At 41.3% G+C, this 144,179-nt stretch overlaps 5 protein-coding genes across 8 annotated transcripts; 3 read left to right on the plus strand and 2 right to left on the minus strand.

The window, feature by feature from the left end:
- Positions 1-1,284: 1,284 nt before the first annotated feature.
- On the minus strand, positions 1,285-21,463 carry tes (testis derived transcript (3 LIM domains)). The gene is made up of 7 exons (XM_078256504.1): positions 21,246-21,463; positions 14,047-14,132; positions 11,176-11,644; positions 9,100-9,747; positions 5,986-6,201; positions 5,698-5,856; positions 1,285-2,877 (listed from the first exon to the last, which is right to left on the minus strand). Exons 1-7 carry the CDS (start codon positions 21,270-21,272, stop codon positions 2,686-2,688), a joined length of 1,797 nt encoding a protein of 598 aa, XP_078112630.1. The 5' UTR covers positions 21,273-21,463; the 3' UTR covers positions 1,285-2,685.
- A 5,794-nt stretch (positions 21,464-27,257) lies between these two features.
- Positions 27,258-34,773, plus strand: cpa5 (carboxypeptidase A5). 2 transcript variants are annotated; one of them, XM_078256505.1, is made up of 12 exons: positions 27,258-27,362; positions 29,357-29,560; positions 30,022-30,103; positions 30,264-30,398; positions 30,581-30,685; positions 31,468-31,569; positions 31,871-31,972; positions 32,085-32,195; positions 32,701-32,791; positions 33,518-33,717; positions 33,894-33,978; positions 34,199-34,773. In XM_078256505.1, the coding sequence occupies exons 2-12, from the start codon at positions 29,493-29,495 to the stop codon at positions 34,384-34,386; spliced, it is 1,269 nt and encodes a 422-aa protein (XP_078112631.1). In that variant the 5' UTR covers positions 27,258-27,362; positions 29,357-29,492; the 3' UTR covers positions 34,387-34,773. The 2 variants fall into 2 exon arrangements, with proteins under 2 accessions (XP_078112631.1, XP_078112632.1); XM_078256506.1 differs by having other exon boundaries at positions 27,298-27,389.
- Positions 34,774-35,246: 473 nt separating this feature from the next.
- Positions 35,247-45,977, minus strand: cep41 (centrosomal protein 41). The gene is made up of 11 exons (XM_078256510.1): positions 45,887-45,977; positions 45,490-45,553; positions 45,317-45,364; positions 44,956-45,017; positions 44,585-44,654; positions 44,215-44,353; positions 40,056-40,222; positions 39,898-39,965; positions 39,124-39,238; positions 37,441-37,662; positions 35,247-36,811 (listed from the first exon to the last, which is right to left on the minus strand). Exons 1-11 carry the CDS (start codon positions 45,917-45,919, stop codon positions 36,684-36,686), a joined length of 1,116 nt encoding a protein of 371 aa, XP_078112636.1. The 5' UTR covers positions 45,920-45,977; the 3' UTR covers positions 35,247-36,683.
- A 512-nt stretch (positions 45,978-46,489) lies between these two features.
- Positions 46,490-97,739, plus strand: poc1b (POC1 centriolar protein B). 3 transcript variants are annotated; one of them, XM_078256507.1, is made up of 12 exons: positions 46,490-46,780; positions 47,438-47,522; positions 48,285-48,456; positions 49,048-49,227; positions 49,531-49,638; positions 50,037-50,152; positions 50,386-50,519; positions 51,089-51,157; positions 51,308-51,460; positions 51,926-52,003; positions 92,668-92,976; positions 96,974-97,739. In XM_078256507.1, exons 1-12 carry the CDS (start codon positions 46,757-46,759, stop codon positions 97,130-97,132), a joined length of 1,587 nt encoding a protein of 528 aa, XP_078112633.1. In that variant the 5' UTR covers positions 46,490-46,756; the 3' UTR covers positions 97,133-97,739. The 3 variants fall into 3 exon arrangements, with proteins under 3 accessions (XP_078112633.1, XP_078112634.1, XP_078112635.1); XM_078256508.1 differs by lacking the exon at positions 47,438-47,522; XM_078256509.1 differs by lacking the exon at positions 96,974-97,739 and having other exon boundaries at positions 51,926-52,016; positions 92,668-92,751.
- Positions 97,740-138,870: 41,131 nt separating this feature from the next.
- On the plus strand, positions 138,871-143,893 carry dusp6 (dual specificity phosphatase 6). The gene is made up of 3 exons (XM_078256511.1): positions 138,871-139,923; positions 140,341-140,769; positions 142,166-143,893. The coding sequence occupies exons 1-3, from the start codon at positions 139,521-139,523 to the stop codon at positions 142,477-142,479; spliced, it is 1,146 nt and encodes a 381-aa protein (XP_078112637.1). The 5' UTR covers positions 138,871-139,520; the 3' UTR covers positions 142,480-143,893.
- Positions 143,894-144,179: the final 286 nt, after the last annotated feature.

The raw sequence follows: 144,179 nt of genomic DNA on the forward strand, positions 1-144,179 counted from the left end.
ACAGCCCTAATTAAAAGGTAAAGCAATGTTTGGATGAGAAAGTGCTTCACCTACAGGAAGTAAAATGCAAGGAGGTGTCTTCTTGATGTTTAATGTGCTTTATGTTAAACGCTAGGGGCCCTATTTTAACGATGTAAGCGCACGGCGTGAAGCGCCTGGCGCAGGTGCGTTTAGGGCGTGTCCAAATTCACTTTTGCTAGTTTGACGGCGGAAAAAAGGGTCCGTGTGCCGGGCGCAAATGGTTGTACTTAGGGTCTTCATTACTTCATAGGTGTGTTTTGGACGTAACATGCAATAAACCAATCAGAGATCATCTCCCGTTCCCTTTAAAAGCCAGGCGCGTTTGGACCTTGGCGCATTGCTGTTATGATAATGGATTTGCACCGTAATATTTTTATTTGTAATCTTTTGCATGTTTGTGTTCTGCTGCACTTCCCTGTGTGTGTGTGTAACAAGCATAGTGTGCGCGTGCTGTGCATAAGCCTAGGCGTATTTTACTAATTTGCTGTTAAATCACAGGTGTAATTACTAACATTGACGATGGCTGTATTCAATTTCAGTAAGCTTGTTCCAATGTCGTTACATTGCATACTGGCTCATTGTAATGGTTCACTAGGACATTTAACAACAACAAACTTTGAGCCAACAAGCCTCACCAATGTTCCACCAAAACAAGTTCCTTCTGGAGACTATTTAGCAGAGCTGCGTCCAGAGCTTAGCACCGAGATTGTGATTGGTTTCAAGAAATGCAAACGACCCAGAGAGTTTTTTTTTTTTTTTTCTCCTATCCTGGAATGTATGTGTGGTGTAGGAGTGGAGATAGGTCTGGCAATGCAAAACTACCTTTTCCATGATTTTCTGCATGACTGGTTGTTGAAGAGCATGTAATCCCCCATGCTGCCACATCACTTCAGCTGCTAACCTTCACTGGCTGCTACATCAAGCCTGAGGGCCCTAGCAGTGTCCACTAGACCAGCAGCTATGTTCTGCTGCTGCGACAAACTTAACAGGAGAGTGAGAGAGATGTCAATCAAGCGGTCTGGTCTGTACACACACACACACACACACACACACACACACACACACACACACACACACACATATACACACGCCTGAGAAGAGGTCTAATCAAGCGTAAGTGAAAACACTTGTCTGGGTGGACCACAGCTGTGTAAGGGCTTTAATTAGCTGTTAAGTTAAAAACTCAACTGCATTATACAACAGGGAATTAGCTGTAGCTCCAAGAGTCTAAGTAGAAATAAATTGAAATCATTTGAAAAAAAGTCATTTAAAGTGCACTTTTATTGCATTAAAAGGAAAATACATGGCACAACAAAAGACCAAAAATAGAGGACACAAGTAAGTCCTAGGGTACCATGCCATTTCTATACAACAACTTGACAGTGTTCATATCCACCAGGAGCCCAGTGGATGGTATAGGTAGAATTGGATGAAAAAGAACCTTTATTTTCTGCACTTCATGATTGGTTTGCATTTTTCCTTTTATTTATAGAGGAAGAAGAGTTTTATTTTGCTTGTAATCACTGCTTATTTATTTAAATTGCATTATTATGTGGACCCAGGGCTAGAGATCACTTTATGGAAGTTAATGGAGATCCAAACACCTGTGAAATTGAATAATACAGAAGCTGGATATTTCTGACGGTCATCTCAATTCTACAGCATTTTCTGAGTATATAGTTTGCAGTATTATTGGACTGGATTGAACTGCATTACACAGGCTTACCAGTTCATTAGTAGAAGGCAATGCAATCCAATATACTTGCAAAAATCTATATATTTTTGCACTTTGTTCATCCCCATTAACATACACAAGGTGGACGGTAGACCGGTCATACACCTGTCTATATGGCACCACTTAATTACAGACCTGTTGTTGGGAAAGCAATAGTTTGTACTGGGTACCTCATAAACTGGTAACTGGTGGTGTATACTGGAAGATGTTCACATTGTTTTGTTCCCCTAAACTACTATAAAAACACTACTTTTCACCTCATTGGATTATGTGCAATAAAACAACAACAGTAGCCAAATATTCTGTTATCAGATATGGGGCAATGTACTTCCAGATCTGGAAGCAAAGCAACCCCAAACCGGGCCAATATTGCTTGTCATATTGCTGCATAGAGGAGAGTGAGTATCAGTAGTTTTTGTATTAAGGAAGCAGTAAAAGTTGGCATATTAAATCAAACAGTAGGTTCTATAGGAGTAGCATAGCACTGATACCAGTAAAGACACAGGTTTAACATTAAAATCAAAAAACTAGATCGCAAAAACTCTGACCAATACAAAATGAATCTCTTCAGTTAGAAAACAGTGCAAGAAAAGCAGTAAAAAAAAAAAAAAAAAAACCCGACTTGTTGAAATAAGACGACTGATTTTAAAGGCAGATAAACTGGAAGGTAGGAGTTTAGGTGTCTAATTGAGACAGATTTATCAACACTGTGGACAAAAAGAAAAGAGCACCCAAAGGCAAATGGACTCACTATTATGGTACTTCTCTATATCAGAGGTATCAGGCACTCTATTCTATGTTAACACAACCACAATCCATCCCTTCCCATGCGCAGGGTTTGTTTTCCCTGCTCGGGTTCTAGTCTTAGCCGAACCTATCCTGGTTTCACAAGTGGTTGTGGAGAAGATGGATGGAGTTGTTTTGGCCCTCTAAGCCATGGTTTTCTTCTTGCACTCCACAGAGCAGAAGAGGAAGCGCTGCACTGCCATGAATCGCTGGCCGACCAGGCACTTGGAGCAGCCGGAGCACTTGAAGCACTGCGGCTCGGCGTGCCAGTGGTACTCGCCGTAGGAAACCCTCTGGGCCTCGGGCTCCACCGCGTTCTGGCAGGAGGAGCATTTCTGGGGATGACAGAGGATATATTTATTGTCAAGCTTTTCACCTAGATATTTTATACTTTTTTTCTCCAATGAAGCCAATTCTTCCAAGACATCTTTCTGAGACAGTAATGCACGCCTCTGTCACCACTAGGCTGGATTACTGTAATGCACTGTATGTGGGGGTCAGTGGGTCCTCTGTCGCCCGTCTCCAGATGGTGCAAAACGCTGCTGCGTGTCTTTTAACTGAAACACGAAAACCCGAGCACATTTCCCCCATTTTAGCCTCACGCCACTGGCTGCCTGTACATTTTAGGATCCACGTTAAAGTTCTTTTATTTGCTTTTAAATCCCTCAATGGCCTTGCCCCACTCTACATCTCTGAACTGCTACACCCGTATACACCGACGCGTTCTCTCAGGTCAGCTGATCAACTGCTCCCGAGTGTCCCCAAAACTAAGCGTGAGCTTAAAGGGGATGGTGCCTTTGCTGTGGCAGCTACTCAACTGTGGAACGATCTTCCTCTGCCCATTAGACAGGCGTCTTCACGGTCTGTTTCTAAATCTCGTCTTAAAACCCACCTCTTCTCCTTGGCCTTTGACACCAGACTGTCTTCTCTTGTTTTATGTCTCTTAACTTGTTTTATTTGTATTCCGTTTGTATTTTTAGTTATGTACTTTATGTCTTATTTATTCTTCTGTACAGCACCTTGGTCAACTTTGGTTGTATTAAAGTGCTCTATGAATAAAGTCTGATTGATTGATTCATTCTCATGTTGATATTCAAACTTTCCGTTTAGTTTGAGTCATTTTGTCTTTTCTACACTGCTGAAACTCCACTGTAGCTGCACTGTAAGTATGGAAATGACACACACATAACAAACGTACACAAAAAAAATGCCACAATGTGCTCAGAAGCAAAATGTTGGTCAGAACTGTTCACAGGGAAGTGTTGCTTTAAGTGTTTTGAGTGCTATCTTACATTAAAGCCAATTGTGTTCTCGTGGTGAATGACTTTTAGTAAAGTTCTAGTAAGTTTAGTTAAGGTTTAAAATGTAAACGTCACTGACATTTTAAGCACTTTTAAAAAGACATAGTGTAGCTATTTGCTAAGTTCTGCCCACCAATAGTCAATACATTTAAAAAAAAAGAAATGAAATGCTAAATCTGAAGTATTTATTTGCCAAAAATTGCTTTGTAACCCAGTAGAATACCCACCTTTAAATCCTTAACGACACAGAAGTGAAGGAAAGTATAAAGGTTAGGGGTGTGCAAAACACATCGATGCACATTCAAATGGTAATTCAAGCTCTACCATCAAGTTCAAGCTCTAAAATATTTTATAGAATTCCAAAAATCGATTCATATTTTTTAATTAAAAAAAAAATGTGTCTACTGCAATCACATGGGAAAAGTAACTACATTTGCATACTGTGAATCGTCTTTTTTAAAATCGAGAATCGTTTTTTGAATCTAATCTTGAGCCTAAAAATTGAATCGTGACATTTTCTGAATCGTGCACCCCTTAATAAAGTTACATCAAAACGATAGCTTTGCAGGAGATTATACCGCCAGTATCACTTTTACTCCAACGTGATCAGGACCCTCTTACATCAGACCCAATGACCAACGACACCCTTCTTTATACAGAAAATATTTTATGTTCTGCATTGTTTCAAATAATGATGATTCTTCACCAGACAACAGTATAATGTTCTGCATTACTGTAGCCTCAGTTTAAACTTAGATATCACTACTAGGATATTATATATGATACATATATCCTGCTTCTATTTCCAAGACAAACCTACACACATTTCTTGTAGGTCAGAACAAGAACTTGTAGGGTTTTGGGGTTTGACTCTCATTAGGTTTGATATAACTGACTGATGAAACATGGACGTGCTGGAAAAGAAAAAGATAATGTGTATATGTACCTGTTAATAGGTATACATGCATGTATGTGTAGATATACATGTATAAATAGAGAAGAATTAAATTGTTTGTATGTAACTAAAGTAGAAAAGTAGAAAAAGGAGGTGAGCCAAAAAGTTTTTTTTTTAACTTCTTTCTACTCCTTTTTGAACATGGAAATCCTTATTTGAATCATTAATAATATTCATTGAAAGATGTTTGCTGAGTATTTTGTTTTTGTTGGTTTTCTTACTTGTACATTCTTACTTATCTTTTACTTTTATTTGTAACAATTTTTTTTAAGGACCACTCAAGCTAAGAATGTATGCACTTATGGCGTTTTTCCACTGATAGTACCAGCTCTGCTCGGCTCCACCGCGTTGCACCGTCCTCCATTTATCATTGCAGATTTAGTACCTCCTCATGCGTGAGGCAAGCGTGGCTGGTCGCCATAGTGCCGCCGCAGGAAACTGCTGTGACCTAACGCGACACACCAACAGAATGTCGAAGGTGTCTTGTTTTTGATTCTCGGCATGTGGCCGTTTGCCAGAAGACACATTTAGTTTCAAAAGAAGCTGGAGGCAGCAAAAACGACAGCTGGCTAAACTATTTCAAAATGGCGGATTTGTTCAGGACACCCCCGTCTGTCGCTTTCACGTCACCTTTTGGTATCGGCTCAGCTCGCTTGGAACCTGGACGGAGGTGATACTAAAAAAAAGTACCTGTTAGCAGGTACCAGGGACTTTTTTTCATAATGGAAAACCAAAAAAGGCGAGTAGAGTCGAGGCGAGTCGAGCAGGTACCACGTAATGGAAAAACCGCCATAAGAGACCTGAATTGAGATTTGGATAACAGCTTCCAACAAACTAATACACTACTACTGTCAACTATTTAAACAAACAGAAACCCTGAGAAAGAAAGTGTGTCTTACCACAGCGTAGCTCTTCATGTAGCACGGCTGGCAGACAGGCTTGTCATTCTCCATGACATAGGTCTCTCCGGCGAGGATGCAGTCACAGTCAAAACAGCAGAAGTGCTTCAGATGCCAGTTCTGGCCCTCAGCCTGAGTGTACTCATTACTGAAGATCAGCTGTGGACAGACACACACATCAAGATGTAGATTGGATAGTGCTACCAAAACTGATGCAACCAGAATCACACAAGTGTGAACAAAAAAAAAAAAAAATAAATAAATTGTAATAATCATATCCTCTCTCACCTCATCGCAGCCTCCGCAGCGCGGCTTCTCGCTGTCTCCATAATGGCGTCCACAGTACAGCTTCCCTTTCTTCCAGAAGTAGATCATGTCCACCAGTAGCTCGTTGCAGGTACAACACACAAAGCATGCTGGGTGCCACATTTTGTCGTAGCCGGCCCGCTCAGCATAGACAGCTGGCTCGCCCACACGCATCGGCTGCTGGCAGTGATTGCATGACTTGGAAGGAGAGAAGAAAAGAAGAGATGGTTAGTATATCATAAGTTCCTAAAAGTACAAGTTAATGCAGGGTTTCCCCCAGAAAAGTTGTTAGGCCCGGTGGCAAGTGTCACAGACTGATGGCAGCATTAATGTGGAGCCAAATAGTTTCTGTGACAACAGAATCATGGACGGAATCGCCAAATTGAGAATTTCAATTCAAAACAAATTCCCCAGTGGCTTAGGTGGGGTCAAATTGGGCCTGGTGGGCCACTTGTAATACACTGAAGGAAACCCTGATATGTCTTCAGGTGCTTGTTTTGTTTTGGAACCAGTGAAGGTTTGGAATTTTTCTTTGTTTCAGCACGAGTGTGTTCTGTTATTTGGCTAAATTCTAATTGTTGCATGTATTAGATGGAGTCCGAACTATTATATGGATATTTGTATATGTAAAACAATACTGTGTTAGAACAGTCAGTTGCATCCTGTCCCCAAAAGATTTCTTTCATCCCCTTGAATACTAACAAAGAATTAGTATGTACTTCCAGTAGGTTTACACAAAGGCCAATATCCTTCTCTTTCAAAGTCAAAAAGGCCTCCTTTGATCTGAAAAAAAAAAAAAAAAGACTATTTTATAACGGCGCACTGTACTCCCTGAATAGTAGAATGACACATTGTACTGCTGAAATTGTGTGGAATTCTCCTTTACAACACAGAAGTACACAGTGACCTGACACTGGTAGAATCAATCAAGATGAGATGACTGCTGGTGGCGTTAAGGTGGAAGTAGAGATAAGTAAATACAACGTTGTTAAGACACTGCCAGCCAGGAGAGAAGAGTGTGTTCTTGACACTGCAGTCAAGTATAATGTGTGAGGAATGAAGAGGGAGGATAAAGCTCAGAGAGTGAGAACGAGGATATAAGAACAACATGGGAACATGAAAAAGAATTTGTAACAGAAGAGAAAGAAGACAGCAACGGAGAAACATTTGAAATCATAAGACGCAACGTTAACATTAATCACAGATTTTTAACTGGCTTCACATTAGGACTGCCAGGACTTAGTCCAATATCGGTCATTTTGGTCTTAGTCGACTAAGATTTCTTTAGCCGATTAGTCGTTTTTTGATGCTTTTTCATGCTGAATTACTCATTTCCAAAAGAGTTATGAGCACATCGCTGGTAAACACAAGATTTAAAGTGGCGCTTTTGCACGATTCTCTGTGGAGAAACTCAGTTTTACACATCTGTCGATTAAATCAACTAATTGATTAGTCGACAAAATCATACGGGTGTTAGTCGACTAAGAATTTCTGAGGTCGAGGACAGCCCAACTGCACACAGTGATGAATTAATATCCATCATCCTGAATGAAGAAGGCTGAGTCAGAGTTGGTCTCATGGCTCCATCTAGTGTTCTGTCCTGGAATTATTACTGACAGTAATGCACTGTGGAAACATCGGGGCAAATCTACTTAACTACTGCAATTTAGTCATCAGGTTGTATATATGAATTTGACCGAGTGCTTACATGATTAACTGGTGTAATAAAAGTTGAGAATTGATCACAACTTAAAAAAAAGAAATAAAAAAAAACACCTGTGATGGACCTACCCAATTGGTCACTAGAAAGCTGAAAAGTATTGTTCTGCTACATACTTCCCTTTTTAGTTTTTTTTACTTTTAAAGTCAGAAAATGTGAAACAATCTGGGAAGGGGAGGGAACAATCCCTCTTTTGTTGGCTCAGTTGTAACAGAAAAGCATTGTTTGCACTCCAGTTAGTGTAAAATGTTGCCAACAGCATAACATTTGCGGCACTATTGCATTCTTTTATTATCATTCATTTTATTTTTTGAGTCCACGACAGTACAGTGCCTCTGGGGGTAGGAGGGATTCACTTTCGGTGTACAAGGACACTTCTGCTGTCAAGTCTTCTCATTGAGGGAGGGTCTGCCTTAACTATTCTGGCCCGCTTCTTACTATATTGTAGCTACAACATACAATTCTGTTCTTGCAATGTATTTGTACTGGTAAATATACTGTATAATATACTGGAATGAGGTGTTGGTACAGGAGGAATACATTATTTTTCCCCCTTTCTTTGGTCATAACATTTCTAAAACCATTTGCAAAAGACCCTTTGGTTTATTAACTGCACTTAACTAGCTATTGGTTCATTGAAACTGCAGTGGAATAGGCACACAGACAATATACCATAAAGTCAATAACTTAGTATCACTGCTTATCGATTTTCAGTGGAATATAAAATAATAAAATAACTATCAGTTAACAAATGAATGTTGTCCAATTAATGATTCTGAACAAGCTGTAATGTGTGTGTGTGTTTCAAGTCAGTGAAACACAGTTCATTGTTTTTTTGTCATATATATATATATATATATATATATATATATATATATATATATATATATATATATATATCTCCATCTAGTATCAGGAATTATCCTCGTTAATACCGTGATTAGGTCTGGGCAATATATTGATATTATATCGATATCGTGATATGAGAATAGATATCGTCTTAGATTTTGGATATCGTAATATCGTGATATGACATAAGTGTTGTCTTTTCCTGGTTTTAAAGGCTGCATTACAGTAAAGTGATGTCATTTTCTGAACCTACCAGACTTTTCTAGCTGCTATTATTTGCCTTTTCGCCACTTAGACGTTATGTCCACATTAATGAGGATTATTTATCTAAAATCTAAGTGTGAAGATATTTTGTTAAAGCACCAGTTGTCAACCCTAGAATATCGCCGCAATATCGATATCGAGGTATTTGGTCAAGAATATCGTGATATCTTTATCGCCAAGCCCTAACTGTGATAATAGTTTCAACCAATTAATCTGGCCTGTATGCCAACACAGTGTAGATGTACAGGAAGGTGAGTGCTTACAAAGGCCTGTTGTGGTAGTCCAGCTTGCTGAGCTCCAGGGAGGCCCATGGCTCCAGCGGTGGCAGCAGTACCCATGGCTCCTCCAGCTGGCCCAAAGCTAGCCAGTCCAGTCCCAGGCCCTGAAAGTGGTCCAGCACCACCAGCTCCAGCTCCAGCGCCTCCACCCCCTGCTCCAGGTCCAAAGCCAGCACCAGCACCAGCCATAGGCCCAGCACCAGCACCAGCACCAGCCATAGGCCCAGCACCAGCACCAGCACCAGCACCAGCCATAGGCCCAACACCTGGGCCTGCAGCCCCTGGCCCAGAACCAGCTCCAACCCCAGCTGCTCCAACTCCCGGTCCAAACCCTGCCCCCCTAGCACCATGTCCACCTCCAGCCCCAACACCAGTTCCTCCCTGCCCTCCTGCCTGAACCAGAGCCATTTCTTCAGGCAGCACAACATCTCCGACCCCCAGGGCCTCATCTTTGTACTTGCGGACGAACTGCTGCATTAGCTTGACCTCGGCGGGGCTCAGCTCGTGGCACTTGGACGGGTCCTGGTCGTGCTCGGGCAGCTGGCGGGCCATCTGCTGCCTACGGTAAGCGGCTCCCTCTGACCCGGCCACCGGACGTTTCTCTGGCGGGAGCAGCTCGATGTAACGCGCCGCCTGGAAGTCACAGGGAAAATGAGAAGAAACCGTTTAGCTCAGGGATAAAGCCAGATTGTATGAAGGACAGAGACGAGAAGAGTGGACAGCCAGCAGTTAAGGACCAATCAGAAACAGAGTAAGGAGAAATTCTTGAAAACAACTTTTGAAACAGAGGCTTGTGGTGAGAAAGACAAGCAAAACATGGAACCTGCAGAAGGCAGTACTAGACTAAACAGATACAGGACTTACTATCAGAGTTTTAAAGTTCTGGTAGTAGGGACATGAGGGAAATGCTGTGGACTTAAAAGAAATCCTCTTGTTAATCATCATTCATTGTTATTTAAAAAATGCCTGCTGAACAATCTTAACTAAACTGGATGTTATTGGGACCTCTTGTCAACAAAGATTCAGTTAATAGTTGCTCTATTATACATTACTTTATGAAACTTTAATAAAAGTATCAAGACAAGTGACTCTTTCCGTTTCAGGATAACTTAAAACACCGACAGGCTGGTTTTCATTAGGCTTTGGCAAAATGCCAGAGCTTTCCTGCGACCACAGTGCGCCTGGTCTACAAAACTAAACAAGTGGCAATGAATAATTGATAACAAAGCCTTTAAATGGAACATACACCCACATGGTATTGCCTGAAAGGTTACAGCAGAGGACAGTCTTATGCTGTCTAGGACAAAGGCAGACACAGCCTACCAGTGAATAATGGCAAAAGCAAAAAGTTATTTTATTGGATGATTAAAACTGCATCCCCCATAAAGCTTGGCTGTAGCTTCAACCAATAGCTGGTGTATGTGTCTAAACACCAAAAGTAGTTGTCACTAAATATACATTACTGTAAATAAAGTGATACCTACTTACTCTCCTTTTGCAGTGGTGAAATGTAACGAAGTACATTTACTCAAGTACTGTACTTCAGCACAAATTTGAGCTACTTGGACTTTACTTGAGTCTTTTCTTTTTATGCCACTTTCAATTGTACTCCACAACATGAAACGATTAGCGATTAAACACTTTGATTTTCCTGATGATACTTACATACTTTTTACAGTGTGGTATTTGTACTCTTACTAAAGTAAAAGGATCTGAATACTTCTTCCACCACTGTCCTTTTGATTAAACTATGCAGGATTAAATGGTTAATCGATTATCAAAATATCAACTTTAACGCTAACTTTGTTGGAGCCATTTATTTTTGTTTTTTTTTTAAAGATAATTGTGTTGTCCTCTAAGGCCTTTATTTGTGACAGGACAGCTTAGACATGAAATGAGGAGAGAGAAAGGGGGAATGACATGCAGCAAAGGGCCGAAGGTAGAAACCAAACCCGTGGCCGCTGCGTCGAGGACTGAGCCACTGTATATGGGCGCTTGCTCTCCCACGTGAGATACCCAGGCGCCAGTTAGAGCCATTTTAGCACCAGTTTGAACTCTTACCAGATACTTATTGGCTACTGGTGGTGCCCACTCATAGGTGACAGACGTCATTGGCACATCTTTGGGGACTGGTACCAAAATGGCTGATGAGGCGCTGACAGTAACAGGCACTTTGTTAGCCTTGACAGGTGTGACGCTGGCTGGTACAGGCTGAGGGTGAGGCTGAGGCTGAGCGTTACTGGTTGCTGAACCTGCAGTGGCTCCGGCAGGCTTCACAGAACCAGCTGTGGCAGAGGGGGGCACCACAGTGGACGAGGCACTCGGCGGTACGATGTAAGCAGTGCCAGAGCTGGGCAGAGTGATGGTCACCATGTTGCCCTGGTAGCTGGGGATGCCGTCCGTCTTCAGCTTGGCGATGAGCCCGGTGTACTTGGTGTCCTCGAACAGCTTGCCTACCTTCTTGTTCTCCTCCGAGTTCATCTGCACGTTGTGCTCTGTGAGGCCACATTTGCAGTTTCTGCAGATTTTTCTGCAGAGGAGAAAAAGAGGAAAACGTTTTTTAAAAGATTCACAAATATGTTCAAAGTGTTTTAGTGTGAGATGGAACAGCAATGTGCAGCAGATGCACATTGTCTCATGCTTTTCTGTGTGAATTTCTAAAAAGTGATTTATATAATGTATTGATGCTTGATTCTGTGTGGAACAATGTCTCCATTTTTCTAATTGCATACATATTATGTTGCTTTGGAAATGTCCTGAATAAGCCTCCAATCTCATATGCTCGCTTCATTGTGTTTTGTTTTTTAAACAAACTTCTTTTGGAACTTTTCTTACTACAAAAATTACAATCTGCTTCAACTTTGCTACGATTATACACCAATATAACAAGCCCAGTGTTAAATTCATATTGAAATAGCTGCACTTCTCACATGCCTCAACACAGCTTGCTTCATATTTGCAGAGTAACTATGACATCATTTGTGACTACTAGACACGCTTCAGCATGTGCATGAGCAGTGTTAATCTTTTTAAACCATGTTTGATTTGTATGGATGAGATCAACAGCAATACTGACAATACTGATAGTCAGAAACCCTTTTTTAAACAAAAGGATGACCTAATAAGAAGAAACGTTATGTATACACATACATTTTGTTACATACGTAACTTGTAATTCACTATTATGATAAATATTTATAATTATATATCAGTATTAGTCACAAACTTGAGTGCATCCTTGAGGTCCAACAAAAGTGTTAAATGTATTTCTTTCTTCATAAAACATATGCAAAGCTGAGTATTTTAAATCCAGAATTATTTGCATCCATGTTTACAATCTTGCATTCTTCTTCTTCTTCCCTTCCTTTTCTGGCGCACGGCAGCATATCTTGGCATGTTACCGCCACATGATGATCTGTGAAGTAGTGTGACACCACTGGTAGGACTGTGTAATACGTCACGCGTGTGCATGCATGTGCGTCCTCTAGAGCCGGGTATCGTTCAAAACTTTTGATACCGCGACTTTGATGACGGTTCCTCGACGAGAGCCTGAACAAAGCCAAAACTGCACTGGGGACCTTTAATGGTAATTAAATATATCAAAAATATGTAGCATTGTTTTCATTTTTTTGTTTTGTTTTGGAGTTGAGCAAAGCCTTAAACTAGGCATGTTGTAGGCCACTGTCTGACTGTAACAGCACAACATTCCTGGCTGAATTAAAACCGCACAACAACACACAGACCCATGGAGGGCCTTTGTGCTGGTGCTGCGGTGGGCATCAGTGTGGCTGATTGTCCAGACGTGAACCGTATTTCATGAACCACTGGCCTAAATAAATGCACATGTTGTGACAAAGAACCCTGGGTAGTCAGGCATAAAGTCATGTTGTGTGGACTCACACTGGCCTGATATTTCCACTCTCTCCGTCGTTTGGTTAACAATAAGCTGATGGGATGTGGGACTCTGTTCAAAGACAAACGTGAAAAGCGGCTGTACTCAGGAACAGCATGTTCCTATAGTGCCATAACTCCTGCTGCTATCGGAGTATTGTTAATTAAGCAACGAGGAGAGTGGTATTATTGACCAGTCTGGCCAATGAATGGACATTTTATTTGCTCTTGCATTACTCGAGGAAGAATAGGCTGAAGCACACTTTTCTTTAATGTCCCGTTTCATAATTATATACTAACATAAATGCCAGCTGCCCAATAAAACATGTTTTTACTGTGGTCCACTATGCAGCGCCACCTGAGGGCTCAGTGTTTTGCTCAACAGGTGCCTTTAAACCATAGATGCTGCTCATTTACTTTCTGCTCATTAACCTAAATGTCTCTGGTCTAGACCAGGGGGTGATGTATAGACTGTATAAGTAAAGCCTAAACATCTTGATCGCCCCCTGGTGGCTGGATGCAGTGTAGGTCATAAATCCTGCCCCCTCCATGTTAGCAGATGACCTAAAAAAAACAATCACAAGTACACGTCAAATACATTTGTAGCAAATATGGTTTCTGTTATTTTAGGTAGTTCTATTCCCACTGATGTTTGTTCAAGTGTTCATTTTTCTGATACGTTTTTGTTTTTATTAGTTATTTGACGCTATAAAAACGAAGTGAAACGTCATGACTGACAGCTGTGACTGACTTGCGATTGGGCAGGCGGGTGTATGGGCGGGACTTCGACACGGCAGCGCCACTGCTCGACCACTAATGCGCAGACTCTGGCTCCAAAATTACAAGAAGGCAGCGCGCGTATCCGGGATATTTTGGCATCACTTCTGTACAGTGAGAGGAAGTGGAGATGCGCCGTCCATCTTTATATACAGCCTATGGTCTAGACACAGGGAGCCAAGCGATCGAGAATGGATTTTGCCACTGTCAAACTGGTTTCTATGACGGTTCTACGCCGCTTGACAGAAGCTGTACAGTACAAACCTCCAGAAATGTAGTTCAAAGCCTTCACACTTGTCCTTGCATTTCAAACAGGCCGCTCCAGCCCCAAACTCGTGCCCGAGGGTCATCTGTAAACAAAGCACATGAGGGAGATTACAAGTGCTATCACGGTTTTGTTTTGACCGTTTCACCACTCAAAAAAGGAAATGCTGAGCTTCCTTTAGGGCAGGGCAAGTAGTTGGGACATAAAATCCCACATTTTAAGAGGCTGCTATTTGCTCTTAGATGAATTACAAACTAAAATAATAAGCTGTTGTGGTGCTGTACACTATAGACCAACATCAGACTGGATATTCCCAATATTCCCAGACATTTTTGATGCTCAACATTGAAAATAATTACTCTGTACGGAAATTGGTTTAGAGGTAAAATGACATCTGGAAAGGACAACGAAACCTCAGCAACACACATTTGGTTGGTTTAGCACACATTAATTTGGTGGAAAAACTGTATTCAAAGTCATTGTAAGCCTTCTTATTGGAGCAAAATTGTTTTCTTTTTGCCTTTGGAAATATTTCAGCGACATTGATTCAGCGGAATCAGGAGTTCTATCTTTCCCAGTTTTCTGGCTGGTTGCTCTGCTGCTCTGCTGCTCTTCTCTCCTCAACATGTGCATCCTTTTCCCTGGCTTTAGTGTCAAGCCACGCTCATGCCAAACTTGAGCCATTACCGCTGTTTACGACCATATATGGTCAACTATTCAATGCTGTTGAAAGCTTCTGGAATCCCAGCAGGCACCCCTTTTGTCAAGGAGACGTTTTTTTCACACAAAAGACACTCACTCCTAAGGAATGCAGACAGTGACTTCTGTTTTTAACAGCAGAGCCATGTTGCCAATATGTAAGCTTCCATTACACCTTCAGGAATAGTGAGACTTTCTTCCCCTGGGAGCCGTTGAGGAGTTTACCAGCATGATTTGTTATGGTAATTTACTTTTGCAAGAAGCATAAATATAATTTTAGGGGGTAAATGTTTAGCTCAGTTTATTTTAGTCATACAGACATTAAGTTCTCTGACTTTGACTGAACCCATCACCTACTTTAATCCTGAGCAATCTATTTATCTCTTAGTTCTTACCAAATCATTTCTTTAAAATTGTATTATATCTCTTTAATATAGGTTTTAAATGCTGTGTATTTTGTATAATGTTTCAATGCATTATGTAAAGCACTACTATATGGAATGTGCTATACATAAATTAGCTTGCCTTGCCTTACAGTACGCTGCTAAAAATGTGTCTGGTTTATATGGTAACAGAAGTAAAGCAGCTGATCAATGGTAATATCAAGAGCAGGCTATCCTTCCTTCCTTTCCTCTTTCCCTTACACTTGTTCAGTAATTCTCTCTATCATGCACTGAAGAACAAGATCACAAACTTGAGCAGACATTCAATGCAATCTTTCAGTGCTAAATAGTTTTTGATTCTCGGTGCAACAATCACATCCCAGTTGTCCGTTCCAAAAAGAACTGATACCTTGATTTCTCTCAGAGTGCTGTGAACTACATACTTGCTTGTTAAGTTTGTCATCTGGCCTTTTCAGAGAATCTACTGTGTTCACTTAAACGATAAATACCTCAAATACAAAGGCGTTTTTCCATTACATGGTACCTGCTTGACTCGCCTCGACTCTACTCGCCTTTTTTGTACCTGGTACTAGCTAACAGGTACTTTTTTTAGTGTCACCTCCGTCGAGGTTCCAAGCGAGCTGAGGCGATACCAAAAGGTGACGTGAAAACCTGCAGACTACTGATTGGTCGGAGGGAATCGTCACTAATCACTGCGTCATCATTGCTAGCGACAGACGGGGGTGTCCTGAACAAACCCCCCATTTTTAAATAGTTTAGCCAGCGGTGTTTTTTTGTTGCTGCCTCCAGCTTCTTTTGAAACTAAATGTGTCTTCTGGCAAACAGCCACATGCTGAGAATCAAAAACGACACACCTTCGACGTTCTGTGTGTGTGTGTGGTGTTAGGTCACGGCAGTTTCCTGCGATGTCGCTATGACGACCAGCCACGCTCGACTCACGCATGAGGAGGTACTAAATCTGCAATGGAAAATGGAGGATGGGGCACCGCGGCCGAGTCGAGCCAAGCAGAGCTGGTACTAGCAGTAAGCGCCATAAATATTTGTCTCGGGCATAGTGAGGACTACTGGCTATTTTTGGCTGAGGTCACTTAGAGTGTGTGTGTGTGTGTGTGTGTGTGTGTGTGTGTGTGTGTGTGTGTGTCCAGAGCCCGTCTACGGAAAGCCCTATTAAGCCCCATTGTAACGAATTTGGTTGCAGTTCCAACAGAGTTCCACTGGGGGTGATCGCGGGCGAGCGCTAAATGAATGTGAGTCTATGGAGCTAGACGACTAAATGCGTCTCTTTCGCCTGATTGTCTTTGAGGAATCTCAGATTTGATTGCAGTTTTTGCAAGTTCAACGTGGATTATAGGTCTGAAAGTTGAATGAACGAGTACTTATGTTCTTTCGATCTCTTACATGTTGAGTCATTGTTGCCCATAACACGCTAGCATTCTGCTAATGAATGCCGATTGGTCAGTGAAGGACTGATTACGACCAGAGATCCCACTTGATGGCATCCAAAAAAAGAGACTTTAAAAAAATCTAACACCCAGCAGTGTGTATTTTTGCTTTGCCTCCCCTTTCGAGTGCAACATTCAAATTACTAGACAAAAAATTATATCCTGAGAAAAGTAGATTTTGAAGGGTATAGCTCCATCGACCTCCATTCATTCTGCACTTGCCTGTAAGCGCCCTCATATGGAACCAGAGTGGAACTGCAACCAGTTCAGAAGCCGGAAGTTTCCCGAGAGTGGAAGTTCTCTCCTTATTGGACATTCCCTGATGTGTCTTTCCTTGGAACAGTTTTACATACTGCATGTTGGTCAGTGACTTTGTATTATGACTAAGCCTGCAGAGTGATAACACTTGGCAAAAAAGGTTGTTCAGAAACAGATTGTACAGTTCAGGTCCGGTGAGTCATGTTCATGAGTCATTTTGTTGCAGGAGGCCAGAGCTGCAGACCAGTGGCAGCTGTAATGACAGTAGTCACTGGCTGGGGAGCCATTTTCATTTCAGCAGCCACCTGCTCTCAGACCACTACATCTTGTTTCTGCAACATCAATAAAAACCCAAAACACTACCTAGGGTCTTTTTGTGAATGTACCCGAGTCAAACTTTCGTTTAAAAGCATATTTAGGACGGAAGCGTCACTTTTATGATTTACCGTATTTTTGTTTTTTGGTCAAATGGCCTTTTGAATGGGAGTGCTAGGGGCACATTTATGCTAGCTTCAAAATAGCTATTTTTAAAACACTAAGAAGGCTCAACACAACATGAAACTTTGCTCCAAGTATGACCAGGGTCTCTACACCTTAACGAAAGCATTGACAACATTGTTTGTGTACCCAGAGTTTACTAAAAAGAAAGGTTTTGAGCAACTCACGTTAGCAGTTGTTGTTTACGCTATCCGCCATTTTCCCAGTCCAAAATAGGTGATCTCCGAATACGAATGAACGGACTCCATAGGAGGAAATATCATTCCTATACGAGGCTCCTTTTTCAACTACAAGGTCAATATTGTTTTTCACTAACGACAAAACAACGAATTATCCGTGCATTTATATGGAACTAAGCTTTTGGAGCTTTCCATCTTTACTCTCCTCCCTCGACTATTTTTGACTGGCTCGATAGACGGCGACCGGAAGAACAACAGCTACAGTGAGTTGCTCAAAACCTTTCTTTTTAGTAAACTGTATACACAAACAATGTTGTCAATGCTTTCGTTAAGGTGTAGAGACCCTGGTCATACTTCGAGCAAAGTCTCATGTTGTGTCGAGCTATATGAGATAGCTATTTCAGGCTAGCATAAAAGTGCCCCTAGCACTCCCATTCAAAAGGCTATTTGACCGAAAAACGAGAATACGCTAAATCTTAAAAGTGACGCTTCCGTCCTAAATATGCTTTTAAACGAAAGTTTGACTCGGGTACATTCACAAAAAGACCCTAGGTTGCATTTTGGCGAGAGTTACGCTTTAAACCTAATCGTCACCTATTGCCTTGTCTACAGTACGTCTACAGTATTTCCTTTCTAATGCAGTGCAGCAAAATCCCTGCAGTCTCATTGCTTAATCCTTAGCCGAACCAAACTTTGCACATTCAAAATGTCAGCCAGGTTCGAGGAAGCGGAGTTTAATTCAATCAAGCCAGTCTCACAATTCACAAACTGCTTTTTCTATATTCAGGCTAAGCAGCACTTTCCATCTGTAGCAGATGTTTGAGTTTGGTTTCATTTTACAATACTTTATATCATTCATACTACATAACACACCTCCTCCTTTGACCAATACTTCTTTAATTTGGTTCATCTGGGGATGATGAATATACTCAGTTATTTAATAATATCAAAAATGTATTTTAGTTCTAGCTTCTTGCTGTCGTTTTGGAGACAGTTCTCTTTTTTGATAGATATATTTATATATATATTTTTTTTTTCGTGGCATTTTTGTGATTGCTTGCCAGAGAAAGTCCTGCAGTCTGTTGGAAAGTCCAACAGAGAAATCTAAAATGTATTTAAGCAAACATAAGATTAGGTCATTTTTTCCCTGCTGTGAAGTTTTCCTGTAAAATCCTTGCCCATGGCAACTTCAACAACCGTTTAGGTGTTTAGACAAGAACATGACTCAGAAAAAGATCACCAGAAACAACTTCAATTTAACAGAATTGCGGTGATGATAATTCCCCAGCCTGTACACAGTGTGCTCATTACCACAACCTATTACCTCAGCCTTCTGTTGTGGAAGACGGCAGGAGCTTAATCTAGTATAACATTACCTAAATGCACCGGTTGCGTTTCTTGAAAAGGGCAGTTATACTCTGACAGTAATTACAGCAGACTCCCGCTGACTGAGGCGCTCCCAGTGACCTGCAGCTCCAGAAGCCAGAAACCCCTGCAGCCGCTGAAGACTTACCCCCTCCAGGGATTATAAGCAGATCTGTCAGACTGGGTCTGTCTGGGTCATCCAGCTGCTCAGACCCACTTTCCAGTTACAGCTTACTGCATATACTGTATCAGAGTTTCCCTCCTTGTATCGTAAGCCTGGTGGCCCACCCTAAGCCACTGGGAATTATTTTGTAATGCATTTTTAAGACTTTTTTATTTTTTTTTTTTTAAACTACAGTTACAGTGGGACGGCTCGGTTGGAAACGTAGACGTAGTCACATTTTCAAATATACAGTTAGCGTTCAGCACTGACTTAAAGGTGCAGTAGGTGTCTAACTGCGTGTCAAGAACTGCTCATGCACACGCATTCATTCTCCCTTGTGGGGTGAGGGGTTTAGGAGACCGTTTTGGGCTTTAGCAGAAAGGGGGGAGGGACTGAGAAGTTGTCGATGTTCAAATGTTTTGGCTAAGTCCTGGATCTTCCCAATCCTACCTACAGCACCTTTAATGTAGGACCCTATGAAATCTGTCTCATAGCTTTTTTAAATTCTCCATTTCACGATTCCGTCCATAATTCTGTTATCACAGAAACTATTGGGCTCTACATTAATGCTGCCATCAGTCTGTGACCGGCCCCAGCTGGGCCCCCACCGGGCTAAACAACTTTGCTGGGGGAAACCCTGCTGTCTACATGAGTTTCCTGTGCTTAAATGGACTTGACTCGTTTACGTTACTAACGGCCCTCACTGACCAGCAACTAGCAAATAGATCTGCAAACAGAAATACATGTTGGCTCTATTACAGGCTGGTGAATTCCTTCACGTTGGCAAACGAAAATCTGTTGGGTGATCCTGCTCCAGTCAAAAAGTCAAACTCCAACAAAAGTCCTAAAAAAAAAAAAAAAATCAAACGAGACCTTGTAGAAAGACACAATGGCTGGGGAGTCCTGGAATAGTACACATTGTGGGTAGAAAACTATAAATTATAGTTCCATGCCACACGTGTAGTATGGGCAACATTATGTGCTTCACCCAATTTTAATTGACAGTTTGTCTCTGGACTTAAACAAGAATCACTGCTTTATGTGAATTATGCTGGAAACATGCTGCAGCTTCTCTGCTACACACATCACATCACACTAACAGTTTTAACCCTGCAGCAATCTGTGCTGCCCTTTGCACTGCGGCCAGCTATCTGCAGGTCTATGCAAGGATCCCAAGCAAGACATGAATCGTGTGTGTTAACAGCATGCATTACCAAAAACATCTGCAGATGACTACCAAAAGAAAAGCTTTACTTAACTTTTTTAAGCAGAAGGAATCAAATGGATGCAAGACATCCAAAGCATGCAACATATGCCCTGCACTGATGGACATCTAAAAATCCTCTAATATAATCCCTTTGTGAAAACTGAAACCCACTTTCAGAGAACCACAGTAACATTTGAAGTCACACTGCAGACTAGACACCCTTTCCTACTCAATTGCATGACCAAATTCCATTAAAAAATCCCTTAATTTTAGATAATCTTACTTTAAAGTTTATGTAGGCTATATTAAGAGGAATACGTGACTTCATATATTGTAAGAACTACTGAGGGGAGTTAATTCGGCAACTGTATAATTCAAACGGCAATTCTTACTCTTTGATAAATCACCTGGTTTGCATTTTACTGTCAGGATGATTTTGTTGTCGGTCGAGCAATGCGCACTAATACCAAAACATAAATATTGTATAAACTAGAATGTTTTCGAGCACAATATCCATGCCGAACTTTGCAATTGGTTATTTTGTGTTTGGTAAATAATTGCTAACATTTTAAAAAGCGTGTGAGTTTTGTTGTTACGCAGGGTAACACTATGTAGTCAAAATTTCAAACGCAGTTTGTCGTTGAGTTTGTCAGATGGGAACATATTCTCAAAGGGAAGTAACCTTACTAAAGAAAAGAAGGGTACAAGATTAGTTTTGTAAACCAGTCAACATTGCTTGTTGCTAGCTATTGCTGATAGGTTAGCTCGTATTATTTAGATAATTTAACTTCAATTTTATCAATGAAAACGCAAAAAAAAAAAAACATGGACACTGAAAACGTATAAAATGAAAGCCGAAAAACAAACATGAAAGTCTGTCTGTGATACTGTAACTTTACTCGCCACCTGCCCCATGTTCGGCACACCTTTTCAGGGCGTTCCTCGGTCAGTCGAGATACAGAGTACACTGGGGGGAAGCTTACCTTCTTTACTTCCTTCTCTATATCCATTTTTGTCTGTCGGCGCGGAGTTTACGTGGTCCAGACGAAGCGAACAGATGCGCGGCTACTAAAACAACTGTCAAACCCCAAAACTGATAGAAAACGGACCAGAGAAATAATACAAGAGCTCGGTTCACTCTCCGTTTAATTTCTTCGGAGGTCCTGCTCCGCACTGCGGTAAAGTTAAACAGAATCCACAAAATAGTTTCCGGTCACAGCTTTCAAAGTAAAACCCATGTTGAAAAAGCGCATATGCCATGAGCACCGAGCAGCGACTCCCTGGTTCGATTCCCTAGTCTCTTTCCCCACATCTACTGTCTCTCTCCACTAACACTATGACGGCATAATGCCCCAAAATTATCTTAAAAATAAATTAAACTAGAACATGTGAGTTTATTTGAAACAAAAGTAAAATGTACAAGGCAGAGAAAGATTAAGAAATGTGTAGACTCATTAAATAATAAGTAAAATGTACATTTTTGGAATAAGTCAATGCCAAAATGACAAATACCTTTACATAAACACACGTCTTTTTTTTACAAGAAAGGAGAGCACTAAATGAACAGCATGTAGTCTAGATAGGCTAGGTATCCATATAATTTGACTCAAAATTGCCTTTTTAACCCTTTCCAAATGTAAATTTAATTTGACTACCACCACACTACTGCAGAACGTTGTTACATGCCATAAATATTGGATGTATGTTGAAGCAGAAATACAGTTGAGCTCGTAATTCCTCCGTCTTATTTTGAAGATTCAGATTCCTTACTTCCGGGAAAAACGTTACGTCCGTTCATTAGCTTGACACGGCATTCACTGTGGAGGTCCCGTTCACTTTTCATTGATTTTCAAAGGGGGACTTCCGCTATGATGGATCTTCATATTGACCAATAGGAAGAGAGAAAGTGGGCACTAGAGCGCAGGACGACCAATCAGAGAGCAGCAGAGGCTTGTTCTTGTCATAACAAAGGAAATTATACTATTTTGACAGCCGTTCTCTTAATACCATGGATTCAACCTGTTTTAGTACTGATTCAAGATTTTCTGTTTTTCTCTACCAAAGAGTTTACTTTGTATCGTCAGTATCATGATGTTGTGAGTTTTTAAAGGGAAGTTGTATAAAAAAAAGAAGAAGACAAATATGTCAATACATATGGTGAAATGTGTCACAAACAACAACACAAAAACATACATTTTTGAATGCAGTGGTACACATTGGAATAAGCCTGGGGCACGCACACAGTGACACAAACCACACACCACAGCTAGTTTGTTTTGTGATCCAATGTTTCGTGGTTTGTAATGAAACGCCTGTAAAACAGCTGCCGTGTTGCCTCAGTGACAGGAAGCAATGTGGTTAGCAACTTCCTCTGTGAACTGCTAATGGCCTTTTTAAAGGAAACAACACTGTCACACCCTGACAGGTCAGATGGTGTTATCTGTCAAGAGGCCGGGTTTGATGAGTGTGGATGCTGTTTATTCAGCAACACTGTGCTTCACTGCGATGTCTGATCTATGCTGTTTGGTATGAACATCTGCAATACAGAATTCCCTTAAATGTTTCAGCATCTATAAACTCTCAGACAGCTGTTTTCCCCCCGTCGCCAGAGATGTCGTCATTTCTTCTGCAGTATCCAAAAACTTAATAGAACCTCATCTGTACGATGCTATGTCCTGCAGCCCGATATCTGACTCAATGACATTATGTCACCTCATGTGACAAGAATACATAGGTTTAGACAATGGACAGAGGAATCAACACTTAACAACAATAGATATGATGCCTAAAAGTAAACCCACCTTATCAGCTTGAACCACAATAGTGCGGCTGCAACAGTACGTGTGTACTGACTGCAGACACTGTGGATTTCCATCATTTCACCTTCAGTCTGTGCAGTTAGGAAGTCTTTTCCACAAATTAAAAACTAAATAAAGGAAATACATTATTGTTTTTAGCTATCTGTTTGATGGAGGATGATAACATGGTAACGGTTGGTAACACCAAAAAAAAAAAAGAAGATATATATTCTGAAAGCTGCACTTTCATGTGGCTCGTTGTAGTTTTGTTTGTATTTAAAGCTAATGTACTTGCACTGACTACTTGCTGTCTGGAGTTTGCACCTTCAAGATTGAAAGCACTTAATTGGAAGTTGCTTTGGATAAAAACATCAGCTAAATGACATGTAATGTAATGTAATTTAAGGCGAAACAACAACTGCCATCTCCATGTGCTGATTTGTTCTCACATCTTAGCTCTAGACTGTGGGCTGCACCCTAGGCCAGATCTTGAAATTCTGGGTGTACAAAGCATTAGTCTCGCCTTGCCAGGCCATCCACACGCTGCGGAGCGGAGGAGGGTCTGGCTAGTCCACACAGCATTCCGGGATGGGAGAAAAATGTGCTCTGTTTTATTGGCATTTCTTTAAACCAATCACAATCGGCATGGGCGGTGCTAAGCTCCGCACAGAGCCGCTGTAAAAAAAAGTAATGCGAGAGAAAACTAAGATTGGACAGATAGTCTAGCTAGCTGTCTGGATTTACCCTGCAGAGATCTGAGGAGCAGTTAACCATAGTCCTCAGAAATCCACCGGAGTTTAAAATTCCAACACAAAGAAACCAGAAGGAAACGGAAAATACATGCATCCGGGTGGAATTTCCTGCGGCACCGAAGCAATCCCGGAAGTGGAATGTCGAGGATATAGACTAACAAAGCATTAACTACAGGGGTTTACATCGTGTCTCCTATCATTTCGTTAGAACAGATCAATTAAACATTCCTATGGGTGATTTTGGAGAACACTGGCCATGTGTTTTGAGATATGTCGTGAGGACTTTTTCAATCACTCACAAAGTGAAAAACTGTAACATTGTGAGGATGCTAAAGACAAGGTGACAACATGAATTTTAAATACTTTGCTCTTCACCCCCTCCTGCCCATTTTAGTATAAATCAGTGTCTCTATATGCCCCGGCTCCATTGAGGCAGGAGGGTTTGTGCTCTCTTTATCTATAAGAGATCTTTTTTACCTATGAACCTAGTGAATAAACTGCACTAATCTGCACCTTTCTAGTACATAGAAATAACATTTTACACTTTGTGTATGTTGTGTGTATGTTTGGATTGATGTAATGTTTCTGCCTGTAATCCGATCTAATGTAACAGGACGTTTTTTTATCTGTTGGGTGAGACTGAATATTATTATAATACTAATAATTATCATTATAATAACTAGTTGGCCATACAACACCCTGGCACCCATAGTGCTCATCTATATTGGCAGTGCTTACTGTGCATTCCTCTAGTAAATAATATGTCCATGTTCAAATTTGAACTGCATACCGACAACAACAACAAAAACAGAATCAAAACACTGCCAAATTACCATTAGATTCTCTATCATTTTTATCATAGTTTCAATGTGCAAAATGTATGGATTGCAGCTTTAAAGCATAACTGTGATCACTTTAAGCTGGGGCATATTTATCACCGTTGTTCATCCGACTGAATTACTTCAACATCAGCATGTATGTTATCCTCCTTATGTGTAAATGTATATTTTATTTTTTGGGATATTGTTGTATGTTGTCTGCATCTTTTTCATATATTTGCATATTCTTTCTGTTTTGTTTGTTTGCTTTTGTCTTCTAAACTCCAACTGGACTGTACCATATTTCTTGTTTGTTTTAAATATAAATAAAAATTGGATCACAAAAAACCATCTGCAGAGACATCATTCAGCCAAAACCAGCAGCAAGTAGAAGACTTTCTATTGGAAACAAAAATATGTCACGGCTTTTATGTACATTTATCAACTACTAAATAGTCCTTGCCCTCCTACACAACACATATTTCTTTACTGCATGTTTTTGCAGAAATGATTACATAAAAATAAAGAAGTTGTATATTCTCAAAACGCTTTTTTTGAGAATATTTCTTTTTTCGAGAATATTTCTTTTTTCACTGTGACGAAAACAGACTGAAAGTCTAGGTTTAATGCGTTGTAATGCTGATTCCTTCAGCGATGCCTAAACCAAACAGGGAGGAGCTCAGTGTCTTGCTCAAGAACACTTCAGCAGGACACATGGATGTAGACGGAACACACTCTTTGCTTTACTGTAAGTCTCTGAGAAACCCTCCAGCAGGTGTTTTTCCCACACCTGACTCTGTCTCCATTTCTGTCTCTTTACTTTTCCTCCTCTTATCAGCTGGGTTGGCAACAGAAATATGCAGATTCTGAGACAGTAGAGAGAAGTCAAATTAGTGAGTAATGTCAGGGATCTTTTACTTTACTATCATGTGAACTGGCTTTAAATTAGTACATGCTCAGGTGTGTGATCAATATTTTGTAATAAGGACATAAAAGGTATTCATATGAGGAAAGAATTGGATTTTAGTGTCTTTTAAAAATGTTGAAAATGTTATCTGATGTCCATTGCTCAATGTTTAACATTCTTGATGACTATTCCCACTAAAATGTGATTATTATAGAAGTAGAAGGGCAACAGCTGGCTACTAATGTTAGTGGCGAGTGTTACTTTGATGCAGGTTTTCTGTTTGTTCGTGCTGGTGTCACATTCTTTGGTGGATGTCTCATTTTGAAATGAAACCGTGAAACCTCCTCTTATCAGCTGGGTTGCACAACACAAACCTGCAGATTCTGGGACAGCGGAGAGAAGTCAAATCTGTGATTAATATCAGAATTAGTGAGTAAAACGTGTTGGACGTCATACTCCTTGCCTTTTATGTGTTTTTTACCCAAAACATTTTCTGTTTTCAAACTGGTAAAACTGGTTGTAGATATTTTCTTGGGTTCATCAGTTTGTTGTTGTTTTGCCTGAAATGCTAGAAATGTAAGAACTTGCCAAAATAATATGAGAAATTATGAATAGATGTTGTACGTGATCATGGTAATCTCTTCCCACAGCACATTCTGGCTAAGAAGGCTATCACTGACCTGGCCTCCCTGTACGGTACTAGCTACAGATACGGCAGCATCATCAACACCATCTGTAAGTCAGAATTATTTAAATTCTACATACTGGTGTTAACTGTGACATAAATCAGAACCATTGGAAACCAATGGTAGTTTAGTTGAGAAAAAGAAATCAGATGTTCACAATCGCTACCATAGCAGACAAACTACTTTATGCCTGACACCTGAAAGCCTGTGTTTAACATAAAAATTAAAAAATACCGTAAGCAATACCTGTTTCAATTTTAGACCAAGCTAGTGGTAACAGTGTTGACTGGGGACCTACGACCAGGGCATGTCGTATGCACGTCTGCATTTCACAGATCTGTCTGCATTATTTCCACATCCTTTAAAATTCTCATTACGAAGACTCTCATCAATCAGTCTTTATCTGCTTTTTAGAGATATTTTGAACCATAAATGAATAAATACATTGCAGGTTTTCCCCTGCCATTATAAGTTTTAGGCCCAGCACCCAAGCTGTTTTGGGCAGCACCCGAGCTCGATGAATGTGCCTAAAAGACTTTTCTCAGATCTAATGATAGTTGATCACTAGTTGGACTTCTTTAGCAAGTTTAGTCTTTAAGCTTTTTGAGTGTGTTTTATTTATTATCTGCACTACTTTTTTCCAATGTTTTAGACACAGATATGGTTATAATAATGTTCCAAAATGATATGAAGTTGCAGTTATTTTATTGAAAAACGTAACATTTTTCTTGAGGGAGGATCCCCTTAAACACCCAGACAAATGTGTGCAGCTAATTCTTTCTTCGATTTTGGGGTTGTTCCAAGGAAATTTAAATTTCTTTTTTACCCAGATGTGGTCAGCATAGAGTAAGAGGTGGTTACAGTTTTCATCCGGAACCCTACTAAATTAGACCAGACCCTCTCTAAATGATTTTTTAAAAGTTAACGAAGACGCATTTCACCACATTTATAAGGAAGTTATATGTTCTCAAAATGCTGTTTCATTGTGACGAAAACAGACTTCAGACATGCCTGTGTTAAACGCATTTAGCTGATTCCTTCAGTGATGCCTAAACCAAACAGGGAGGAGCTCAGTGTCTTGCTCAAGAACACTTCAGCAGGACACATGGATGTAGACGGAACACACTCTTTGCTTTACTGTAAGTCTCTGAGAAACCCTCCAGCAGGTGTTTTTCCCACACCTGACTCTGTCTCCATTTCTGTCTCTTTACTTTTCCTCCTCTTATCAGCTGGGTTGCGCAACACAAATATGCAGATTCTGAGACAGTAGAGAGAAGTCAAATTAGTGAGTAATGTCAGGGATCTTTTACTTTACTATCATGTGAACTGGCTTTAAATTAGTACATGCTCAGGTGTGTGATCAATATTTTGTGATAAGGACATAAAAGGTATTCATATGAGGAAAGAATTGGATTTTAGTGTCTTTTAAAAATGTTGAAAATGTTATCTGATGTCCATTGCTCAATGTTTAACATTCTTGATGACTATTCCCACTAAAATGTGATTATTATAGAAGTAGAAGGGCAACAGCTGGCTATTAATGTTAGTGGCGAGTGTTACTTTGATGCAGGTTTTCTGTTTGTTCGTGCTGGTGTCACATTTTTTGGTGGATGTCTCATTTTGAAATGAAACCGTGCAAAAGCACCAGATGAGACATTTTTTGCACTCTGACATTTTAAGTTTGTCTGAAAGTGTTTTACTGCTAACATGTGGAGTTCAAAGTATATGTATCCAAACAGCTGGTTTCAAATACTTCATTTTGGTGACTTTTTATGCACTCATTAGTGCTGGATTAGCTTGCCTGCTGGTATCTTAATGAACACGCTTTTTGATGTGTGATATGTGGTGATGGCGCAGTGGATATAACACATGCCTTTGGTGTGGGAGCCCTGGGTTCAATTCCTGCTGTGATGCATCAACCAATGTGTCCCATAAGCAAGACACTTAACCTCTAGTTGCTCCAGAGGTGTGACATACATAGCCATTGTGACATGTAACGATAAAACTTTTTACTACAATGTTGTCAAATTTCTCACCAAGATCATGTACCACCTTTTCCAGTCCTATCACACGGACTGTCACGTGCCAGGTAACACATTCACAGAATGGTGCTTTTAACACAATTAGGGCTTTGACTTGGTTTAGATCATTTTTATTTGAGGGTGATTCGAATTGTTGTCCGTCATTATTTAAAAAGACACTTGTTTATTACAACAACAAAAACAGCCTTAAATTGTGGACCTTTGGCAGTAAAGGGGAGGGTCTTTTCAACCACTTGAACCCCCCCCCCTCCAACGACCTTGCCCCCAACAAAGAGGAAGCTGGTGGAGCAGTGGATGGCCGCAACTGTATTGTTTCTACATATTAGGCATCGTTAGGCCTACTTGTTCCCATTTTCTTATAAACTGGTTATTCACACAATAGCAACATGAAAAAGTGACAAGGACACAGTGACCAAATATAGTGGTGTGTGATAACGACATACTGTGAAGGTCGGATGGCATGAAACAAACCAAGTATCAATAGAACCATACCATATACCACATACCTACAAAAGGAGACACATTTATTGAAATAGAGATTCCTATAAAACAATGATTAAAAGCAAAAATTACAGCCAGATGAACATGTTTTTTTTATTGTCTCATACAATGCGCACCCTTTTTGGTGCTATAAAGAAAGCTTTTATGAAATAAATCTTGTGAAAACTTGTGAGGCAAAAGTTACTTGATAAAGGGATCATTTATTAAATAAAAAATAATATAATAGCCAACTACTATGTATATAAAATATACAAAACATTTTTAAATGTGAGGTTTTTCCGTTTTTCTCTGTTTTACGTCATCATAAACTGAATACATTTTGAGTTGTGGTTTGCAACGTCTTCTGTGAACTGTCACATCTTGACAGGTGTTATTTGTCAAGAAAGCGACTAACATTTTAAAGGATTAAACAGCTCATCCTAAAATAATTAAAGTTAATAAGGAACCATACTAGATCCTACAGACAGAACTAAAAACCAAACCCAACAGACCTTAAACAACCTTCCCCCTTTTTTCTTTTTTTTAAACTCAACACAACTTCAGATAAGTCAAAAACATGCATGGTGCAACTTTTGGTCTGCTCTCTCCAGGCTGGTGTGGGAAAGGGACCATCCACTGACGCCACACCTCCATCACCTTAAGCAAGGTTATGGTTTTGAACACGTGACCTGGCACACTCAGTCATAAAAGCCTGTGTTCAGCCCTGCCAGGTTCACACTGTTAGTCATGATGAGGGGGCTGATCGCACTCACCATGCTGTTTGTGGCCGTTCTCGGCAAGGAGACGTTTGAGGGGTAAGTGGGCCTGCTAGAGCCTCTCACTGCTGTGTAGGGTGTCAGTGATCCGTATGCATATATATATATATATATATATATATATATATATATATATATATATATATATGTGTGTGTGTGTGTGTGTGTGTGTGTGTGTGTGTGTGCATAAATGTGAAATAATTATGAATCCATATGTAGGGCCAATTATAACACTTTTTAAACTAAAGACATCCAGTTGATGCCTGCCAACATACATCTGGTCCAATACATAAGTAATCACTCCATTTTCACAATAAATGCAATGGCTTTTATTTTTTCTGAGGTACGTTTGTGAGGCCAGAACAGGACACAATGGGCCTTCCTGTTGCACATTTTGAGTGCCAACCTTGGGAAATCATACTTCACCTCATGTGTGCCAACTTCTCTCTTTTCGTTTGGGATCTTGAGTTGAGTCAAACGGTGTGGTTCTCTTTTTGCAGGCATCAGGTGCTTCGCATTGTTGCAAAGGATGAAACCCAGCTGTCTCTTATCAAGAACCTGGAGGACATGGTCGAGTTTGAGGTCATTTATCATCCACTCACAATACATCTAAATAAATTCTAATATAAAAATGAAAGTGTGACTTTTCTTTATTATCTTTACTGTATCTCTTTTTTTGCAACAGAAATCTCTTTGTTCCAAGGACTTGGTTCCTAAATAAAAATGTATGATTTTCTTTCAGCTGGACTTCTGGAGGGGAGTAACTGATGTTGCCACTCCTGTGGATGTCAGAGTTCCCTTCCACAGCCTGCAGTCCGTCAAAATTCACCTGGAGAGTCAGGACATCGAGTACTTCATCATGATCGAAGACCTTCAGGTACGAGACCTGCCAACAGCTTGGACTCTCAAGTCTAAGGCTTAGGAAGAGGAACAAAACTGAATCTACTGCACTTGGCATTGGGCTTTTCAGAAGTTTGAAGCAGATTCTGGGCCAAAGCTAAATGTGAAAAAAATGTGTTGGCCTCTGACTAAAACATGAACAATGTTATTGTCCCGCAGGTGATGCTCGATGAGGAGCAGCAGGAGATGGAGTCTGCTGCTCGTATCGCTGAGCCCAGAAACACCGACAGCTTCGACTTCTCCAGGTACCACACCATCAGCGAGGTTAGTACACACACTCACTCTGTTTTCCTGTAAAAGCATTGATACCACAGACAACTTTTATGAAATAGTTTTTACTAAATCCTTGGTTCTCATGCAAAAAACAAGAAGTAATCAGAATAGTATTTGTTGCATTGGATAATAATATAATAACATTTTTGGGAACAAATACAATTCAAAGTTCATCCATCAATTTAGCAGCATGCAAGTTAAGCTAAATTTCCTCCCGAAGTGTTCCCAAGCCAGATGAGGTATATAATCTCTCCAGCGTGTTCTGGCTCTATACCCAGGGGTAAAAAAAAAGTCCAAAGGATGCTTCCATTTTCCCCTCACCCGTGAACAACAACCCCGAGATACTTTAACTAACTGGGGAGCAATCCACTGTTTTCCAGCAGAGAACCACTTCACATTCGACTGCAAACCATCACAGTGCGTACTGAAGGTCCCTGCCCGATGAAGCCAACAGAAACACATCATCTGCAAAGAATAGAGAAGCAATGTCCCCAAACTGGACAGGAAAAACACTGGCGGAGCTGGATATCCACTGAAAACGTGTTGGACGTCATGCCAACAATACAGACACAGCTCTCACATCAGTTTTATAAGGGCCAGATAGACAGCCCAGACAGTAAAGCACTTAACTTCCAACTAGATTATTATGTTGCAACCCAAAATATAGCACTTCAACAACATATTTAAACTCACTTAAGAACAGACAATGCTGTACAGAATTGAATTATGTCATAACCCTAACCCTAAAGACCATAATTTTGTCTGTGGATTAGATCTACAGTTTCCAGGACATGCTGGTGGCTGAGAATCCCAACCTGGTCAGCAAGATTGTGATCGGTCAGAGCTACGAGGGTCGCCCCCTGAATGTGCTCAAGGTAAATAAAACAGGCTGGAGTTCAGCAAATGAAGAGTCTTACAAAATGAATTGAAAAATGACAGTTACTCTTACAAAATAAATGAAAGACCACAAATAACTCAAACCATTGTTCTTCTAGAAGGATTGTAGATAAGTCAAGCAATTTCTTGACGAAAAGAAGAGATATCTTAACGCTGGTCATCATAGGATGTAAAAAACAAACCCTTCTATCATCATAAAAAGTATTAGGAAACACAAGATTTTACATATGTTTACTCATTGTTCTATTAGTCTTTAATTGACTGCGTCTATACTTTCAGTTCAGCACCGGTGGAACCAACCGTCCCGCCATCTGGCTCGACACTGGAATCCATTCCAGAGAGTGGGTCACTCAGGCCAGTGGCACCTGGTTCGCCAAAAAGGTGCTTTGTTAATTATTACATTGTTTTTTAAATTTTTTATTCACTGACTCTGCAGCTTCTAACTACTAACCTTCTGCACTAAATATTGTGTTCTTGACATTTCTGTGAATAGATTGTGACTGATTATGGACGTGACCCCGCTATCACCGCCATCCTCAACAGGATGGACATCTTCCTGGAGATAGTGACCAACCCCGATGGCTACTACTACACTCACAACAGAGTGAGTCTCTCTAGAATTCTTTTTACTTACTCATTTTATAATCATTCCCCGCCACATTCAGGTTTTTGATTGACAATGTTAATTAATTCATGGGACTTTTTATAAGCTTCTTTAGGGGTTTTCAACCCTGTTTAAGTTCCAAAAGTTGTCATGACTCTGGCAATTAGTGAGTTGTCTTATTAATATGTGAGTTTGAGCATGGCATATGTTTCCTATTCCATTTTCAAGGACATGAATACAAAGCCTTCTGCTACAAAACTAATGTATGCAGTGAGATTTTGATAAGACATTGATACGTTTTACGAGTTCAAATCTAACATCTCAGTACAGATAGCTGAACCCAGGAATGGGTGGTACAAATTAGCACAAGATAACGGGATATTTGTGCCCGTCTCGATCATAGAAATCAAAGATAAATAAATCCAAAGCTACATAAACAGAAATGAAGGTATGAACCCCAAATATAAAAGTGACAAAGTATGATGAGGTACTCTGATGTTTCCAGAACCGTATGTGGCGTAAGACCAGAAAGCCCAACTCCGGCTCTAGCTGTGTGGGAGTCGATCCCAACAGGAACTGGGATGCTGGTTTTGGAGGTAACGTCTTAAACTGTACCGAGGCATTACATGGAATTCTTAAAGCTTTTAAACTCTAAACCTACCGTCTTAAGTAATTATCAGTGAGTTTTTTGTTTAGTTTTAAAATGGTCATTGATTGCGTTACAGATTATTTTTCATCATTTCAATTTTTTTAACCTGTATTTAAAGCTTTAGTACGCAACTTTTTGATATTAATGAGCGTCCATTACATTCAAGAAATTGCCAAATGAGTTGCTACAAAGCTAATTAATGCGCAAACAGTTTTGTTGTTGTTACTTAGAATTCCTCATGGGGCGACTACGCACTATAGCTTTAAAAATATTTGGTTAATACTGACTTGCATTGCTGTCTGCCAGTGTAATGCTTGATACTGCCACCAAATGGTGCCAAATTACCTACACACAGTGGCTTTGAACAGGATGGGCTACAGGATGGACTTTATCCAAGAGAGCTCTGGCCAAAATGGCAGCGCAATCACACAGATTTGCCACAAATTGCTCTTTAATACGCAGAGGACACAATACAATGAATCAATTGAACATATTTTGGTGGTTTAGTCATGCTATTGTTAATTTTGTGACATGTTTTGTGCTTTTGCACATTATGGATACACTCCATACCATTAGTATTAGTGTCTAAGGAACCAAGTGTTCAAAAGGTGTCTATAGACAGATGGTGGCATTTTCTAGCAGTTTCTCTGACTCTGTATACATCCCCATGTAGGAGCTGGTGCCAGCAACAACCCCTGCTCAGAGACCTACCATGGACCCAGAGCTCACTCTGAGTCTGAGGTCAAGTCCATCGTGGACTTTGTGAAGTCCCACGGTAACTTCAAGGCCTTTGTCTCCATCCATTCCTACTCCCAGATGCTCTTGTACCCCTACGGTTACACCGCGACTCCATGCAAGGACCAGACGGAGCTGGTAAGAATCACACTCCCTTTTGATCAATCTAGGTAAACTGATTGTAGATCTCTTCTCTGGGCTCATCAGTTTGTTGTAGTTTTGCCTGTACTGCTTAAAATTGAAGAATATGCCTAAGCAATATGAAAGACTATGAATAGACGTTTGTGCGTGATCATGGTAATCTCTTCCCACAGCACATTCTGGCTAAGAAGGCTATCACTGACCTGGCCTCCCTGTACGGTACTAGCTACAGATACGGCAGCATCATCAACACCATCTGTAAGTCAGAATTATTTAAATTCTACATACTGGTGTTAACTGTGACATAAATCAGAACCATTGGAAACCAATGGTAGTTTAGTTGAGAAAGACAAGTTGAACTTAAAGAAATCAGATGTTCACCATTGCCCCCAGAGCTGACAAGCTCCATTGTGGTTGCCAACTGAAAGCCTGTGTTTCATATAAAAAATACCCTGAGCAATACCTGTTTCAATTTTAGACCAAGCTAGTGGTGGCACCATTGACTGGACCTACAACCAGGGCATCAAGTACTCCTACACCTTCGAGCTGAGGGACACCGGCCGTTACGGCTTCATTCTGCCAGCCAATCAGATCATCCCCACCGCCAGGGAGACATGGCTGGCTCTGATGGCCATCATGGATCACACCGCCAAGAACACCTACTAATGTGTGTGTGTGTGTGTGTGTGTGTGTACACAAGTGAAATTCCCTGTGGAGGGGATATCATTGGCAAATGTCACCTTTAAAATGTCATCTTTATCATATGTCATTTAGACATAGTGAAAACAACAAACTAAAATAAACGAGTACACTGGAAATCTGCAGTTTCTTTTTCTTTATGATTTTAAAGCTTTGTAATTGGGTTCATGTTGGGCATGTCCAACATGTATTATGCACATTATTAACATGTTTATGCACGTCTGCGTTTGATACCTCTGTATGCATTATTTCCACATCCTTTAAACCTCTCATTACAAAGATTCTCATCAATCAATCTTTATCTGCTTTTTAGAGAGTTTAAACCATAAATTAATAAACACGTACAAAAACGTTGGTGTGGCACAGAGTGAGACTTTATTCCTGTCTTGTTTGATCCCAATGTATTCATCCTGGTCATTTTTTTTTTTTTTACGCCAATCTAACTATGCTTGTGGGATACAACCATAAATACTCTAACCCTAAAAGCATTATTATGAAAACGTCAGTTTCTATTCTGGGCTTATTCCAAGGAAATTAAAACATTTTTTGTTTAATTTTTTTCAGGTTTTTACCTAGATGTAACCAGCACAGAGTAAGAGGTGGTTACAGTTTTCATCCAGAACACAATTTGTTGTGAATATAATGTTCAAACTACAAAACAATCCTGATCATATTGTTTCACAACACTAGCGAATTAGATCAGTCCCTCTCCAAACAGTAGATTTAATTTAAAGTTATTGAAATGAATAAATAATGTAGTCGCTTCTGCTATTTGTTCTGTCAACATGCCTATCACCTGCCTTATTAAGACAAAGAAGCAATTCTGATAAAGCAGACATTTTTACACTTTATTTGACTTTCATTTACAAACAAAGTAATGTGTTCAGATCGTTAATGTGAGTTAAGAATGAAATCGCAAAAAAGGGCTCCAAAGAAGAAAAACAATTACCAAGAACCATGCAATAAGTCACCACCATGGCAAAAAACCCAAAAACTGATCAATACTGTTTTTCAAATGCATCTGTGGGTACTGAAGTGCTTTTTGTTACAGCCATGACAAAAGGCCCGTTTCCTTCCTTTAGTGACACTGCAATTTTGTAATGATGACAGTCTTATCTGGGTGAAAGCCATTCAGTTAGTGTGATCACAATTTACAGTACTTTTTACACACACACACACACACACACACACACACACACACACACACACACAAAGAAAACCAAAGTCACGTATAAGCATTATCTGTACCGTCAGTTAAGGAATCACAATAAGACATCATGTCCACAATGTGGAGAAAATTACAAAAATACAGCACAGCTTTAACAAAATGGATCAAGCTCGTTTACATTATTTCTATGAATTACATCTCATGTAAAACATAGATTCCCAGCATATCCTTCATTTCATATCAACATTCAATTATTCTGTCTCCAGCGAGAAAGTCTCTTAGGAATGCCATTTATGTGGTGGCTGTCATAGTGATGGAGCTAAATGTGACCTTTTTTGGACAGAATGGAAAAACAAAAGTACAGATTATCAACAGAATGAAGTCATTATCTGTACAGGTTCAAAAAGTGGTGGGAAAAAAAAATGGATGAGAATAGTGTTACATTAAAAATAAATGAGTGCAAAAAGATCCATCAGTTTTCAGGGTCACAGATGAGGCACTGTGCAGACATTCAAATATACACCATTTACTAAATATTATGAGGAAAATAAAAAATAAAAAACATTGAGGGGAAAATACTTCAGTCTGACATAAATCTCTAGAGGTAAAGATGAAGAATGCGGTATTACACTGGTTACTGAGGAGTCTGAAATGAAATGTCTTTGTTCTGTTCCTTTTGTCCATTTGTTTTTAATTTCATACTGTTAATTAAGTCTTAATTACAGTTTAAAACATGCGTGTCGTTGACATTGTGCAGTGTTATTAACTTTCCCAAGGTGTGTGGAATTTCCAAAATTCCATATTCAGCATCTGTTTGGTAGGGGCGCCACAAACTCGTAATGTATACATTTAAACATACGTGTATGTATCCAATTTGATGTAATATAGAAGGTGTGGGGTTTCCTGTCCACCTCTGACTGTACAGCAGCTCTCTGTCTCTGTCTCTTAGAGGATTATTTTGCACACTGGGACAAACAAATTGCGTTTCTTACAGTTGTGGAGCGTGGTAACGTAACCTGAAATAAATAACTGTGTGTTGGAGGTATGTTTGTTTGGGTATATCTGTGCTGTTGAAGAGGGGGGGGTGGTGGTGGTGTTATTTCCAGGGTCTACTGCTCTGAGCCCTGGCGCTGTCCCTCCCAGCTGTAGAGGAACTCTGTCGACTCCGAGCGCTGGATGCTTGAGACTGGGAGCTGCTGGATGACATGCGGCTGGACATGCGGCCTACGGCGAACACACATGCAAACAATACTGAAGGGTAGCAAAGTGATGAGACAATGCCAAAAAAAACAACAATCGTGAGTCTAACTTCCTCTAGTTCTGCTCTTAAATTTGGATTCATGACTTCAATCTGCCCGAGAACAGAATTTCATGGAGCGAATGGAGCAGAAATATTAGGAGGGATGGATTCTTTCTTTCCCAGCCTCTTTTTGTGATCTAGAGATTCCAGAATGATACGACTGGTCTGTAATGCTTTATGTTACGGGTTCCATATTTTCCTATAATTTCCTAGAAAAGACAATGAACTTCAAATTCATGGGAAAAGTTCCTGGAAGCGTGACTATGTAATTTGGTATTAACTGTAGGAAAAAATGGAGATAGTGTTCAACTGGCATGCTTTTAATCAATTACAGTAAACCCAATGAATTGCTAGCGTAACCTAGAAAGTATTTGTGCACAGCATACAATCCATCACACGTAGAGAAACAAAAATATGGTGTTTTCTGAAAATTAAAACCACATAAACCTATTCTGGTACAACCTCTAAATACAATTATGAACCTGAAAATGAGCAGAATATGAGCACTAACAATGCTCTGCAAATGCAAACGTTTCTGACGGTGTGGTCTTACTGTTGGAGTTACTGGGGATGAGTATCTCCTCCAGCTGTTCCTGGATCTTGGCCAGCTCGTCTGATGCAAACCGCCACCTCTTCTCTGCTGCTTGCGACGGCTGCTGCTGCGGCGGCGGCACGGACCTCTTCTTCCCCTTGGGTGTGGGAGAGGACAGGCACGAGGTCGGGATGCAGCCCGTCGTCAGCCCTTCTGGAAATCTCTGAGCAATTACCTTGAGACCTGGGAGAGGACAGCAGAGTGGGATGATCGCGCCTTTTCATACATTGAACCTGCAACAGTGCTGGCTTTGCCTTGGGTCAATTTATTGAACATGTAAAAAAAATAAAAAATACAAACACAACATAAAACTTATAAGCAATAAAAAAAGACAGACAGGATCCTTAGCAACGTATAAACAAAAAATAAGCAACTTAAGTTATATAGTTCATGTTCAAAAGGGGTAGAAAGAAATTGAAAACCGTTCTGGTTCTACCCCCCTCTCAATATGTATATATTATTCTTAATAGAAATCCAATTTCCATCTCGTTTCCATGTTCAACTCGGTCGGCTTGAACAAATCAAACTGTTTGGACAATAACAACAACAAAATAATCTCAACAGATGAACCAAAAACCTTTAAACCGTCAAGACAAACAAGAAAGAACCAAACAAGAAATCACTGGTCCAGCTCATAGCCATTCAATATTTAGTTTCTGAAGAGTTTTTTTAAAGTTTTTTTCAGGTCATTATTACAGTTATTCCACAGACTAACACCCTTTGTCTTAATGCAGTGAAGTTTCATATTTGTTCTTATTGGTGGTTTTTGGAATATACAGATTCCTCTCAATGTGTGTGTGTGTGTTTTCTCTGAGTTGAACCAACCCCGGGATACTACTAGGCAACTGGTGATTATTTGCTCTGAACATGATTTGAATAGTTTTGTAATCAATTTTTTTTTTTTTTTTTTAGTTTAATAAATGCTTTAATCAGTCAGATACTATAACCACATAGCGTGGATTATAGGGATGTGCTGAATCCAGGATTCGGCTGAATATTGGGCTTTTTGACGGGGTTCGGTTTCTGCTGAACCTTAGAATTTTTTCCCACCTAACCGAACCCTACGCTCGCGCTACGCTGGTCGACGTAATGACGCCGCCGTTGATTACGGGAAGGCGTTTACGTAGGTGGAGCGTTCAATGCAGTAGGCTGGGAGAAAGTGAAAATGGAACTCGTGAGCAGAAAAAGTGTCGTTTGGCAGTGCTTTCAGTCAAAAGAAGGCCGTTCAAGTCCGGCTACATGTTCAATTAGCGATGCCGATTTGTCTCGTGGTGGCGAGGACCCTAAACAATACACAACATCGCCGCTGTTAAAACATTTGCGTATGAGACATCCGAAAGAATACGAGTTGTGCATGAAGGAATCTACAGACAGCAGCCAGAATGCAGCAACTTCAGGTACGGCAAAGGAAGGCCAGTCACAGCTAAAAACTTGTGTTAACCATTTGTTTACTTCATTAATGTGTTTACTGTGGTAATGGACTGAGGATGGGAGCAGGATTAGGGTATTAAATCTTAACCAGAGTGGATTCGGTATTCGGCCGAACCCCAAAAATCTGGATTCGGTGCATCCCTAGTAGATTATACACGATACATGAGGTGACAGCTTCACGCTGAAAGTGGACTAGACAACTTGATACCTTACCTCCAGACAGCAGAAACAGATTCTCAAATCCTCGTTCACACATGACGGTGGCCGCCTGGCTGGCTATTCTCTCGTCCTCATCATACACGATGATGATCTTCCCTGCTGTATTTTTCTGCACAGGTTGGGAGTTAAGTTCAGACAAGTCAATTGTAGGGTCAGTTGTAGGGCTGGACGATTAATCGTTTTGCGATTTGGAAGAATGCCATTAGCTAATCGTGAAGGAATTTTTTGATTCCTCCTATTATTATAGTTACTGTTTTTATATAGGATACGTGCTTGAATAATGTTAAATATCACAGATTGTTTAAAGAAATGTCCTATTTTCAGTGGATTGTATTGTTTATGACTTCATTTAACATGATGGTAGAAGGTGCAATATGTAGATGCTGCTATTGAACTGTTTTATTGGAATCATTTTTTTATTATTTTATTTTTAGTTCTGTGTTTGACTGTTCAATGTTCCATGCTTATTAAAAGAAAAACACTTATTGCTCGAAATTCATATCCATGTTCTCATCCTTGCGTAAGAATGTAGAGCAGTCTTGATGGTGTCTCGTGCTATAATGCTCCGTGACATGTTTTATCGGTTACACGCAGTGAATATTGAACTTTTTTTTAAAATCGCAATTTGAATCGTAATCGCAACATCTGGCAGAAAAATTGCAATTCCATTTTTTCCCCCCCAAATCGTCAGTTGTAACTTCAAAAAGCCACAACACTGATTTTGTGACGTGAAACAAAAACGTCCGTTTAGTTTGAGTTGAAGGATACATATTCCAGCACGTCTTTGGTGTAGGGGTTCATCGTTCGAGATAGCGTGGCGATGGGAAAACTGTGTGCTGCGCGAGAGAGGGAGATGATTAAAAACAGCAAAAGACATGTTTTGCATGAGAAGCTGGATGATCCGGCTTGATGTTCCTGCCACCTACCGCTGATGATGTGGCAGCGGTCGTATTGGTCACGGTCCCGTACGTCCAGCAGCAGGTAGGGGCAGTCGGGGTACGGCCTGTCGGCTACCTCGGGGCCGGACACCGACTCATTCTCCATCTTCTGATGTTTCCTGTTGACGTTCAGCTCTCCCACACCATTAATAACACTGTGAGGGGTAAAAAGATAGGAGGCTGTAATTAGGGCTGCGTACCCGATTTCAATACTTTTTAGGCACCGAACCGAAGTCCCTCTATCGTGTTGAGTACTGAAAAAATGCCTTGTCATTCAATTCCCAATTTCAATACCTAAGGAGTACATTTCATCAGCGGCATGCTTCTACTAAGAACTCATAATGCTTGTGATTGGCTGTTTAGCGTTACTCGTCGTAGAGGCAGGCAGTAAAAACTACGTTACGCACAGAGGCAGGGCTCACATAGTAGGAGCTGAAAAATAAAAACAAAAATAAATAACATTACGGCACAAATCATTTTATTTATTTTTCAGCTCCTCCTACCTAAAATTGGTATCGAAAAAGTATCGTAGGAACCGGTATCAAAGTCACGGTATTGGTATACGTTAGAGCTGGGCGATATAGCGAAAATCAAATATCACGATATTTTTGACCAAATACCTTCTCACATGTTGCTCAAGCACCCTCTGATACACTGTAGAATTCATGATGGATTCTATGATGGTGAGCTGGCCAGGTCCTGCTGCAGCAAAGCATCCCCAAACCATGACACTTCCACCTCCATGCTTCACAGTTGGTATGAGGTTCTTTTCCTGGAACGCTGTATTCGGTGTGCGCCAAACATGTCCTCTGTTCTGGTGTCCAAATAATTCAATTTTAGACTCATCTGTCCAAAGAGCATTATTCCAGAAGTCCTGTTCTTTGTCTACGTTCTCTCTGGCAAACTTCAGTCTGGCCTTAGTTGTTTCTCTTGGAGAGAAAGGTTTCCTCCTTGCACACCTCCCGTGAAGATTAAACTTGTGCAGTCTCTTTCTGATTGTAGAGGCATGCACTTTCACATCAACAGTCGCCAGAGCCTTCTGTAGGTCCCGTGATGACATTTTAGGGGTTTTGGAGACTTCTTTTTGCATCCTGCGGTCTGCTCTCGGGGTGAACTTGCTTGGAAGGCCAGACCAGGGCATGTTGGCAGTTGTTTTGAATGTCCTCCACTTGTACACTATTTTCCGGACAGTGAAATGGCTGATTTCAAACTCTTTTGAGATCTTTTTAAATCCCTTACCAGACTCATAAGCTGCAACAATCTTCTTTCTGAAGGCCTCAGACAGGTCTTTCGATCTCACCATGGCGTTCACTCTCACGTCAACAGCCAGGAGCACACCAAACTGAATGTCTGAGGTTTAAATAAGGGCAAGCCTCCTTCAAAATGCTGAGCAGCAATGTTCTAATCATGTGCACTGGATGTGATACACCTGTGTGTGATTTCAGCCATTTTAAGTGGGACAAAATGTGGGGGTGTCCTAATTTATTCCTCACCAGAAATTGCATGTTTATTTTATTACATTTTACAGAAAGCTTTAAAAAGTATTTTCTTTAGTTTTACTATTTTATTTTTTCACGACTGTATATCGATGTCGATATAATATTGATATATTGCCCAGCCCTAGCACCAGTACTGGTATCGACATTTTTTTTAACGATACCCAGCCCTAGCTGTAATACGTGTGTCAGAAAGACTTATGTGTAAATGTGTTGTTTGAATTCATTTAAAGCTATAGTGCGTAGTTTCTGTCGCCCCATGAGGAGTTATTAATGTTAGTAATGACAACAACACTGGAGGATCCACATGACTTCAGTGATCGTGCACCAACCCTCCTCCACGCAGTCGCTAACACGGAGGATTAAAAAAAAACAAAAAAAAAACATGGACTCTTCAGAAGAGAATTATCTTGTAAATGTTATGTCCTCTTTGTCTCCGAACCGGAATGCTGCTGTTGTTCTTTCTCAGCGGTGACGTAAAAAAAAGAAAAGCCACCATTTTGTAAACATAGCCATTCTGAGAAATACAAAGACAATGTTGTGGAGCTGATAGGCTTAGTAAGTCTCATTTGGCAATGGCTTGAATGTAACAGCCGTTCATTAATATAAAAAAAAGTTGCACACTATAGCTTTAGGATAAGTAATTAATAATAGTAAAAATAATATCTTTATTTATTTAGTTATTTAGTTCCGTTCCTTGTCTGTATGTTTTGCTATGATAATTCAGTACAGGACAGTAATGTTTTTTCTTTTTCTTCTAAAGGCAGGGAGGGGTTGATCTTCCAAGTGTCGAACCAGTTAAAGTGAAACCAGAGCCCAGAGGGAAAAGACTCACTGCAGCAAATGAGAGTGAGTATGGAGCTGAGCCAAACACTAGAAGCACACCACTGTCCCTTTGTGTAGGTCTACCCCAGTGCTGTCCTACTTTCTCTCTCTCTCCATCTGTCCTTCGCACACGGTGAAGGTGAAGTAAAAGCTCTGCCATTACAGAGCACCCCCCCCCCCGTGGCCCCCTGGAGAGCCCACAGATAGAGTTACACTCCTGGGGTTCCTGTTCAAGCTGGATGGGGGTGGGGGGGGAAGAGGACACAGGTGACAGGAGGGGACGCTAAGAACATTTTTAACGAGGTAATTGTGCGGTATACAGGAGGGTGGAGGTGTGGGACAGGCAGGGTGCAGTGTCACAGGTGTGCTAGGAGTTGTGATTGTTGGATGCTGGGCGTGACTGAGTAAGACAGTGTGAGCCTCTGGGCCCTATCTTAACGATCTAAGCGCACGGCGTGAAGCGCCTGGCGCAGGTGCGTTTGGGGCGTGTCCAAATCCACTTTTGCTAGTTTGACGGCGGAAAAAAGGGTCCGTACGCCGGGCGCATGGTTCAAAAGGGTTGTACTTAGTGTCTTCATTAATTCATAGGTGTGTTTTGGGCGTAACATGCAATAAACCAATCAGAGTGTCATCTCCCTTTAAAAGCCAGGCGCGTTTGTACCTTGGCGCATTGCTATTATGATGGCGGATTTGCACTGTAATATTTTTATTTGTAATCTTTTGCGTGTTTGTGTGCTGCTGCACTTCCCTGTGTGTGTGTAACAAGCATAGTGCGCGCACTGTGCATAAGCCTAGGATCATTTTACTAATTTGCTGTTAAAATAATGAAATGCTGCATTATTGACTTTAGACCAGGTTGTTGTTGGTCAATGGCGCTTCCCGCTGCCTCAAGATAGCAATACGCCAAGAATGCACCCGAACACACCTCCCTGTAAGACCAGCACGCCCATGGACGCAAAGATGGGCGCAGGTGCATTTGCTATTTAAACGACGTGGGCACTGGACGGGAAATTGACAACTGCGTTGGTCTTAAACTAGCAAAGACACTTGTGTCGGGCTTTGCGCCGCACAGGGTGCAAGATAGGGCCCTTTGTGTGCGTATGTACTGAATGTAAGCCTGCATTCACATTTTCTGCGTCGGTCATCAGGCAGTGCGGCAAAAATGCAGATCTGCCCATTCATTGTGTAGTGAGTTTAGGCTGCAGCAGCGGGTACCACAGGGGGTAGACAATACAATGGCCAATCATGTAACCGTCGATCAGACTTTTCAGTCCATTTTAAGGCGGTGCGAGAGTCTCGTAAAGGAAGTAAGGAAACATCACTGCCTCTATTGCTGCCACAAGAAAGTTTTAAAACACTATGAGGGTAAAAAAAAAAAAAAAAAAGCACTGAACTGCTTAGGAGTTTGTGTAACAGCTGACTGTTTCCTGCAACAACAAAGCACAGTCCCAGACTCTTTTCTTTCTCCGTGAAATAAAGCTGCCTTCAAGTGAGATCTATAAACGATCTGAAGGAAATAATGTATGAAGTCTACATGTGCTAACCCAACAGGCCGTCACACAAATGGGCCATTTCAGTGACACTCCCACCGCCCCAAAACCCGCTGTGTCCTGGTCTGAAGGTGCCCTAACACAGTAAACGAGAGCCTGGCAGAAGCGATGTTTGTGTTTTGAATCGGCAGCAGTATGCTAGATACAACTACAGCTAATGTAATTTCAGTGGGCTGACCCGTTAACACTGAAGGTTGAATCTCCGAGTGATATGGTGTGTTGTGTACAGTATAAGGTATTCAGGAAGGCTTTACAGAGTGCAGAGTTGTACGGTACCTCAGCAGTGTTGACCTGGCAGAGTAGCAGATTTCCCTGGCGTCTCCTGTATCCTGACGATCTGAAAGAAGCCTCGGGGAGCCGTTGGTGTGTTCAGACAGACACTCTAGGTCTGCATCAGACACCATTGACAGACTGTCTGCAAACCAGCAGGGAGTGGGGGATCAACAGATTGTCACCTACAGTCCTATTAGAGCTTGCATTCTTTCATCATACTGTATTGCATTGCAGTATATCCAGTACAAATAATGGCAGTGGCCCAAGTTTTGTTTTGTTTTTTTGTTTCAAAATGTTAATCCCCCAATTAGTACGAAGTTGGAGATAAATAAAATGTCACAATGTTAAGTGAATGAGTAACTCTGCTAGTTACCTTCCGGGCCGTGTGATTCGCCGTCAATTTCACTTTCATTCAGGTCTGATACGGAGGCTACCTGAAGTATCTGGTGTGAAAAACAAGTTTAGAAAACTAAGATGCTTTTACTGTGAAAAAGTGCAAAAATTGTATCTTGGAGTCTGTAAATGAAGGAACAAACCAAGCTAAATGAATTCAGAGCTGTCTGTCCAAAACTATTCACACAAATAGTCTATTAATTATTAAGCACTGTGAATGGATCAGGGTTTCTCACTGCATTCTTTCTCTCGTCTCCAAAAAATAACTGTTGGCTGGATTTTACATTAAGTATGACATGTTAATCTTGCAGGACGTTACAGTATTGCAAGGAAATAAACATAAATGCTTACCAATTGTGCAAACGTTGTCACTTTTAACCGCTTGAAGATTTCATCTTTTCGATACCTGTAATCTGAAATAAAAAGGAAAAAAAAAATACTTTAATCTAAGAAAGGCTAGCGGAGAAATATTTATTGAAATATCTCGAATATCTCATCTATAGAAAAAGAACAGTTCAAATTAAATATTTTTTCTTCAGAAGCCGGATTTAACAACTGACAAACCCTCAGACAAAACCCAAAATATCTGAGATGTATGAGTGCATCAAACAAAGTGTATATAGTAGAGTAGAAAGATAAAACATGATACTTATAAACATATGCACAATTAACGTGACTTGCCAGTTCTGAGTCCTTCAAATGAGTTACTCACTTTTTTTAATCTCCTCCAGTCTTTCCATATACTTTGTGAGGCTGCACCCTATTGCATAAAATGAAAGTAACATCCATAATTAAGAGGCAAAAAAGGCATTTATATGACATTTTAGTCATAACAAATGGCACTAGTTTATAACATTGTAGTACATCTGTACATGGACAAGATACCTGTGTCCAGCCTTGTTTTGACATGTTGATACTTTTCGTTTTTCGGTATCCTTTTTTTCAGGTACTAGAAGGAAAAGATAACCATGGGTCTATGTTAGCTGTATGACCAGAAACTAAGACTGGGAGCAAATGCTGACAGTAGTTGCGTTAGCCTGCAAACTTGGGAGCTATCAGAAAGAGCTAACTTAGCTAACTAGCTACATGATTCTTACAGGTGCACTGTCGTTGATATGGTAACTTAACACTGAACATGGCTAACTAGCTAGCTTGCTAAGGATAGCTACCTTTGTTTCTATTGCCCCACGCTGTATTGACACTATATGATATTATCGATAGTGCAATATTACCAGTTAGCAGGTAAATAAAATAGGCAATGCTGTCTTTTAACTAACGTTACCTGCACACTGCCGATGCCCCGATTGAGCGACATCTTTTCAAACCGAAATACCAAACGTCAACTTCCAAGTTTAACAATCTCGGTGCTGATTTGTCAGTGCTGTTTCACGGACCAATCAGATAAGCTGACACTGCGCCTCTGAGCAGTTTCATATGATATGGTTGGCTAGTTGCTTAGCAGCGAAAGACGCTCCACCTTAATGACTTAATGCTGCATTCATGACACTTAAAAATAACCGGAACGTTGGACGGTTAATGATAACAAAAGTTCACAAAACAAAATGACTGCCTCATTGGTAGCGCCTTGGAGGTATTCATACATTCCCCACTTGCTCGCTATCAGTCATCAAAAGCTAACTTAATATATATGTTTCGTTTTTATTTGATATTCACTAACTCATATTTGGCTGCAGACCTTTCCTTTTGAGAAGAGAGTAGAGCCTTCATTTCTGAAGTTTGTTACCATTCTCATTTGCATCTTAATGAATGTCTTCAATTCATCAATAATAGTATTTTCAAGTTGTTAACGGAATTTTCACATCAAATGGTCGCATCTTCCCGTTTTCATATGTATCATGAATGCAGCACCACTCTCTTCGTTGCTACAGGTGGCCAGTAATTAAGCTGAACGTCAGCTGTAGAAATAACGGGCTCTATTCGGAAGCGTATGCAAACACAAAACTCAGTTTTCATTTAGAGTTCATAAAATTCAAATTCAGCTAAGGTTGCTAAAAGACTGTCGAGCAGAACCCCGTGTTATCTGAGTTCGACATGTTTGGTCTGAGAGGAAGGCGCAATGTTTGACAGTCATGGAAGTAACGTAGCCCGGGCGGTTCAACTTTCCCTCTGACAACATAAGCGCTTTTAATACATGCCCACAATGTCCTCTGTTATGGTAAGTGTATGTGTTAATACGTTCGTAAAGGGCTAATGAGCAGAAGTGTGTTTACTTTGATAACTTACACTGCTGCTAAGGGTAGCTGAGTCGGAGAGTTTGCTAGTCTCTGCTAAGAGGATTTGCTAAGTGTTGCTGACGAACACACCTTGGGTCCTCTTTGTTAAATCGTTACAGCATAGTATATTTTGTTGTTGGTATATAACAGCTCGTGAAGCTTTTGCTTAGTGTAATGTCTCTTTAATGCGTCCCCTAAACGCAACCATGTTTTGTCTGTTTAGATAGGCAGTGTCCCATAGTGACTTCCTCCACTACTTGTACTTGCAACCTTTCTTTCACTGTCTATGCTTGCAACACCACATTTTTCCTCAGCCTAGACTTAAATCTTTAGAGCTCCTTCACAGACACGATGCAACTGATTCTTACAAAAAAAAAAGTGAAGTAAGTTGAACATACTGTAGTGGATGAGTATCCATCAAACACACACACAGGTATAGTGTTAACAGTTAGACGTGCTGTTTTTTTCATCACTGTGCTATCGTTCACCACTCCTTTTCCAAATATCTGATGAAATACAACTTTGAGCAAACTGTTCCTTAACTAATACAGCAAAGGAAATGCAGAGTTATCCTGACTGACTCTGCATTGCCATTGCAGGAAGATCCAACGCTAGAGAGACACTTCAGGGGGCATAAAGATGCTGTCACCTGTGCAGACTTCAATCCAAACCGCAAACAACTGGGTAATTTTTGCTGCCACCACAAACTTTACAAATTCTCAGATGCTATTCGGATGTTCTTTGACAGTATGTAGACCGTTGCCTATAATCAGATATGTTGCTTTTCAACATTTTAACATTAACATCACCGTCCAAACATTTAGAAAAGCATTTGTTGTTGTTGCCTGAAACAGTTGTGACTACAGATCTGTAGTATTTGGCAAAATGATCAGATCTTTAATAATAACCTCTGAATTGTATATGTAAACTACATGTACGTGACTTACTGTACATGTTGTGTCATAGTCATGCTCAACATACTGTACATAGCAGGCATCAACTAACACAACACATTGGCTTTATGAACTATGTGCTTTTCTGACGTTTTACCTCCAACTGATGTATTAGTCAGAAAACTTACCTTTTTCCAAGGAAAGTCATTTTGGTGTCTGTCACAATGATGTATTGTCATGGCACTTTGATGGTGCATATTGTTCTTGAGGATTCAAGCACGTTGACCATTGCAGACATTTTTCCTGTGACTCTTTTTAGGAGAGCCTCTCTAACAACAACGCTGACCTACCAGAATGTTTGTGGTCAGATTAGGCTCTGCTTTCATATGAGGCACAAAGGTTTAGAGTATAAACTGAGCTCACTTTATTCACTGTAATAGCCTCTTTACATACCAGTCGTTACAACTGCAATTCCACAGCATGAAAAATGTACTGTTATTTTTGCGTAAGTCTTGACTGAGTCTTCATTGATCTTTCTTCCGTCTCCCTCCAGCCTCGGGGTCAGTGGATAAGAGCCTGATGATCTGGAATTTGGCCCCAAAGGCGAGGGCTTTCCGCTATGTTGGCCACCAAGACGTCATCACTGGGGTGCAGTTCTCCCCCTCTGGTAACCTGGTGGCCACTTCCTCCAAGGACAGAACGGTCCGACTGTGGACACCTTCCATGTAGGCTCAAGTCACCTTTTCCACTTTAATCAGGACCTCTTTGTTGACTAAGTAAGATAAAAGTAATATGAAATGACACATACCATGCAGGCTGAGGCTGCCCGGTATGAATACTGGGTGAAGTTGGGTTTTAAATAGGGCTGGGTACAGAATTCAGTACTTTTTAGGCACCGACCGAATAGCCTCTAAAGTATCGAATATCGAAAAATGCCTCGTCATTCAATACCAAATTTCAATACCTAAAGAGTAAATCTCATCAGAGTCAGTGAGCCAATAAGCATGTAGCATGCTTCTACTAAGATCTAATAATGCTGCTGATTGGCAGTCGAACGTTACACGTCGTAGAGACATGGAGGAAAAGCTCTACGTTACCCCCAGAGACAGAGCTCACGTAGTAGGAGATGGAAAAAAAGAGTTGTGCCGTAATGTTGTAATTTATTTTTGTTTTATAAAATTGGTATTGAAAAAAAGTATCGTTTAGTAACTGGTATCGGAGTCACAGTATTGGTACCGGTATCAAATCTTTTTGAACGATACCCAGCCCTAGTTTTAAATTGGTTGCATTTGTTATTATTTCTCGGTTTGTCATAGGAAAGGAGAGTCAACCGTGTTCAAAGCCCACACGGCCACTGTACGCAGTGTTGCTTTCTCCCACGATGGGCAGAGACTGGTGACAGCTTCTGACGACAAGTCTGTCAAAGTGTGGAGCGTCCACCGGCAGTGCTTCGTCTACTCTCTCAACCAGCACACCAACTGGGTGCGCTGTGCCAGGTACCCAGCAGCACCACATCCTCAGTAATGCCATGCGCTGTAGCACATTTGTGTGTGTGTGTGTGGATTTTATAGGCAAACTAAAGATAGCTTTACCACTTAGCTACTTTCTGAAATTCAGTTTTTGTCCGGCTCACCAACTTTGCAAGTACAAACAAAGTTGCACATCACAAACCAGGATAATTAGTTATGCACTTCTTGTAAATATTTGGCACAATTAAACATGTTTTGAATCGGGCACTATGGGGCATCCGATGGAGACGAGTAGATAAAATTCAGTGGTCATTTTTGGTCTTACTTCAGGTTTTCCCCAGATGGGCGGCTGATAGCGTCCTGTGGAGACGACCGCACTGTCCGGCTGTGGGACACGTCCACCAAACACTGCATCAACTGTTTCACTGACTATCGAGAGTAAGTCCTAAAAGTGTCCTGTTATTCTTCTTAGCTTTGAATCTGCCATCACTTTGGGTTTGGTTTTAATTGTATTACAGATATGTGGCCAAAGTCGGTTGGTTTTAGTCAATTAAATACAATTTTTTTTTTGTGTATTTGTACTTGGCACAGTAGTCTCGGGACATTATATTTGTCCCTTTTGTAATACAACAACCAATACATTTCCAAGCAGGAGATCCGAGTAGGGGGAGAATGTTGTTTTTTTTTAAATTTCAGACGAAAGGCCGAAACATCATGGAATATAAATAGAAGTGTGAAAAAAGGCCCATAGATGGCATTGTTGTGTATTCATTACACACCAGACTGTTAAACTGCTGCAGGTCACTGACTCCACTGAGCGTTTTCTGTTATTCCAGATCAACAACGTTTGTGGGTTTCAACTCAAGTGGCACCTGTATTGCGTCCTCGGGAGCTGACAGTACACTGAAAATCTGGGATCTACGGACCAACAAGCTGATTCAGCATTATCAAGGTATGTCGACATGTCAGAGCTATAATAATGCTATATATTCAGTTTGGAAAATAAAGAAATTACCTGAAATGTCCTTGCCAATATCTGTGTACCACGACTGTAATTGCTGTTACTGTCTGTCTGTCTGTCTGTCTGTCTGTCTGTCTGTCTGTCTGTCTGTCTGTCTGTCTGTCTGTCTGTGTGTGTGTGTGTGTGTGTGTCTGTGTGGCCTGTTTTTGTACATCTTGGATCAGTCCACAGTGCAGGAATCAACAGCTTTTCCTTCCACCCGTCCAATAACTACCTGATCAGTGGCTCCAGTGACAGCACTGTTAAGATCCTGGACCTGTTGGAGGGACGCCTCATCTACACCCTCCATGGACACAAGGTGATGTGAAGTCATCCACATACTAGGGCTGCACAATTAATCGCAATTGTGTCGACAATCGCAAGGGGGCGCAATATTTGTTTATGGCAAAATATGTGTCGAACCATTCCGAATGAAGTGTTGTGGTGCTGCAGCGACGTCCCGGCCTACAAATCGTATGCTACGGACTAAAGAAAAAAAATCTTTGTTTGGTACAGATCCTCGCAAAAATCGATTTTCAATGAAAATGAGAATAATGATACAAAAGCGATAATTCCCTCCAGTATCGTGAATCATATCGCAATATCAGTCAAAATAATCGTCAATCCTCATATCGTGCAGCCCTACCACAGACATCAGCATCAGACACCATTAGACAATATCAGACACTATTCAGGGGTGGGGCTAGAAGGGGGGGGGCACAGGGTATCACCGGCCCCCCTGAAATATGTTTGGTCCCCTGGAATCGCACCTGACACTATAATGCAGTCTGAGCAGCGGTGTTCCAGTATTTCCCTAGAGTAGTCCTTGATGGTGTTTGTCATGGAAAGTTTTTTTTATTCAGTAACTTTGTTTACTTTGTTTTTCAGGGCGCTGTAATCACAGTAGCCTTTTCCAGGGCAGGAGACCTCTTTGCCTCGGGGGGAGCTGATGGTCAGGTTGGTGTTTCATGACTACATAACCACCCTGTACTGTATTGCCCATACTCTCAATAGCTAGTAACTTCAAGGTTACATTTTTACTTTCTGTAGTAGAAGAGCTGAGAACCTTTTGATCATGGAAGTTGTGCTGCTCCCTCGATCCCCTAGGTGCTGATGTGGAGGACGAACTTTGACACCAAATCTTACCAGGACATCCTGCGACAGCACAGCCGGAGGTCCAGCCCGGATCCCCCACCTCACGTGACTGACATCCACCCCAGAGGACCCCACCTTCACCGCCTACAGCCCACAGCCATTCAGGTCTGTTCAGTTTCACCAAACGTCATATACAAATACGTTTTATTGAGTTATTCAAGGCTGTGCTGAGTTCTACTTAGAATGATTAGGTGCTAGATCAACTTTTCTGAAATCATAGTAATATACAAGTTTAACATCACCTACCATATGAACTAACATGAAGAAGGTACGACTCAACAAGATCAGAAATAAAATCAATAAAATGATCATAGCAAAAAGCATGTGTCAACAACATTAGGCTACCAAACAGTATGTGGTCAGAAGGCCAGATAGCAGTTACCTGGCCTATAAACCATCAGACTGTCTTGTTTTATTATAATTGACCAGTGTTCAAGCTTTAACTATAAACAGTCCACAGACATGTCAGACATAATCTGTGTATTTAGTAAATTACACAGGTGAAAAAAATCAAGAGATATTTTATAAAACGCCAAAGCAGCTATATATGACTTGACTTTCTTTCCATAGATCAGTCCAACAGTGGCAGACACTCAGTCCACTGATCCGCATGTCATAGAGTTGGGCCAGTCTCTTCACAGCACCACGGTAAGCTGACATTGTAAGTCGCACAGCCACAAGAAAGCAAGCCACACCATATTTCCCTGCCTACCATAGCTCTACAGGTATATGCTGACAGTGAAACTGGAACGCACATAGAAACTGAGGGCCTTGATCTCTTATTATAGATATGGTTAAAGCGTAACTCTCGCCAAAATGCAACCTAGGGTCTTTTTGTGAACGTACCCGAGTCAAACTTTCGTTCAAAAGCGTAATTAGGACGGAATCACCACTTTTAAGATTGACCGTATTTTCGTTTTTCGGTCAAATGGCCTTTTGAATGGGAGTGCTAGGGGCACTACTATGATCCCATCAAAATCACTATTTTTAAATATCACTTTAGCAGTTGTTGTTTACGCTATCCGCCATCTTGTCAGTCAAAAAGTGTCGATCTCCGAATGCGAATGAACGGACTCCATAGGAGGAAATGTCATTCCTATATGAGGCTCCTTTTTCAACCACAAGGTCAATATTGTTTTTCACTAACGACAAAACAACGAATTATCCGTGCATTTATATGGAACTAAGCTTTTGGAGCTTTCCATCTTTACTCTCCTCCCTCGACTATTTTTGACTGGCTCGATGGACGGCGACCGGAAGAACAACAGCTACAGTGAGTTGTTCAAAACGTTTCTTTTTAGTAAACTGTATACACAAACAATGTTCTCAATGCTTTCGTTAAGGTGTAGAGCCCCTGGTCATACTTGGAGCAAAGTTTTGTGTAACCATGTCCACCAGGTGGCAGTGTAGACCAGTCTATAGTTTTGCCATCCTGCTGCAGCACTGACAGGACATCAGTCCATTCACTTGTCAGAGATGTGGTGATGACATCAGAAAGCAACACACTGTCTGTCTTCAAGAGTGCTCTTTAATGTGTGTTTAAAAATGCATCACATTGTTCGGAAACACACTACTACTCGAATCATACAATTCTGCACATTCCCAAATCCGAGCTGCAGAGCACAACGGAAATTCAGTGATTACATTGATAATATGTTGGATGATAATAAGTTTTTACCTATCATGAAAGCCTGTTCAACATTTGTCCTGGAAAAAGCCTTAGCTATCTTTTTTTTCAGTTTGTTTTCAGATTCAGTCGTGTAAAAGTATAATGGGTTAGACTTTGAAATGAAACGGTAGACTTTTTATTGACCTATATAGGTTTTTATTTAGTCCGTACAACCACAGCTGGCCACTGAGCGGCTCTGTTAGAGCAGCAGGGGAATATACTTCTTGCTTCAGGACACTTTTCTGTCACAAACCTATTTCTCAAACTTTTTAAGCTGACTTTGTGTATTTGTTTTGGCCCGACAACCTTGTAAATGCCATGTTGTGTTTTCCAGATTATTCTTTTATTTAGTTTGTATTGTTGCTTAGGGCCCATCTGAGATGCCAGTGACCTGTCCTTGAACTAGAGAAGCAAGTGCATGTTATGCTGTAAGGTTAAATCCTGGATGTGAATTAGTGCTATCGGCTTTCTCCCCAAATGCTGATCCTGGATAAACGGATAGAAATATGAGATTGATTTAGGTGGGTCTTAATGCACATCTTTAATAAGTATTAGAAAAAACAACATGCGTTCACAGAATTGAGGATTGATGGTTAAGATGTTAATTTTTAAATATAAATAAATATCTTATTCACTCCCATCTTAAAGTCCATAGAATGTTAGACCATTGCTTTCCTAATGGTTGCTCTAAACTACACCAAGGTTGGTTGTGGATTTCTACTAGAATAGTTCACTGGGATTCTTTTTCTAGCCTGGCATCAAAGATTTTTTGTCATTACATCACAGACTGTTAAGAAAATGCCACAGGTCCCCAGTGTGATCCCTGAGTAATGGCAGTAGTGTCAGCAGCCTGTCCCCCCCCTCTTTAAAAAGCACCCAGGAGAATGTACAGGGAATTACTGCCCCCTACTTTTTTAGAAAAGAATCACAGAGCATTAAGAAAAGTCTGGGGGATCACAAAATATAGTTCTATGAGCACAGAAACATACTCTGTTTGTATTTTATGCCTTGACCCTCAGCATGCTCCTGGAAATGTGCTCATATTCATCAGTGTATATTCATAGGCAGATGATTGTGAGTTTGGGCATGTTTTCTATTTGGATGTGAATATAGTTTTGAGTGAAATGGGCCACATAATTTTCCTTTTGAGCTGTGACGTCTTTAACAAAAAGTTTTCTATTTATTTCATTCTATGGGCATTGTTATGCTCTTAGAATGAACAACCAAAAGTTTGGGCTTCTAATGATGTCCTTATCTCTTTTTCAGTTCCTAAAAAAAGAAACATGTTGTAAAACTGAGAATACATCAATTATAACTCCTATTCAGCAGTAGTGATTTTACTTTAGCATGCGTGCATGGAAAACGTATTTATTTAGCACTTGTTGCCACTGTTTGACCTGATGTTGATGTTGAGTACTGCTGTGTAGTGAGCATCAGGGTGTCTCTCAGATTTGGCTCCTTCTCTCTTGTTCTTTCGTCATCGTCGTCCTCCTCTTTCACTGCATTGCTTGAAGGAGCTTTGCTCCCGGTGTGAATCACTCAAGTGTGCCTGAATGGAAAGACCTGTGAGAGATGAGAGCGAGAGAAGGGGAGTAATAGAGATCAGAGAGATGGGAAGAGAGCAGGAATCCACGTGCCGATGCCCTGGCCTTCGGGGGCCGCCGCAGCAGCCGTTGCAGCAGCCACAGCTCTAATAATAGACTAGCTGGAGTTCTGCCTGCCTGTTTAACTCACTGACTAACTCACTGCACTCTGGTGTCACACACATTTAATACATACATCAGCCTTATCTTTGCCACAAATGGCAAGATGAATGCTGGACCCTTACATGCTTACTCACTGTTAGTGCATCAGCGAATTGTGTTTCAATTTAAAAGACACACACACACACACACACAGCTCCTGACTCATTCATGCCCATCAATCCTTTCTCGCAGCTTGTCATTGTGTGTGTGTGTGTGTGTGTGTGTGTGTGTGTGTGTGTGTGGGGTCCAAAAACCGGGGAATACAGTATACTTGTGGGGTCTGCACAGCCTTGTGGGGCCCAAAATGCTGGACCCCACAAAGTTAAAGGGCTGTTTGAGGGTTAAAACTTGGTTTTAGGATTAGGGTTAGAATTAGGTTATGGTTAGGCATTTAGTTGTGATGGTTAAGGTTAGGGTAAGGGGCTAGGGAATGCATTATCTCAGTGACGGGTCCCCACAAAGATAGTGAAACAAACGTGTGTGTGTGTGGTCTGTTTGTGTGCGTACATGAGTCACTGGGTATAGTGACTGCGAGTTTGTGTGTGTGTGTGTGAAAGTCATCCCTGGTTTAAACGGGTCGAACAGGGAGCCCCCAGTGCTACTCCTCCTGTCAGCTCTGATTTCCATCACTGAGGAACTCCTCCCCTCCTCTCCTATTCACTTCCCCACTGGTCATTTCCTAGTCCTTTCCTCCTTCCACCGTTGTTGATGTCCTCAGAGTGCTTTTCCTTTCGCCCTGCGCCTGTGTTTTCCCCCCCATTGCCCTAATGGGTCCAAGCGTAGGCGGAAGAGAGAAAATGGGTGAGGATGCCTGACAGATAAATGGGCAGAGAGAGAGAGGAAGGGAGGGGACGGGAGATGCAGTTGGCCTGAGGTGGGTGTCTGGGTGGGGAGGTTCCTGCTGCCATTGGTGACCTTCATATCCTTAAGGCAGGGCCATCTCCTCTTATCACTTCTGCAATTTTTTATTTTATTTTTTATTTTGACTTCTATGGCACTAAACTTTTTCACAATGTTGTGCATGTGTCCTCATATGGCTGATACGCGTTGGGATTATCTTTGAGGTGTGGATTGAAATGACAACCCTGTCTACATACGTTTGTGTACTTTTAGTCTGGGACTGTTTATGCTGGTGTGGACTAAGACTCTTTGTCCCGATGAAGGGGAATCTTAATGCTACAGCACACAATGATAAATGCATCTGCAGCCACATTTAAAGTCTGCTGGACAGCATAATACTAATGCCTGTGGTTTTAACAATGTTTAACAATAACATTTGTGTAATGTTCGAGTGTCCATATATTTTTGGCCAGGAGCAATAGCCTGAAACAAACCCGCTAATACCAATAATAACCAAACAAAGATACTAATAATCTTTAGTTTTTGAATCATGTGTTCAAACATGGGATGACTGGATGACCCTCAATGAGCTTACTGTAGAATCAGTTCCTATACATGAGGCCTGTAGGGTGTCCTCATGTTGTTTGCATTCAGGAAGTTCGTATGGGCAGGGAGGTGATGTCAGTAATGTCATGATGACACCAATTTGGCATCAGCTGTGGCTTCGTCTCCTTTCTCCCTCTCTCTCTCTCTCTCTCTCTGCATTAGCCATTAAGCCCTGCAGTAAGCTAGCGGCACTAGCAGGGCTCAGTGCTTCTGAATGGAGTGTCATCAGCAAACACTACGTCATCGCAGAGCCCAGGGTGGTGCCCTCACTCTATATTGACATTACAGAGCTTTGATATACACAAACCAGTAGCCATTAAGTGACGTATCTCATCCACGCCAACAGCCATAGTGTCCATCAGCTGCTGAAACCCCCCCCAGAGGTCATTGAGGGGCCTACAGATTGCAGAATGAGGTTTGTTTTAATCAAAGGGCTTCCACAACACCAGCTGCTCGCAAAGTAGTGTTTTTTCTTGCCTGTGGCTAGCTACTACTTTTTCATCTAAATGCCACTAAATGTATAGGGTAAAGGGGGGCAGAAAGCCTAATGAGACTGACTAACATGACATGCAATTTAACTGGTGTTTTTTTTGTGGTCATTCTTGTCTTTGATTTAGTAGGTAGTAGTATAACTGAAAAACTTACATTTTTACATTGTTTTTCAATATGCACAACCTACACGTTTCCGTTCGCTTTAGGTGTGCATTCAGCACTGTGCCTTTTTTTTTGTTTAAGATTATTTTTTTTTTGGGCTTTCATGGTTTTTATTGACACGACAGCTTGAAGACAGGAAAGGGGAGAGAGAGATGGGGGATGACATGCAAAGGGCTGTGGGTCAGATTCGAACCCGGGACGCTGCCAAGGACTACATGGGGCATACATACATACATACATATATACATACATGGGTGAGCTAGAGGTTGCCCCAGCACTGTGGCTTTTATAAACTCAGATTTGTCTAAATTTACCATATTGCACTAGGTTAAAATTCATCCTCAGCAAAAGTAGTTTGTTGTGCACTTGAGGTGCCCTTGAGCAAGGCCCTTAACCCCAACCGCTCCAGTGGAGCAGCTCAGTGGCCAGCAGATCAGACTGGGGTTGTACTGGGCAGCTTCCAGGTATGAATGTGGTACTGTGTGAATGCGACAGGTCGTCGTTGCAAATGAGAAATTGTTCTCAATCGACTTACCTGGATAAGTAAAGGTTAAAAAAAAAGAAAAGAAAGAACATTGAAATATATTTCTTGGTTTGGTGTAAGTACCATTGTTGAATTGTGGGACTGGGTGTCTCTCAAAATGTGAGTCTCCTCTTTAGTTGAGTGGCAGCAGAGAGTAGCCGACGACACGGAGAGTGTCAAACCCATTGCACTGAACAGATATCAAGTCAGCTGTGAAACACATTAAGAGTGGCAAGCGTGAAATGAGGCCAAGGAAGACAGCAACGTGTTATAATGTATTTGTGTGTGTGTGCATGGTGTACCTGTCTTTATAAGGACTGAAATGTCCACATAGGTAAGTTCATACAATTTCTCCATAGAGAGCAGGATGCTAGTTGTAGCTTCCACAAAGGGCAGGTTTGAAGTTGGTTTGTAGTGCAACAGTTTGGCTTAGTTCAGTTTTGAACACTTTTAGAGTCAAAGGAAGCATTTAGAGTCAACGTTAGGCTCAAGTTGAGATTAAGAATTAGGTTAAATAGTGTTAGTGTTAAAGGTTTTTAGTAATACTGCTGATAAACGGTCCTCAAAGCTTTAGCAGTGCAAATGTGTGTTTGTGTGTGTTTTAAGAGGTGATTAGATAACAGAAGGTTAGATTTGGTTACGTTCGCCATCTCTCGTGTCCCTGCAGACGTTAGCTGTGACGCCAGTTTGATCAGACAAGGTGTCTTCTACTGACAGGCCTCCTGTCACAGACCTGTGTGCATTTGTGTGTTTTTATTTTGTTGTTGGATGTCCTTCCATTCCATCATGAGTGTATAATCCTTATCATGTGTTAGTGTGTGTGCAGTACATTTACTTGTAGTGACTCTATTCAGGTGCATCCATCAACTGTGAATATGTAAGGCCATGCATGTTTGTGTAATTGCAGTGTGTATGTGTCTACATTTACAGAGATGACCCACCCCCACCCTTGTCTAGCTTCCTGTGCAGGGGAAGTACAGGATATTGGATGGCCCGGAGCTTTAGATACCAGATTTAAGTGCTGTAGAGGAGAACACGAGTGACAAGACATGACGGAAATGAGCTAAAGATAGTAACCGCTCCGGGGGGAAGGGGGGTTTCACTTTTCACCAGGACAAGGCCTCCCAGAGGCTGCATAACACCCTCACACATGCCCACACCAACACACATACGGTGTTATAATCAGGCAAACAAGCTCATGTGCACTCCCAGAGGCTGCATAACAACCTCACACACATGCCCACACCAACAAACATACAACGTTATAATCAGGCAAACAAGCTCATGTGCACTCAGTCAAAGCACAATCAAACTGCCAATCTGTTAGAATCACACTGACTCACTCTCATGCAGACGAATCTGAAAAACATACAGAACACAGTGTACACTTGATTGATATTGTAATGTGTTCAAAGTTTATTTAAGTGATTAAATGAATTAATCAAATGACTTCATGTAATGTGAGAGGATCAGTCATAGTGCTGGACACACTGAGAATCCTCCGTTTTGGCTTTCCACCTTGCTCGTAGGAAATGTTCAAACGTGAAACGCCACGGCATTAAAAGAAAATGTAAGGGGCTGTGTTGGTGTATGTGTGTTGCTATAGTTATCGGTAAGAAGGTGAAAACAATCCAGCTTGTCCATTTTGAGTTATACATCTAGAGCTTTTCAGATACCGGAACAGTGCACAGTGGTTTATAAACTATAAGATAGGATTTTACAACTCTAGAAAGTTATTTTGGCGTCAATCATTCGATTGGACAGCGCTGTGTGTAGCTAGCCGCATGATATTGCATTTCATTGCATTGTTGCAAAAGTTGATGTTGCTTATGCGAGTTCCTTCTTCTAGTGGGCAGAAAACAAAGTACAGTATTGGATGAGACCTTGTGAAACTGGAATATTACGTAACACCTCCTGACCAACAGCCGGGTCAAAGTGGAAACCTGTCTCAGGACACCGTGCACATCCCGTTATGCTGTGTTTTGCTGGCGTCTCCAGTCTTCTCCGAAAAAATGTGATCTCCCTCATCAAAAATACAAGAGGGCAAGCCTTATCACTAATGCAAGAGGATTCTCTCTCCGGATTCCCGTCCATCCTTTCCCCCCTCACCTTTCTCACTCTTTTTGTCTCTCCCCTTTTTCTCCTCTTGTAACTCTTGTCTTCTATCTCAACCTTACGCAACGCTCACTTATGGGAAGTGGCTGGTTACTTTAGGGCCATGCTGTTGCACTTTGTGTCTGCTCGTCAGTGGAGGAGTTTTTTTTCCCACTCTTTGATTGTTGGGTATTAAAACAAAGTTTCTTCTCGGTTTTGCAGGTTAAATATGCTACTGTACAAAACCACCACTATGGACAGTATTTACATCACTCCTCTCTAGAAAAGAACGGCTCTGTTCTTTTCTAATTGTAATTTCTAGTACTGAAATGACAAATTAATTACCGGTTCCAGCTTTTCAAAAATGAGTATTTGCTTCTTTTCTGTTTATTCTTTTGTATAATTGTAAATTGGGTTTTTGTAATGTTGGATGGACAGAATCAATGATTAGAAAATATCACCTTGGACTCTGGGGAATTGTGAGAGGGGAAAAATGTTAGGTTAATGGAATAATTGGTTAATGGAAAAAGTAATTAACAACTCATTTAACAATGACAATAATCATTTCTTGCAGACCTACTCCAAACAAACTTTAATACTGTACTAATGTACTGTACAATACTGTATTTTACATTGTTCAAGGACAGAAGACCTTTTTATTTTGCACACTGCTCTGTTCTGAATGTGTAGAACATGGAGTGGACATGTGAGACACGTGGAAGCATGTGACTGGATGACGATGGGGTACTGGTACAATCTGGATCAGGATCTGTTTTAGCTCTTTATGCAGAGAAAATCCAGCAAGGACAAATGTCAGTATCAGTAAATTATTGGTTTGTATCCAGTCCTATTAAAATACTTTAGATTTTGTGTAAAATTCAAGCCTTCTATCGTATAGTTTCATGTTTACGGCAATGTATCTCACTGAGACACATTTGGACTATTTCTGAGCTGTTTACCTCCGTTCTTGCTACTCTTAAGGCTTCTCTTCTTCCATGACACCTCCACCATCTTTCCACATTCGACCAATCTGCCGCCCTCTGAATGTGCTCTCTCTCTCTCTCAAGGGTACAGCTCGTATCCTCACGGGCCTCTACTGGGAACGTGCTGACAGGCGTTCGTACAGGGGGCTAAAAATAGCTAGGCAGGTCTATTACAGGTACCAGGGACACCTGAAAGGCAAATGATGATGTGTTGTGTTTTTTTCCCCCTGCTAGCTGTTATCCCTACCTGGAGAACTGGCAGGAGGCTGGGATGAGAGATGGGAATTGAACTGGGATGGAAAAGAGAGCAGACACAAGATTTGATTATGTGGTCATCTTGCCTATAAGACCCTGGCAAGAAGAGAGAGCAAGAGGAAAAAGTCAAAAAAACATTTGTGGTACTATCTTTGATCCGTTCATATTTAATGATTCCCAGCTTAAATTAAAAGATGGTTGGCATTTTTATTGCTCTGTCCTTTTGCAAAACCCATGATTTGCAAGGCAATCAGAGCCTTTCCTAATATGTGCATCACAATCCAAATTGATAATTGTTTTGAAGATGGGCCTACGAACATATTAAGGCCAAATAATTGTATTCACTGTATTTAAGTTTGTCTAAACGTGGTGGACAACTGCAGCTCCGCCAATATAACACTAGTGTGTATGTGTGTGGAAATAACAGGCCACCTTAATATCTGGCAGCGTTGCTCGCTGATGCTATTTTCTCCCTGAGTGGAGGCAGAGAGGATGTGGCCCGGTGAACCGCGTAGGCAGATCAGACACCTCATGGCTATGTTGCCGGCCAGGCTTATTTTTGTACAGCTCATCCAGGCTTGCAGAAAAACAAGTTGTTGATTTTCCTTAACTTTTTTTTTTTTTTTTAAATGTGATTTCTTTTTTCCTTTTGATTCACCCGTGATTAGGGTGGTTAGGTTAGCTAAGACAGAAGTATACTTTTAGTTGACTTTCAGTGCATTTAGGAATGGATTTATTTCATGCTACTTCTTCTGGGCTGAGAATATTTGTGTCTGTCTCATCTGTTTGTTAGAGGTGGTAGCTCTGGCTCATTGTGTTTGAGCTGCTTGTGGAACAGTTATTCCACTGTTTAGATTTTACTGACAGGGCTAATATGGAACCCCCAAATCCATATTTAATGCTCAAGATGTGCTTGAACATTTTAGTCTTTGTGTGCCTCTAAATGTATCTGTACATTTGTTATCTTTTCACGTGTGTGTATGTGTGAATCCTCATACACTCTCGCATGTGTGTCTGTGAAGGGAGGATAACTGTGGAAACGGCTAGGAAAACAAATCCATTTCCTGTGAGTTGAGAAAGCTACGGGGTCATGGTTTCTCTCCGGAGGTGCAGCTGTAACTTAACACTGGCCCAGTCCCAGGTTAAACCCCACCTCCTCTCGCTGCTACCCCCCTCCTGTTAAGCTCATAGTCCACCTGTTAGGAAGTCATTCATCTCTCTGTTCCCCGGAGAGGGATAACTGGATCCCCCACCTCTGACCACAGCCACACTGATGGATGGCGTTAATGGACTTTTATTGTTTGATGTATCCACTCTCTTCCTCTTTCTTTTCCAAATCTAATCTTCTGTCTTTATATCTCTTTACTCTATCCGCCCATTACTTACCTTTTTACTTGCTTTTCTCTTTTGTGTTTATCTTCCATTTCCTTTTCACATGTGCAGCATTACAATGGGACATGGTTCTGTTGCACTAATAAATAGGTTCAAGGATGGTCTCTGACCTGTAGCAGACCTGCCAACATGTACACATTTTTCGTACTCGGCACGCATTTTGACCCTTAAGTACGCTTGTACGATTCGCTGCTCTCTAGGTACGCATTTTGTTGCATCTTTCATTTCGCCGGTTTCAGTTTCTATGCAATCTATATGGCGTTGATTCTGCCGCTGAGCCACAGCGTGTTAAGTGGGGTGAAAAGCTTTCGGCCAATCAGAGCGCAGCATTTGAACCCTCCGCCCACCTGCCCCTCCTAGCCAAATGCTTTGCACGTTTAATTCAATTCAGTGCCTCAAGCAAGCCAGGCTGGCCGGATAACTGTAGGCTTGTATGCCATGGCTGAACCGCCTCAAAAAAAGATTCGGAAACCACAGCGATTTCTTGACCGCTATCGGGAGAGATGGCCTTGCCTCCACATGTCCAGGCTACCTCATCACGCGTTCTGCACCGTGTGCAAGACAGACATCGATATCAGTCACAAAGGGACAACAGGTAACGAACACAGTCCCACACGCAAATACTGAGTCGGGTATGGCTGCAGCCTGCAGACCTCTCGTCTCATGCCTCCCATGCCCGCTAACTTAACCGTGACTTCATTTAGGAAATAATTCAGGATTTCGTAGGCTATTCTGAACATCTGAATTTACCGTCGTATTCTGAGCATCTGAGTTTAGCGTTTGACATGCCCAGGCATGAGACGGGAGGAGCATGAGACAGGAGGTCTCCAGGCTGCAGCCATACACTCTTGCAAATACTCCCCGCCCACCCCCCGAAACATAGTGATATTAAAAATAAAAGGATGATAAGAAAAAAACGTTCATAGTGTCAATAGGCTAGCCTGTCACACCCGCCATCCTTCCCACTAGTTGGGGGCAGTTAGAAAAGTGGTGGAATGGCTAGAAAACTAGAAGGTTTTAGACAGGCCAGGTGCTGATTAACGTAAGATAAAGGTAACAGTTAGGCTATTATTTAGCCTACTTGAATTTATGAACATAAATAATGACCTTGACATCATAACTGGGAGTCCAGCTGTTACGAGCTCAGTTAATGATTTGCTAGGCCAATGTGATGGCAACTGACATAATGCAATGTCACCCATGTCAACCTTTTGAAAAGCCTATCTGAAAATATCTGACCCATGTTATTTATTAGCCTATAATCATGTCTCTGCCAGGCTTCAATCTTGTGTTTTTTTTAGTAGTTGCTTTAGGCCTATTGAAAGTTGTTTTATGAGGAAATCATTAGAAGGCTATGTGTTAAACTGGTCTTACTCTCATCTTTAACGCAGAAGTACTTAGGCCTATTTATTAGCTCTCTCTGCTTCCTATTGGCTAGACTAACAAATATATGGGCACAAAATTGGACAGGATATAAGAAAACATTTGTGTAGTTTCAGTACACCTACAGCCATTCATCCACTCCATTCTTCTGCACAGTAATAATAATTTATTGTAATCTAGGAGGTAGTGATGAGCCAAACAATGTATTGACTATAAATTGTGTGTGTGTGTGTGTGTGTGTGTGTGTGTGTGTGTGACGTAATTCATAATATTTGTAACAATATGCAGGAATATGACCTACTCATAGTAGCCTATCATAATCTATCCCCTCTCCACCTACATTTTCAGATTGCAGACGCCATGTGTCTATTATGTATTATGGTGTTAGGTATCTCATAGGTTTCTCACTGGTGGGTGGGCAACCGTGGAGCGTACATTGGCAGCTGTTGGGTGCGCGCGCGCGCGCGAGGGGGGTTGTACTCATAAAATTTCTTCAAGGTAGGCAGGTCTGCTGTAGGCCAATCAGCAATCTCCGAAAGTCTTAAGTCTCTTTCATGCATATATTTCCATTTTTCTGAGTCCAATCAATAAAAGTCGAGGAGCAGAAATTCTTTGACCACCCACAATACAAGGTACTCTATGAATAAGTACTGGAATCAGGGGTGCCATGAAAATAATCCAGAGACTACAGAATGAACCGGTGTTGGGAAGAAAATGACAATGAATTAACTAGAGAGTAATTCTCTGAGGAGAATTAGAGTTTGGAGAGGACAGGGGGTGTGATTTAGTGACATCATTTGATATGAAGGTACTATTTACAGTAAAACATCCAGAACTCCTGACCTACAGTAAATGTCTTTCAGAATTGGGGACCTTCATTATAGTGTCCCATATTTTAAAATACAAACATGTCATATTCTCATTCATTACAGTGAGACCACTCCAGCAAAAAACGCAGTCTTGTCCGACAATGAAGATGATCCTAACCAGACCTTTGCTGTAGTGCCGTCCAACAACATCTGGCTACACACGGAGTTGGCCAGTCAGATACATTCAAGCACACATTCCCGGGTAGTCTCAGTCGTTATAACATGTAGGTCAGCTTGTGTATCTTTTTGTTTTTTAATGAGTTTGCTGAGAATTTTAATACAGTAGCCACCGTGCGCACAGCTTAAGATTGTCTGCCTCTTTGTTTCTGGACTACGCGGATACGTTTTTGACATTTTAAGAAGGTCCTGTCTTAATCATATTTCGACCAAAGAAATGCATTTTTTTATGCAAGACAGATGTGATAATAGTCCCCATACAAAATTTAGTTTAATATTGTTTATGGTTCAGAGTAATAATAGCTTTTTGTTGCATTATTATTATTTTTTGTTGGATTGTTTGTCAAGGTTCCGATGTAATATTCTTGTTTAAAGCCGCTTAAGTGTGTTGGGCTGGCCCCTTGCCCGGTATGTGTGGGAACATGGGAAACGTTAGGTCGCTAGCATAGTCTCAGAAGGGGGATTAGGTTGAGCCTTAAGCTTGCATTGTTTTACATTGGGACAATTAGCAATGTGGTTATACTGAAAGGCAAATGAGGTTCCCACAGGTGATTTGCAGTCCTTTTGGTATTAGCCTAAGTGCTAAAACAGATTAGCAATGCAATGTGGCAATGCAGCCCAATCCAATCTCCCTTATGGATACCCGCCGGTTTTGGCAGTTTTCTTGTGAGAGCCACTGTCTTTGAGATGGTAGATTTAATATTTGTGTGAAGATGTTGCTGGCTTTATTGCATTAAGAGCTCATTTGGTGGCAGTGCATATTCAGAGCCATTCAAATGTTGTGTGCTCTCTTTTTGTACTTTTATGCTCTGCCTTTCTTCATACTTATAACCTTTATTCAGGGAGGGCCAATTGAGAGCAAGCTCTCATTTTCAATGACGCCCTGATTACCTGCCATATAAAATTACAATACATATAACAATTACTGAACATAGTAAGTAATATACAGTATACAGGTGCAATACACAGTACACACATAAAACAATTACAGAATGTCAAACAACTCAAAGTGCACATGTACATTCAGTATACATGGCTTCATAAAGAAGACATTTTAAAGTGATTAAATGGAATTAGGCTGTTCAATTTCATTAGAAACTGCAGGTTAGCAGCATATAAGTATTAGCAGCAGATGAACTTCAAAGTACAGTTTTTTTTTTCCGTGACACTTTCAATAACTATGTCTGCTGTCCATCATCTTCATCACTTTCTCTCTCCCACTGAGTTGTTTACCTGTCCAGTAATCTCCAGGTTGGCTTTCTCAGGGATATAAGGATGTGAGTCATGCTTATGGTTGGATATGTTTCAAGATTACATGGAAAGATTAACCTCCTGCTGTCCTACATACACCTAAGCCCTCCATATGGCTACACATTCCTTCCTCGAATACAAGTCCTTTATTGTCTTTTAGTTCAGTTTCAGTGTAAATGATAAAATGAATTAGTTGCAAAGGGGAGGGGAAAGAAATGTGTTTAAGAACGCCCCAAAATTGTGGTTAAAAAAAAATCCCATCTCAAAATACACAAAGAAAAGAAAGAAATCTAATATATTTTTTTTAGCTTTTTATGCTACATTACTTTAGTTTTAAGGTATTGCTCCGTATACTGGCACCCATTCAGTCCCTGCAGGATTTCTCGGCCTTTTTTTGAGATTGTTGCGGTCCAAAATGCCTGATGTCACGGGAGCTTTTGTCAAAAAATTGCGATAAAACTTGTGATGTCTTCTGTATGTTTGTTGCAATGAAGTTGCGGGAGACAGACGGTGAACAGTTTTTTTATATTTTTTTTTATTATATAGTTCTTTAAAAATACATTGATGTTAAAATGTATACAGGTTGGCAGGACGGTCTGAAATGTTTTGCACGGTCTTTTTCGCTGTACGTTTTGTTGGTAAATGTGAGATGTTTGAGTCACACACACCTGTTGTCTTCATATCAGAAACAAGGAAATGATCAACCTGTTCTCTCTCCCGATGGGTCATTGCCTCACAGAGTCACATACTGATACAAAGTCTGGCACGTGGGACTGCTGGGATTGGTTGAAGTTGCGGGAAACTTCAGGTTATTGGTCATATTTGCGGAAAAGTTCCGGTGATTGGTCATTGGTTGAGTTTGCGTGAATTGGCATGATCGCGTCATCGCGAAATTCTGGAGGGACTGGTTCTTGGTCATGACACAGTTTAAGTATTAACTGTTTATCTAGCTGCACATACATATGTAACTGCCATTCAGAAGAACAGTACAACTTGTAAATAGTCTGTGTTAAAGTTGGCTTGATACTATTGCTTGATAGTTCACACGTGAATATGATGTTGCTGGGAAAGAATTGTATGCATTAATGAAAGCTGCTAACTTTCAGTTAGCAGACTTTGTAGAATGATTGCACTTTTGTTTTGTCCTATTTGAGTGATATTTAATTTACTAGAACTAGACGGACCTCAATGTAGGGTTGAGAACTGGATCTGAATTGATATTGGTAAAAGTTATATAACAACTAAGACTCATTAAGAAATGTGCTTTTTGGTTTCTATGTTTTGATTAATGAAGGTTAAAGTATACCTACTGTAGGAGGAAATCCATTTGACATGACAAAGCATTTCCTGCAGTGTGGTAGGATACAGCATTTTCAATTTCGTTGTCATAATTTTTCCAGAGTCAGGTAATGCTAGTAGAACATCCAGCTTATGTAAAAACAAGTGACACCTACAATTCTTGTGCACGGCAAGATGGAGAATATTCATGTTCATATAACAAAAAAGCTAAACTGACATTTATTTATTTTTTAAATCACTTTGTGTCCAAGAATCTGTTCCTAAATTCCATAAAAAACAGACAAAGTTGAGAGAGAGTTGAAATCAGATTGTATAAAAGAGTAGTAGAGTAGGTTTCTGACATTTAATAGGCAACATACAGTGAACATCTGCTTTATCTTTATAGCGATAGGATTCCAGTGGCAACCTGTGAAGCTCTGGTGAACTCCATGCCCAAGAGGGTTAAGGCAGTAGAGGGGGTGTACTCACTTTTGTGAGATACTGTATGTAATGGCCTATTGTGTAGTAATAAACTGTATAAATGGAACAAACTCAGCACAAATGCCCTCACTTTGACCCACCGCTGTTCTCTTCGTGAATATGTCCACATGCCACCTTTGTGCTGCAAGTCCCCTTGTGACCGGCTATATTTGAACACTTAAGTGAGCCTAATGAAAGGAAGACATCCATTTATTTCCCTCTCTACAGTTAGTTATTCTTAGAAAGTCCCTATGCTGCTGATCAGTTGCAGCACTTCAAAGGCCGCAGTCTGAACCATGGCTCTTGTCAAGAAACATCCAGTAATCAATGGTTACAATGAATCACATATGTTACACAACAGGACCTATGTTTGGGATGGCTCATGTGAGGGCAAGTGACAAGAGGTCTGGTCAACAAGTGACACATTGATGTCCCTGACATGGTTCAATTGGATTAGGTTTCAGGAATCCAGTTCTAAAAAATTCTCTTGGATTGATATGGTGTCATACTGTATGTTCTTATCAAAAATGTGTGTTGACTACCTCAGCAGATTGTCTGTGAAGAGCAGCATATGGAAGGCATTTATGCCGCATATACACAGCATGTAATGGAACGGCTCTACTCAACTCGCTGTTTTTAGGTTTTCCATTAGCAAAAGTTGTGGATAGTACCTGGTACACTAGAAGCTGGAGTTCAAACACTGCAGACCACTGATTGGTCAGAGAGAATCAGCACTACAATCTTTCTCTCATACCTTGACTTTTTAAAAGCCAAGCTACTGTTTTTTTTTTTTTATTCACTCGACCCAGTTTTTGAAAAAATGGCAGCCCACAAAACTACGCCGTACAATTGATGAAGGGCAGATGTTTGGTTGCCGATGAAAGGATTTAGCAAGTGTCGCGTTGAACATGTCACAGCAGATTTACACAGCGTGGCTATGGCAATCAGCGGAGAGTTCCACCTACACTGAGGGGGTACTATCCACAGTGGAAAACAAAATAGAGAAAAGTACCTGGTAGGTCCAAAAGTTAGTCGAGTCAAGCCGAACCATGCACTGGAAATGAGGAATTATTCAGTAAAGAGTTTAATTTTTTCATTCTTCCTGTATTAAATTATTTGCATAAAGGCATCGATTTTTGCATTTTTTTTTTTTTTTCTGGCAGTAGCATTATTTGTAGCAGTCACGGTTATTTGTGACTGTGTGACTTTGCATCATGAACGTAAAAACGTCTCTCCTCCCTCCATCTTTGTTCATCTTTTTACACACACAAAGACAGCCGTCCGGCAGTCAAGTTTGCATGACTGAAGCAAGACAAAAAAATCACTTTGCATTTAGTTTAATTGCATGTTTCAAGAGCTTGGGTTGGGTCAGGAACGATTGCTGATTTGGGCTATAGACATGACATACCTGCATGTTTTCCCACAAACATTTCCTAAGGCCTTTTATGTAAATTTGCACCCAGAATGAAATAAGCAGGTAGGGATTTTGATGTCTAATTTAAGGATACTTTGACACAACTGCCTGAATGCTCTATCAACTGACCTTCTGGTTACAATATGGTTTCCCAAACCAGTAATCTTACATCATCCTCTGCTACAGTTCCACATCCATTTGTTCTTTGTTCCCATTTGTTCTTTGTTCTTTTGTTCACACCTGTCTACTCCCAAACCCTCTCTCATACTGTTTATGTTCTAAAGCAGTAGGACTTTGCTGCCTTGATGATTGACCACATTTTCTCTGTTCCTACCACTTAGTGTAGAGCACAATAGCCTTGGTGTTTGGACCTGCCCAGGAGGAAACACTTGACAGTCTGTTGATCCACCTGTTTCAGGACAGAGTGGGCTGAAGGTTTGGCTTGTTTGACGTCAACCCCTGGTCTTGTGGAGGTGGGACTGTTAAAAAAAAAGGCAAGAAGGGCTTCACTGTTTGAAATGTTTTCCTCTGGTTCCCAAAGATTTCCCCAGTAGGACCTCTCTTACCTCTGGAGTATTTTCCCTCCTCTGCAAAGTCTTCTTTGAAGCTGTAGTACAGTACTGTATGCATTTCTCCCTCCTTAAAATGACAATTTAATACAATGTATCATAGATTACCGGTCTGTAACCACCAACACAAACACTTCAGTGCGCCTGAACACAGCTGAAATTGTTTTTTTTAGGGTGTAAAGCAACTCAGCGTTAAAAAAAGAAATGGACAGAGAAGATAACCAGTGTTGGCAGTGTCAGCCGTGCACATAATTTAACATTTTGGTAAAAGTTAAGGAAGGGCATAGTGTAAATCTAACTATACACAGTGTTATATAAAATGTTAGTGTTTAAAGTTAACATGTTTTAAGCAGAGCCTTAATATCAATTTATAAGATTATTGAACCAACTATTTCTACATTACTCCTACTCTTCAAGTATTTTTGTACTGGCTGAGTTCTATTAGCATTCTGTAGACTGCTAAATGATGCAATTTAGCCTACAAATGATGTAATTTTGAAAGTACCAAGGGCTGAGATTTGCACAAAACCAGGCAAACCCCAGGAACCTAGACACCCTCTTGTTCAGGCCTTGAAGGCAGAAGTGAAACCGATATTTAAGCAATACACACAGAATCTGACATAACCATCCCTTGTGGTGTTTAAACTGAACGCCTACATAAAAACCTGGCTTTGATGTAAGAGGAGGTGGGTGAGCGCAAGAATATCACAGGGGTTACCATAAAAACCTCTCCTCTGCCAGCTAATCTCATCACATCTCCAGACATTCAAAAAGTAGATTCTTCTGCCTCAGAAGCACTCACCTACACCACCCACCTCCAGCTCTGCTCGGCTCTGAGCTCACCTATACACTCGTCAACACAACCCTGACACTGCCTCTACTTTTGACTGATCATTAAATAACTCACTTCATGGTAAGTTTTGAGTGATATTTAAAGTGTATTGACAATACGTGAGTCCCAGTCTGAATAGTGACTATGTTCTGCTAAGAGAAATGGGCCGGATATGGCTTTTGCCATTTGCATTAATTAGCTTTTGACACAATGCTACTCTCTTTGTTTGTGGCAAAAGTGAATAGTATGCAGACTTACCAATGTGCAGATAATACTTCATTTAGAACTACATACAAATTAATCAGGAACAAATCCTTATATGTTGTTAAACATCTCAGGGGAGGAGCTTTATTTAAACTAAGATCTGCAGCTTAAAGGTTTCTAGGAATTTATTCCGGGTCACGTTAGCCCCTTTCAGACGGCGTGGTGGCTTAACGGCGCAACAGTCCCATCTTGAAAAAGCTGTGTGAAAGGGGCTATTATGTCTGATTTGTCACTAGTGCCCCATGCAGTACACATTAACATTTCTTAATTCCTTCAAAAACAATGTACAGACCTCACAATGTTTACGTTGGTCCTGTACTTGTGTTTGTCTCACACACACACACACACACACACACACACACACACACACACACACACACACACACACACTGTACATGGAACCTCTTGTTCTCATGAAATCTATCATGGCCCTCATGCATCCCATTGTTTGATGTGTAAGGTCTTACCAGCGGATAAGCTGCCACCAGAGTAGGATATTCTAGAGGATGAGACTCAAAATAAGGAGAACAAACATGGATGGATGGATGGATGGATGGATGGACTTTAATGATTCTAAACTGGGACATTTTTGAAACTATGAAAAGCTTCTTGCGGACAGTGTAATCATACTGTCATCATACTACGATAAACTTTTTGCTAAATATTTTTTACAAAAAGTAAACAACCAATGCAAACCAGTCATTAAAGATGAGGAAGTGACACTTTATGTGCTGCATTTTGATCACTTGGAACATTTTTGAGCTTAGGTTTGACTCTGAAGAAACATTTGTGAGATTCACAAGCTACTTTTCTAGAAATAGCTAGTCTGATGCTGAAATTAGAGAACCACGAGATTGAGATGACGAGACAGGGAACTAGCATATTGCAGTAAACAATCTCCCAAGAAGTTCGTGGCCAAAGCTCAGGCGTCAAATTTCAAAATTCATGTGAGCATTGCGGCTCCATGCATCGTGTGAGACAACGTGGAACTTTGAATCTATGTGACAGCCAAAAGCAATTACTTAAAACAGATCGATGACCCCAAAGTTACAGATTCCACATCTGAAAAGGCATAAAGCTATATAAAAAGTGGAAGTTCTCACAGATATTTACCATATGTACACATATTCTATTCATATCATTCATATTCTAAAGGTTTGCAAATGCAGATTTGCTGTTTTTTTTGTAATAACAGGAGCAAAGCTGTGATGCACACATGCACATATATGTTTGGAAATATGTGGACACACATGAACAGAGCCTGCTTGTTGTTTGCCTCTCTGATAGAGGACAGAGAGGCAGCTTGGTGCTACAGGACCCATGATGACAGACCACAAAGCCCACCTGTGGCTGCTTCCTCTTTGACGGCCTCTCTTGCCTAATCAACTGGCCTTCCTTGTCATGCCCGTTTCCCAAAGGTTGGCAGTTTGGAGGGAGAATGGAGTGTGTTAGAGCTGTCTGTGGATCGTTGTTGACATTTCTGTTCATAAGCCCTATATGTAATTTTCAGCCACGAGAAATGAAGATAGCTTTCAGTTAGTTGCCACCGCAACAATATTTATTACACTCTCATCTAGTGATGCTTCTGCTTTAGGCAAGTGGAACTGACTGCTAATTAAATCACGATACTTTCCCAACATGGCGTTTACACAAAAGCTTGTGTGGGCAGGGTTGCTAACTTAATTTATAAAAAAGATTATTGCAGAGCCTAGTTCACTGCTGCCTTAGTGCCCTAGTGCTTTGTGACTTGTAATTGGTCAATAATGTAATGTGATTGGTTGCATACTGGATATTTCTTGTTTACTAGGTTTAAATTTTTTCTGAAACTAAGGCTTAATTGGTAAAATAACTTATGAGGCAAGAAAAAAAAAAATAAAGACTGGGTGAACAGATGAATACATTAAAGGAATGGCGTTCCATTTGGTAGAGTTGATTGGTGGAGTTAGGTTAGATTATGCCCAATCGCATCAGCTCCTCTCAACAACTTTGAAAGCAGCACACTGTTAATGGATTTAATACAGCCCATTAATGTTGCATATAATCATTGTTTTCAACATTTTTACATTACTATATTTTAACATGTGGTTAGGACCTGCTTCACATAGTCATGCTATATTTCCTTAACACATCAAGTTTACTTATACTAGAGAGAACGGCCCCTGCCATAATGGGAAATATGTATGTGGGGAGGCTGTTATTGTTGAAAGCCATCAGTATGACCATGCAGAGCAGTGCTAGTGCACCTGGCCCACTCTCACCTCCATTTTTTGGCTGGTTCATTCTGTGTACCTGCTTCCCCTGAGTGATTATGCTTTGCATTTAAGAGTTACATCTGCATACGCAAATTATAATTAGTGTATGTTCATTCTCACTCATCCAAAGAACTCCAACGCCTATATGTGTTTTCCCCATTTCAATAATGTCAATACTCTAGTTGTATCCGCACAATACTCACACTTGAGTGAGGTCAGTGAACCTTGAAATTTCTTCCCTTGCATTAAGCCTCCTGCTGCCTTATTTCAATTCCACGGATTTTCATTTTAGCCAGCATGTGCATGTGTGGGTGGGAATGTCCATTAAATGTGAATAATGTGGGTAAATCTTACTAAGGGGCTTTAAAATGGGCTAATCCCATGCAAAGCCACAATGACGCTCATTCACTTCCTCACTGTGAAAGGATTCACCTCCACTTGGGACTGGTGGGAAAGAAACCAAAGAAAAACCTCTGGTTGGGTTATGAGTTGCTTAACTTCTCAGCGAATGCCTCATTTCCTTTCTAACAAGAGACTTTTCTTAGGCACCTCTGCTGTATGATGCCAATCCATTCAAAGCTCATTTAAAAGAATGCGAATGCTATAGACGTAAACATCAGCACTAACACCGTTCAGATTTGTTAAATACAATGTGGTATTCCAATGTGGTTTGTCCCTTACTTGTTGCTAATACCTCACGTAGCATTCGAGTAATCCTGGTTTTTCATGAACCTGAAAGATAGTGGTGTCTTTGAAACACTCACCACAAAACTCTGCTTGCTATCCCAACATTAGACATATAAATACTTTGCAGTGCCATTAAGATGGCAAAAGGCTTACTGTGAAACTTCAAACTTTACTTAGATTGTAAGGTTTAAATCATAGAACACAGGGATTTAGCAACTTTCTAAATGTGGTTTAACTTTGTTGCGATCATAATGACCAAACGCATTATTCGCAAACACTGTCTTCTCATTTTTTGTGTCTGGGCTTTAGTCGTCAGAGGTGACCTACGGACTTTAACAAACGGTTCTTGTAGGGCATACCAGTAGATACAGGGAATCAGATAACCTAAAGGGCCATCACCCATTGGCATGTAAAAGTGAGAAAAGTGGAAATATAAAGAGGAAATATAGTATAACAGGGAGGGATACAAATTATTGGGTGAGGAAACAAGAGGAACCAGAGTTGCTGACTGACTAATGGGATGTACAAAAAAGAAAAAAGTGCCAAAGAAAGAAAGGAACCGAAAATGACAGCAAAGGGAAAAAATAACCCTGTTCTCCGGTGTCTGGTTTGATGACCTAAATTGTTAGTCTTTACTTTTTGGTCAACGTGTGTGCCTGAAGTCATGCTTTGCTCTCTGTAAGGTTGTTCACGTTTTGGCAAGAAGGATCACTCTTAAATCTAATCCACATGTGCAACACTGATTAAATCTATCCACCAACAAGTGAACTTGGAGAGCCGTGTTTCATGTTTGAGTCCCCATGACAGTAAACATCCTGCAGAAGTGCCCTTGAGAAAAACACTGATTATTTCAGGGGAACTGTTCCGCTGCTGACCCTGACCTCTGACCTCCCTGGGGAGCAGTTACAAGAAAAAAAGAGGACTTTTGTAAGAGACTAAAAGAGGACATAAAGGCCCTGACACACCAAGGCCATTGACGGATGCTGGGCTGTCATTGAACATCTGTGGCCAACCATCAGCTGTAGTTTTTGCCTTTTGTGCAGCACTTTTGGCACTAGGCTTGGGCTGGTGTAAAACGTTTTCAAACTGGTTGGCTATGAAGCCACCAGAACGGACTGGACACTTATATCGACTTTTTTACCATCAGGTGTTGCACTTTTGTCAGTAGCTAGAGAGAATGAGAGAGTCCGTGAATGAGAGTGGAGCAACTTGTGTCCACTTGCTGGCGGTAATGCCTCTCTAAACCATGACTTTTTTTTTTCCTCCAGCGTTTACACTTCATTGCCTCGTCTTTTTTGGCTCACCTATTTCGTCGGCTTCAAATCCAAAATGTCTCATCACCCCCAGAACCATAAACACATGAACTTTCTAGTAAACAAACACAAGGTGCGCCTTTCCTTCGTCCCGCAGCTACTGATATGGCAGTTTCAGACCACAGCAGAAAGCTCTGCTGCGCTTGAGCTTCACAAATGCTTGAGGAAATGTAGCTTGTGGGGACGCTACTACACTACTTGATCAATAAAGAAGCTAACGTTAAGTAACTGAAAAGCTATTTGATTCAGAAAACAGTGATGCTACAGAGAAATGTACACCAACAGCTGCACCTCCAGTCACCAGTCTGTCAAGCTTCTGAAGTTCGCGGACGACAGCTCCCTCATCGGACTTATCTCTGATGGTGACGAGTCCGCTTACAGGTGGGAGGCTGACCACCTGGTGAAGTGGTGCAAGCAAAACAAGCTAGAGCTCAACGCTCTAAAGACAGTGGAGATGGTTGTGGACTTCAGGAAGAATTCAGCCCCACCTGCCCCCATCACCCTCTGTGACTCCACAATTAACACTGTGGAGTTTTTCCGCTTCCTGGGAACTATCATCTCCCAGGACCTCAAGTGGGAGCTTAACATCAGCTCCCTCGTCAAGAAAGCACAACAGAGGATGTACTTCCTGCGGCAGCTGAAGAATTTCAACCTGCCAAAGACAATGATGGTGCACTTCTACACAGCCATCATTCAGGAGTCCATCCTCACATCCTCCATCACCATCTGGTACGCTGCTAGCACTGCCAAGGGCAGACTGCAGCGTGGCATTCGGTCAGCTGAGAAGGTGATTGGCTGCAATCTGCCGCCGCTCCAGGACCTTTACGCCACCAGGACTCTGAAGCGTGCTGGAAAGATTGTGGCCGACCCCTCCCACCCCGGCAACAAACTCTTTGAGCCACTCCCCTCTGGCAGGAGGCTGAGGTCCATCAGGACCAAAATCTCACGTCACAAGGACAGTTTTTTTCCCATCCGCCACTAGCCTTATCAACAAGGCCCGGAAACCACCCTGACTCTCTCCACACCCCTCCTCTGGCTCTACATGCCACTGTACTTAATCTACTGTTCTGCTCTTTTTAGCTTAATTCTCACTCTCTTATTTTTAATACATTCTGTGTATATATATATATGTGCGTATGTATGTATGTATGTATGTATATATATATATATATATATATATATATAGTGTTTGTTCTGTTTAACCTGTTTGTTTAACTTATTTTAGAGAATGTGTGACATGCACCTCCAACACCAAAACAAATTCCTTGTATGTGTAAAAAACATACTTGGCAATAAAGCTTTTCTGATTCTGAAATGTAGTTAAAACGGAATAAGAATAAGAATGTTATATCACAAATGCAGTGCATTAAAATTGAAAGTTACAAGAGGATATGGTTTATATTTCAGGGTGCCTGGTACTAAAGTTGGTTACAGCCATCAAACTAACGTTAAATTGGCTGGTTTAGCAGAGCATCTAGACAACCTAACAAAGAACTAAACAGGACTCCAGACTCTGAAATAAAGACATATTAAAGGCAGAGGCAATTCCTCTTAACCATGGCAACAGCCCAAATGTAACAGATGAGGGGAAGTGTGCAAATAAAAAAAACCTGCTTAACTTAAACACATTAAACAGTGGCCGTGTACCTCCTGGTAAACATAATTACCAGCATCAGCACAAAGGCTAGAATTGTGTGTGGGTGTATTTGCATGGGTGTGATCAAGTGTGCACAATGTTGTCCCAAGTGTGAATGTTATAGCGTACGTAACTTCACTACAGTGACCCATTGGGGTTAAGGCCTCCAAAGCACATGTTCACTTTAGGATGAGCATGTTCGCTCTGCGGGTGTTAGAGTGAAATCCTGCCATGTCAGGAAAACATGTTCCTGCCACCTCAACCATACTCTTGTTAAACAGCAGGCTGTCTATCCCCCTTCCCTTTGCTTTTTGTCTCAACCTCTTCATCCATCTATCTCTGATGATAGAGAGGCCCTTACTAACTTGTAGTGGAGTTACAGTTATCTGAATGTCAGATCAAAGTAAAAACTGGAGATTGGCCTTGCACAGCCAGAACTGACCTACTGTATTTGTATAGTTATGACCTTGACTCCGTACATTCAATCTTACGTCAACTCAACACCTTGTTTAGTGTTGAAATGCCAATGCCCTTTTGTTGTCATTGTCATAATCCTGCTAAATGTAGGTTATGTTTGCTTAAACTCTTATCTTGGTGTAAAGAGAGTCATGACAGAATCCGAGTGGTGTTTGGCCACTAGATGTGTTTCCGGTAATGTTTACTGTCAACTAGGGAAAACTACTGTATGTCTGACCTTTGGTGGAGCTATATAATTGTGGCTAAACACATTTTCAGAGGTAGAGTGATCACAATTATGTATTTTAGTCTTTATGATTTCAAGTTATTTTACTGCTCCTCAGATGTGGAGATGAGATTTCATCTTCAACAGTAACTTTTTCACAAAAACAGAGATACAAACGTTTAAAATATTGCTGATATGCCTGTATTTTATAGTTAATTTTAAGTAATGCAATTGTGATTTACAATTATACATCATTAATTATACAGCATATTCATCTCAGCCTAAGAAAACTCCGTTTTAGTGCAGCCTTTTTTTGTCACCACTCAGAGGAGAAGCACAGTGGAAACCACACATGGACAACACTCTAGCTTAGTTTAATTTGACACCAATGGTGTCAGTCACCTGTTATGTCATGTTGTTGCATTGGGAGGGCATGTGGGTAGTGCCTTTTCCATATGGGTTAAGTCGGACTGCCCGTAGGCTTGGTAGCTGCACTTAGTCTTTTCTTCGGCAGTCCAGAGTAAACAATATAACGTTTGTCATTCGTCCCACTGTATGACCCTTTTGCCAAATGATTGTCCTGGTCAGTCAAGCGTGCTAAAACTTAAAAATAATTTTATATCCACAAAGAGACAAAAACAAACAGCCCTCAAAGCTGAGTGACGAGGCGGTGCTGTCTAAAAAATGTAGAAAACATGCCATCTTTGAGTGGAAAATGTATAGAGCACAGGAGTTGTGGAAAACCATTTTAATCAATTACCCACCACGAGGGAGGGCTGGGACATAACCTTCTCAGAAGCAGCTAAATTTAATTTCCTGCCCCTTGTTGGTCTAGTAATGCCATGTTAATAGCTTCCTGCTCACATGTATTACAGCCACACATATGCTTGTTTATTTCCGCCACAGCCTGCCTGCCCGACCTCACTGAATGACCTGTTCTCAGCACTGAAATTACACAAACACACACGCGCAACACACCATTCATATGATTCAGTCATAGACAAGATTACACTTAACTGTTCAATTGCTTGTGAAGATCAAACTTCCCCCCCCCAATTGGGAGATTTGAGTAAAATAAAGATGAACATGATATCAGCCAGACTGCATTTTGCAAATCTACTTTTTAGTTCAGGTTTGACCTTCTATACTTTCTGAAGTTGCAGTGAAGTGTGGTTGCAGTTGCCTTCATCTTTGTTGCTGCTTCCACAAAAGTAATGTAGATAATATAGTTGAACAGTGAGTTTTTACACAATACTGAAATTGTTGAAGGTATCCCATGGAGGTTTTCAGTGTTTCTTACCATAAAGTGCTCTGTTGAGGCCTAACAAATGTGTTGAATGCATTTTCTTCCTCATAAAAAATGTGTTGCGTTTTTAACTCAGACATTGTTTAAATTCACCTACCCTGTTAGCTGCTAGCTGCCGTCTGGGATGAGTGAGTGTGTTCAGCCAGGCTTCGGTAATAATCATCAAGCAGCAGTTTTTGTAGTGTGTATTTGTAGCATATATATCCATTTTGTGTGCGATCCATTTGGCATTGGTAAATATAGGAGTCTCAGCAGTGGCGAACTGTGTATTAGTTGCCTTAGCCGGGCTAGCAGGCCGACCGGCATCCTTCTACTTCCTCCCCAACAATCCACGGGCGCCCGCTGGTCTGATGGATGTCCTCCAGGGGACAGTTCATGCTTTCGCGGCGAAATTTTGTGTCTATGTAACTACATGGAAACAGGCCAAATGATGTCTCTTCCTTGTAAAGTAACAGCGTTACAGAAGACTAGCTGTAGTCTTGCGCTGAAGTCCCGTGGGAATTCAGTTGTAGCAGGTGGTTGTGGTCTTAATTGCCCCACAGCATAGCCTCAAACCTTGATTTTGAATTACATCTAACTTCTTTAATGATGTTTTAGCAGCTGACCCATACACTATACACCCATAATCAAATACCGATCTCATCAGCCCTGGATAAATGGATTTCAAAGCAGGTCTACTTGCACCCCATTCTACTCCACGCAAACATCTCATCACATTCAACACTTTCTTGCATTTATCTATAATTTTTTGAATATGCATTGTCCAAGTCAGTTACCGACAGTACTCGCATACGTATAGCGATCAACATTAACGTAAAAATTGCCCGGAGTTCTCCTTTAACCTCTGTGTCCCATGATGATGACTCATTTTTGGCATGATGTTATTATATAAGTGGGTGGAGTGTCCTCCTAATATCGATCACAGGGACACCAGATCATAGGCAGACAGTTTTTCACAAAGGCAGACGAACTGGACTACTTGCATCATCACCTGGCTGACTGCAACTAAGATGTGATTACAGATTCACTCGGCCACCTGCACATCTCGTGTATCAGTTCTGATCTTAATTCAGTTGCAATCTGTGCTGCGTTCAATTACTTTTTTTTTACATTTTTTACTAAATCACGCCTTTGACTCCCATGAGGTTATGATTTAGACATTATGTTACCAAGCATTGCATCTATCCACTGCTACTGAAGCACACTTTCACCAGACTGCTCTCCGTGTTATGACATTTGAAGCGGTTGTGTAACTCTCCACCAAACCTTTTCCTTTAGATCATGTCTTGAATCAAACTAATCAAGGGTTTGGAGCCCAATTAATCATGAACATTAGTCTGTTGTTTTTGAGACAGATTGGTGATTATGAGGGCTTTTCACCAGGCGGTGGGCCAGATCACGACTTGTGCTCTGATGTGACTCATCTCACTAATGAAGGCAGGCTGTCTTTGAACGTGGTGACCCGTATGCATGCAAAACGTATACAATAATATGTATATAAGACACAATAAAATACTGGAAAAGTTAAATGCATCATATTTTATTTGTTGTAATATTTTGTGAGTAAAAGCTGAATCTGCAACCTTACCAGTAACATTTATCTGTGAGGTAAATATTATTTTGGGCTACAATGGTTAAGGAGAAAGCTGCAAGCAGCAGTACCGGAGGCCAAGCAATCAACCAGTCACGAACAGACACGCTTTGAACAGGCATTGCACTAGTTCTTCAAAAAGGGAAGGGGATAAATTGAAGGAATCTTCAGACAAGAAACGGGAAATGAAGAGAGGGTGGACTAGCTGGTCCCAAAACAATCCACTTCCAGGCCAACAAAGCCTGTTTCCACACCAACGATGCAAGTGCTTGCCCATGTCTAATAACCACTGAGCAACCTTTTTTGGAGGATGCTTCAACCAAAGCCCTCTATTGTCAACACTGCATCCATTTTTAGCATGAGTGGGAAACCGGGAACCTGTAACCCAACTAATATAATGTAAGTGCTGTGTTCTATCCATTATTCGACACAGGATTAAAAACACCTACATATTTCACCTTTTATAAATGATCTTAAACTGCTGATACATCAACTGCAACTTCCAAACAACTGGTAGATGTTTAGTCGTGAATGAGATGTGCGTTGGTGGAATAGAAGTGCAGTGTCAGTTGCAGTGAGCGTTGTACTTTCTATTAGGGGGCATTCTTTGCTGATTAGTGTTTTCAGATTTGTCAGTTGGTAACCCCCTATCCACATGTTCATAATTTCCTCTGATAAAATTATGAACATCTTGCTCTTGGGTATGAGCGATAAGATTGTTTAAAGAGATGATGTTGCACCCCTCTCTCTCTCTCTCTCTCTCTCTCTCTCTCTGTGAGCTAAGCAGTGCTGGGCGATGAGTCATTTTCTTTCTTGGTGGGATTCGGCAACAGATACTCACTCTTTCTGCAGTAGTGGGTCAAATTGCCGAGTTCATCTTCACACCAATATAGTTCAGCTTTCCTCTTCTTTCTCTTTCACTTACTTCATTTCTCTATCCTCTCAGACTGTCTCCTGTCTAACATAAAATCATTTTTGTTTTCTGTTTCTCACTTCCTGAACCTGGTATCTTATATCCTGATAGAGGTGGATTACAGTTCAATCCTGCATCTCTAGTGCATTTAAAGGGATCACAGTGATTGGACGCCACTCATTGATCAGCAGTACACGGATTATACAGATTATAGTGTGATTTTTGCGAGGATCTGTACCAAACAAAGATTTTTTTCCTTAGTCTGTAGGATGCAATTTGTAGGCCGGGACGTCTCTGCAGCACGACAATACTTAATACAGAATGATTTGACACATGTTTTCCTTTAACAAATATTGCACCCCCCTGCGATTTGGATATTGCACTAGTCCATATTGCGATTTTGATAAAATTGTGATTAATTGTGCAGCCCTAGGCAAGGCAGTTTTATTTGTATAGCACATTTCAGCAACAGGGCAATTCAAAGTGCTTTACATAAAACATTAAAGAGCAGTCAAAAACCCTAGCTTGCAGCTTGCAGAGAGCACTTTTAGGGCAGCAGTAGCATGTCCAGCACGGACCGAGTTCGTGATTTAGAATAGTATGGCTGGAAGGACGAAATCATACATTATTCGATTTAAGAATACAAGTTATACATAATTCTTCATCAGTTACATAATAAGACACTGTCGCCTCTTCCCACTCTCTCTCTCACTTTTTCTGTCTCCATCTACCGGTGTTCACACATTTTCAGGAATACATCTTGTCTGCCATCGGGATTGAATCCACACCTTCCGTCCAGAAGCGGCATTTATGCATAACTTATCAAATAAATGCTGATGCCGTGCTACGCTATCAGAGCCAACGAGGACCCCTGTTACATAAAGCCTCAGAGTGAGGAACATTTGTTATGAATGAATGGCTGTGGCACTGCATTCATTCAATAGACTTTGTCTTTGTGGAGGAATTATTGTTGTGTGTGTTTTGGCTTAGACATGGATTGTTTGTCATGATGTGCAAATTGCTTACTTGCGTGTGTCCTTGTAATGTGTTTGTAAGAAACCTACTGTATTCTTGGGTTGAATCAAGTGTGTGGTTCTATAAAGGTGTGTGAGTGCGTTTGGTGTGTGTTGGTCTGTGCTTTCATGTACGGTCGTGAGTAGTTGGTAGTTATGTTGTGCTGTTTTGTGTGTGTGTGTGTGTGTGTGTGTGTGTGTGTGTGTGAGATGCGGTCAGAAAACGCAGTGTATTTAATGGCAATCCGCTGGATTGAAGCAGGATATTTTTGAGTGAGTGTGTGGGTGGCTGCTGTGCGGATGTCGGAGACAGACAGAAAGTGGAGAGAAAAGGAGGGAGGGAGGTTGAGAAATAAAGAGGATGTATCCACTTCCTCAAAGCCACATGAACCTTCTATTGGCTTCCTGCCCGTCTTTCAGCTCAAGCATTTTGAAAAAACATCAAGGTTGCCGCACCTCTGACTAAGATCCTGTTAGATCAAATTAGTGGTTCCAGCTAAATTATAGTTACATAACTTGTGTGTTTGTGTTCATGTGACTGTGTGCTTGTTTTCCTAGTCTGCATATGTTTTGGTGTGTCAGTTTGTGTGTCCATATGCGAGTGAGAACAGCTTTGTGCGGGTGTGGATAGAGCACCTGGGTACATGACAATTAGGTGTGACAGAGATGAATGGAAAATGAATCCTCTGATGTGGTATCATGGCATTAAGACAGGAAACAGCCTTTGGACGCTTTAGATCTCTTGCCAGTTCTACCTGCCACCTGACTTCCCGGTAAAGGTCAGGGGTGGAGGATTTTGTTTATTGCCATACAGGAGGCAGGTGAGTTTTTAAGGACAGTTTGTAATTGATTCCACTTTTAGCAGGCATTCTGTACCAGGGGTTAATGCATAGACTGTGCAAGTGAAGCCAAAACATCTTAATCGCCCCCTAGTGGCTGGATGCCACAGGTCATATATCCCGCTCCCTCTATGTTAGCGGATGGGACATGGACCAAACTAAGTAGACAGTCAAATACATATTGTCCCACATTTTGTCCCAAAGATGGTTTTGTACATTTTAGGTATTTTTTATCACAAAAGTTTCTAAAGTGTGTACTTATTTGATGCTATAAAAACAGTGATTGACAGCTGTGATTGACTCGTGATTGGTCGGTCGGGTGTTTGAGCAGGACTTTGATAACGCGGCTCCACTACCTGATCACTACTGCGCAGATTCTGGTTCCAAAATTACAAGATGGCCGTTTCCTTATCGGATGACTTTGCATTGCCTTGCAGCAAATGTGAGAATTGTTTTGCCCTGTGTTTTTTAAGCGGGGACTCTGTGTTGGCGTCTCCTCTGCATCAATGGAGTGGCCCCTCTCGGGGACATGTTTAATGACCGTCTGAACACTGGCCAAAGACGGCTGCTGCCTCTGCAACCACAATCACCGTTTTCTTGTTTCCTGTAATTTCATGCAGCGGTGTCGCCTGAAGGGATCATTTTAGTTTTTGTTCCACATCTGTAATGCAGTTTGTAGTGCTGAAAACATTACATAAACATGAACACTAAAAGAGATGAATTGAATTGAATTGCTGTTCTAGAGAGACTTGACAGTGTACTGTTGATATTTTTATTTCCTGTGTTCTCTCGCAGCAATGTGGGCCCCACCACCCTTAAGGCAGGGGCCTTGGCAAACTGACCCCTTGCTTTCAAAAGAGTAACGTCAATTCTCTGGGTAAGGAGCTGGAGTAAGTATGGGAGCAATAGTTAGTCTCACTTTTACACAAAGAACCACAAAAAAACACAGGGTCATCTCTTGGACCTAGCTGAGGATAAAATGAATGTTGACGCCATGAAGCGATATAATTGTTAAAGAATTGAGTTAAGTGTCTGTGTTTCTGGCCACCCTGGATAATATTCAATCGTCTCACTGGTACCTGAAACATGCCCACGCTTGCCTGATTTTTTTAACCCTTGTGTTGTCTTCCTGTCAACCTTGAGAAAAAAAAAACACTTTTTTTTTTCGACATTTTTGACGCCTTTTTTTTCACAGTTTGTTTTTGTTCAGCGCTTATTTCTACATCCCATTTTTTTCTGATTTAAAACAAAAATAAAAAAACGGGTCAATGTGACCCGAAGTCAACACAATGCAGTACCATTTTCTTAGAGTCTCACCAAGTTCAAGAGGTTATCTTCTATGTGACTGTGTCAAGAAGAGTAGGGCCCTGATGTTAATAATCAAGGGAAGAATTCTAGAGAGTGACTCCAGCTGTGTGAGTTGGGTTTGGGTGTGCGGTGCTAGTTGTTGAGTGAATAATTGTTTGCGTGTGTGTCCGTCTTTTGGTACGGATTTCAGCCAAGAGTACGTGTGCGTACGTGCCGCTATTAATGTTTGCTTGGAATGCATGTGTGTTAGTGTCCAGAGGGCAACCATTTACTTGCAAGTGTGTTGGTCTGCAAAAATAGAAAAGTGAAACCAGGGCGGAGGGTCAGGGGCAAGTAATGCCTCTTGATTTTTAACAAGGATTTCCTCCCGCCATGGAGCCTGCTCTATTAACAAAATTACATGGCATCCTGTGACCAATTTCAGTACCACCCAACCATCTAATACAGGAAAGGAGTGGCAAGGTTACTTGATAGGTACACTTTAGAGTTAGACAAATAAAGGTTTCAAAGACAGATGCCAATATTCCATATATCTAGCGTGTTCTAATTTGACCATTTTCCGTGCCAAAACATTCCTTAAAAGATTTCTGCATTTTCTGTGAAGGCAGGAAAGGCTTTGAAACACCAACAATTCTTAATAATATTATCTATTATAATTAGTTCAAGACATTTCATAAGACGAGTATGTCATCAATCAAACTGAATCATAGCCGTCATATTAATTGTAGGTGACACAGAGCGGCCAATTTTAAATCTTCATAGCTTCCCAGATAAAGCCATGCTGTTGTGTCATGATGACATACTTGATAAAAGGCTCCGGAGGAAGTCAAGCAATGGTTTAGTTACCTCTTTCAGATGGGGCTTGACGGTTGCTTATAGTCCGTTTCCTGTGAGCACCACAGAGAGTGACAAAGTGAACCAGCCGCAGACTTGTGCACTCATGCTACTCTGCTGAAAAAGCAAACAAATATAACTAATTGGACTGTGTGTTTGTGTGTTTTCCCACTTTCCAGAAAGAACTGAAAAGAGATGTATGTATGTGTATTTCTGCTCGTGTGAGGTTGTGTGTTCACATTTCTGATTAGTAAAATGTGAGAATGGGACAGTATTACAAGTACAAGTAAGGCAGTAAATATCATGCAGCACATATATACTTCTGTAAAGACCAGTATTCTGTGTGTATTGTTCCAAAAACATGCCAGAATGGGAGATTTAAAGCCAGAAAGATTGGCAACTGGTCAACATGGAGTGATTGAAATCCGCCAACAACTTTATCAAACTCCAGCAGATGCACACAGTGGCCTCGGGAAAGCATTCAGATCCCTCACTTATGTAAATTAATTAATACATTTGCGCCAAAAAAATGTTGTCTTTATCATCCAGGGTTTTTAGCCTTACGTACAACTAGAATCACACAACCCTAATCTACACCTTGAATGTCCAGACATTGCAAAACCTAAATCTACCGTTCATTTGCTCCGTTTATCTTACAAAGCATGATTCCTGTTTTGCTATTCAGCACGACTATTCCCCCTGAGCGTTTCCTGCTGACGATAATGAAATAACACAACCACCTGGAAGTTTTTTTGTGGTGGTTACCGTTTATCACTTGCCCCTTCCTGTGTCTAGCTGGACGTTTTTCGGTCCAGCTTTTCAGTAATGACAAAAACACTGTCGGCACATGGCCTTCGGTGATCACGCACCACCCCCACCCTTCTACCACCCAGTTGCTAAAAGCGTTTATCTCGTCAAATCAAGGAGGACACGGAGGATAGAGGAAAAAAAAAACAGGGACACGTCAGAAGAGGTAAATGTGATGTCCTCTTTGTCTCCAAACCTGAATGCTGCTGTTGTCCTTTGCTGCTGCACGCGAATGTTGCCAGACTATGCCATTTTGTAAACATAGCCATACTGAGAAATACAGAGTGTTTTGTGGAGCTGATAGGGCTTAATTAGCTTTGTATCAACTCATTTGGCAATGGCTTAAATGTAACAGGCGTTCATTAATATGAAATATTTAGGCACGATAGATAGACACATAGATAGATTTTTATTGATCCCAAAAAAATGGGAAATTCCAGTGTTGCAGCAGCAAAATATCAGACACACAGCACACATACAGTGTGTTATAATAATAATATTTGTCGCATTATGGTCAGCATGTAAACACAGCCAGTGCTTGGCATCACGACGGCAGGCAGGCCAGTGCGAGTACTTAACACCACAAAGCTTGAGAGCATGTGTGTCCTCTCCAGTGGCCAATGTGACGGGCCAGAGTACGCAGCACAAGATTCACATCCACTGATAAAACATGTTATATCTATGTTGTTGAATACATGCAGAATATATGAGCAATTATTTTTGAAAAGGACTTTTTTTTTTTTATTAACTAGAGCTTCATTAAAAAAATATGGTGCACACAATTTTGAATCATTCTGAAATGATATCTGACTGAATGATAATTGGTGAAAAAGTGAAGTGTTGTTAGTAAGTAATTAGCATTGGACGATCTTTTCTCACATCATGAAAGGGATTTTCAATGTTAAGTAGTAAACATCAGGCAGTTTTTTGAATGAGTATGTGAGTAATGAGTTGAGTATGTGGCTGCAGGTAGAGCGGGGGAGGCACAACATCAGAGAGGCCCTTCAATTAAGATCAAACAGCTTTTTTATGTAAGGGTCACTGGTTTCCTGCCAACAGAAAGAGCGCAGCTAATTCTGGTGCTCATGATAATCATGTTTTTGATCAGACATCTGTGATTCTGTCATTTGATTTAGAAATGGAGGGGAAGCTTTGTTTTGTAAAACATCACCGCTAATGTTAACATTTTAACACGGGCTGCTCTTCCGTTAACATTTCTATGTTAGATAAATCTGCTGCAGTCATACGAAGTTATCAACAGTATAAGCAATGAATAATTATCGATTGGCATCTCTTACTTTGCATCTGATTATTAGCCATGTGTTCATGTATTGCAGTTATAGTTAGGCCTGTAGCAGTTATTACATAATTGTGTAATTGTTAATTTATTTTTTACATAGTCGCGGTTTAACTTAACTAAAATCAATTTCTAACATTGGCTGAGGTCTTAAGGCTCTGACACACCAACCATGTGGCCGATCGTCGGCAGAAAAGGCAGTCGGACTGATCATTCGGCTCCCGTCAGTCCAAAAAGTGCCTCGGATCACACCGAAGCGACGCAGACTTGAGCGTACGTTCTGCGCGTGCATGAGACGTAATACGTCTCCATAACAGCAGGCGGCGCTAATCTGTGTTGTCGCCCAAAATTTTTTAACCGGAAATGACGACCGCCCGACCCGCCCGGAATACAATCTCGTATTTTACGAAAATAGTTCCCCAAAACATTTCTGTTTCTGAAAACATTTTTAAGCGAGAAATAGGCCATATAGTTTTTTGATCGACAAAGGTCAGTTTGAAAGATTTTCGTCTGATTTTGAGAGGCGTTCGTCACGCTCATCCCGCTCGTCATTTCTGGTAAGTGTTTTAACATAAGTGCACTGATTCGCTAGTCAAGGGCTAGCTCTCCACCAATCAGATTGGTCATTGAGTCCGACTGCCCACTGGCCGATTCAGCAAGTCAAATCGGCCCAAATTAACGACGGCATGGAACACACCAAACAGACTCGAGTCACCGACCTGGCCAGACTGTCCGACGGCCGATTATCAGGTCGGTGTGTCAGCGCCTTTAAGGCATATGACTGGTAATTGTTGATTTTGTGTAGACATGCCAAATTGTGATTATATAAGTGGTCGAACTATACATGTATATTTTATTATTATTTCAATTGTTAGTTGTTTGCACTTGACCCTATACACGTTCATAGCAACAAAAATGACAAGGGGTGGGGGGGTGGGGGGGTACAGTTAGAAAAAAAATGTTTTATGATAATAAAGAGGCGTTGTTTACTTCATAGGCTGTGTATTAGTGTTATTACGTTATCTGGGTCACATAACCGTTCCAAAAGATGTATCCTGGAATTCATTCAAAATGTTAAGTTGTTTAAAAAAGTAATAAATAAATAAATAAATATTTTTAAATTTGACTGAAAGAGACAATTACATTGTTAATCACAATTATCTCTGAGACAGTTAATTGTACAGTGAAATTTGGAATTGTTACAGCTCTAGTAATAGTAGAAGTTGTATGCAGTGTACAGTGTGAAACAATTTTTTTTGACTTACTACACAATTATATTGAATCAAAAACCCTCATAACCTGCTAACCTTTCACCAAACACTCTGCACTGAGCCGGTTTGTCACAGAATCCAATGAGTCCTTCGTTCACAACGCCACGTAGAGACAAGGTGGGCATTGTTGCCTCACTATCATCACTGGGACACTCTCACGTCACTCCCACTGCCCCCTTATTATCACAGTGGCTAGTTTTTGCTGTGCTCGGCCACCCTAACCCAAACCGCCCACTCATCTCTCATCGCACAAAAAACCCTGACTGGCATCACGCCATCGCCACATTCCTGCCACTACTAGCTGCGGTTACAGTGAGCCATGACCCCCGACATTCCTCAGAGCTTAGTAGAGATGATTTTATCTCAGAAATGACCGTTACAATTCTGAGGTTCTGGCTTAAGCTTGCTCTATGTGCATTGAAAGTATTATAATCAATCTTTTTGTTAGACCTATTTTTTGCATTTCTGGCACAGTGTTCTGATGGAGCTTCTGTCTGACATGCTGGACGTGATGGGGCTTTAGTCAGTACATTTGATTAAGTGAACTAGTATGACTGTAGATCTGCATGTTGACATGGTTTTGCATGCTTTTCTGTATACCTGATAGTGTAAATAGCTACCAATTAACATGTTTACATGCTTCTAACTTGTGAATATCTTGCAAGATGTTTTATTTGTTTGCACAATTCTCAGAATTTTGCTGTAATCGCATCTTATGCTTCTGTAGATTACGCTTTATTTTCCCACTTATCTGCTGCTCATTGGTTTCATACAGTCTTCTTTGTCCGTGCTTGTATGTGTTTGAATTTGCTTGTGTGTGCATTGATTTGACACTCGGGGCAGCCGGGGTACCCTGCCTGTTAAATGTTTGATTGCACCCAAACATCCTGGCGGTGGGGGGGGGTGTCTACGTCTGCATCTGCTGAGTGTAAATGAGCAGAGCAGATGTTGGCCAGATGTGTCCAAGGAGGAGGGGGTGGAGGAATAAAGAGAGAAGAAAATAAAAAGAGAAATGAGCAGAGATAGCAAGAGAGACTCGCCATCCACACACTGACAGCTTTGTTCACCTCCACTCAGGAGTTAAAAGCAGCTATCCCTCCTCTTTTCTTCACACACACGCTCACACACTCCTCTCCTCTCTCAAACCCTCCTTCCTCTCCTGCCTCCCTCCATGCTCTCTTTGAAGTGAGGACAGTGTGCAGGAAGCGAGCCGGAATCGATTTCTCCATGCATTAGGCCAGGAATGTGTGACACCCTCCTCCTCTTCACCCTCCTTTTCCTTCCTCCTCCATCCTCCTGACACATCCCTCATTTATTTCCCCACTGCTGCTGCTCTTTGTGCACTCCATGAACCACCTGCCTCCTTCCACCTTTCACACAAGACCCTACTATTATTTTGGGTCAAAAGCCCAATGGTTCTTCACTTGGTGCTGTTTATGAGTAGAGTCTAGACACTGATCTGACTACAGCTGTACAAAGTATCATGGTGTGTGGTTTTTGAGAGAGAGAGAGAGAGAGTGTGTGTGTGTGTGTGTGTGTGTGTGTGTGTGTGTGTGTGTGTGAGAGCGCTGCTGATTGGAAGCAAATGTAGAGAGCTTGGATAGTAAAAAGGTTACTTAATGAATCAATCATTCATTTGACATGAAATTACTCTGTAATAATCAGTAAGTCATTTACTAACAAGACTTTCTAAAATGTGAGGATCTATCACTTTCTCTGCTTTAAATAAGATTTTTATTTTATTTATTTGATTAGGACAATGCACATAAATCAACATTTCTGTAAATGCGCCAGTGGTAGCCAGATGGCTCATTTTCAACTGTAGTCCTAGTTACCTAGCATGAATGTCTTTACAGTGGGAGGAAACCCCACACAAACACGGGGAGAACATGCAAACTCCACACAGAAAGGCCCTCCCCGTCCGGGGGTCAAACTCTGCAGTGGCTACTTGCTGTGAGGCAGAAGTGCTAACCACCGTGCTGCCAAATTATTTTACATTGAATATTCTTGGGGTTTGGACTGTTCATCTGACAAAACAAGCAATTTGAAGACGTCCCCGTTGGCCCCTGGGTAATTATGCTGGGTCATTTCAACTATTCATCAACTATATAGATTAATGGCTCGATGGCAAAGTTAAACGAAAATAATGCAAGTGAGTTAGCTAAAGAGCTTAAAAGGCTCTGGTAAGAACAACACGTGTTATGTTCTCTAGCCCTGTTAAAGCTGACTTTTACCTGTCAATCAGTTAATTAATAAATGAATGCACTTCACTCAGTTTGTGAAACTTTTTCATTTGTTTGTTTTTGACTTGATGTCATAGTTGAACACTTTCAGTCCAAGTTGGAGCAGAAGTCTTGTGACTAAAAAGTTGCTAGTTTGAATCGCAAACTCCCAAATGTTGTTCTTGGTGTCCTTGAGCGGCAGCACGTCTCACTGTAAAGCTTCTGTTGTGCATGTGTGAAACTATTTAAATGTGAAGTCATGCTCAGTTGTCTCTGCCCGGATAAATGATGAACGAGGAAAACGTGTCCCTGGTTAAACTGAACATGATGTTCTCTCTCTTTGTTCAGTCTCCCACCTCGTGTTTTTTTTTTTTTCTCCACTTATGAAAAGGAAAATCATTTTGTCAAGACCACTCTCAATACAAGTAAAGGTCAAATAAAAAGAAGTAGATTTTCTCTTTTTTGCTCTGTGGCTATCGCTCTTCCTGCCTTGTGCAAATAACCTTGTGAACTTTTGCCAGCAAGTTAGTCAGGTCGGTCGTTCAGTCAGTAATCCAGCAGTGTGAGTCACCTCCTTTAGTCTGCTGAGTTACAACAGGTTCAAGGCCTACTCCACTGACACAGAACAATGAGGCAGGAAGAATGTTGGCTAAACCTGAATAGCATAATGTACCACTAATGCATATTAGACTGGCTAATTAATACTCTGATTCCTGTACATTTCCGACAATAAAGCTGGCTCACTGTTAAGGGCTCCTTTTATGGTGTTGTATTAGCATTAATATTAACAACGGAAATTTCAGTGCTTATAGAGCTGCGCAGATTAATTGATTAGTTGGCAACTATTAAATTAATCACCAACTATTTTGATAATCGATTAATCGTTTTTTAGGAATTTCTCGATGAAAAGAGTCAGAATTCTCTGATTCCAGCTTCTTAAATGTGAAGATTTTGTATTTTCTTCACTCCTCTGTGACAATGAACTGAATATCTTGGAAAAATTTTAAAATAAAAATTTTAGGCCTTACATTCGCATTATTGTGTTCTAGGTCTTAAATAATTTTACACAGGTCTTCATTTTTTCTACGTCCATGTGACGCTACCACTAATGCTCATTGAAATACTTTTTTTATTCCGTGGTGTTGTAGTTCTTCCTTTCGATAGTCCAAATATAATTAGCTGTATATGTACAGCTTATTGTTACTGTTGCTTTTATTCAAATGCAATACATTTATTCACTTTGCAAGTACTTTTGTGACTCTGTATTTTGTTGTTCATCGTTTAACGTCGGTAAAAAAATAGGTCTTAAATTTCATTCAAAAAGGTCTTAAAAAGATCCTAAAAACTATTAAATTTGACTTGTTAAAACCTGCAGAAACCCTGCTTAGAGTTGTGGACAAAACAAGCCATATTAGGCCGGCATCTTGGGCCTTGGAAAACACTAATCGATATTTGTCACCATTTTCTGACATTTTATAGACCAAACAACTTATCAACAAATTATTCGACAATTAAAATAATCATTAGTTGCAGCCCCAAGTGCTTACACCTCCACTGAGATTTCAATTTGTCTAAGCATTTAAACTTCTACCTTCACTTGTTTGTGTGCTGCCTACACTTCACATTTAAGCAGTTTCAAATGTTTTTAACTGCAGTTTTACAGTGGAAGCGAGCACGCTAACATTCTCTAGAAGAATGTTACTCTTTTTCTAGTCGTCTCTCGCTCTTTGCTTCCTGCACATTTCCAGCAGAGTGTTGAATCAGGCTGGACGCCTTTAATGGGATGTTATTTTGAGATCCCACTGTTTCCACTGCCATGTCCTCAATTAAATGTCACAGTGTCACAATGGTGATTTGATTTAGTGTGGGTTTCTTCTTGGTTACAATGCATTTGACGAGAGAAAAATTCATGGCAGGCCTGAGCACTGCACTTTTGTCAAAGAAAACACCCGCACAAAAATAGGTGAGCACAATGCACTGAAAATCAATTAGCTGACGACCACACTCTCTCTCTCTCTCTCTCTCTCTCTCTCTCTCTCTCTCTCGCTTGCTTTCATCTCCAGCTCTTATACGGTCAAACACACACGACGCCCACACAGGCCGCTGCCAACAGTCACCACTCCAACGCCAACACTCACCACTCCAACGGTTTGCCGGCGCATCGCAAGGCCAGAGTGGGAGGATGGATGGGAGACGAGAGTACCGGTAGGGCACATACGACTGTTTGGAGCCAGACTGGGGACGGCGGGGGAGGAAGGAGAGAGGAAGAGGAGAGAGGGCAGACACACCCCCTGGAAGTTCTCTCCGGGCATCCATCAAGTCTGGACTCCACCCTGCGGCACATTGTTCAACAGTTGGATATTCTCACGCAGGTCAGTTATTAGTAAAGGTCCAAACTTTCAACTCAAGATATTGGCAGGGTGTGAAATCCCCCCAAAAAACATAAAAATGGGGAAATTAAAATGAAAATATGAAAGTTTGGGAGGCACGCAGAAGCCATTAGAACAGGGGTGTCAAACTCATTCTAGTTCATGGGCCACATACCCCTAATTTGATCTCAAGTGGGCCAGACCAGTAAACCACTCCAGAAAGATCAGAAACTTTATCTGCCACAGAGTTTCTTGTCAGCTTTATGTTGGCAAACGCAAGTTGCTTCTGCTACGACAGCGTTCTAAGGACATTGTACGAAAAAAATAATTATGTTAGGGACCCAGGAGAGAGGGGTAATATTCAGAGAAAAACTCGGAATTTCTAAGATTAAAGTCAAAAATTTACGGAAAAAGAATTTGGATATTCTCTGAGATTTAAGTGGTAAATTTGGAATTGGAATAAATTACTTCTCTGCCATTTTCACACTTTGCAAAGTCATGCAGTGGGCCTGATTGGACCCTTTGGCGGGCCAGTTCTGGCCCAGTGGCCGTATGTTTGACACCCCTGCACTAGAAGTAAGTTTTATGGTTTACCTTTTTAATATCCATACATACTAAGTTTGAGACGTTGAAAACAAATCATCAATTGGGGAAGCAATATAATTAGGGGTGGTACGGTTCATGAAAAAAACATCCAAACCGCTCGGTTCGCTTATCTCGGTTCGCTTATCTCGGTTCGCTTATCTCAGTTCGGAGCGTGTGTGCGTCGCACGGTTCGTCAGTACACTGTTAATGAGCACTAACCACTTACTGCGGTAGTGCCCACTTTCGACACCCATGTTAAAACACTTACTGGAAACGACGAGGGCGATGAGCGTGACGAACGCAACACATGGCAGCTGATTGGACGAACGCGTCACAGACTCTAATGGCGTCTCGTTCTGAATACGATCTCGTATTTTTCGAAAATAGTTCACCGAAACGTGTTTCTGACAACATTTTAAGCGAGGAATAGGCCACACAGTTGCTGAATCTGTCTGTTTTTTTGATCGACAAAGGTCAGTTTAAAAGATTTTCGTCAGATTTTGAGAGGCGCTGAGCCGACCGCTCCTCGGGAGTGTGGAGCGCTGCAGGTCACGTCACATGCAGAAATGTCAAGTGGGAGAGATAAGGAAGGCTGCCTGGAGTTGGAGGATGCTAGCGTTGTATAAGTCTGGCGTGTGGGAACATTTTGGATTTCATGTTACCTATGACGACAGCGGAAATAAAACAATGGATAGAACTGCCACTGTGTGCATGTATTGTGCAACATGCGTTCAATATGCTAATTTTAGCTATATATCATATGCTGAAGTATATTTCTGGAGTGTTAAAGATTAAAAGAAAAAATAAGAACCGTACAGAACCGAAAACCGTGACCCTAAAACCGTGATACGAACTGAACCGTGGATTTTGTGAACCGTACCACCCTTAAATATAATGAATGAGTATAAAGGGTTTTCACCGACATGACGTTCTGGGCGGTAACCTGGATGCGCGGCCATATTGGAGGCACTCGGTGTAAACAATTGAACGGAGTACAATGGAGTATTGTGCACTTTGGATACTTCAAGTGAATGTAGCCATGTCTAAACAACAGAAAAGCTCATCAAAACGTGTCCAAGATGCAAAGGCCTATAGAGAAGGACTTGGACCACAAGAAAAGGCACGATATTTCAAGAATTTACGGTTTATTGGCGGTGCAGATCCCTACGAGTTGGCTCCCTCTTCTTGGATCCATGGCGACCCGGTGATTCTTCCTTCAGTTGCATATCCCGATATAGTCAACTACCTGGTTTTCTCGCCGAGCCCATACACAGCGGAAGACCTTAAAGGACAATTCCGGGGCAAAATGAACCTAGGGGTTAATAACATATGTGTGTGTATATGTGTATGAGTCTCAGGGCTCCAGACTGCGACCAAACGGTCGCATTTTGCGATCAAAATTTGAGAGTGTGCGACTGAATTTCACATCCAGTCGCACATGTGCGACCAGTAAATTTGTCCCCTTTTTTACACGATAAACGTCGAAATTTTGGTACCTGAGAGCGCATAAGCGTATAAGAGCGGAGCTCTGACACAAACTCACTCGCGCACACACACGCATAGCTGCGGACGGTGCAAACTACGTCGGCTCTGCAGTTTTGTTGAAGTCACAGTGAGTCACAGAAATGCCAATAAAGTGATTTCAAGTGTGGTTACAGTTTTTCAAAACTTCACGCAGACAGCGTTTGCCGCGATAGGATATTAATGGCGAGCCGAAAGCTGTCACGGTGCTGTTGACGTTACACTTCCTCTGAGCAGGCACAGTGGTGGTTTCTGTGCCCTGGGGACTGACTGACAGGCTGAGGTTGTAAGGCAACTTTATTTCTGCAGCACCTTTCAGCAACAAGGCCATTCAAAGTGCTTTACATGAAACATTAAAGAGCAATTAAAAACGGTCATGAAAATAAAACAGGCTAAAAAAGAATATACAAATACAAGAATAAAAGTTACAGTGAGTAAGAAATGAATAATTATTCAATTTAATAGGTTGTAGGGATGGGTTTGGGAGGAGAGAGGGAGGGGTTTTATTTTTATTTTTGTTTAATTTCTTTAGAGTGTAACATATTCTAATAAAATAACAATGTTCTAAGTACATAGGATAAATAGGTTTGACAATAATTTTTACAACTGAAATAATTGTTTTGTAATTATAGAGGGAAAGTACCAAAAAAAAAAAGTTACCGTTGAGTAACTGAACAGAATTTCAGGTATCGGTACCGATATTGGTTCAGTAGTAGTTGAATTCATTGTAATTGTAGACTAGAGCTGGTATATATATATATATATATATATATATATATATATATATATTATTATTATTTTTTTCATGACGATGGTGCTGTTGGTTAACCTTCTATGTTGCATCTTCAAAGGTGACACTGAATTTGCAACAGCACATTGTAATTTCTGCATCTATTATCAAAGTATTTATTAGTAATACAGTGGAAATTAGTAGAAATGTGAATATTTGGTTAGCATGTTGATTTACGGTGTGTGCCCCTAAATTTTCTGGTTGTGCCCCTAACATTTTCAGTTGGGGGCCACTGTGCTCCTAGTGAAAAAAAGTTAGTCTGGAACCCTGGATCTGTTTTCATGCTAATTGAATGTGTCTGTAGCTAACCGGGGGTTAGCTGCTAACGCTAGCTTTCGGGGCACAGGGTAAATCACTATTTGATACCACTAACAAGGCTCAAAATAGCACCACACTTAAACGGTAGCATAATGAGGGTCCCTACATGCAAACCGAAGCATTGAGAACTTTGTAAGTGTACAGACAGTTTATTACAAAGATAGATTATAAAGACAGTAGCGTTAATGTTTGCATGCGGCCGCCATCTTGGATAACAGTCATGACCAGTCGAACGACGAACGCCGTGCAACCAGTAACCAGTAACATAGCTCAAACACAGCGTTCGTGATTCGACTGCTCATGACTGTTATCCAAGATGGCGGCCGCATGTAAACATTAACGCTACTGTCTTTATAATGTATGCACGCAAAAGAATACCCATCAGACAAGAATGTACACATTTCGAGTTTGCTGTGCGTTTTTACCAGAAAATCTTCCAGAAAATGCTTGATAAATCTAATTTGCATGAAACATAATGAGCTGTAAAACAAACTATGAATATCTTTATTAAAAAGGCTTTTAAACCCTTGGTAGAATTGTATCATCAGAACCGTGCTGATGAGCTACTCTCAGCATCGAGGCTTAAAAAGAAAACACCCTGATGTGTCACAAGAACTAAAAAGCCTCTTCTGTCTCGCTTTAGCACTTATGTTATTTTTCCATAATGGAGACATGATTGATTTCAAGGCTCTCAGACTGATCTCTGCTCTTCAGATTTTCCACTTCTATAATTATTCTATGACTGCTTTATAATTATTCTACCCCCCCACCCCCCCCAACACAAAGACTGTTTCAGTGCTGGAGGAGCGTCTCACCCTGACTGAGGACAAGCTGAAGGAGTGTCTCCTCAACCAATCCCAGCTTCTCAAGGACGTGCTGTCATCAGAAGAGAGGCAGAGGACGGAGAGCGAGGAGACGGATGGATCACCTGTCCATTTCACTTGAGGACGACCTCGCCCTCTCTCAGACTGCAGCACAAACACACACAGACCGTGTCGTACTGCTTAACCCCAAGACTGCTGGACATGGGTGTGTGTGTCTGAGTGTGATTCTAAATGTCCACTTTGGTGGTCTCTCTCAGGGGTCAGTGGGTTAATCAGGATTTGGGCAGTGTTGTGTGTGTGTGTGTGTGTGTGTGTGTGTGTGTGTGTGTGTGTGTGGGTATTTTCTCCATGTCTTTCTTCATCTCCTTAAGGATATCCAGTTGTGCATCCAAGCACAGCCTGGGACATTCCGTGTGTGTGTGTGTGTGTGTGTGTGTGTGTGTGTGTTCCATTTGTGTGTGTGTGTGTAGATATGTATTTTACATCCAATTGGGACAGCTGCAGATATTAAAACAGACGGTGCTCATCAGCTGTATGGCCCCTGTGTGTGTGTTTGTATTTGTATATTTGTGTATTAGCACGTTTTAGCAGTTGGTGGCTTCTGCAGTTACATCTTTCATTTGTATCCTTTTGCATCTTTTTTGTAATTTAAAAAAAGTGCTCCATATTGCTTCAAATACACGATATAATTTATATGAATAAATGATATACTTATATTGCACACGTTATTAGTTTTGTCAGTATCTCTGTCCAGACAAAAGGCTAAGTTAGATTTATTAGATATGTCAGTTAGGACTTTATTTCTCAAGTCAACATTATGACTTAGTGTCACGTGAGATTTACTTCTCATATAGGAAGTCAAGAGTAACATTATAACTTACTAAATATTTTTGATGTACTGTAATACCTCTTTAACTTGCAATTTACCCTAAATATTGAAATTCCCATTACCCCTAACTTATCACGTGTCATTTTGCTTGACTGGCGGCCGTGGGCTTCCATACAGCCACGTAACTCTTGTTTATTATCTGGTAACGCTTGTTCATGTGATACGTGTCACAGTGCCTCTTGTCTCCACCAGTGACTGTGAAATGTTTTGGCTTGCTCTCGCCCAGCGTGGAGACTTTAGCTGTTTATGTTTTTCCAGCGGCGGAGATGTGGTGAGCGATGCGGCCGGGTCGGGAGGAAGCACTAAAAAAGCCACACAAAGGGGGAGCTCTCCGCTGGCTGCTGTTTGCTCTCCCCACCACATCCTTCTCTTCCTCTATGGCTTTACTGGCTTTCCTCCTCTTCCTGCATCTTTTTCTTTCTCCCAGTTACATATAGTGGTGCACCCTGCTAAGATGGGGGACCAAATCCAGTTCACCCACTGCGGAGAGGAGACTGTAGGAATGGTGTAAGACCTGGGCTTTCATGCAACGTTCAAAAGACAAGATGCATAAATGGGGGAAGTATAAAAACAGAAACGTCAATTCCAAAAGAAAACCGGGAATAGATTTAGACCAACATCCAACCTGTTTCCACATCTGTCTTGTTATATCACCACAGTTCTTGTTTTAAAGAGCACACTCACATTTTTGTTCCTATACTTGGGAGATCCTGTACAATTCTTTTAGTACAGGGACTACCACTAGACCATAACTTACTCTGTTTACACTAGTTTCCTATGTTATATGCTATATATTTCAAAATATAAAGTAAATTATATTTCTGAATATGCATCAAATTTATGTTGCAAAGTTGTGGATTTATAACAAGTAAAAAGGCAGCTATTGTTAATGTGCTTGACATATCTGGGTCTGTTTGTGGTCTTTGTTTTACAGTACGTTAATGGTGTTGCGGATGGATGGAACTCTGCAAGATCTGTCAATCAGAGGGAAAGTGAAAAAGACTAGATTTTGGAATTGAACTTGACCCAAGGTCCACTTACTCATACTTTGACCATATCACATTGTCTTAAAACTGCGGAAAGAGCCACTAAAGTGCACCTTGAGCTGAGACTGTTTTGTCAACTGTTTCCAAGGTTAAGCCTGAACTGTGAAGCTCAACTTTCTGAATGCTCAGAAGTACTTCAAATTTCGAAATACACTGAACACCATTAAATGACGATTTCTAAAACTGTATGTGGACTCTGAACCTTAAAAGTGACTCCTTTAAAGAAATGCAAATCAGCCAAAATGATCTCACTTTGCAAAAATGTCCCCTTAAGGCTCTTAAACTCTTATTCTGGTGTTTCTATACAATTGGAAACACAAGCGCACAAACAAACTCAGTTGCTAAACCTTCTGTGTACAAAAACAGGAGAGTCACAAGCAAACATTTAACGGCCAATTTCCGCCTTCACTTCCACTTCGATCTCATTAAGTACACACAGGCCTTGTTTTACACTGCACACACCAGCGTGGTGTAAACCTGTTTCTCTGTGTGTGTGTGTGTCTCTTTAGTGCGTTGGGAACATGATACCATAACCTGTTAATGGCTTCCTGGAGGAGGGCCTTCCTGTTGATATTGACGAAGGAGCTCTTACAGCCGGGGCTGTTGTTGACTTGCCACCAGGCGAGCTCATGCTTAAAGTTTACTCTGTGTATTTGTATTTATATGTTGGTCCTTGGGTATATAGGCTGTGGAAGTATTTGTTGAAGCAATGTCCTGCTATATATTAGTGTTAGACAGATATGTATGTATATATATATTTGTGTATGTATACACATACATACATACATACATACATACTAGGGCTGTCAAAATAACGCGTTAATTTCGATTAATTAATCTGAGAAAAAATAACGCGTTAAAAAAATTAACACAGATTAATCCATTCCATATTGACGTTTACATACAGACGAAAATCTGGTTCCACTGATATGTCTGCGCTTCTCTCTGCTGCTCTGAAACAGACGTTACAGGAAACACAAACCCCGCTGCATGTGACGCTAGTTAACACTATACTCAACAGCAGCTAACGTTAGCCTACCGCTAGCTAGTTAACACTATACTCAACAGCAGCTAACGTTAGCCTACCGCTAGCTAGTTAACACTATACTCAACAGCAGCTAACGTTAGCCTACCGCTAGCTAGTTAACACTATACTCAACAGCAGCTAACGTTAGCCTACCGCTAGCTAGTTAACACTATACTCAACAGCAGCTAACGTTAGCCTACCGCTAGCTAGTTAACACTATACTCAACAGCAGCTAACGTTAGCCTACCGCTAGCTAGTAGCTGGAATAACACGGTTACAATGCTGACAGCTAACGCTAAACGGTGTAAAGTGTGACTGTGTTTTACTGTAGATGATTCAACACCGGTATGTAACAATCTGCAGCTGCCGTCGGAGAAACAACACAGACGGTGCGTTCAATGAAACTGGTAAACTACAGCCTCGTGGTGCATTTGAAGTTATTGTAAATGTCCTTTTCCTATTTGGTTGTTGTTTTTGTCGTTCAACAGCAATTTACTAGTGAAATAAGTTATTGTTATAAATTATTATTAAACATTTAATTTTGACCATATGGCCTTAGCAATAAACAAGCCGTTCTTTAATGTCACCAACTGTTGTTTAGTATCCTTTTTTTTAATTTTCTTTTTTTACTTTCTTAAAAAGTATCGGTTCAGGCACCGTTAATTATGTATGCGATTAATTTCGATTAATTAATCAGAGTATGTAATTAATTAGATTAAATGTTTTAATCGATTGACAGCCCTAATAAATAAATATATATATATATGTATATATATGTATGTATATATGTCAGAATAATATCAACCTTTAATCTGATATCAGTTATCTGGTGTTGTCTGCTGCTGGTGTGAAGGATGTTCATAGAAAAAAAATGTGGAAATTTTAATTTGTTTGCTCATTTAAAGGGTCAGTACACCCAAATTACAAAAAAACATTTTCTCTCTTACCTCAATGGTATCTAGCCATGCAGATTGTTTACGTTTTTAAAATTTCAGCGTTCACCCCAACACAATGGACGTGATTGGAAATTTGTTACTGGTGCACTGGAAAATGACATTAACAGAAAAGTGTTTATCGTTACTCCAGATATTCTACAGATTGCACTGCCAACATGTTTTATTGGAACTCCTTTCTACCAAAGAAAATTAAACTGCCCAAAATAAAACATTTTTGGACTGTGATTTTGGTAAACTGGCCCGTTAACCTTTCAACAATGTTTAGGGTAGATTTAATATACCGATAAGTCACCCTCCTTTTAAAGAATTGGTCTGTGTTTCAGTTTCTCGGGGCATCCTAGATGCTGTTTCACAGGTTTTTCCACCCTGACGAGAAAAGAACAAATCTGGTTCCTGACTACTTCTATACAAAAATATTTCTTTCTGCTTTCAGAAGCTAATAATTAGCCACAGTCTTTCTGTGTAAACTATCATTTTACCCCACATGGTAAAGTTGTTGTCTCATGGCCGGCATGAGACGGAAGGCAAACATTATCTTTAGCTCCCAACTGAATCAACAGACCTTCTTCTTCTCCTGCTCTTCCTCCGCTTCTCTTTTTTTTTACCACTTCCTGCTTTTTTTCTGAAAAACAGGATTATCTTTTCAGAAATTCCCCCTTAACCCCCTTCAGGGAATGAGGCGATAAACGGTGGCCAGGGACAAAGAAGGGGGGAGTGGAAAGAGAAAGAAGAAGAGGAGAAAGACAGGCAGGAGGAGAAGAAGATCCAGCACACCCACGCTTATTGAGTTACAGTGAGTCTCATTCTGAACCCAGGATATGGCCTTAACGATAATTGATTGTAGTTTATGTAATGTGCACACCTATTAAAACACACACACACACACACACCCTGACACCTGTTCAAATAGGTGCAGAAAGGGCCAGGTAAACAGTGAAACCTGCATGCTGTCCATCTAATAGCTCCTCTGTTTGTTTTCTATGTGGCTGTTTGACTTCTCCTCGGCCGGAAAAATGCCGCCTGTTTGCCAGAAGGGTTTAACAGCCTGCTTTCATTGCCACACTCATAAAAAAAAAAAAAAGACAGTTAAAGTTTTTACTGCTGATCTGGTAAAATAAAATACCTGTTTCCCCAACAGGAGACAAGCATGTACAGGATCTTGTGGTGCAAATTGCAACAGTTAAAACAGTATTTTGCTTCTGGAGCTGACCTACTGAGGGAAGAGAGACAGTAAGCAAATGTGTGATTGACATTTCCCACTGTGACCTGTGTGCAGCGTCCAAGCACTTTTTTCACAAATCCATTTGATTTTGCTCTCATGTCCCGGAAAAATGCCCCCTAAAAACAGTTGGCAGGGATGGGAAGTAACGATTAATAAACGAGTAATTTTTAACACGAATATCGATACTTTCTACTCCTTACATTTTACAAAATTGGCTCTTTACTTTAGTTTCAAATAATTTCAGTGGAGTTACCGCTATTATTTCTAGCGTCATCAATGCCGAATTCAATCTAATTGGATGGGAATATACGCTGCACTTGACGCACCACTACAAGACGACTTGACAGATTCGGCGGGATTCATTCGCGGCAAATCATTGCGGCTTGATGGCGGTAACGTTAGCACATAGTGGTGTGGACGTCTCGGTACAGATATAGGTCTAAAGTTGGCCTACATCACAAAGGAGTTAAAGGGTACTAGGAATCAAAATGCCCTCGTCAGCTGAGCAGCGGGTTGTTTAAAGATTCCTGTAATTGTTAAGGGGAAGATTAAAAAAGAGAAACTGGATCTGTGAATTCTCACAGAATCCCAGTTGAATTCATATCTTGCTACTCAGTCAGAATCTTATTCACCTGGAGTCCCAGTCTCTGTCACAATAATCATATATATGATGTTTTAGGCCTATTGGCAGATATCCATTTAAAATGTAGGCAATGGCATATAAAGAGCCTTTTTTCCATGTCCACTGAAGTTTCTCAGCTTGCACTTTAGGAACATTTGTGTGGTCCAGGTAGTCATTCGCAAGGCTACTTTTATACTTTAAGTAAATTTCCAAGCCTGTACTTTGTTACTTTTACTTGAGTAAAGAAGTTAAATCAGTACTACTTTTACCAGAGTATTTTTTTTAACACAAGTATCTGTACTTCTACTTGAGTACGGGAAGTGAGTACTTTTGCCATCTCTGACAGTTGGTGATGTGCATATCTTAACGCCCAATATCAACGACTATAGCATAATTCAAGAGCTCCATGACTTCAGGAATAGCATTTTGAGCGGGAAAGGTTGAGGGAAAGATTGACACTAAAAAGGTAAATGACAGCATAAAATAACTTCTACAACAAACAGTAAGATATTTAGCTGGGTGGGTAAAACATGGTAATGTCTTTGTGATGTAGATGCTGAAGCACCAAATACTAGTGATCTACAACAGTGGCTCCTAACATCATGGCCCTGTGACCTCTTAAAACAAAACTATGTGTACTTGCGATCATAAATTTTTTTTCTGCTTTCAAACCCTGATAATTATCTTGTGACCCCCTCACTTTTTTGTTGTGACCTCATTGGGTCTGGGAACCACCGATCTACAACAGGTCTGCACGTTTGGTTCATCTTCTAAAGTGGAATTGTGGCATTCATTTGGAATCACTTAGTTGTTCAGAAACAACGAAGCCACAGCCGTACATCTGCGTGAACTGACCCGCGGTGTATTGCCAGAATATGTTCCCCTGAGAGAAGTGTTATTGCTGGCATTACTCTGCTGTATTTTTATGTAAGGGGAGTAAATAATTCAAGTTATTTTATTGTTTTAATTGCAACAACAACTTGTAACACTTACATGTCTTCTTTTTAGAACATTTTACAAACTGATCGTGGCCTGCTGAAAGTCATCTACGGTGTGACTTTCTCGACCTGCAACCATCATGTCGGGCTCTTCATTTGTCAACTTTGCGTGCTGCATTTCCCCCTTGATAATTGCATACAATGAAGACAAAGTGAGTGCACGAGCCGCAGCAGCGTGATGAAGCGTAGCATGCTGGGACATCTTTGTGGACTGGTCTCAGCTTCAACACTCGTGGCCTGTTTTTACAGGGCTTAGCATGTTGAAAGCTTATCTCCGGTGAAAAGGGGGGGAGCGGTGGATAAAAAAAAAAAAGTGAGGGGAAAGAGAGAGCGAGCACAGGAAAAAAAGCTGACTTCCGCACGTGGACGGTTCAAAGGGACCTCCGCTCCTCCGTGATCTGTTTGTTGTCATTTGATCCCCGCTCTCTCTCTCTCTTTCTGCCTTCCTGTTCCTCTCTTTCACTCGCAGGAAACAGAGGGATGTATGTACACAAGGCCTAACAGCTTCACCCTTTTCCCTTCCTTTGTAGGCCAATAAAATGTTATTTGTTTATTCTCAAACTTCCTGTATCCTGGACACACAGTGTACTAAACCCTAAATAGTTGTACTTTCATGACATTTAGCTAAGCTGTTCATAACCTTCTTACCGTCCAATAGGCCACGAAAGGCGATGGAGAACTTCTACTAATACCAACCCTCCGTCATTTTTTTCAATTAGCTTGTATTTGTCTTTCCTGCTTGCATACATTTGTTTAAGATATTTACATAGCATCCAGTTATGGTCCAGTGACTATGTGACATGTTTTATAGTATACTGTTTGCAGTCCGCCCTGTCAGCAAACATTTTTTGCCAAACAGCTATCTTAATTACCCCTGAGCGCTTCATTTGCATCAGTCAAAGAGGTCAAAAGACACGTACTACATGTATGGCTAAATTTGGTTGAAAATGGCCATTGTTTAATGTGTCAAAAACATTCACTTTCAAAGTTGTCCTGGATTGAACACACACACTCACACACAAACACTATTTAGAGCCCACAACACAATTATATTTACAGTTTCACTCAGGGTTTTTTGTGAAGAGCTGGAGAGATTTAGAGAAAAAGCACGCTCAAAGCTTTGACACTACACCATAGAAACTTCAAAATAAAATGTCTAAACTGGTTTCAAATCAACAACAGCTACCTTAGGGGGAGGTGTAGTACAGACATTAACATCCATATTAGATCAGAATCAGAATGTGAGACTCTAGACTGGGACCTGAGTCAGGCTAAAGTTATAAAAAAAGAGCACTTAAAAACACTTACTTTAGGTTTGACTCACTAAAGACTTGACTTGATACTTGGTAGCAAATACATTTAAGCCTCAATATTTGACCTAGTAAAATCCTGCATCAATAAAAAGATAAATAATCAGAGCCTGGTTGGACGTATGGTATGTGCATATGCATTTTAAAGACTGGTCGTAGTTATGTAATAGACACACACATCTTTGAAAGGAAAGTGTTCCAATGCCATGTCATTTTAATGATCAATATTCAGAGATGTGAAACGCAGTTTGACTTGCATTTTGCCTCCAAAGACTCTCAGTGCTAAGACGTTTTGACTTGTTCCCAGAAAGAAGGGAAAAAAAATCAGAAATCTGTCCAACTCCCTTCCCATAAATGCTTCCGAGCTTCCGACATGGCTCATTTTTTCTGTTTTATCTGGTTCCTTTTTCTCTGGAACAAGGGACCAAACGTGGGAACAGCAGCCTCTGTTCCTTAGATAAGGAAGTGGTGGACTTCCTGGCATCTTGGCGTGTTATTGGTCTAAAGCCATATGGGTCGAAGGTCACTCTAGTGGATCACACATCCTTCCTACCTCGTTTGGTGAGTGGAACTCTTGCCGTAGCCTCCAATGTGTATACAGTATTCCGTCAAGAAAAAAATACTCCAATCCTTTTTATTTACAACACAGATGTGAAGTATATTCACATTCGTTATTCAAGAATATGACTTAAAGATGAAAAATAACATTGTGTACGTTGTATGTGTATATAGGCCTACTTTGTATTTCCGGAGTGAAGTTGCTTCAATCATGTCAATGTAATCAAAGTTTTCTTTGAGGCAGCATCTTGTGGCCATTAGATGAACTGCAGCTCAAGAAACTTAAACAGTGACTTTAGACCGACTCACAACATCAGCCTACTGCCACCAAAAGGGGGGTGTGTGTGTGTTTGTGTGTGTGTGTGTGTGTGTGTGTGTGTGTGTGTGTGTGTGTGTGTGTGTGTGTGTGTGTGTGTGTGGGGGGCTTGGTTGGGGAGAGAAGTGCCATCTGGGATGTGGGTGGCAGCTCTGACTGGCATATCCTATTTACCGTTTATACGCACACACACACACACACTCACTGTCCCTAATTCACACACACACACACACACACACACACACACACACACACACACACAACTTACCACTCATCACTGCTGCTTTATGTAAAAGATCTTTCTCCCTTCTGACCATGTTATTCACTCTAAAATGTTCTCTTTTAGTTTAGCGTCTGTCCAACTTCTTATTTTACTTACTTACATAGGCCCGGACTGTCCGTTGTTACATTCAAATGCACTAATGCAATAATGTTGCCAAAACCTCACATACTTTCGGCCAAAACTAAAACTACAACCAAAACTACCAGGAGCCAAGTCTTTACTTTTTACTTTTTTACTGTTTTACCTTAAATGGACACACTTCAATGTTGTTTCTCTCTATTAGTCATTGGGATAGCATGTCTATAATATCTGCCAATGTTTTCTGTAGCCAACTGTACCAGCCAGTTTACTTCCACCGTGATGTATTCTTCTGACATCAATGGATGGCAGTGGAACTACATGAAGGTAAGTTTCTCTCTCTCTCTCTCTCTCTCTCTCTCTCTCTCTCTCTCTCTCTCTCTCCTCCATCTACATTAATCAAAATGACTCTAAAAATGCCTCTATGGTATGATATGGTAAACTTTCTATATAACTGCCTAATGTCTTTGTAAGATTTTACTTTGACTTCCAAATTATACAACCAACATCACCCATCACCTTACTCACTGTCTTTATACATAGCACACTGAGATTTCTGTTGTTGGCAGAATGATAAACTAGTCCTCTAACACTTAATAGACTTAAAATGAATGAGTCCATTGATCACTATTTTAGTAATTGATTAATCATTTAAATAATTTATCCAGCAGAAATGCCAAAATATTATTGTTCCAGTTTCTCAAATGTGATGATATGTTTAATTATTCAGTTTTATATCATTGTAAATTGAATATCTTTGGGTTTGGGATTGTCGGTCGGACAAAACAATACATCTCAACATGTCACCTGCATTTTTCACTTTTTCTGACATGGTATAGACTAATTGATTAATCAATTAATCAAAAAATAACAATGAACTGATAATATAATGAATCGTTAGATGCAGCTCTTAACTAATGAACACACAACTTTCGTTGGCAGATGTGATAAGAAGCTTACCCAGTCAGGTAAACATGCTCACCGGCTTGCCATTGATAATCTCAGACACAATGCATGCTGGTACATGTAGGCCCCTCTGCCAGAAGCAGAAGATAACGTAGATTTATTTTTTCAGTCTGGAAACGACCATAGTTTTAATGAACTATACAGACCGACATTTCTAACCTGGCTGATGATGTGATAAGTCCATTCTAAAGCTATGTTTCTAAGCGTGTATCTGGAACATCAACAACAGACCTCTCACACATCATCTTCAGCAGTGTGATGACAGACGGCCTGATGGATCCTGAAAGCGTGATGCACTCTCTCTCGCTCTCTCTTCCTGTGAGTAAATGTGTCACTTGGATCATCTCTGTCCCTCTGTCTCTTCTTTGCTTTCCTCTGTCTCTTCCTCCGTCTCTCATCAAGCCTCCATGTGTCTGTTGAGTCATGTGTTTGTCTCCAGACTCGAGGATCTTCTCTGGTTGATGTTTTTTCTTTATGCCTGCTGTCACAACCTGTCCCTAAGTGGTCCTCCTCTGAGGTGAGGATGACAGGGGATCACATATCCCAATCACAAAGGTTTTTTGGTCAGGTGCATGTTGAGGTATCAGAATTGGTGTAATCAATGTGTGCTCAAGTGCAATAAATGTGCAGAAACGTTGCCTCTAATCACAGACAATCCATGATGACGTTAAAGATTTAAGAGCAGTAAGATTGAGACATTTTTACTCAATGTGATGCCAAAGACACAACTTAAGGCAGTGAAACAAGAAAGTTTCCTTTTTATAAGGAAGGTGCTCTTTAGTTCAGGATGAAGCTGCATACTAGTAAAGAACATTGTGAGATTTATAACTTTTCTAAAATGGTGAAGACAGTGAATTGTGACACTTAAAAAAAATGAATTTCTTTATTGGCACCTTTTTAATATCTTTCCAAAGTAAATACAACCATGTAGTAGTGTTGTGCTATGTTATATTAAATATCCTGATATTCGTGTTTTACTAGCAGAATTTTCAAAACGTTACAAAGCAAAATATCTTAATTTGATCCATTGTTAATCTAAAAATATTCTTTATAGCCACTTTAAATTCAGCAATATGAAAAATGTGAAAAGTATGTCCGTCCTTTTATTATTATTTTGTATTATTATTATTATTAGACCCAAACCTGCTCAGCACAGTAAAAGACTGCCTAGATTTTTTATTTTATATCATTAACATCACCGACATGTAGAGTCTTTAGTTAAAACTAAACTAAAACTAAAAACTAAAACTCTCTCTGATCATTCCTGTGTTTTCTTTAATGGCACTATCTCTGTGCACAAAAGTGTCCAAACAAAGTTAATAAGAAAACGGTATATCACTGACAACACCAGTGAAACATTCATTCAGCTTTTCTCCTCCACACCCGCCCTCTCAGGGGTCTCAGTCACTGAGCTTGTAGACAATTTCAATTGTAAAATTACAAATGTTATTGATGCCATTGCTCCCATTAAGGTAAAAACTGTCTCTGATAAGAAAAGATCTCCATGGAGAAATGCCATACTGGTAAGAACAGAAAAAAGAGAGTGTCGAAAAGCAGAACGCAGGTGGCGAAAAACTAATCTCCAGGTCCACTACAACACCTATAAAGAGAGACTTTGTGTTTATAATTTGGAACTGAGGAATGCAAGGCGGTCCTTCTTCTCGGACATTATTGCCAAAAACAATAATAACTCACATGCTTTGTTTGCTACTGTCGATAGGTTAACAAACCCTCCAGTACCAGTAGCATCTGAACTTTTATCTACTGAGGCCTGCAATGAGTTTGCCACCTTTTTCAAAGACAAAATTCTGAAAATTAAACAAACAATCAGTGCTTCCATATCGAGTACAGGGTATGTATTGTCACAGTGTCCAGGCAAAACATATGCCAATATGACCCAATTTCATACGATCAACCGTAAAAACCTGTAGGACATTATACAACATCTGAAAACCTCCTCCTGCTGCCTTGATATTCTACCAACGGGCCTTTTCAAAAATGTTTCCAATTGTTTGGCTACTGATCTCCTACAGATTGTAAACACGTCTCTTTTCTCAGGTATCTTCCCACAGGCCCTGAAAACTGCAGTCATTAAGCCACTCTTAAAAAAGAACAATCTAGACACGTCACTAATGAGCAACTATAGGCCGATATCAAACCTTCCATTTTTAAGTAAAATCATTGAAAAACCGGTTTCTCAACAACTCACCCTTATCTTGTCACTAAACAACCGTTTTGATGCCTTCCAGACGGGTTTTCGACCACACCACAGCACTGAGACAGCTCTTGTTAAAGTCTTTAATGACATCCACTTAAACACAGATAGTGACAAAATGTCAGTCTTGGTATTACTTGATCTCAGTGCTGCATTTGATACGGTCGACCATAACATATTACTAGACCGATTGGAAAACTGGGTTGGCATTTCTGGCTCAGTACTAAAGTGGTTTGAGTCTTATTTAAAGAATAGGGACTACTTTGTGTCTATAGGGAATTATACATCTGAGCATACAAATATGACGTGCGGAGTTCCCCAAGGCTCCGTTCTGGGGCCTCTCCTGTTTAACATCTACATGTTTCCACTGGCTCAAATTATGGAAAACAATAAAATAAGGTACCATAGTTATGCGGATGACACACAAATTTATATAACCTTATCGCCAGGGGACAATAGTCCAATACAACAACTGACTAAGTGCATTGAACAAATTAATGACTGGATGTGCCAGAACTTTCTTAAATTAAATGATGAAAAAACTGAGGTGGTTGTTTTTGGAGCAAAGGAGGAACGATTAAAAGTCAGCACTCAGCTTCAAACGATAATGTTAAAAACAACAGACAAAGCCAGAAATCTTGGTGTCGTCATAGACTCAGACCTGAATTTTAACAGCCACATTAAGACAATTACAAAGTCAGCCTATTACCACCTTAAAAATATATCAAGGGTTAAAGGACTTATGTCTCAGCAGGATTTGGAAAAACTTGTCCATGCTTTTATCTTCAGTAGACTTGACTACTGTAACGGTGTCTTCACAGGTCTCCCTAAAAAATCAATCAGACAGCTGCAGCTGATTCAAAACGCTGCAGCTCGAGTCCTCACTAAGACCAAAAAAGTGGATCACATCACTCCAGTTCTGAAGTCTCTACACTGGCTTCCAGTGCCTCAAAGAATTGATTTCAAAATACTTTTGCTGGTTTATAAATCACTAAACGGTTTAGGGCCAAAATACATTTCTGATCTGCTACTACACTATGAACCACCCAGACCTCTCAGGTCATCTGGGACAGGCCTGCTTGTCGTCCCCAGAGTCAGAACTAAACAGGGGGAAGCAGCGTTTAGTTTTTATGCTCCACATATCTGGAACAAACTCCCAGAAAACTGCAGGTCTGCTGCAACTCTCAGTTCTTTTAAATCAAGGCTGAAGACCTATCTTTTTGATGTTGCCTTTCTTTAAATAAGCATTGTTGACACTGTATAACAATCTATATAAACATATAAAGAGAAATTCCTAAAACAAATAATAGAATTGAATTAATGATTATTCCGGTGACATTCTTTTGCAGTAACGGACATATCTCTGATTATTTCTCTGATGCAGGCATGACAATAGTTGACAGAAGAGACAGACGTTGGGCTGGTCAAAAAGTTAGTCGAAGTAACTAATTTAGGCAGAAGGCCTAAAAAGAAAAAAATAGTATATAAACACTCTGAGCGAGTTCTTGACTATTTAGAGACAGACTGCAGAAGAAATAAAATAGTTTAAGAACACGTTCTGGACTATTAAGAGATTTTTGTCTGCAGGGCTGTACCCGGTTTTGCAAGGTTTGCCGAAGAAAAGAACTAAGCTTTGCAGTGACGACCACATCGAAAAAGATAAGAATATACTAAAGGAAAAACTTCTGTAACTATGGGGAATGAAACCTCAAAGCCATGCGAAGCATCTGGACCCATAGTGGGTGAGATGGTTAGAAAATATGGACCGGACTGCTTGAGATATCTGTCATATTGGTCAAAAATATTTGGCTTTCCAAAAACTGGATCACTGAGTCCAGGAAAGTTATTGTATCTGCTTTTATATATTTAACTGTTTTAACTGCTCTTCAATGTTTAATTTCTTATACTGCACTGTAACTTTTTTTTTTTCTCGTATTTTATCTGTTTTTTATTTTTTAATCTGTTTTCATGTAAATCTGTTTTTAATTTTTTTATCTGTTTTCATGTAAAGCACTTTGAATTGCCCTGTTGCTGAAATGTGCTATACAAACAAAGCTGCCTTGCCTTGCCTAAAACAAAACAAGAAAAAACTTCCAACTTGAGTGCTACAAATGTGAAGGAAACCTGTGACTCCATAGCAAAATACCTAGATACATTTTCACCAAAATAAAGCACCCACTATTTTGAAATCCTAAATAATATACACAATATTGTATGCTTTTCTATGAGTCAACAATAAGACGATAAATTATTAAATTAAATTAATTAATTAAATTGTATCTTATCATTCAAATGATAAGATACAATATGAAGTGACTGTAACTTTGCGTTCTTTGGGTACAAAATGACTCTCCTCTTATTTAGATACGAATCTATCAGCATTGATTCTCATTAAAGAATAAATAATTAACCGTGAATGAATGTATAAAATATACAGTCTATAATGGTCAGTAATATTTTACACCAACAGCCTGCAGTTGGTGATAATCCTGAATGGATGCTGCAGTTCAGTTTGACCATTCTAGTAGTTTCAGCACAGCACTGAGCCAAAGTCCTTTATTCAGCAAGTTCAGGCCTCTGGGTCAGCTCCCACAGTGCACCTCTGGTGTAGCCCATTTCCCAGCACATGACAGTAGAGTCTCCTGCCATCAGACTGCCCTGATCCCTGCGTTCTTTCACCCTCTCTTATAATAATAATAATAATAATAATAATAATAATAATAACAACTTTTATTTATATAGCGCCTTTCAAGAAACCCAAGGACACTTTACAGAATGACTGTGGCTAAGCTAAAGGAGGTTGTAGGCTGTGGTAAGCAGGTGGTGTTTCAGGAGTTTTTTAAATATGTCCAGGGATGTAGCATTTCGGATATCTGCAGGGAGGGTGTTCCAGAGGGATGGGGCTGCAACACTAAAGGCCCTGTCTCTGAAGGTACAGTCTGGTGTGGGGAATGGAGAGCAGGCCAGCGTTTCAGGGTGGAGGAGGTCGGAGAGTTACAGTGGGGCCAGGGCATGGAGGGATTTGTAGGTGAGGAGGAGGATTGCACGGTCAAGGTCCTCCCTACATCTCTGACTTGATACAGCTTCCTACTCCCACCCGTAGTCTGAGGTCATTGAGTCAGAGGCTTAGGTGGTTCCCCGTACTCGTTTTAAAACTAGAGGGGATTGATCAGTCCAAGCAGTGGCTCCTATAGGCTGTGGAATGACTTGCCTCCCTCTCTATGTTGTGTGAATTCTGTCGAATCTTTTAAAAAGCAACTGAAGACTCTGCTGTTCAAGCAGGCTTTTAGTTAGTCGAGGGTTTTTTATGGTTGTCTGTTATGTTTTCTATTTGTATTTAAAATGTTCTTGTATTTTAATTTGTTGTATTGTATTGCATTTTATTGTGAAGCACTTTGTGATTTTTATCTGTGAAAGGTGCTATACAAATAAACTTTACTTACTTACTTTTATATGTGATTTTATATTATCCCTCCATCCTCTTTACTGAGTGGATTGAACGGACACCTGCCTGCTTTCATTCTGCTGTTTACAAACCGCTTTCACTCCTGTCCTGCCCTTCCTTTCTTATGCTGTTTCTACTCTTCTTACAGTCACTTTGTCTTCATTTCTCTTTATATGTTTAATTTCTTGTCCTTTTATCATACTCATTCTTCTCTTTTAGCTCCTGTAAATATATGGTACAGATGAACATTCAATTGTCGATACACGTTACCAAGAAACAGTTTTCTCTTGAGACGACGTTGGTCTCATTTACGTCACTCTGCTCTAACTCATTATGAGGTAGAGTATACATTTGGGTTAACATAAAAAGAAGGGCAAAGTCATTTTTTGTGGGATTACATACGTCAGCAACCCTATGTACATCACTGCCATAACCAAAAATCCAGCTGTTGTTCCCCCTGTGCAATTAGATGTGTTTTTTGGAGAGGTCTATGTGGGTGTGATTAAAACAACGTAAATCATGGGTGCACCGTTCATAATACGCTGTTGACATGGTACACGGTTGCGGACGGTGTGAAATGCAGTAAATCTTGACTCCAAAACTGCAATGTGCTAGATTTTTAGTGATACTCCCTCACTAGGCCTTTCCTTCCCATTGTGGCACACAGCAAGTCACCAAAAATATCAACAAAATGCAGGAAAAACAACCTACTACCTTTTTGTGACACAACTTGGAAGCTCAAAAACAGAGCCGTAAGTCTCAAACAGCTCACAAAAAAATCTCTCTCCATGTTGTGCTTTAGCTTGATGCAAAACGACAGAGTTTCGTGCTCATAGGAAAAGATTTTAATAAGGAAGGCTTTGGGGTCACAGCCACAGCTGGCTTCTTGCCGTCTCTCCAATGGTTTGTTGACCTTTCCACTGAATGTCAGGATAGCAGAGTCACTCCCAATCTTGGGCTGTAACCTGGAAAGTCTCCTCTCCCACCTATATTACCTCATCTTTTCTCCACATTAAGCTCCTGTCAGAGTCTGTAATTTTGCTAACATTAGACACAGAACGGTGTATGGTGCGTTTTCTGTGAATTCAGTGAAATTAAGATGGGACAGGAAGACAGTCATTTGCATGAAAGACTGTCAGCACAATCAGGTGAACATGTGCTCCACAATTTTAAGTGATAATAGGCATCTGCCATTAGGCAAGGATAGTTAGTCATTAATAAGTACATTTGTTTGTGTGAATTAATAAATTGAAAAATAATAAAATGAAAATTTTAAGATACATTTTAAGAAATCTTACAATTTAAAGCTATAGTGCGTAGTTTCTGTCACCCCCATGAGGAATTCTAAGTAATAACAACAAAACTGTCGGCGCGTCCACATGATACAAGCCTTCCGTGACCGCGCACAGTTACGCACTAAAGCTTTAACAAGCATTTAAAGGATAGGCTGAAAATATTAAATTATTATTATTCTTATTGTCAACAAATTTAATTATTAGACCAAAACCAACAATGAATTGTTAATAAGACGTATAAAGTATTGTGTGTGTGTGTGTGTGTGTGTGTGTGTGTGTGTGTGTGTGTGTGTGCGTGTATCCAAATTTAGTATATCTTCTTCCTCTGAGCTGAGCTCCACTGTCCAAAAGCTATTAAAAACACATTAATAAACCACACTGTTGTACTTAGGGACATTTTCCATCATTACCGTAAACACACACATATTGTATTTTTTTTATTCAATCCCACATACTCCAGAAATACTCAATACCCAAAAAACACAAAATGTGTAGTTATTACCCACTGGAAATAGTCATAGGCAAATGCTCTATTTACTCCTGTTTGTGTAATGTTTGCTAAAAATTACAGTGCACCGCTGTTTAAAGAAATTACTGAGCCTTTTTAAAAATGGAACTATATATTTGGGAGCCATTTTTAAAGGTTTACGTCTTTGGCCCAAATGGTCTTGTTGCTGACTGCCACAGACAGGGTAGTGAAGTCAGAAAGTATTGAGAGAAGTGCTAACACATTGTTGGTTTGGAGCTTCTTATGGGATTTCTTTGACAAGAAAATTATAGAATAATGGCATTCTCATTCTTTAATCACTACTTACAATGAAATCAATGAAAACAATTACAATAACCCGCACTAAATCACCTTTAATAACCCTGATGTTTGTGTGCGTGAGTGTTTTGGAAAAGCCCTACTTCCTCAACATCTACTCCAAGCCTCTAATCTTGCCAAAAAAGAAGAAAAAAAAGTCTTTTCTCCAGAAAACAACAGAGGCCCCCTCCAACTCCCACCCATCGTACTCCCTATAATCCCCACCAGGTGTTGGCAAACTCAAACCCGCACACTGCCCCCCCACTCCAACCCTCCACCCTCTCAGCCCTCTCCTCCTTCCACCACTGAATCATCCCTCCATTCCCGGAATCAGACATCTCTCCTTCGCAGGCGAGGAGAAACACTTTGTATCTGGCAATCACTGTTTTTGTTCCCTCTCTACTGGCTTCCTTCCCTCCAGGTCCACCCTATTCACCCTCCTTTCCCTCTTTTCTGCGCTCCTTACACCCTCCCCACTCCTGCGTCCGGATGTCCTCGGCCCATCTGTCAGCGCGTCTATCCCCAGACTGGAGAGAGGGAGGGGAGGGACAAGAGGAAGGAGATGACAGATGACAGAAAGCGAGAGGAGCAGCCAAAGGCCTCAGATCATACAGTCCTCTATGTCAAAAATGGCTCCTATCTTCCTCCTGAAATGATAAACAGGAATTTTTATTCGCTCTAGAAGTAAACGCCCCATGTCGGGTGACTATAATGCAAGGAAAGGACCCAAGAACCTTGGTCCTTGCTTTGCCAACAATAGAAGAACCTCCAGTGTTTGAAGTTTACTTTTCATTTGATGGTTCGCCAGCCTTTGTAGATGCAAACGGTTTTCCAAAGAGCTTTTGCGCAAAGGCATGTTTTAGAGAAACGATGATCTTTCCCATGGGAAGATGAGAGTGTCTTCTCCTGTTTTCCCCTTCTGAGGCCTTGATTTCACGCATCATCAATCCTGACCTATGTAACCCAATAGGAACTCTTTGTTCTTTACATCAAAGAGGTCCCACCAGACCAAAGATCCATCAGCGATTGATAGTGCAAAGCGGATTCCACCCGTTTGGAAAGCCATCAATACCGTGACCAAGAGGAGGGGAATCCGTCTTCGGTGAATTGATTGATTGATTAGGTCTCTTCCTCTCTGATTCCCAAGAGAACCGTATTCTTTCCCTAGTCATCCACGGGGAGATTTTGTTACCGGGATATCTTATTTTCATCTGGATGTTTTATCCTTCACGTACTCATCTGATGTTTCCAGATTGTTCTGGTTTTCCAGGAATGTATTTTGTCTTCTCCAACTTGTTGCATAACAGCAACATCTGTCTCTATAGTTGTTAATGAAACAGCAGGAGATTTTCTTTTCTTCAGTGCCATTATACAAAACTAGGGATAGACCGGATAGCCCTGGCTGATTATCTAGCCGTTTTTTAGGCAGTTTTCAGATGATCTGTATCAGCGTTTTATGTGCCTGATAACCGATAATAGAATAGAATAGAATAAATCTTTAATGTCCACCAAGGTGGAAATTGTTCTTTGGCTCACCAGACATACAAGACAGATAAACATACAGACAACATCTGAGACATAGTAAGTGGAGTATAAAAAGATGGAATGAAAGAAAAGAAAATATCAGGATAAAAAAGAATAAATGTGCTTAAATACATTAAAATAGCAGCTCAGTTTGATGTTGTCACTTGGTTTGGTTGAGGATACTAATGGCATTTGGAATAAAGGATTTTTTAAATACACTTTTTGCCAGAGTCGCTGCCATTCTGAAGTGCCTCCCAGCCTTCAGGAGCTCAAACTGGCTGAAAGAGGGTGTGTACTATCTGTAATTAAAAAAATGCTACTTTGGCTTCGCTACAGCTCTGTGTGTGTGTCCCTCTGCTTCGGTTTCACTCACCACTGAGTCTGACTTAATGTCCTGCCCACAACACTATCTGTATTATGTTGAAAGGTTCTAATTTATTAAATAATTGCTTAAAGTACGTGTGTCAAACTCAAGGCCTGCGGGCCAAACCCGGCCCCTCGCAAATTTTGATCTGGCCCGCATATCAATTTAGGTTCATAATAAATTTAGGCCCGCCTAGTTTTAGTCACTTTTTACAAAGTTGTTGGTGCTTTCTCCAGCGTTTTTTAACGCTTTTTACGAGATTTTGTACGCTTTTTACAACACTTTTTACACTTTTGTTATGCTTTTGTCACTTTTTCCGATGTTTTTTGCCGACCAAAACTGCAAACTCTAAGTGAGGAGACTATATGAGACAATAATATAGGCAATAATACAGTCAAAGATATTTGACTTTTTCCATGAAATAAAAGCAATAAACTAAATGTGTGGCCCTTGATGTGATCTTATTTTTCTTAGTGAAGTTTAATTTGACACTGATTTAAAGATTTTCATTTTCACTGTATATGCATATCGGTTCCAAATATTGGGTTATCGTTTTTTTTAACTACTAATAATAGGTATCGATATCGGCCTTGGAAAACCAGTATCAGTCGATCACTATACAAAACATTTTCAAATCCACATCAAAAAACTTCAAAAACATACAACTTACAGACAGATTGCTGTTGTGTCTCCAGGTAAACTGTCAAGTAGGATTAGTTTGTTGAACCTTTAGTACAGACCCAGTTTCCTCCCTGTATATAATGAAAGACTTTTGAACTATTTGTTATTGTCTATATCTGGGGCCTCCGGTCCTGTCGTACCCAGAGATCCTGGCCATGTCTCACCGTGGACTGTCCCTCTTCGCTAAACAGGCAGTGACCTCATGACCTCACAGCCGGTCTTCCTGAACAGTGGGGGGAAATGGGAATGGAGGCCTGTGTTGTGGCTAAGTCATGATCAGGCGCCAGGAAGTGAATTTTTCACATAAGCTTGAAAGATTCAGCACTTTTAAGCAAGATGCAGAACTGTTTGTTCGCATGAAGCACATAAACAGAGAGTAACAGTGACCACACATCAGTTTTGACGGGCTGCAAGCACTACCAGGGATGCCCAAAATGTTATTTTGAAAGTTACATCACTCACTTAGTGGTGAGTAGGCATTCTTGTCCACTAGCAGTGAAACGGTGACGTCTGATCTTAAGGGAGGCACTGCACAGCCTTCCTCGGCTCAAGCGCTTTGTGCTTAAGTGGCATTAGAAGCACGGAGATCCTTTAAGACGGCGCAGCCCTACACGAGACTTGTGGGCAGCTGGCTCTACCCAGGGATGAAGGGATTGAATGAGCCAAGGAGTGCTGGTTACGCTGGAAGTCACATCGGACAGCAAGGAAGTGGGGGCTGGCAAGACTTGGTGTGCCAGCACTGCCAACTCTGGCCTTGTTCAAATCCCAGATAACAGGGTTATCAGGGTTGGGGTGGACATGGTGCGTCAACGCCAAGGATTAGGGGTGTTTGGCTTTTCAGCCACAGCGGGAATGGAAATATGTGTGTGAGGAGGGGAATGCATGTGTGTCCTTGGATTAGTGAATATGATGTATGTATGACTATAAAGGGGGCTGTTCATGAAGTGGAACAAATGCTTTAGTGCACTATGAACAAAATGTACGTAATGATGACGGCTGGTTTATTTTATTGGACTGGGTTTTTGTGCCCACGTGCCAGCCTGTCTTGTGCGTGTGATGTGGCTCAGTGTGGTGACAGTTGGTGGCCCAGGTTGCCGAGCAGTAACAGTGGTAATCGCTGCATTTCAGGCATTTGGCTAACGGCTGTCGACTTTTAGTGTAAGGCAGCCTTCTGCTCAATGTCGTCGTGGGTCACTGTCACAGCTGCTGGAGCGCTGAAGGAAAATCCGCTGTCAGTGGATTTAAACACACCATGTCTGTACTGCAGGTGTCATTTGATAAAAGTGAACCAAAGCAGGATTGTTTTGTGGTCAGGTGAGTTAACCCTATTAGGTCGACACTGGCGCCCGTGGACAGAAAAACATATTACATAATACATAACGTACTGTATATGTCTTAATTAATATCTCCAGATCAATACAGTGTAGAGACGTACTTTTTGTTTTGTTTAGAAGCAGAGAAAAGCGCCGTTTCATCGAGGTCCTCTGACAATTGTAGCCCATCCAGAAGCTTTTTTAATCCATCATGGAAGCACAGTGTCATTACAGTGTCTTTGTAATATAAATAAATGATTTTTAGGACCGATCGTCTAGCTGAGAGTCTGCCCTTTCCAGAGACATCTTCTGTGTCTTCCTAGCCCTTCCAGAAGCTTAGAAATCCCTCCGTGAAGACAGGGACTTTTCGGAGCCTGTGCGGAGAGTATGCACACAATTCCAGAGCGATAAATCCACGATTGAACAGCTATTTTCTGTGTTTTGTACCAAAGAGCTATTATTATTATTATTATTATTATTATTATTATTTGACACATGAAGTTATGTGCACAAAGAGTTTGCTCAGCGAATAGAGAGCCCATAGAGGAGGGCCTTATTCCCTAGGTCTGTGTGTGTGTATTAGGAGAATAAAGAGACGGCCTGCAATTAGTGTGATTTGGCTTACTGATGTCAATTAGCAGACAGATAATACACTGAAGATAAAACTAACTTTTTGGATAAAAGCGTATGGACTTTTATGGGAAAAAAACTTACATAGTTTTATATTTTTGTTAGTTACAGAGTTTATTTCTTTTTTCCCCTGATTGCCAACACCTAGAAGAACAATTTTCTAAAGCCAAAAGTCTGTTTCAATGTTTCATTCTGTGAGAGTTTGTTTCTGTTTACTCTTTTCTTTTGACTTTATAGTCATTTAACAATGCATACATGTGACATCCCTGCAGCATGCATAGCCTGATAGCCCAGGTTCTCCTGAAAGAAATGATGTCTATAACTTGATTGTGCATAACAGGGTTGAGGTTATACAAGCATTATTACACGAGGAGACCAGGCGGACAACAGATGGAGAAAAAGGGCTTAGACTTCAGAGGGTTAAACCTGAGACATTAAGGTTGTTTAGTGTACTTTATTGCCGTTTGGTATAGTTTTGTCTCCATTTAGTGCCATTTAGATAAGTTTCATAAATGGTAAAAAACAAACAAAAAAAAAACACAATAACAACACAATAAAATGCAGTTGCACTTTACCTTAACCTTAAAAAATGACTTAAAATATGTTAGGGCATGATTTGGACCCTGTGCATTGCTGTCAGGTTACACAACAACACTAATACGATATGTGCTACAGCTAATTGAGTCCTGGTGACTCAGTTGTTTAAACTCCCAACAAACAAAGTAACAACAGCAAAGTGACACTTAAGAACAGTTTAGGCTTAAACTGATAACTTAGAAAAATGAGTGTGCAATCTTTTGTAACAGGATTTCCTCAAGCATGTTGTTCCAAAGTTCAGCGGCTCTGACTGCAAATGTTGGATTACCTTTTTGTCTTTGATCTTTAGAACAGTTCAACAGAGACCACGTCCCCTTAGCTGAAGCAAATGACCCACTCTCTTCAAAAACCCTAGTTATTGTTTATCTTTAGGAGCGTGTAAGACTCCTGGCTCTGTGTCCTCCGGAGTTCCTTAAAGCTCATTTCTTCCTCGCCGCTCAGTCGGTCAAAGGTCATCCCTTGTGCTAATTGTTCCAAGGGGCATAAAGTGAAGCGAGGCCTGTTCTCCTGGACCAACTCCAGACAGCTGAACAATGGTGACCCAATGTGTGTGTGAGAGTGAGTGACAGCCTGGGTGGCCCACAGCTTTGCTACATTGGGGGCTGGGGGGGTGAGTAAGGTCAAGTCAAACAGACTCAGTTCTTGTTTAATCTGTGTAGCGCAGACCCCCCTACCTTTTGTAGACGCATATGTGTAATAAGCTTATAGATTGGAGACATGAGTAGTGTTTTATTTATTAAAAGTTTGATTAGCCTGGCTCGTATTCAGTATTCTAATTGATCCCAAAGTAATGTATTGGGTTGAGCTCATGGGTCTGTGCATAGCAGTCAGCAAGTTTTTCCACACCAGTGTAACCTCGTTGTACGATAATGATTTAGAACCCAGCCTGATTATTCATCGTACGTATATCACAATATCCTACAAACATCTATCTGCCATAAAAGATCCAATCACATGTTAAAACAGGAAAGGGCCCTTTTTTAAACTGTTGCCACAAAGTTGGAAACACACCATTGTCAAAAATACCATTGCATTGTATAGCATAAAAATGTCCTTTAATTGGAACTAATGGGAGTTTGGTTGCTGTGGACAAGGTGCTGTGTCCACATACCTTTGGCCATATAATAACAAATGAACTTTGCAAAGTTTGACTTAATAAGCTGAGCACCAGAAATTCCAACAGATCACTTGTGAATGTCCTTGGTATTCTGGGTCATCATCATAATGCTACAATGATGTATTTGGAGACAATTCATATGCACACACATCCACTTCCATCTGCACTCCGTCCTCATGCCGGTTTTCCACCTCTGGCTTGTCCCACCAACCAGATGCTCATAGTAATAACTGCATCAGCGGCCTAATTATAGGGGCCTCCTCACTTAAGGTCACACAACAACCAGCAAATCAGCAACAAACAACCACATAATGGCCCTCATCCTGCTCGCCATCCCATCATCCCTACTCTGGGGGGTCATTACCCATGCTGCTTCAGGGCCTCCTTCCTTTCCCAGTGTTTACCACATTCCTCCCATACTTCAGCCGTACTTGCATGGGAAGCTCCAGATCATATGAGGATATATGTGTGCCTATGTGTGTGAGTGGGACTGAAACAGCTGCCGAGGAGCGAGGGGGTTCTCGTCTAAACTTGTGCGTCTCGACCCATTTCCTGACGTGTGGTTGCTGTTTGGGGGGGGGGCAAATTTCCGAGATGTTATGGAGGTCTGAGGGAAGCCACGTGGCGCCAGAATGCAACAAGCTCAGACCTTATCCTCTGCTGTCACGTGGAGTTTGTTGTCTTTTGTTCTCACTCTGAATACAGGCACCTATTTGTCCCAGAGTTCCCTCTAGACATCCGTTTTTATGTCGACATTCTGAACTTGGTTGGCCTGGTTTTTGCTTCTGTACTGGACTGTAACATTTGGACACCTTATCATTTGAACAATTATGAAAGAGACAATTATATTGTTAGCATTACACAGCTACAGCTCCCATAAGGCTTTAACGGTGCCTCCTGTTCCATAAAGAGAGGGATCTCTGACTTCAAAAATGAAACCGGATAAATATAAACCGGAAGTCATAAAAACACGGTGCACAGTAATTAAAAACAGGGAGGATAGCCGGGTGCCGAGGCGACAATGTTCCTGTGTTTAATTTTTCCTGGATGCATGAGACAAATTCAATTACATCACATTGTGAGGGAGGTCTGGCGACGCTGAGGCTTGCTCCGTCTACCTTGTTTAGATTAGTTTGGATTACAGTGACACACTGACCCTTTGTCTTGGCTGAGGATTCAGAGAGTGGACATACCCCTGTTGTCTGGCTGTAATGCATCAGAATCTTCACATTTGCACTTGTTGCCTCATTAGGAGTTGTTGCCTGATTAAAAGTCATATCAAGTTGATATTAAAAGAAAGTCTGCTAATGCGAGTATTATCGCAGGAAGCAAAGGACACCGTTTCAGATAAACACTAGCAGGATCGAGATAGTATAAGCACATACAGTGTCCTACTTTTTGACCAATTCATGCTAATGGTATTTACCAGATAAAAGGGTTAGGTTTATACATAGAACATATATTATCTTTTGAGAGAAATATTTAAGAATTAACGGCCCTTGATGACACTGAATTCAAGTCAATCTTTGATAGCTTTCACAAAATGTTTTTTGAGAATACAAAGGCAAAACCAGAATCAGCCAGCAAGTGGCCAGGGTATCGACTGCAAGTTTGCACGTCCAATGTCTTTTTGTGATGATTGCCTGTCTGTACATGGTTTCCACAGGCTGACGTCTATACATGTCTGCACAGCTGTTTAGAAATTGAAACACCCCCGCATCCTTCTCAGTGGCCCGAAGAGGAATGTCAGCAATGTTTTGCTAAGAGAAAACCAGGTGGATAGTTTCTCTTCCATTCTGTCTCTCTTATTGTTGCTCTCTGAAAACCCTTCCTCCTAAACCTCTCTCTTATGCACGTGTCTCCTTGAAATAGAGTCACAAAAATGAATAGAAATACCACCAAAAGCACACAGAACACTTTCACAACTCAACATTGTGAACTTTCTCCATCCCCCTTCCCATCAGTGTTTCCTGTTTTCTTCATGCTTGTTCTCGTCTGTTTTCCAGCAGGTCTGTTTGTTTGTGAACCCTCTCTCTAAGGACGACCTCCAGTCCGACGCTTCCTGTTTTCGCTGAACCACAGAAGCCGAAAGTGCAGGGCAGCAGGAATTTCTGTCCCCTTGAACCAGCAGCAAAACACCTTGAATTTTCCATTACCTGCTCATGGAAAACACAACAGTGCCTACATAGTGGCGCTGACAGTGCAAAGATAGCATCGCTTTAAATTGCACTATACAAGGTTTTAATGTAAAAAAACAGCCATGTTGCTATAGATCATGATTATTTGCTGCAATGAAAAGGATGGTTGCAACAAACAACAAACCCATCACCTCCCAAGTAAACTGATTGATTTTGGTAATGGAAACGCCCTCAAAATTATAGAATCAAAATCCAATGTGACAGTTTATCATAACACGGAATGAAAATGTTTGGACAATTTTACTCCTCAAAGGTTACAAACACACTGATGATGTTACATAATTCCGAAAGCATTATTCACATTGTAAACATTTCAGTGAAAGCCACTGACTACAACGGTAGATACGCTTTTGTTGCCAAAATAAGATGGAACAGCCAGTCGACTTGTTTACTTTTGGAAAACGGACAGTGTTGTGGGATGAAATTGGCATTACCCTGGAATATGTGTGATATTGTGTTATAAACACATTCAAAAGAAATCTCACCTCACCTCCAAAAATACCACAACTGAGATGTATGTGATATACAACAATATGTCTAAAATCAAATACTTCCAAAGTCTAGAAGATCCAGCTTAATCACCACAATCACTTAAAGAACAATAATCTGCTGTAATGTACACTATCAATCATTTTGATACTGTCAGTGTCACTAAATATTGTTTGTTGTATTTATGATGATCTTATTATGAATCATTATGTATGCAGATGATGTAGTTATGTTTTCTTTCCACAATTCTGCTCTTCTGTTTCTTTCCATTTAGAAATTCCTGACTGTGGCACAAGGAGCAGTGGACATGGTTGGAGACTGAAGCTGGTTATAAACTGCAATAGCACTGGCACTGGCTCCATTCAGTCTAGGTATGGTTCCAAACAAATCATGCTAGTTACAGACATTCTCTTCAAAACATAAAGCTGACAGACCCCAATAAACAATATGAAAGGCCTACTGTCACTTCCTCACAGAGGCAGCTTCAGAAAACAACAGCTAATATGTAAATGACATGCTGAGTGCTAAACACGCCCGAAAGCTATAGAGAAGAAAGAAGCCTGTTCGCCTCTGTACGTGTTAATACAGAGTGACAGACAGAAATGGGCCAAAGGCAGTGGGAAGTGGACTCCCAATGAAGGGGAAATCCTCTCTGTGGGTCTCACACACACACACACAGCATGTGAGCGTGACACTTTATTGAAGCTGACCAAGCCCTCTACACAATCCCCAGCCCCTGATGTCTGTTGTAAACACACTCACAGATACAGAAGCAGGACAGCAGAGGCGATGCAGAGCAGAGCCAGAGTGATGGAGCTGCTGATAACACTGGAGCCGCCATTGTCTTCACAGAGCTCAGATCAGGGTGTGTGTGTGTGTGTGTGTGTGTGTGTGTGTGTGTGTGTGTGTGTGTGTGTGTGTGTGTGTCTGTCACGAAACAGCTGGAGAGTAGCTCCCTGGAAATCAGTTTCTATATGACTGACAATGCGGTCTACAAAAATATGCCTATAACTAATATTAAAGCCAAAAAACCACTCATGTGATAGTAATTCATTATTTTGTTGTAAAACATACTTGGCTATATGACATACAAATCATAACTTCAACATTTTTAAATACTAAGAACTTAGTGTCATACAAGACCGTTATGGGTGAGTGCGAGCTTACAAAACTACAGTAACTGCCCTTCACAACACAGGAAATAAGTGTGTGTGCATGCAGTGTGTATGTAAGAACAAGACAAGTTTTCACAACACAGGAAACATGCGCGCCTACTTGTCTGCTTCTTGGTGTGTCTGTCTCTTTGTGTGCTCCTCAGTCCCCCAGGTGATGAAGGTGTAAATGATTCTTCGATTAACATGTGAATAGTGTGTGGATGGGAGGTGGAGATGGCAGCTGACAGAGCAGTGGTTTGGAACGGTCTGACCTCAGTGATGTAGATACGATAGATATGTGGAAATGGTGTTTGCATGTGGAAAGCTTTATTATTTTCAGATCTTTTTCTGAAGATTTGTCACTTACGCTGAAAGTCCACAAGTGCCCTTTCTTTTTTCCTCAAACAACATTTTTTAACCAATGCAACCAGTTTGGTACACACTCCATAGACAGAAGAACGAGTCAAAGGACAGTAGCCGATCTTGGAAGTGGCTGTGATAAAACGGCTGCTTTTCAAAACAGTTGCCATGAGTCATCGCTGGGGAAAAGGACAGTGTGTTATGATTTGCTGAGGGATAGACAGAGCTTGGACCCAAGTGCAGGTAAAAATGAGTTTATTGAACAAAAACTTACAACTAAGAGTGTCCAGAGGTTGGCAGACAGGCAAACACAAAATAATCCCAAAAGGCTTGAAGACTAGGAAGCAAAAAACTTAAGAGATAGTGTTCCAGACAAAACCAGTAAGCAGCAACACATGCTGCACACAGAACGACAAAACAGAGGTAATGCTCCCACAAGACAAAAAGGAAAAAACACTAACTAACTAAATACACAAAGTAAATGAGGAAACAAGCAACAGGTGACACTAGGCTGGGGAACAGGTGAAACACATTAGGGCTGGGAGAACAATCAAAAAAGGCGGGAAACACAAGACAGGAAGTAAACTAGACAAGATAAGGGAGACAAGACAGACTTCAACATAAAACAGGAAACAGAATATAACAGAACTCACAATCATGACACAGTGGCCAGTTCTGACGGGTTGTGCTAGTCAATCCGTAATCACGTGTGTCATACACCCGCCATGTTGGCTTCAACTAGAAGGTGCGGTCCTCTCCAGTTGCCTCTCCATCAACTCAACAACAAAATTTGTTGTATGTGTCACACAAAATTTGTTTATTTTACAAATATTAGTTCTGCTTTATGTGGTTGACGTTGGACGGTGATGGCATGTGGCTATGAGACCCTCATCAAGATCAGGAAATCAACTTGCCAGTCTCCTACCAACTCTGCTAGCCTAGGCTAGCTAGCCAGCTGAACTTTGAAATGCCACAGCTGTTTTTAAACACCGAAGAAAAAGGGTTGACTCTGCTGCCCTAGCTGGCCAAAGTTTTTTCAAATGTAGACACCAGAGTAAACACAGAGGAAAAGATGAAGACGGCTATCAGCTATGACCTATGGCTACAATCCCGACTACAGGGACAAGCAAGACCATCTCTGCATCTTAAGGCCGTTACAGACCAACCAGACAGCCGACCGTTGGCAGAAAAGGCAGTTGGACTGATCAGTCTCCCTGAGTTGGTCAAAAAAGTGCCTCGGAACACACCGAAGCGACGAGACGTAATATGTCTCCATAACAGCAGGCAGCGCTAATCTGTATTGTCGCCCAAAAAATGAAAACCGGCAGCTGATTGGACAAACGCGTCATGTGGGTCTAGCTGCTGCTTCCGGATTTTGGATTTTTCAACTGGCCATTAATGGCGACTCATTCAGAATACGATCTCATATTGTACTAAAATAGTTCACCGAAACGTGTTTCTGAAAACATTTTAAGTGAGAAATAGGCCATGCAGTTGCTGAATCTGTCTTCATTTCAGATCGACAAAGGTCAGTTTAAAAGATTTTCGTCAGATTTTGAGAGGCTTAGTCAGGCTCATTCCGCTTGCCATTTCCGGGTGAGTCCCGACTGCCCTGTCTCCGACTGAGCATGTCAGGTTGGCGACGGATGATGGCACGGAACACACCGAACAGACTCGAGTCACTGACCTCGCCAGACTGTCCAACGGCCGATTATCGGCCCGGTGTGTAGCTGCCTTTACTCTATCTACATCAGAGGGGGCACCGAGGCAAGCGTGGAGGAACTAATCACCGACTGCGACTACTCTGCTGGGCATCCTGCTAGCCACTGTGCAGGTGTCAGACTGCGAGCTGGCCTCCCAACGGTTTCCAGCACCCGACATGAGCTGTGATGTCCTTTCGCCAAGACTTGTCTTGATCCTGGAGTGCTGGTGCCATTCAAACAGAACTTCCAGTTTTGGTTCCTGATTCCTTGGTTCCATGGCTCTGTTCACAAATGATGCAGTATAACTACAACAAATTACAAAAGACCAGAGGACAGTGTTTCCAAGACAGCAGCATGTACTGAATGAGTTGTCAAAGACAACCCGTGCTTTTCACCTGTGAGTGGGTGAGTGTGTTTGTGTGTGCATGTTGCTCTGGTCGTTTGCCCCTGTTCACATAGAATCAGTGTGATAAGAGAACAGCATGTACTCAATGAGTTGTCAAAGACATCGTGTGCTGTTCACCTGTGAATGTGTGCGTGTGTTTGTGAGTGTGTTTGTGTGCGCGTGTTGCTCTGGTCGTTGCCCCGTACAGATAGAATCAGTGTGATAAGAGAACAGCATGTACTGAATGAGTTGTCAAAGACATCGCGTGCTGTTCACCTGAGAGTGTGTGTGTGTGTGTGTGTGTGTGTGTGTGTGTGTGTGTGTTCTGGACTTTGCCCCTGTACAGATAGAATCAGTGTGATAAGAGAAGGAGGCATGTGGTTGTTATCTGTGAGCAGGAGCCTGACAGCTCCTCCTGTTTTGTCTCTGCTAATCTCAAACTCTGCTGCAGATGACAGCCGCCTCTTCATCACTGTCTTCATGCTCCATGGCTTTTCTTCTCTTCTCTGATGTCATGTCATTTGGATTTCACATTGCATTGTCTTGTCTTTGCGCTGTGTTACGTTTTGCGTAGTCTCGCATTGCCAGACCTTCCTCCACAGCGCTGCAGAGGATGGTCTGGCTAGTCCACACAATATTCTGGGATGGGAGAAAAACATGCTCTGGTTTATTGGCATTTCTTTAAACCAATCACAATAGTCATGGGTGGCAGAGCCACGGTGCTTCTGCAAAATAGCCTCTGGAAGGAACTTGTTTTGGTGGAACGTATAAGTTCAAAAAGTTGTTTTAGTCATGCAACAGAAAACTCAGACTGGACAGATAGTCTAGCTAGCTGTCTGGATTTACCCTGCAGAGATCTGAGGAGCAGTTAACCATAGTCCTCATAAATCCATAGAAGTATAGAATGCCAACACAAAGAAAGTGGAAGGTGAGGGACATCCGGCCAAAAATTAGGGACATTTGGCGGAATTTCCGGCCGCACCTGAACAATCCTGGAAATGAAACGCCGTTGATATAGACTATGTTTCGTGTCACTTTTGCATCATGTTGCGTCGCACACCGGTTGACGCCTCTGCAGATCAACATTTGAAGAGGTTCAACTCTTGATTGCTGATGTACACTTTAACCATCACACACCTCACTCACAAAACAACCCTCTGCTTATTGGACAATAATGATGCAACTTGCGCTCATCTTTCCATGATATTGATTGTTGATTTACACCCGATATTAACGTGTGATCTGTTTCTGGATTGAAGCCTGACCGACACAAGATTTTTGTGGCTGATGCATGTCGATTTTTGAGACTTCAAAACATTATATCAGCCAAATTTGTTTTTACATCAACTCATAGCATAAGCAAACGTTTTTTGATGTATTGACTACATTTTACAGTTGAAACATAAACTTGTCAGTACTCTTTGGTGGACAGTCTATGTGATGGAGACACAAAAGGTTGCCTTTCTCCCTTTTCACTAGGCCCCGTTCCCAAATGTTAACAGTGTGTTTGTGTCTGCTTAATTATTAATTTCAGTGCAATATGTCAGTTTAAAATGACACACGCTTGCTTAGTTTGTTTGTTTTATGGGTTCATAGGATTTTTTATGTTGGGGTAGAGATCAGCTGCTCAGCAGCTCAATGCAGAAAAGTGCAAACAGGTTCTCTTAATGATGTCCTCTTATCAGGGAGGGGCTGGGAACTGTTAAAGCCTCTGAACACCCACACAGGTGTTTTCAGTTGAGACCTCTGCTCAGGTTGAAGGTGTGCCAGAGCTTTGATGGGAATTTATTAGGTCACAAATCCTCACCTGTAAAAATGATAATGGTGTAATTTGTCTTGCTCTAACAGATGCAACAAAGCTAACAGGAGAGATTAACTGAAAACCCCTGTGTGGGTCTTCAGAGCCTGTAGGAAGATAGGTAAAATAGTTCTGCAATCAAGGACATTCTATAACATTTGGGGTGCTCATTGGTAGAGGTGTTGAAATTAATCAAATAATTGATGCATCGGGATGCGGACATGGACGATGCTGCATCGATGCAGTGGCCGACCATAATCGATTATAACGCAATGATGTCACTCGTTAATTTTCCGACCGCGGCATAAACATTCAAATAAATGGCCGATTTTCTTTCTTTAGAATATAGTCAGATATACAGAGTTCAGATTACAGCGCATGCTCAACTGGCAACTGAGCGATCTGACAGCATTCTGATTGCAATGTTTTCCATCCAGATAATGCATACTCATCACGTTACACCGTAACTCTGTGAGATACTTGGGAAACTTTGTTCCGAGTCTATGATTTTGTGTTTTGTTTTTGTTTTTGTGTGTCTATCTATCACTTCTCATACCAAATACCCAGTTCCTCTTTCAAGCACTAACACGAACCCACTTCCTGTGCATCATGCACTAACTTTCAGATTTTGCAACGCAGTGGTGTACGCAGACACTCTCTCATTGTCTTTCTGTCTGTCGTTCTCACACAATAATTTCCATGATAAGCCACACTCACTTCCTGAGTATGTGTCATGTGCACACACAAACATGCAGACAGGTCTAGCTCCAGACCTGATTAGTGCATGTGGTGAGTCTTTGTTTTAGGACAAAGGATTTCCCCATCTGAGATGAGCCGCCGGTGGCAAAGAAACAAGGTGGAGGACAAGATTAGCTGCTGAAAGAGAAGTGAGGGTGGGGAAGAAGGGGGTTGGGAGGGGGGTGGAGATAGAGGTTAACTGTATGAAACTGGTCCGACCTGGTTTTGCGATCCTCCGATTTTGAGTTTGAACACAAGCACTGCTAACCTTCAGGGAACAGGCGTTTCTATTAGGGTCTCAAATGTAATGTAATGCAACAGACATTTTAACATGTTTGACTGACTACCTGAAAGAAGCAAACACAAGAAGAAGCCAAAGTTGCAGACTGGCATCTAATAACCAGAGGTAATGGAGAGGTGTCAATGAGACTCCCCGCTGTTGGTCACCTGGTATTTAGTCTATATCCATGACGTTCCACTTCTGGGATTGCTCCATTGCCACTGGAAATTTCGCCGGATGTTGCTCTTTTCGGCCGGATGTCGCTCTTTTCGGCCGGATGTCCTTTACTTTCTGCTTTCTTTTTTTGTTGGAATTTTAAACTCCGGTGGATTTGTGAGGACTATGGTTAACTGCTCCTCAGATCTCTGCAGGGTAAATCCAGACAGCTAACTAGACTATCTGTCCAATCTGAGTTTTCTGTTGCACGACTATAACAACCTTTGAACGTACACATGTTCCACCAAAACAAGTTCCTTCCCCAGACTATTTTGCAGAGGCACGTGACTCTCACTGCCTGGTGACTATTGTGATTGGTTTAAATAAATGCCAATAAACCAGAGCACGCTTTTCTCCCATCCCAGAATGCTGTGTGGACTAGACAGATCCTCCTCCGCAGCGTTTTTGAGGAAGGTCTGGCAAAGCGAGACTACCTGGTAATTAAAGCTCATTGCACTCACTCATCTTCAATCATTAAGTTAATCATTGAGTCAATCAGTATGGAAATGTGGACTGATTGAAATGTAAATGTATGGAAAGAAAAGAGACACGCTGTAACAGAGACATGGCAGGACACACAGGGTTTTTGTGCTTTACTCTGACGCACCTGTCACACATTCAGGTGTCAAACGCCTTCACATTTTTTGGAGAAAGAAAGGCTTTAGAATACAGAATATAAAACAAAAACAAAGACCAGCAACACAACAAAGTGGACATGAAACCCAGTATGTCTGTAGCGCTGCAGGAAACGAATGGAGAGGAACAAAGAGGGAAAGAAAGTCAGGGGTTTTCCAGGTGAAGAAATTAGAAAACAACTAGGCAGAAAACATGTCAAAAGATAATGGATGGTCTAACTGGACTGGTCTATACTTGGACTGATCACGTTACTTTTAAAAGAATGATATCACATGGTGACGGGTAACATGATATCCCAAGACAAATGATGTTGTTAGATAGATTTAGAGATAGAGGTTTCTCAAGCTGCAGACAGATTAACAAATAGTATAGTGGCCCTCTTTGGTGCGTAGCCTATGTTCACACTAGACTCATTTTGGCTTTGCATCCTCACTAATCCAACGATTTTCTCTCTCTGAAAGCTTTTTAAACACGCTCCCCAGAGTGGAAAAATGTCAAGACAGCATAGAATTATTGTTTCAGTCATCCCCAACCCTCTGTGATTGTTCATTGTGGCAAAAAAAAGGCTGCGATCAAATCTTATCAAGATGTTGTCTGTGATGCTTAAATTTGTTGTTTGACAACCAAAAGACAAGGAAGAAGAATAGGTTTCCATTGTTTCAGCATTTCAGTGTGGACGAGAGCTTGCTGAAAACGACCGGAAAATGCTGAGAGTGAGAGAGACTGAACGAGAGGATGCAAGTCGTTCTCACATGTGAACAGTGTTTTCGGATTTATGGGGACACATCATGACACTTGACACCTCGATCATAATTTTTTTTGAAAATGTTGCCGCAAAGTAGTGACATGCAGCTTTTCCATGCTTTTAGTCAAAAATAAATGGTTTCTGCCATATTTAACTTGGTGCATGTACAGAGAGTAATCTCAGATTTTATGACAGGGACAGAGAGAGAGGCGAACATGAAACAGAACGGGTGAGAGAGGAAGGGCAAGAGGGGGCCAAGGGCAAAAAAGAAGGGGAGAATAATAGGGTGAGCAGCAGGGAGGACGAGGTTGAGAGGGGCTGAGGAAGGGAGGGGGTGTTTGCTGGTGAAAGAGAGCAGAATTCATTTGAAGGTGAATGGAAACAGCTTGGCTCCATTCAGAGGGACTTCTGTCACGCTGGGTGGAGGTGGAGGGAGGGCTGCTGCAGGAGCCAAAGGGCCAATGTTAAAGCCGGGGCCGCTACACACTTCATATGCTAACAAACCACAGAGACACTGGCAGGGATGCAACACACACACACACACACACACACACACACACGCATGTAATAAGTGAAGAGACAGGCTGCTGGGTGAGAGGGAGTAGTCTGCTATTTGTGTGTGTGTGTGTGTGTGTGTGTGTGTGTGTGTGTGTGTGTGTAAATGAAGTTATATTTGTATGTGGTAGAAAGTGAAATAAGTTTAGGTAGGTCTGTGTGCTTTTCTCCATGAATGTAAACACACATATAATACACACATATAATTCATTAATTGTACAGGCCTTTAAAAGCCCAAACTTTGGCTAACAACTATATGGGGTTGACATCAGGCCTTTAATAGATTGGATAAGAACCAGCTGGCAACATTATGAGAGAAGTTCCTAATCACAACTACATAAAAAAACAACTGCTGTTCAACATTTTAACAGTTTTCCGTTGAATATGTTTCATTTAAAGGCAGTAATGTATCTACAGCCAAATTAAAAAGAGGTTTCAGGAGAGAGTTTTCTAGCCACATTATAGCGTTTGCTCTGTTTATAGATTGTCTGGCTTAAAAATGAATTTGTAATGAAAACAATGTAATTTCCTGGCATGAAAATGGAAAAGTTTTAAGATGTTGCATATCAGTGGGCAACAGAAATATCAGCATTAGTATCACTTTGTGAAGATGGAACAAAAAATTCTGTGCAGAGCAGGAAAAGGAAATTCCATTCCATTCCATTTACCCGACAGCAGCAGTTATTCTGTAAATTATTTGACTCACAAAACAAAAGATAAGAGAGATTGTGAACATGCCTGAATGAATGCAGTTTCATTCACCACAACAAAAACCTCACCTTAATTTTTAGTTACATGAGCTCAAAACTGTCATTCAACACCACCTACTGGTGTGGCTTTTAAATAAACCATCAACCGTCCAATCCCGGTGTCCACTGTGGTTCTGACCCTAAAGGGGGTTGTTCCATATCGCCTGGTATATCACTGTATATGTCTGTAGTGATGTATCTGCACCGGGTGTTTCAGAGGATGTTGTCAGTTGATTGATAATCTTCTCCGGCACACTGATGCTATCTCGTTACAGAGCTGTTAGTGTCCGAGGTGTAAGTCAGACAGGACGCAGCAGAGAGATAAGTCCACTGTCAAAACACCTCTATATTTGGACAGAAACTATCACTATTAGGTTTTAAGAGAAATCCACACACACTCAACAGCATCCCAAAACGGGGATGTTGTTTACAGAAAGATAGTATGGAATTTAACTTTTCTGTCACGTTTCACATCGTAGTGCAAAATTGATATGGCTCCTTCAGAAAGTTCATTACTTAAAATGTAGATGTAGATAGGAAATGTCTTATAGTTTTATGAATGTTTTGGTGGAGAAATCCACCTTGCAGACTACTTACTTTGTGACATTTTCTATGTTTCAGGGTTATATATATTGTTTTCCTGGCAGCAAAATACATTCATTTCAATTCAATTTATAGGCTGAAATCATAACATAACTTATCACAGAACAGTTTACAGATAGTAGGTCTAGACCACACTCTATAATTTACAGAGACCCGAGAGAGAGATACTGAAATATGACTACAATAATAATTGTAGCAGTGGGTATAATGGAATGACATGATGAACTCTGGCAATTATAGTAACAGTAAAGATAAAATAATGGAACTACAGTATGACTAATAAAAATAGAAGAAAGCAGTGCAGGGCGTCTGGCAGCACCATGGCAGTAGCTGCAACCACAATCCAGGTGTCACCACAATCCAAGGACATCTGCGAGGTGAGAAAGCACAAGGACTCCTGGGAAGAAGGTACCGTAAATTAGTAACATGCATTAATGGGACATGAAAGCACACAGATGGAGAGTGAGAGGAGGCATGCAAGATGTTGCTAGCAAAACTGAACATTACGTTATGACATGATAAATAATGTAACACCTGAGATGTAGCCCAAACGCTGTAACTTCCTCATGAGGATCACTGCAGATTTATCTGCTCTAATCTGACGAGGGTGTTAAATTGTCCTGCAGTCTGAAGCTAATAAGACCACCTGAGTCTGGACTAGTGATTTTAAATCAACAGGTCATCAAAAGTCATGAAAAGCCTTTCTTTTGTTTACTGCGCAAATGCATTTAGTTTGGGTGTGAAGGCCATTAACGGGCTGATGGGAAGCAATCAGCGGCCCTGATAGCTCTGTCCGTGTTAAAAGGGCGTGAAGGACGCAGAGATGCCAAAGGTCCTACCGATGGATGTGAGTGAACACCACGGACACTGACTATTGCTCTGTCTATACGTGTCCTTACGGAAAAAGAACTGTAGAAAAATGTAAAAAAAAATATTATAGGAATGTTATTGCAATATATTCTACATGGAGAAAAGTAAATACCATAGAGACCTGGGCTTCTAATGTGACATTTTAGGATCTTTTTTTTTACAGTGCTGCATTATTACAGAGATATCAAAGTGATTTTGGTTCGTGAGAGAGAGAAAGAGAGGATGACTTGTTGAAACACCACCACCCACACAACTGAGCCTCTTCAGTCCAGTGAAGGCTGCACAGACAAAAATAGCCCCAGTGCTTTTGTGTGCTTACAATGTCCCAGAGCAGTATTATTCAACTGTGTTTATTTCACACGCTTTCAATTAAAAAGCTGCACAGAAACACGTCAAATAAAACCTATTTAGCGTCTTGATGCTACACTTCTGGTATTTATTGTTTTACCATAATATTCTTATCAAGACTGGTGGATTTAAAACGGTATTTGGCATATAAAGTTTTTCTTTTTCAACTTTGGTCTGGTAGTGTATATGATTTCAGAATGAAATTTGTGAATAAAGGAGCCTCTGGTGGTAGGTCTGTTCAATGAAATATGTCATCCAAATTAAAGCTTTAGTGCGTAACTTTATATTTACTTTGATATTAATGAACGTCCGTTACATTCAAGCCATTACCAATGTGCGCGATCATGGAAGGCTTGTATCATGTGGACGCGTCGACAGTTTTGTTGTCATTACTCAGAATTCCTCATCGGGGAGACAGAAACTACACACCATCGCTTTAAGTATCTCATAACAACATAAAGTCATGGGAACAAATAAAGGCATAATAGCCACTATCCAGGAAGGATGTCCTATTGAGAGGCAGTGTCAACCAAAGGTTCTGGTTGAAGCTCAAGTTTTTTAGTCTGAGCAAGGCACTGATCTGGCACCAGTTGTTGTTTGGCTGACCTCTGACCTACCAGGATGGAGGCGAGAGTAAAGTTTCTTCATCAGCGGTCGTCCACAGGGGGAGGACAAAAAGTCTAGAGTTATGTCATCTAGAGGCACATTTTTAAATGTCTTAAAAATGTCGGTTTCCTTCATGCGTTGTTTTTCCAGCGAGAAATCAGTCGCACATACACTATGGTATTTGTTTTTTAATTTTCATATGTGAAACTCTGTGTTAGCCTACATTACTTGTTGATTCCTAGAGCAAACAAAAAACATTTTCACCTTACATCATAATACGCCCTCTATGGTAGAGGCAGAGCTGGAGGATGAGGGGGGATTGGCATCAATTTCCCTGGTGGAGGTTGCTGAGGTAGTTAAACAACTCCACAGTGGCAAAGCCCCAGGAATTGATGAGATCCGTCCAGAAATGCTTAAAGCTCTGGGTGTGGAGGGGTTGTCTTGGTTGACACGCCTCTTCAACATTGCGTGGAAGTCTGGGACGGTGCCTAAGGAGTGGCAGACCGGGGTGGTGGTTCCCCTTTTTAAAAAGGGGGACCAGAGAGTGTGTGCCAATTACAGGGGTATCACACTTCTCAGCCTCCCCGGTAAAGTCTACTCCAAGGTGCTGGAAAGGAGGGTTCGGTCGATAGTCGAATCTCAGGTTGAAGAGGAACAATGCGGATTCCGTCCTGGTCGTGGAACAACGGACCAGATCTTTACTCGCAAGGATCCTGGAGGGAGCCTGGGAGTATGCCCAACCAGTCTACATGTGTTTTGTGGATCTGGAGAAGGCGTATGACCGGGTGCCCCGGGAGATACTGTGGGAGGTGCTGCGGGAGTACGGGGTGAGGGGGTCCCTTCTCAGGGCCATCCAATCTCTGTACGACCAAAGCGAGAGCTGTGTCCGGGTTCTCGGCAGTAAGTCGGACTCGTTTCAGGTGAGAGTTGGCCTCCGCCAGGGCTGCGCTTTGTCACCAATCCTGTTTGTAGTATTTATGGACAGGATATCGAGGCGTAGTCGGGGTGGAGAGGGGTTGCAGTTCGGTGGGCTGGGGATCTCATCGCTGCTTTATGCAGATGATGTGGTCCTGATGGCATCATCGGCCTGTGACCTTCAGCACTCACTGGATCGGTTCGCAGCCGAGTGTGAAGCGGCTGGGATGAGGATCAGCACCTCTAAATCGGAGGCCATGGTTCTCAGCAGGAAACCGATGGAGTGCCTTCTCCAGGTAGGGAATGAGTCCTTACCCCAAGTGAAGGAGTTCAAGTACCTTGGGGTCTTGTTCGCGAGTGAGGGGACAATGGAGCGGGAGATTGGTCGGAGAATCGGCACAGCAGGTGCGGTATTACATTCAATTTATCGCACCGTTGTGACGAAAAGAGAGCTGAGCCAGAAGGCAAAGCTCTCAATCTACCGGTCAGTTTTTGTTCCTACCCTCACCTATGGTCATGAAGGCTGGGTCATGACCGAAAGAACAAGATCCAGGGTACAAGCGGCCAAAATGGGTTTCCTCAGGAGGGTAGCTGGTGTCTCCCTGGTGAGAAGCTCAGTTATCCGTGAGGAGCTCGGAGTAGAGCCGCTGCTCCTTTGCGTCGAAAGGAGCCAGTTGAGGTGGTTCGGGCATCTGGTAAGGATGCCCCCTGGGCGCCTCCCTAGGGAGGTGTTCCAGGCACATCCAGCTGGGAGGAGGCCTCGGGGGAGACCCAGGACTAGGTGGAGGGATTATATCTCTAACCTGGCCTGGGAACGCCTCGGGATCCCCCAGTCGGAGCTGGTTAATGTGGCCCGGGAAAGGGAAGTTTGGGGTCCCCTGCTGGAGCTGCTACCCCCGCGACCCGACCCCGGATAAGCGGATGAAGATGGATGGATGGGTGGACCTTACATCAGTAATAAACATACAATAAGTGACAAAACACCAGTAAAATCAACAACAAAATATACAATAAGCATAGCACAGCCAGTTTAGATTTACATTTTATTTTTTTTAATTTAACCTTTATTTATTCAGGGGAGGTTCACTGAGAGGCAGCCTCTCTTTTGCAGGAACACCCTGATCACATTCACACAGTTGCACACATTCATACCTGGAAGCTGCCCGGGCCAATGAGCAGCTCCAGTGGAGCGGTTGGAGGTTAAGGGCCTTGCTCAAGGGTTTCCTCAGTGGTCGTAATGAGGGACAAGTGCTGCTTTTTTCACTTTCCCCACCCAGATTTTATCCTGTCACTCTGGGGATTGAACAGGCCACCACTGCCTGTACATAAAATAAGATGCAGTTGTTGCAGTTAAAATGATTAAGCTAGTTTAAAATCATGGGTTTTATGAGCATATTTGAATTCTGTCATGGAGTCCAGTATGCAGATGTGAGGCAGAATAAAAAAAAAAAGTTGAGGTGCAGCATAGGAGAAAGTCCTGGCCCTCATTTTGCTCAAATAAAAGTTTTAAAAAATCAACTAGGCTATAGATCTGATATTTAATGCATTTTATTATCTGGTGTTATAACATTGTAACAACAGTTGAAATGCCTGGCATTGTGAACTGTTAAGTGTTAACAAAAGTTCTCAACTTACTTAATAGGCTAATGTCAAGCACATTAAAGCCTCCTTTTTCTTTCTTATGCAACAGTTATTTTTTATATTATGTATTATATGTAGCTATATATATATATATATATATATATATATATATATATATTTTAATATATTTATAGTTTATTTCATATTAATGTTTCATGTTTGTTGTTTTATTTATGTGTGCACCTTTCACCAAGGCAAATTCCACATACAAGTGTAGCCTAGGCTACTTATTGTGGCAATACAACCTTTTCTGATTCTGATTATTATAGGCTTGTTTTATTATAGCCCAATACCTAGCACTCTTATGTGATACTCTTTCCCCTCTCAGTCTCAGAAAGGCCACTCTCTCTCTCTCTCTCTCTCTCTCTCTCTCTCTCTCTCTCTCTCTCTCTCTCTCTCTCCCTCCCTCCCTCTCTTCCTTTCTTCTCCATGCAGTTCTTTTATTTGTTTGCACTCACTTGATCCGGAGCGGAAATTCCTCTCCGTTTTGTGAATGACAAACTCATTAACAATTCATCAACACGGGCCGCTCCATCCGGCCTCCGTTTCCAAGGCGACCGCCGTGGGGGCTCCTCTGATTGGCCGGCCGACATAATGTATCCAATGAAACGCCTCCCGTTTGTAGCCATTCAGCAGCCTGGCGCCTCAGAGAGCGCATTGAGAGACTGCAGAGCTTCGATTCAAATCGCAGACAGACAGAGGGGGATCACGCGGCATCCGCAGGCACTAAACAGACGTGCATAACCCGCATGGTTCACATCCAGAGATACCAAACTACCCCACCTTTCTATTCTGCATCTCCAAAAAGGGAAGACAGAGGTGGAAGAGCAGTTGCACTTGGATCCGTGGAGTTATAGGCTATATAAGAGAGGAGAAAGCGCCAGCTGCGTCGCAGGGCAAGTGTGACTCATTGATAAATAACACGGGCTCTCCGGCCGGATGCATGAATGACCGCCAGTGAAGGCATCGGGAAATCTGTGAAGTAGACCCGTGTTTTATTGATCAGTTTCGTCTTAAAGCGCATTGAAGGACACTGGGAGTGAGATTTCATGTGTCTGATTTTTGCATTTCCTACACTTTTGCATTTTATTTTTTTTACACCATTATCCTCAGACGCTAGTGTTTGCGGTGGGCCCTCCAAGCAGCGGACTGAAACATAAATACTCGAGACAGTTTTTTTTGTTTTGGCTGCTTGCTTCCTTCCCGCCGCAGCCAGGAAATCTCCGAACGTCGCTTCTTCGAGTCCTTTACACCTGCCTATAAATGCTCGACAAGCTCAAGCCCGTCATCCAGCTCGACTCGGTAATGGCGATTAGCAAGACGGTGGGCTGGCTCCGGGAGCAGCTGGAGACGCGCAGGGACGGCCTGCTTGTGATGGACTGCCGGGCCCAGGAGCTCTACGAGTCTTCGCACGTCGAGGCGGCCATCAACGTGGCCATACCGTCCCTGATGCTCCGCAGGCTCAAGAAGGGCAACCTGCCCGTGCGGTCGCTGCTCTCCGACGGGGAGGACCGGGAGAAGTTCGTGCGGCGGTGCAAGACGGACACCATCGTGCTGTACGACGAGTACAGCCGGGAGTGGAACGAGAACGTGGACGGGGGCTCGGTGTTGGGTTTACTGCTGAGGAGGATGAAGGACGAAGGCTACAAGGCCTATTATCTGGAGGGTGAGTGCGGTTCATTCACATTTTAGATTCCCTCGGCTGCTGGTGTTCATTCATAGCCGTGGATTAGTAATTGCGCAAAGACGGAAGCAGGCGCGTAATGTGAAATCTTATTTATTTTATTTTTTTTTATCAATAATCATTTGAGTTTCACTTGTTTAACGTTACAGCTGACACGTAATAGGTCTAATTCAGAAATTCCTGAATGTGTCATTTATTTAGGCCTACTTGTTCCTTAAGAAAAACATGATGATGTGAAACTGCAATCAAAGCAACCCGTTTTTGCAGACATTCTCGGGAAAGGGAAAATAACGTGCAGCTAAATGACTCTAAAATTCAAGCTTAGTGAATATTTTGCAGTGTAACACATATGCTCACACAGCGGCTTTGTATTAATTGCATCTCTTACATTTTTTCCAGGTGGCTTCAGTAAATTCCAGGCCGAGTATCCAGCTCTGTGCGAAACCAACCTGGACGGCTCCTCCAACACCGGCTCCCCCACCGCCCAGGTGCTGGGCCTCGGCGGGCTGCGGATCAGCTCCGACTCGTCGGACATCGAGTCCGACATTGACCCGTGCAGCGCCACAGACTCGGACGGCAGTCCGCTGTCCAACCCACAGCCCTGCTTCCCGGTGGAGATCCTGCCGCACCTGTACCTGGGCTGCGCCAAGGACTCCACCAACCTGGACGTGCTGGAGGAGTACGGCATCAAGTACATCCTCAACGTGACTCCCAACCTGCCCAACCTCTTCGAGAACGCAGGGGAGTTTAAGTACAAGCAGATCCCCATCTCGGATCACTGGAGCCAGAATCTCTCCCAGTTCTTCCCCGAGGCCATCAGCTTCATTGGTAAGTAATCCTGCAGAGCTAAAAAACACACTGCAGCTGCTCTTGCTGCAAATAACCTCATGACTCTGGATTGTTTACATGCTCATTCACTTTTCGGGCTGCAAATAATGGTTATTTTCATTATTATTTAAAATGCAAAGTATTGTTTTTGAGTCATTTTATCTATAAAATGTCAGAACATGGGGAAAAATTGTCTATTTTGGTCTGACCAAAAGTCAAATATACGAGTTTACAATGACATTAAAAAAAAGAAAAGCAGCAAATTGTAACATTTTTAGAAGCGGGATCCAACTTGTCACGTGATTATTCGACTAATAATTTCACCACTATTCACCTAATTCCTCATTTGAGTGAATGCAGACAATGTTAAGGTGCAAAAGCAGATAGTCTTATCGCTGCCAGGAAGTTCTTAGGTTGTTATTGTGCAATTGAGATTAGATGAACTGTCCCTGTCTGTGATCTTATCAGTCAATCAAGCGGGGACACACTGAGGGAGCAGATTAAGGCCATTGTGTTGAGGCAGAGGAATACAAGTCTGCCTCTAATGGTGCACAGGCTAAAATGCTCTGTGTACAAATGATTTGACTTCAATGGAAGACATCCTGGCCCTACCTCTTGTGTAATTGCAGCACAAAGGGCGACGTTGAAACGGCACAATGTGGAGAGTGAACAAGGGGAGGGCGGTAATTTGAGCGCAACAGGAAGGAAGTGGCATTGAAAGTAATCTAGGACATGGCATTGCTCCCCCTTCCTCCCTCCTTCCTCCCTCCACATTACAAAAGGAGGCATTTACAGGCCCTGTTGACATCCTGTTCGCCTTGACAGGGTGCCCTCATGACTCCTACGTTTACACGCCCAAATGGCACTATTGTCGGAGTAGCCCTGGCGAGCGGAAGAATGATTTAATAGACCGTAATAGTCAATTTCCCAACCGGCTACTCTAGGCCAAAACCGAAAGAATGTCGGCTCTGTTTATGTGTGCTAGTGCCGCAGCCCCTGTTTGTTGACTGACACGGCTGGGAGATAATAACAGGATAATAACTTCCGCTGCTCTGCCTCCCTGGACTCGCTCCAACGTCCAACACAGCTTGACTTAAATGTCACAGATGTTTAGCACAAGTTTCTTCTGTCTGTGTAGAAAGGGGCTGCACTTTTCGTCACTTGTAGAAGGACGACTGAGTCTAAAATGTGCAAATAATGCCCCCTAAAGAGTACTTTTAAAGGCGAAGATGCCACCATGGACTCTTCTGACATTTTATTGACTAAACATTTGATTGATTTGTCATAAAACTTAAGACATAAATCCGTTTTTTTTTTTTTAGTTTTTTTTTTTTAAATCGGTTGTGTACTTCTGGAAGAGGTCTATAACATTTCCACCCTTTCCTCTTTCTACCAGATGAAGCTCGAGGCCAGAAATGCGGCGTCCTGGTCCACTGCCTGGCCGGCATCAGTCGCTCTGTGACAGTTACGGTGGCCTACCTGATGCAGAAGCTCAACCTGTCCATGAACGACGCCTACGACATCGTCAAGATGAAAAAGTCCAACATCTCACCCAACTTCAACTTCATGGGCCAGCTCCTGGACTTTGAACGCACCCTGGGCCTGAAGCGCCCGTGCGACAACCGCATAGCGCCGCCAACCCAGCAGCTCTACTTCACCACCCCGACCAACCACAACGTCTTCCAGCTGGACGCCCTGGAGTCCACGTGAGGTCCGCCGTCACAACTCTCCTCGCTGGAGATTTCGTGGGCCTCCTGTTGAAAAAGTTGCAAAAGTTTCTCTTTTTTTCCGAAGTCTGCCATGGGACTGTGCTCTTGATCTTATTGATACAGCTGGTTTGAGGCGACTGTTGCCGATGCATTGTTACCGGAGGGCCAAAGCTGTTTTTCCAAGACGCAGCTGCTGCTGACTAAACGAAGAGAGACAGTAAAAGAGACAGAGACAAGAAGAGAGTCATTTAAAGAGAATCTTGTATCACTGTCGGACTCCTGAGGTCTTATAACTCCTTCTGTCATTGTGTCTGAGGAAACTTAAAGTGATATGTCGGACAGCTGTACGCTATGCTTCAAAGCTCCTGGGCTGGTGTGCCAAAGAGACATGATTGTTCAAACCGGACAGATCTAAAAATGAACTCTTTTTTTATTTTTTTTTTATGTTTGTTTTGGGGTCTAGCACTGGTTCCCCCCAGACGTCTTCTTCATCGTCTTCTGTGAAGACTTGCCTGTGTGGGGTTGAAGCACCCCAGCTTTAGATGGCACCCTATATACTGGACTCGATTTTGCATTTGTGAAATCTTTTCAAACATTTATACATTGTGTATATATCTTAATATAAAAGACAATACAGTAAAAGCCTTGCTCTAGTATATACCATTTGAAACAAGTGGGTACTGAAGATTCTTTGTTTCATATTCTACTTTTATGTAAACAAACTGCATATTCATCAGTATGTTTAAGTTGATTATGCCAAAAATCAAGTAGGCTTTCCAAGAATTGTGCAAATATGTGTACGTGTAATATATTTGATAATCGCTTTACGTGTGAATTCAGCCGACGGGCCTTGTTTTTGCACCCACCCTCTCACAAATCAAAGTCCCCTTGTTTGTTTGCCTTACTTTTGCGCTCAGAAGGTTGTTCATGCGCATTAGCCTTCAGAGAGATTCACCAGTTTTCTCAACTCTTACAGTATCCAAGAGGTTTTCTTTTAAGTTTTCACACGAAACGTCAACTAAACTTTGAGCAGTTTTGAATTTGGCACCACATTAAAGATAGCATACACACGTTTGAGTCCGAAACAGGAACATGTGTTGTTTGGATCTCTGACGGTTAATGTGAGTAATCCTGATCTGTGCACAAAGGGTAGAAGTCTCTGACACGTGGAAAAAGTTAGGAGGCTTTGCTAAACCTCGCCTCTTCAGGGAAAACTCTGTGTAACGCAGTTTTTATTTGTCAAGATGAGAGAAAAAGAATCCAGAGCTTTGAAGGGTCATGTTGCCCCTCTACAGAGAAGGCCATTTTTTAGAGGAACGCCATCTTGGTGCCCTCTGCCAACCCCCTCCACTTTCCTCTCTTACGAATGTAAAGAAATGATAAGTTATTAATAAATTGCTATTTTGTCTACACTTTACACTTTCCATGCCTGTTTTTCCATTGATGCTTGTTGGTGTTTTGTCTGTTTCCACAGTGACACGTTTATGTAAGTGTCTCCTCGCAAGCAACACGGTTGAGTGTTAACCAGCAGGCCGAGTCACGACAACAAAAACAGTCGCCGTGAATCATGAGGCTGTTCACGAAGCCCTCGCTATTCATTAACTACAGCACTCGACACATCTCGCTCAAATTTCCACTTTAGTAGTTGCAATTGTTCTGTGACATGATGCTTGTATAAATAACAAATAACTCTGTCCCTTT

This window comes from Sander vitreus, chromosome 8 (genome assembly GCF_031162955.1).
Source record: "Sander vitreus isolate 19-12246 chromosome 8, sanVit1, whole genome shotgun sequence".
NCBI lineage: Eukaryota > Metazoa > Chordata > Actinopteri > Perciformes > Percidae > Sander > Sander vitreus.

Bases quoted from the DNA above. Each gene is read 5' to 3' on its own strand.
- tes (XM_078256504.1), bottom strand. From the start codon at position 21,272: ATGGATATAGAGAAGGAAGTAAAGAAG. The intron at 5,857-5,985 runs GTGAGAGAGGAT...GTCTGTCCACAG, and splicing joins GCTGCGGAGGCTGCGATGAG to CTGATCTTCAGTAATGAGTA. The intron at 2,878-5,697 runs GTAAGACACACT...TGTCATCCCCAG, and splicing joins ACATGAAGAGCTACGCTGTG to AAATGCTCCTCCTGCCAGAA.
- cpa5 (XM_078256505.1), top strand. From the start codon at position 29,493: ATGATGAGGGGGCTGATCGCACTCACCATGCTGTTTGTGGCCGTTCTC. The intron at 31,973-32,084 runs GTGCTTTGTTAA...TTCTGTGAATAG, and splicing joins GCACCTGGTTCGCCAAAAAG to ATTGTGACTGATTATGGACG. The intron at 33,718-33,893 runs GTAAGAATCACA...CTCTTCCCACAG, and splicing joins GCAAGGACCAGACGGAGCTG to CACATTCTGGCTAAGAAGGC.
- cep41 (XM_078256510.1), bottom strand. From the start codon at position 45,919: ATGTCGCTCAATCGGGGCATCGGCAGTGTGCAG. The intron at 44,655-44,955 runs GTAAGCATTTAT...TTTTCACACCAG, and splicing joins TGACAACGTTTGCACAATTG to ATACTTCAGGTAGCCTCCGT. The intron at 37,663-39,123 runs GTAAGGTATCAA...GTCCTCTCCCAG, and splicing joins TCTGTTTCTGCTGTCTGGAG to GTCTCAAGGTAATTGCTCAG.
- poc1b (XM_078256507.1), top strand. From the start codon at position 46,757: ATGCCCACAATGTCCTCTGTTATG. The intron at 48,457-49,047 runs GTAGGCTCAAGT...GGTTTGTCATAG, and splicing joins CGACTGTGGACACCTTCCAT to GAAAGGAGAGTCAACCGTGT. The intron at 52,004-92,667 runs GTAAGCTGACAT...TTTCATCTCCAG, and splicing joins AGTCTCTTCACAGCACCACG to CTCTTATACGGTCAAACACA.
- dusp6 (XM_078256511.1), top strand. From the start codon at position 139,521: ATGCTCGACAAGCTCAAGCCCGTCATCCAGCTCGACTCGGTAATGGCG. The intron at 139,924-140,340 runs GTGAGTGCGGTT...CATTTTTTCCAG, and splicing joins CAAGGCCTATTATCTGGAGG to GTGGCTTCAGTAAATTCCAG. The intron at 140,770-142,165 runs GTAAGTAATCCT...TCTTTCTACCAG, and splicing joins CGAGGCCATCAGCTTCATTG to ATGAAGCTCGAGGCCAGAAA.